At 40.5% G+C, this 121,896-nt stretch overlaps 2 protein-coding genes across 4 annotated transcripts; both read left to right on the forward strand.

Moving 5' to 3' along the window:
- The first annotated feature begins 10,428 nt into the window (after positions 1-10,428).
- On the forward strand, positions 10,429-31,705 carry API5 (apoptosis inhibitor 5). 2 transcript variants are annotated; one of them, XM_081155512.1, is made up of 14 exons: positions 10,429-10,663; positions 14,305-14,466; positions 15,512-15,605; positions 16,063-16,128; positions 16,642-16,793; positions 17,838-18,044; positions 18,960-19,064; positions 20,078-20,167; positions 21,162-21,343; positions 22,582-22,675; positions 23,450-23,506; positions 23,922-23,998; positions 24,519-24,655; positions 29,598-31,705. In XM_081155512.1, the coding sequence occupies exons 1-14, from the start codon at positions 10,595-10,597 to the stop codon at positions 29,618-29,620; spliced, it is 1,515 nt and encodes a 504-aa protein (XP_081011638.1). In that variant the 5' UTR covers positions 10,429-10,594; the 3' UTR covers positions 29,621-31,705. The 2 variants fall into 2 exon arrangements, with proteins under 2 accessions (XP_081011638.1, XP_081011637.1); XM_081155511.1 differs by having other exon boundaries at positions 10,433-10,663; positions 29,593-31,705.
- Positions 31,706-37,505: 5,800 nt separating this feature from the next.
- On the forward strand, positions 37,506-115,255 carry TTC17 (tetratricopeptide repeat domain 17). Of its 2 annotated transcripts, XM_081153213.1 has the most exons (25): positions 37,507-37,678; positions 53,589-53,678; positions 58,159-58,328; positions 58,974-59,085; positions 59,297-59,428; positions 62,187-62,296; positions 62,882-63,026; positions 63,470-63,609; positions 65,290-65,450; positions 67,103-67,215; positions 68,048-68,194; positions 69,532-69,647; positions 69,804-69,969; positions 71,145-71,222; positions 71,543-71,767; positions 77,702-77,888; positions 90,332-90,502; positions 97,860-98,119; positions 98,576-98,729; positions 103,915-104,035; positions 106,088-106,247; positions 107,117-107,200; positions 109,348-109,467; positions 111,141-111,284; positions 113,061-114,167. In XM_081153213.1, exons 1-25 carry the CDS (start codon positions 37,520-37,522, stop codon positions 113,190-113,192), a joined length of 3,597 nt encoding a protein of 1,198 aa, XP_081009339.1. In that variant the 5' UTR covers positions 37,507-37,519; the 3' UTR covers positions 113,193-114,167. The 2 variants fall into 2 exon arrangements, with proteins under 2 accessions (XP_081009338.1, XP_081009339.1); XM_081153212.1 differs by lacking the exon at positions 90,332-90,502 and having other exon boundaries at positions 37,506-37,678; positions 113,061-115,255.
- Positions 115,256-121,896: the final 6,641 nt, after the last annotated feature.

The following is a 121,896-nucleotide window of genomic DNA, read 5'->3' on the forward strand; positions in this document are numbered from 1 at the left end:
TGAGATTGAGCCAAAGTATTGCTGGAAAGGTACAGTGACCAAATAGGACTATATATAAATGTCCTTTAGGAATAGTAACACTGCAAATATGACACATGATGACAACGCCAGCTTATTACTCCTCACTGAATTATAGAGAACTATTTGGGGGCTGGCAGGAGGAATCATTTCTATCTGAGATCCTGGAGGCCAGAACTTTTCAAACTTTAATGAGTATAGGAGTCACCTGGGTTGCTTGTTAAAATGTAGATTCTGATTCCACAGGTCTGATTCCACAGCCTGCCTTGCTAAGAAGCTCCCAGGTGTGGCCCAAAACTCATTGAGATACGTCCATGCCTTGCAAAATACCATGAGATTTACCGGTGAGATGGGGTTCATCTCTTAACCATTACGACTGGGTCCCCTCTGGAATTTAGCAAAATATATATATCTTTGTTCTGGGAAAATAGAAGACCTTTTGTTACAAATATAAAATCTGTATCTGTGCTTGCTGTGTTGGGGGAAACACAGTTGAAAGAGCTCTAGAGAAGTCCCTCTGGGTGAAAATGAACACTTTTTGTGCCCTGAGGGGTGCTTAATGCCTCCCAGAGAAGTCCCCTCAGTCTGAATTGTTTCAGCCACTCCCCAAGGCCTCTTCCCACAACACAGGCTGGAGTAAAAACTGGATTACAAAAAATAATAATAAATGGAGACTTATCGCCATCTACTGGATAAAGAAAGAAAAGAAAGCGTATAGTGAAGTCCAGGGCGGGGCAAAAGTAGGTTCACAGTTGTGGGTACATGAAACATGAGTTTATTCTTGTCTTGTTATTTATAAATTTTTGTATTATTTTCCATACGAACAACTGATTCCAGCTCTTAAATCTGAAAAGGGCCAGAAAGGGGAGGTGGTGGGAGGGGTTAATTCTGGGAGTGTAAAAGACCATGGAGACTATAGGTTCAACCCTCTGATCACCAAGTTCAGCCCTGTAACAAAAACCACCAAGGCCAGAAGGGGAAGGAGACCTCAAGCAAATCCACACATAAGGGCATGAAATAATTGCTTCTTTCAGCACCTCCAGAAAGGAAGGCATCAATTTCAAGGGCCTGTGGACCCTGAGAAAGACTTTACCTTCTGAGATGGACTCCCCACGGTCAACTGAAGGTCCAAATTGTATAAATAATGAGACTCTAGAGGTCATCTGATGGTCTTCCGTGCACGGTGAAGAATCTCTGTCAGCTTCACGCACTATGCCCAGCTCCTTTACTTCAGCTGCATCAGCTCTTATAAAGGGTTCCTGGTTTGCCCTCTCAACCAATAACCTGAGACCTGCCCTGTCCAATGGACCTAATTAGTAACTTGATTAGGAATTTCTGTGGGGTTTTTTTTTTAAATAGCCTCCCCTTCATCTTGGTGGAGCACACTTTCAGGTTTTTGCTGGAGACTGCGTCTCCCAAGTTTGCAACATAAAGTCTCACTTTTTTTTACTCCAGTGTCTTTTGGAGTTAACAGGCCTCTGACCCACTTAGGAAAAGTTGTGCCCAAAACTCCTCCTGGACCTTTTTACACCTGTAGGCTCTGAGAGGGAGGGGAAGGGGACACCATTTCTTGGAAAAAGGACATCCCTTCCCTGCCTGGACTCCAGTCTCACAGCAACACTACAAGACTGGGAGTGTGATACCGCATGTTTACAACCAAGGGAGCAGAAGCTGAGAGAAGTTTAACTGGAGGCAAGTTGAGCTGAAGCCACACAGAGGAGCCAGGATTTGAACATGGTCGCGGCTCAAAGCCTAGGCTGCCTCCCGGCATGTTAAGCCCGCTAAGGAGAGTTCTCTTCCAGGAGGCAGAAGGTGCTTACAGAGACACTCTTAGAGTGTCTCCCAAATCCTAGAACCCCAATGAACTCAAGTGGGTCAATATTCTCATTTTTGTCACCTCTCAGAAGGTAAACCTTTTTGAGATTCACACCTCGGAAATCTGGATACAGCCTGGGTCCCACTAATTAGCTGGGCCTTGGCAATTAGTTAGCCTTTCTACCCCTCCATCTTCTCACTTTTAAGATGGCAGAATAGTAGTAGTTATTTCGTAAGGATCTTAGGAGGTTTTTTTAAATTTAAGTATAATGGACAAACAAAATTGTAAGATATTTAAAATGTAAAATGTGGTGATATACACATATATGTGAAAGAATTTCCCCATCAAGTTAATTAACATCTTTTTTTTTTTTTTTTTGGTGAGAACATTATGAGTTTTAAAATGAAGAAAACTACAAACTGTCACATAGTTAGCACCCAATCGTCATCATAACATAATAATTGGGGAAACAGAATGTAGAGGTCAAAGTTCTAAATCACCACCTGGTTTAAATCCTGGTTTGGCTCAGCCTGAACTAGTTTTATTACTTGGTAAATTACCCTCATTCATAAAATTCATAAATTAAGAACAGCAATACCTACCTTAAAGGGTTGCAGTAAGGATTAAATGAGATAATTTATGTAAACATAATTTATGTAAACTATGCTACAGTTACTTAGCACAGTAACTTACCAGACACTTAGTAACTTCTCAATAACTTTTAGCTGGTAATATTGCTAATTCAGGACAGAGGAAAAGAAGGGAGGGGGCAACCACACGTGGCGAGCAGGATCCTCAGGCACGGAGGGTGGGCGCCATCTACTGGCCCCAGCTGCAAGCCAAGTGCAGTAAACAGCTTGGCCAAAAGCACCAGACCTCATTTGTAACTTAATATCCCCAAAGGAAAATCTTCTGGCCTCCCTGCACCGAAATCAGAACTCAAAGTCGGGGCCAAGTTCTAAAAGCTGATATAGCAGGAGGGAGGGGGGAAGCAAATCAGAGGCGAAATTTCCTAAAGCCTTCAGGGCCAGCCCTAGTGAGATACTCAAAGCCCATAAACTGCAGCTTTCAGGAAAATCTTAAAAGCCCTTGAAGCACCAAGGATAAATTAGCAGAATCCAGGGAAGCTGAGCTGCATCATAGCTGCCCTTTTTCGCCCACTCCTTTATGGTCTTACTCCTGTTTCCCAATGCACAACTTTATCACTTATGCAAAGCAGCATGGTACCTGGGAAAGAGCATCCCACAGACCTGAGTTAAGCCCTAGCTCTGACCTGACTAGCTCTGAACTTCGGAAAAGTCATTTCATCTCACTAAACGGCGAGTTCCCGGTCTATAAAATAGATCAGTACTGCCCAGTGAGACAGAGCTGAGTTGATGTCCTGAGCACCAACTTGGCTTTTTTTTTTTTGGCTCTTTTTAAATATGTTTTTATTGATTTTTATTGATTTTAGAAAGAGGAAGGGAGAGAGAGAGAGAGAGAGAAATATCAATGATGAGAGTCATTGATCGGCTGCCTCCTGCATGCCCCCTATTGGGGCTAGGAGCCCAAAACTCAGTCGTGTGCCCTGAATGGGAATTGAACCGTGACCTCCTGGTTCATGAGTCGACATTTAACTGCTGAGCCACTTGGCTTTTCTGAACTGTCCATTTCTCTTCTACCAGGTGCAACAAGTAACTCCAACTTTGATGAGCTGTTAAGAAAATTGTACGAACTAAAATTTGTAAACCACTGGACTTATGGAAGGCACTAAAGATAACAAAGCTCTCTTTGTTAGTTATTCTGCAGGTTTGTGGTGAGGTTGAAATAAAATGATGTACATTAAAGTTCGTAACAATACCTGGCACACAGTAGAAGCTGTATGTCATGGATGCTGTGGGACCCCACCCACATCCCCCCAAAACCTTCAGTGGTGATAGCTGAGAGCACACAGCTGAGTATCCCCTCTGGGGGTTGTTCTCACTTAAAGACAGTAGCCTTGCCCAAGGTCAGATGCCTTATCGGGAGTGGCCCACATCCAATGAATGGCCAATTTGTGGATTTAAAGGCCCAGCCTGATGCCTCCTTTGGGACTACTCGGCAGGGTCCTTCCAGCTTCAGAGCTCCCCATGGAATAAGTGAGGATGAGCCACACCCCATCTTCCCCCTCTGCCCAGTCCTGCTTCCTTCACCTCCCCACAGCTGTCAGGAGCTTTTCTCAATGACCTCGCTTTACGCAAATCTTGAGTCAGCTTCCTGGGGAATTGCCCCAAACACTTAAACTTGCTGGTTCTTTCTTGCGCCCCCTCAAGTCCCTGCCTCTTTTTGGCCAACCTGTCAATTGAGGATATGGAACACGTATACTTGTTTACCAGCTTCACTGGGCAAGAATTAAGACAACTTGGACAAAAAACACACAAAAACAAAAAAGCCCTAACACCTAGACATCAGTTTCCTCCCCTTTAAATGGAGATTAATTACTCCTTTACTGCCTACTTCCAAAAATTTTTAGGCAAATCAATGAAATACAGAGGTGAGAACACTTCCGGAAATAATATAAATCTTTTATAAAAATCTCAGAAATCAGCCCTGGCCTGTGCGGCTCAGTTGGCTGGGCATCGTCCTGTGCGCCAAGAGGTTGCCAGTGCAATTCCTGGTCAAGGGCACCTGCCCAGGTTCAGGCTCGATCCCCAGTAGGGGACATGCAGGAGGCAGGCGATCTTTGTTGTGCTCTCACATTGATGTTTCTCTCTCCCTCTCCCTTCCTCTTTCTCTAAAAAAATCAATAAACTATTATTTAAAATAATAATAATAGTAATTTTTTTTTAATCTCAGAAATCAGGAAACTCTATTGAATTGACTAACAGGGAGTTAATAATTATAATGGCTAGATTTATTGAATGATTAGAATGTGATAAGGACTGTGATAAGCACTTTACATGGATGATATCATTCAATCTTCACGAAAAATTGTAAAAATAAATAGCATTATTATGACCATTTTATAACTGAGGAAACTTGAGCTTAGAGTATTATATGATTTGCCCAAGGCCATGTAGTGGTGAAGTTGATGGGAGGCAGGATTTGCTCCTGGCAGCTTGATTCCAGCCAGAATCAGCACCGTTACCCAACAGGTTGACTGCCAACTAGCGCTGAAATAACAACAGGTTGGGACTCTCTATTTCATTGATGCAATAATTCTGATTTTTGAGGGCCATTACTTAGAGTTCTAGGAATTCTAGTAGAAATTCCAGGAAATCTGAGGCTTCTGAGCAATGTGTGGATTGGTGGGTCAGAAGGCACCATTTTATGGGGACAGCTGAGTCTTTCTAATGACACAACAAGACTATCAGGCTAAAAGATTTCCATTACACTAACCTCAAGGGCCACTAGGCAGCTTGAAGTCATCCTGCTCAGACTCCGCGGAGCCTTGGGGTTCCAGGGGCAGGAGGAGAGAGACTCCCCCACTCATTTGGAACTCAGCTGCTGGCACCTTCCACTCCCTGTGAAAGGAGCACTTTCACAGCCATTTCTCTTTGGCTCTCCTAGAACCTTTCAACAGGGAAGCTAAAAACACACGCTGCTGACTTTTTCATTTTCCTCGCCCCAGGCCTGGGAAATGAGGGCATTCCACCCCCAGGGAGTCCTCAGGAAGGAAGTCATAGCCGTGGAATGCTGTCAAGAACGGGGACACCTGGACTAATGAGAAGAACGTGGCAGGTTGTCTCCGTTATTTACTGCAGCAAGACAAACTGTCCCAAAACTTAGTGGCCTGTAACAGGGCCAGTAAACTACCGTCCATGGGCCAAATTCAGCTCACCACCTGTTTTTGAAAATAAAGTTCTCTTGGAAGTCAGCCACACCTATTTGTTTCTGTGTCATCTGCGGCGGCTATCACACTATCATGGCAGAGTTGAGTCATTGTGACAGAAATTGTATGGCTCGAAAAGCCTAATATATTTGCTATCTGGCCCTTCCAGGAAAAGTTTGCAGACCGCCGGCCTACAACAGTGATTTGTTTCTACTCACAGTTCTGTGGTTTGACGCTGCTGTTCTGCTGCTGGTTTGTCCTGGGCTCACTCGGGCGGCCTCATTCAGCATAGGGTGAGCTGGGCAATGGGCTCAGTGGAGGCAGCTGGGGTAACTGAGCCTCTGTCTCTCTCTGTGGTCTTTCATGCTCAGGGAGGAAGTCATAGCCGTGGAATGTTCTCAAGAACAGGGACACCTGGACTTCTCAGCATTAGGGCAGAGAAAAAGGGAACTACTGTCCCCTTAATTTGCAGGGGAGGAGGGGAAATACCTATACAGACCATCACCTTGAGAATCTCGTACCCACTGAGTAAGCAGCACAGCCAGAACCAAGGCTGTCTGACTCCCGAGTACCTGTTCTTAGCCCCTTGTAGTGGGTTGAATGACGGTCCCCAAAATGATGTGCCCACTTTCTAATCCCCAGAACCTGTGAATGTGACCTTATTTGGAAAAAAGGGTCTTTGTAGATGTAATTAAGTTAAGGATCTTCAGATGAGATCATACTAGATTATCTGGGTGGGCCCTAAATCCCATGACTAATGTCCTTTTAAGAAGCACACAGGAGAGATTTGATAGACAACAGAAACCCATGTCTGTTGTTTTACGCCACCAAGTTTGTGGTAATTTCTTTTTTCTTTTTTTTTTAAATTCTTTTTTATTGATTTTTAGAGAGAGAGGAAGGGACAGGGAGAGAGAAACATGGATCTGCTGCCTCCTGCACACCCCCTCCTGGGGATCCAGCCAACAACCTGGACATGTGACCTGACCTGAAATCCAATGGGTGACCTCTCAGTGAGTGGAATGACGCTCAACCAATTGAGCCACACCGGCCAGGGCTGTGGTAATTTCTTATGGCTGCCACAGAAAACTAATATACCCCTATTTCCAATAGTGAGGATACATTCAGAGGGAACAAACTAACCTCCAGAGAGCAACATGTAGTGACCAAGAAACATTCATTTTTTTTAAATACATGTAATTAAGATCTTAAGATGGTACAAGGGAAGGGAGCTAACATTGACTGGGCCCTTACTATGGGCCAGGCACTGTCCTAAGCACCAACCTCTATTATTTTGTTTAATCTTCACAATTATCTTATAAAGTAGCTGCCACTAATAAGTATGTAAATCTCTTCTGGCAAGGCCTACGTAAGGTTAGGAAGTTGGATGCGCTTGAATAAAGAACAGTGAGACTCCAGACATGACTTAACACAACTAAGAAATAAACACATTGAACCAAGAGGCAGTTAAGTGTAGTAGTTAGAGGTGCAGCCATCCAAGCCAGGCCACCTGGATATGAACCACAAAACTACTCACCAGCTCTGTGGCACTGGGCAGGTTCTTAACCTTTCTGTGCCTTGGTTTTCCTATCTCTTAAATGAGGTAGTGCAGAAACCTGCCTTACATGAGGTTGCTGTGAGTTAAAGCATGTGAAGCATTTAGGACAAAGCCTGGCATATAGCAGCCACTCCACAAGGTTTAGCTATTCCTCTAACACACATGCTTTTAAGCACATAGTAAACACTCAATGGATATTTGCCACTATTATCATCATTAGTTCAATTAAGACCCAGCTAAACCTTAATCTTTCTCTGATTTTTCTTGAGAGTCATGATCTTTTTTCTGCTAGAATTAAAAAGGCTTCCTTGGAAGACAGAAATTGAATTAAAATAAAAGCTCTCAGAGTGTACTCTCAGACTGATCCAAAGTACAAGGCGTATAAAGTAATGGCAGGGGAGGGGGCGGCCCTTTAAGCCTTTCACCATATATTTAATAGAGAATTAAACCCAATTTCAAAATTGCAAAATAAATAGATTCAAAGATAGTTGCAGCACTTGAAATATCACAATTTGCTACAGCAAAAGCCACTGATTGGCCCTCGCTGGTTTGGCTCAGTGGTTAGAGTATCGGCCTGCAGACTGAAGGGTCTTGGATTCAATTCCAGCCAAGGGCATGTACTTCGGTTGCAGGCTTATTCCCCAGCCCCAGTTGGGGCTTGTGCAGGAGGCAACCAATTCATGTGTCTCTATCATATTGGTGTTTCTCTCTCTCTCTCCCTTCCACTCTCTTTGAAAAGCAATGGAAAAAAATATCCTTGGGTGAGGATTTAAAAAAAGAGAAAAAAAAACACTGATCATTAGGTAGGCAGGGAAGGAGAGGAGGCAAGGAGAAAGAGGGAGAAAATAAAGTAAAATAATAAAAATGAAACCAAAGTAAGCAACCCTACTGCCAAGAAATTGGTAGGAGTTTTTGCCCCACTCTAATAACGTCGTCAGAAAAGTTTGGGTTTGTTTATCCCTCAGTTCATGCCTTCATTTGTTTAACATTTGTGACCATAAGTAAGTGGTTCTTGATCATCAAGTTTTATGAGCTAGTGGTGGGGTACACAAACAACTGCAATACAGGCTAGAAAAAAATAGTGTCCTAAAGGACACTACAAGGGAAGTGGTGTTCACTGCAGATCTCTGGGGAAAGTGCTAAACCAGGTGACTTCCCAGATCTCCTGGAGTTCCCGTAAGGCTGATTCCAGGCCATGGCATCCGTCACACGCCATGGCGTCAGTGCATGAAACCTTTCTAGAGGCTGGTTGTACTGTCTGTTGATATTACTGTTTTACTTTTATAAACCAAATGTATTTTACTTGTGCATTTTGTTTATTGTTCCTCTCCCTCTACCAGAATGTAAGCTTCTTGCCTACCTGGCTTGGCTGCATTCTAAAACAGTGCCTGGCTCATAGGGGGTGTCTGACCAATACGTGCTGAGTGAAGAGCAAAGCCTAGCCCCCACTGAAGCATGCAGCTTGATAGAATGGAATCCAGGTGACCTTTAATATTCTCTGGGACCAGTCCGTCCTCCTTTATCTGTACACAGGACCCCAGCAGCCATGGTTGCTTTGTATGACCTTGCTTTCCTGGTCTTAACTGATTGGACCGCAGCAGACACGTGACCTAAGCTAGGCTAATCTATCATTTTCTTTTCTGGGACTTAATTTTGCCTTTGTAAGAATAAAGGGAGTTTGACAAAAAGACCTCTGGACTCATTCACAGATCCAACAGCAGAGAGGGGGAATATATATAAAATTACAAAAGTCACTGTAGAAAATCTGTACACTTCAAAAAAGCACAAAGAAGGAAATAAAATCACCCATTTATCAGAGTTCATAATAACAAAAAATAGGAAACAACCTACATATCCAAAAATAAATGGATAAATCAACTATGGTACATTGATACTAGGCAGTACTTTCATGGAAAGATCTATAAAATACATTGTTAAGTAAGGAAAGCAAAGCACACTAACCAGAAAGAATATATGCACCCCTGTGTTCATAGCAGTGTTATTTACAACAGCTAAGACCTGGAAACAGCCCAAGTGCCCATCATAAGATGAATGGATAAAAAAGCTGTGGTACATTTACACCATGGAATACTACACAGCTGTAAAAAAGAAGGAACTCTTACCTTAGTGACAGCATGGATGGAACTGGAGAGTAATATGCTAAGTGAAATAAGCCAGTCAGAGAAAGACGAACATCACATGATCTCACTGATAGGTGGAATCTAATGAACAAAATAAACTGATGAACGAGATAGACACAGAGACACAGAACCATGGAGCAGCCAGAGGAATTTCAGAGAGAAAGTGGGGTGGGGAGTGGGAGGGGGGAGAGAGTAACCAAGAACTTAGATGCACATATGCATAACCCAGGGACACCGACGATAGTGTAGCAAAGCAGGGAAGGGAGGATGCGGGAACCAGAAGCGTTGATGCATGGAACAGACTTTCAGAAGACCAAGGGGAGGAGGGTGGGGGTGATAAAGAAGTTGAAGGGATTAGCTAAAAACATATATGCATATCCCGTGGACAAGCGCAACAGTGTGGTGAAGGCCAAAAGAGGGGGAGGTGAGGGGAGGTGGGCAAAGGCAGGGGGAGGTAACATTGGAGGATCTGATTAAATAGCAATTTGCCTTCGTTGTTGTCTCCCACTATCTCTTTAAAATTTATTCAGAGAGAGGAATTTCATCCTGGCCCGAGAGAGAAATTCTGGCAGACCCATAACTTTTATGCTCACTCTTAATTAAAAGATAGCCTTCAATTTGGAAATTAAAATTTCCACTCCAACAATGTAAACCCAAACTCCAAACTTGATGTACAATCAGGAATGGTTTTAAGTGAACGAGAAAAAATAATAAATAAATAAATAAATAAATAAATAAATAAATAAATAAATAAATAATAAAATAAACTGGACCCACTACCCCCTATTGCTAGAGGCTTATGCTATCTTTCCTGCGTCAGGAGGAACTAGAGTTTATGACTTCTCATACAGCTTGCACTCCCACCCCTCATCCTATTTTTCTCCCTTTAAGATCAGTTTTCTGGCCAACGTGAGATCTTTTAAGGGCAGAAACGCAGTCCTCCTGGTCGGTTCCTCCGCTGGGAACCAGCAGCTCGGGCAAGCACCGCGCGTCCCGGCGGCAGCGCGCCCGCCGCCTTTTGCACCTCCCGGCGTTAGAGGGCAATAAAACCCCGGGCGGCGCTGCGCCTGTCGATTAAAGGCCGCTCCCGACGCGCGCGTCCCTACGTAGACGTTGGGGGCGGAGCCTCGGTGTGCGCGGTGACTGGAGGCGGTGCTGGCGGCAGCTAGGGGCTTAATAGTGCGGCTCGCGGGCTCGGGGAACTTCAGGGGCGGCGGTGGCGCCGGCGAGGACGACGACGACAGCGGGAGCGGGCCCTCGGCTTGTCGCTCACCATGCCGACCGTGGAGGAGCTTTACCGCAACTACGGCATCCTAGCCGATGCCACGGAGCAAGTGGGCCAGGTGAGTCCCCGAGCGGCCTGCAGGGCCCGGCGCTCCGCGGCCTTTCGGAAGCGCTGCCGGGGCCGGGCGGAGGCGACTGCGCTCGGCTGCCCCGCGAGCGCTCGGCCGCGCAGGCTGTTGGGTCGGGGCGGACCCCCGCCGGGGAGCCGAGACTCCGGCGTCGCCGGGGCGAGCGCGGCCGCGGCCCCGGCTCCCCCGCCGCCCTCGGCCAGCCCTCCCCTCCGCGGCGGCGCCTGACTCGGCCCCTTCAGCCCCGTTAGTTCTCCCGAGCCCGGCCCTCTGACTTTCTCCTGAGTCTTCCCCCTGCTCTCCGCCGCTCCGTCCCTCGGGAGGTTAGATTGAGCTCTCGAGAGGTCAGAAGCGTCTTTGTTGAGGTAAAAACCTGCTGTTAATTTAGGAAGAGTGCTTTAGGAGGCAGAAGTTTGCGCGGACTGGGGTGAGGGCTCGGGGTCTCGTCGGTTCAGGACGCGGGAGGCGCGCCTTCCGCGCCGCGGCCGCCGCGCCGGGCGCTCTCCAGAGTGTTCGCAGCGGGCGCGACCGGCGATCGGTGAATGGGAAGAGAGCTGCTTTTCTTTTTTCCTTAATGAAAAGTGTTGTGGAAAACTCCGCAGGGCCGTGCGGGGGGAGGGGGGAGAGGGAGAGCAGCTTTAAATAGAGCCGCCTGGCAGCGGCTTGTCTCTGCAGCGTTTGCCCCGGACGCCTCGGAGGAGCGGTGCTGCCCACACCAGCCGTCGCCTCTTCGTGCGTTTCCGAGCCCCGGAGCTCGGAGAGGCCGAGGGGCTGATAACGAACTGTGCGTGTGCGTGTTTTGTTGGGAAAAGACACCGGAATCTCCCAGAGGGTGATCCTGCCCGTTTTTGTCAGAAATCCCATGCCGTATATATTTTCATGGGATTCTTCTGCTTAGAGTAGGAAGTGGAAGAGTCTAGTAACATTAGCAAAGCTGTGGTACTGCCCCCTCCTGGTCTCTTTTCCCGACATGTGTCATTTAGGCAGAACCTTTCTGAGCCAAGGGGGGAAAATGTTGGTGTTGGAACCTTCTTTTAACTTAACCTAGAATTGTGAATATACACTTTCAGGTATCACGGCTTTCCTTCCCCGCCTACTTCCCTTTCAGTAGGGAATTTCGACATCACCGATGGGAAATACATACTGCCTGTTGTAGATGTACGCAAGGAGAAATTCCCTAGCCGTTAAGACAAGGTGGGAAAAACTGTGCTCAATCGTAATTTGACTTTGTCATTGTTCCTGGAAGGAACTAGTAGTGGAGATAGTCTCATTCATTGTGACTGAGCTGGGAAAGATAAATCGTACGTCAGCAGAGGGAATGGGTAGAAGCTGGGACGGTGGTTCTCAGACCTCTGCGTAATGAAGTGGAGTGATTTCCGCAGCCTCAGACGGTGAATTCGGAGCCACCTGAAGTTGAACGAAACCGTAATGCTTATGAATTCCTCTAAAACTACTCAGCAAGAAAGATGGTGGGCTTCAGGATACCGCTTGTGAATTTTAACTAACAAAAGCAAGAGCCAACTTAATGAAAGGGACATCATTCACTTTTTTTTTAAGGAGAGAAAAAAGTATATTCATTCTTAGTGTAGCAAAGCCTGATTTTCATGTTAACTGATGAGATATACCGTCAAGACTTACATTTCCTGGTGGGTACCTATCTGGACGTTTCTGAGACCATATTTGAATTTCTTAGTCTAGAACTTCTTTCTCATTTTTATTTTCACCCTCTGTCCAAGCCTTGAGTACCACAGTTGCGCACGTTGCTGCCCCGGAGGGGAATGCCCTTTCCTCTACTGTCAGTACTAAGCACAGGTTCTCGGGCGTTTGATCAGCTAAATTTCCTCAAGCAGATCAGATCTTTCTCTTTTTTTGAGCCTCCTTGACACTATGTATTCATTTGTAGTACTTCAGGTTTGTGTTTTATTTCATGTGAGGACTTTTCTTATTCCTTTACTAAATTATAAAAAGTCTTGGGAGTTAAGGGTTAAGTCTTCTTACAGTTGATCCTTGAACAACATGGGTTTGAACTGTGGCAGTCCACTTAGACCATGAGCATGTATTTTCTAATAAGCAAACTGCAGTTGATAAATTCTAAAGGAAGCATTATTTAATACCTCAAAACCTTCCAGTCCCTCTGTCATCTTTCCTTTTGCAGCGCCTGCATTCCATGCACTTACTCAGCCTCCCTTTCCCCCACTCTGCCTCTACCACTCCTTCAGGTCTCCTTCTCCTGCTGTGTGTCCCTTTACCACCCTAACCCCCTTTTCCACTGTGCTCTGACCAGCCATAATAGAGCTAGCTGTTTCCCACCATTATTTTAAATTGTGTTTCAGATTTTTATGAATTTACTTAATGTTAAAATGTAGGTACTTAATTTGATGTAGTCAGAAGTGTTTTTCAGTTTAAAAAAAAAAAAAAAAATACCAAACACCCGTTAAGAGACTGTGACAGTTAGGTTTGTCTAAGATTAGATCAATATAATGCCTAAACTCTCATTTCTGCTGTGTTCTCTTACACAGGAGTACACTGGCTTTTCAGGGTGGAAGAGTGTAAACTTTACGGACTTACATGTCATGAAATAGCATTCTTTTGATATCTTTTTTTTTTTTTTTAATGGAATTTATGTCGTTTAGAACTAATTTTTAGAATTTGTTTTTTATGTAGGTTGGCAATATATGACCTAACCTTTTGACATATAGAATGCTTTATTTCATTCTAGAATCCATTGGATGTTTATTAGTCATTCCCTTCTTGATGGCCTGAAGTAAGCTCACATTTCTAAAGCACTTAGCGCATTGTCTTATACAGAGTAAACACTATGCTGTGTACACATTTGATATCATTATTATAATGTTTAAGGGTTTAAGGTTTTCTAGTAATTAAAGTTTTATTCATATGCCCAAACAGTCTCCATATTTATTACTGTTGTTTGCCAGGTTGACCATTGTCATTTAATGAAAAGACTGGTTTGGAGGATGGGGAACTAGTTGACTCTTCACATGAGTGTCTGAGGAAGAGCAGTTCTGAATTTTTTTAAAAGGAAACAAATGAGCTTTGAATGTATTATTCTGATAAGTTAAATATATGACATTAAATCAGTCTTAATGCAGAATTGGCTGTCTATAAAGAATGAATTATCGTTTTCATGTTCTGAAATATGAGGCAAAGTAAAGCTTCCTAACTTTTCTGGTATTGCTTAATTTCAGGAATGTATTCTCTTCACCTGCTTTAAGGTGCTAAGTGGAAATAAATAAATATAATTAAGTAAATGTAACACAATTCTTTGAGAATTCTGCCATGTTCATTACAGTTTTTAAATCATGATAGTCATAAGGCTCTAAGGTCAGTATTCACTAGAATGAAGAACTATTGGTACATCAACAAGCTTATCTGCTTTTTCCACTTAAAATTAGAGTCAGCCTTCTCCCTTCCCCCACTCACAAATAACTCGTGGGGGGCAGGGGAGCAGATGGCAGGAAGGTAGGTGTCCAATTGAAGCAGTAACATCCAAAAATAAGCCATATTTCTTAGCTTATTTGGCCTTTGTAAAATCTTACTTATTTAGATTCAGACAGGCTTGTTTAGCTTCTCATCATTCAAAATTGTGTTTCTTTTCTGCTTTATTGTTTTAGCATAAAGATGCCTATCAAGTGATATTGGATGGTGTGAAAGGTGGTACGAAGGAAAAAAGATTAGCAGCTCAGTTTATTCCAAAATTCTTTAAGCATTTTCCAGAATTGGCTGATTCTGCTATCAATGCACAGTTAGACCTCTGCGAGGATGAAGATGTATCGGTAAGTTTATCATTGATGCTTTCCAATAAGCTTTTTTGTTGCCATTCCCAGACATTTTCTGTGTAGTTAATGTAATTGAAGTACCAGTCCTATCAGTGCCCAATAAAATACTGCAATATGGCCTGGCACAATGTCATACCAAGGCTTAATCTACATTCGAGAAAATATATTTGCTCTTTCACCACCTTTCAACTGTGAAAAATGCATAAAATTACAAAATACTTTGTTTTGCTTGTTCATAACGGGTTGTGGCTCACATCTTTTGTATAAGTTGTTATACATTGTGCATATGAAATTAAAGTAATGTTAGTTTTCAACCAATTTATGCTTGCCTTATATTTAAAATAGTATTACATCATAAAACATAGATTCAACAACCCTAAATATTTTTCATAGCAGAAAAATAATTGGTTTGTGTAATAATTGCATGTGATTACTAGAATAAGAATTAGCCTTTAGCATTTCACTGATACAGGTTCTTGAGAATTTTCAACTATTATTTCATGACTTTTCAAATGAAATTAGTGAATTACCAACATTTCATGCAGAATTTGCTAGCTGTAACTCCTATACATTTTTTATGTTAAATTAAATAAGCCAAGACCACATATTTGGAGTTAAGTACACTACTCACAAATGTGTATTAAGTAATCAATACTAAAAATTGTAAATAGTTACAAGATATGGCATTGCCACTGTAGGCTTTCTTAAGGGATACGGATTATATGCCCAAAAGTCGTAAAAACCCCACAATTGTATATAATCAGTGTACATACCATGGTTTATAATCTCAAGTCTGTCTACTCCAGTCAGATAATTATATTTACTGTCCCCTTCCTCCACATTTTATTTTATTCTGTGAAGCTTGAACGTTAAATTGAAGCAAATTATTTCTGAAACTACTAGAAATGTCATGTTTTATATTTTTGTGACTCATAAGCCCCAAATTATGGTTTTTATGTGGTTTTAGTTTTCTTTAAAGATTGAGTTTGTTGTTTTTGTTGATGATAGTATTTGGTTAAACTTTTGTTTGAAATTTTTCCAGATTCGACGGCAAGCAATTAAAGAGCTTCCTCAGTTTGCCACTGGAGAAAATCTTCCCCGAGTGGCAGATATTCTGACACAACTTTTGCAGACAGGTAAGGAATTTTAACTACCCTTTTATATAAATATAACTTTTCTCTGAAATAATGACTCTGTTTTTAGCTTTTTAAAAAAAATTAAATTCTTTTTCCTATTTAATGGTTTGAAACAATGACTTGTGATTATCTAATTCTTAGTGTTGTATTTGTTTTTAATTCTGTTTATAAAGGCAAAATTACTAGATTCTTTGGGGAATTTTGATGCATCACGATTTCCCCCCTATTTTCTATAGTTTCATAATTGGTACCATCTTAATATAAAACCTTTCCAGGTATACTACAGCAGGTTCTCTACGTTTTTACGGAAGATGTATTTTCTCAGTACTTGAGAGAAATGCTTAGTTATATGTCTCAATGTAATCTGTGAGAATCTATGTTGAATCTTAAGTTTGAAAGTGAAGCAGATGATATTTTTCATTTATTTTATGCATTGTACCACTTTTTCTCTATCTAGATGACTCCGCAGAATTTAACTTAGTGAACAATGCCCTGTTAAGTATATTTAAGATGGATGCAAAAGGTAAGGCCACTTCTTGTTCTGAGTTGTGCCTCATTTCTTAAAAAATTGGGGAGCTCATAAAGGATAAAGCCAGAGATGTATTTCATACAAATACTAAGTGTTCTTTTTAAAAAGCTGTTTAGCTCAAGAGGTTTGTGACTTGAAAACCCAGCAGAAGTAATTACAAAAACAGTTTAAACTTTTTCATTAGAAATCTGTTGGGAAAACTCCCTTTGCTCCTAATAAAGAAATTCTCCCATAATGCCTGAGTTTTATTTATTGTAGTAATATAAAAAAGGTAAGTCATGCTCAAGCTGACTCTGAATCCATGAACAAAGTTTGTGATCACTCTTACAGTTAGAGCTATAACTCCAAAACTTCAAACTAATTTAACCAGTATCAGTGATACTCAGGATATTTATTAACTCGCTTTGGAAGAAATACTGTAAACAGAATTAAATTTAATTATGATATAGAATTAAATTCATTATGATATAGAATCAACTTGCTACACACAACTGTTTTGTTTTGCAGGGACTTTAGGGGGCTTGTTCAGCCAGATCCTTCAAGGAGAAGACATTGTTAGAGAGCGAGCAATCAAATTCCTTTCTACAAAACTTAAGACTTTGCCAGAGGAAGTCTTAACAAAGGAAGTAGAGGAACTTATACTAACTGAATCCAAAAAGGTAAGCTTTAGTCATCATTTAATAGAACTTCTCTAAAGCAAAAGCACATATTTGAAATTAGCAATATTCATCAATGTGTATAAAATGACGTATCCCATTAGAACCACTGTAGAACTTGAAGTTTTTCTTATATTGTATTTTGCACTTTGGTTACTTGTATCTGGATTGTTTCAAAATAAAAATGAAATCACATGAAATAACTGTTTTTTTCATCCTACCCCGGACACTATAAGCTCTTCAGGAGTGTGGCGCCAGATCTAGCATAGTTACAGAGGCTGAGATTCTCAAGATGTGTCACAATTAACTTTCACTTACAAAGTGCCAAAGTTTGGGAATAATTTACTTTGTTATATGTTCTGAAAAATTTCAAAATTTTCCCTAATAGCACTATTCACTTGCTTACTGATAAGATTTTTTTCAATGAGAGAGAAAGGAGCAGTTGCTCAGCTGGGAATGTCAGCATATTTTACCTGTGCCCCAACTAATAATCTGGTGGAATATGTCATGATTGCTTGTCCTTTGGCCATTGAACAGAAAGGCTTAGACCCGCTGATATGGAGGACTTACAATAAGACTTGCATGGTCTCCTATTTTTTACCATATTAGTGTGAATGAGGCTGCTTTTAAATATAGAAAACTGTATCCGATTTACTACAGAATTTCTCAATCTTTGCTATCACCCCCAGAAGAGCCTTTTTAGACTTAGCCACTCTTCCATGAAATTTTAATGCCACAGATATACTGTTATATCTTTTTATGTATTTTATGTATATTTGTGCCTTATACATAAAAAATAAAAAATTAAAATTTTCCAAGAACCAAATTTTGCCCCCTTTGCGACAGTATTATGCCCCATATTGAGAGTAATGTTCTACTCCAAAGTTAAATGGACTGAAGCTAGAAGTTATACTCTCATCAGGATTTCAGAAACATTAAGAGCAAACTGACTTCAGTAACTGAAATAAATTTGTTACACTATTTTAGTGTTAATCTTTCCCATTCAAGTGATAAAGATGCTTATTTTTAATTACTCTCTTGTCCCAGGTCCTAGAAGATGTGACTGGTGAAGAATTTGTCCTATTCATGAAGATACTCTCTGGGTTGAAGAGCTTACAGACAGTTAGCGGAAGACAGCAACTTGTAGAGCTGGTGGCTGAACAAGCTGACCTGGAACAAACCTTCAACCCATCAGATCCCGACTGTGTGGACAGGCTCCTACAGTGTACTCGGCAGGCGGTACCCCTCTTCTCTGTGAGCTCTTTGTTTTACATAGCTGCTATTCATTATTCTGTTAGCTTATATTTCTATAGATACTCACTTGAGCATTCTCCTCAAACCTTTGCATAAAAGTAGTAATATAGCAGAGTCGATATTTAGTTTATAGGGGCTTGAGTGGGGTTGGTGAGAGGCCAAAGCAGTAAGACGTTCCTTCAGAGTCTTTCTAAGAGACTTTTTAAAAGTCTTGAGAATTTTGCATTATAATTTACCATTTGGCTGAATTTCTAAAATACTTGCTTTAGTAATTTAATTTTTGTTTTTCTTTAATTTTCTGATTGTTGTTCTAGGTAGATATGCTCTTTATCTCTGGCTTTGTGCTATCTCTCGCTATTAGTGATCTGAGATGTGCATACCATAATTTGGAAAAAAGTTTAAAGGATCTGTCTTTTGTGAGACATGTACAATCTGAAATTTCAACACTAAAATTTTCCCCAAAATTTGACCTGAGAATGGAATCATTGAAAGATGTATAGACGTTGCCCTGCCTGAGTGGCTCAGTTGGTTGGAGCATCATAAAGCAAAAGGTTGTGGGTTCAATTTCTCGTCAGAGCACATAGCTAGGTTGTGGGTTTGATCCCTGGTCAGGGCAGGTATGGGAGGCAACCAGTTGAAGTTTGTCTCTCACATCGATGTTTCTCTCTGCCCTGCCCCCCTTCCTCTCTCTCTAAAAACAATAAAAACATCCTTGGGGGAGGATTGGGAAAAAAAAAAAAAAAAAGATATGCAGAGATTATTTCTGGGGTGCTCCAGGGTATGCACTGTATTGTATTTGTAGCCACAGTACTTGATGCTGTGGTGCTGTTAGCATTTGTGGAATGAGATTCTATTTTATTTGAGAGAATGTGTCTCCTTTTTTCTGACAACTCAATGTCTTTTGGATTTTTACAGAAAAATGTGCATTCCACAAGGTTTGTGACTTATTTCTGTGAGCAGGTTCTCCCTAACCTCAGCTCCTTGACTACCCCAGTGGAGGGTCTTGATATACAGTTGGAGGTAAGAGAAAATTTTTGCTTTGAGTACTGAAAAGCCATTCTTATATTTTAATAAAAATGTAAACCACTAACTTAAATCTGATTTCTAAAACAGTAGAGGTCTGGTGATGACTAGCAAGTAATCTGTCCCAGGATTAATTACATAGGAATGCTTTATGGATTCAATTAAAGGTTGTTGCAATGGGAAAGCACTGCTTAAACCTTTCATTATAGTCAGTCTCTACCTTTGTAGCCTGAATACTTTTAAATAAGGTGTTTAATTCATGACAGTTCCCATCTCTATCCACAACTGATAGAGCCAGATTTAAGCCGAATTAACACAAAATATCCTTTATCCCTTCTCCTATAGAATTGACTCCTCTCCCTTTCTCTCCTTTTGTATCTCAGCTCTAATGTTTATGTACTTTTTTTTACAGTATGTGTAATACTATCTCCTCACATTTAACCAGGTTCATCTCTATATCCCCAGAATCTAGTGCAGAGCCTGATTCTGAAAGGCACTTGATGATTTTTTAATCAAACTGAAATATAGAAACGTATTTCCCTCGTAGGTCTTTGGGATAGATAAGAGTCACTGTGTGCTGACACTTAGTTTGCTTCAGATGTTCTGGGTTTGGTCTTTCCAACTGGATTGAATAGAGCAGAGACGGACCTTGAGCATAGTGGCAATTACCGGAGACTAAATTTAACTAGAACAGAAAGTATCACGTGTTTTCCTTACTGCTTCTCACAGATCTAAGTTGAAAGTCCTAAGAGCTGGGTTTTAAGGTCTTGCCCTGCAACTGACATATATTGTGACTTGACCAGTGATACAATCTCTCTGACCTTCAGTTTCCTCAACAGTAAAATACAGGGTTGCATCTCTAAATTTTTTTTTTAGTTCAAACATTCTGATTCCATTAAAGTGCAATTGAAAAATAAGCAGTCTTAAGTAATTATCTAGAATCATTCTTACTTTATAGTCTTTACTCATTCAAGAAAATAATACTAATAACAGTGAATTGTGTATTTTAGGTATTGAAACTGTTGGCGGAGATGAGTTCATTTTGTGGTGACATGGAAAAGCTAGAAACAAATTTAAGGAAGCTGTTTGATAAGTTACTGGTAAGAACCTTTTCTTTCCCTATGTAAGTGTATAACCCCAAAGTTTAATAGTGTAGTATTAATTTCTAGATTATGGAGAACCTGATTTTGAAGTTACAGTATTGGACAATAATTCTAGGAAGTGTTGTTACCTGTTCAGGCCACATGTTGTCTAATTTTTTTTTTAATCTTTTAATCTTTGTCATTCCTTCTGTTGTCGATGCTTTGCATAAAGTATAATACAGGATTTATATAGTAGGGCTTTCTGCTATTCCTTCATCAAAATGTTTTACATTAGCTGCAGTTCACCATTCAGGTTGCTGCCTGAGTAGCAAGGCCAAGTAGCTTTAGCAACTAGGAAATAAGGTCATTTAAGTCATAATTGTGGAGAAAATAGGCCATCTGATAAAATCATTATCAGAGTCACCAGGTGATTTTCTTGTTGGATGTAAGCAGTTATGACACAGTAATAAGCATTAGGCCCATAGTATGAATTAGTCACCCAGTATCTGGTGCTCTTCCAGACCTATAATATCTACTATGGTGTAACTACTGATATGGAATACCTTTGGTAGTACTTTGAATGAAAAAAAAGTCAATACTTAAAGATTATGGACTAATATTCAAAGAAGATTTGTGGAGTTAGCATAATGTACTGGGTTAAGAGCGTGGACTTTTGAAGTCAAACCTAAATCGACTATTCAGCTTACTAACCTTTTCACCATAGGAAAGATGCCTAAGCTTTCAGAATTCCATCAACATTGAGCACCTAATAAGTGTTAGCTATTTTTATTGTCATTAGTAGTAGTAGTAGCATCTACAACATAGGTTAATATGGAGAATTGATAGCCTAGATCATTGATCCAATAGGTCTAAAAGAAACATCTTACCTAAATTTCTGATCTTGGTAGTTTTTAGTGCTTCATGCCTTAAAAGCATGCCCTACAATTAATTGAGTATATGTTTATAATTATTTAGAGCAGGTTGCAAATATCTCTATATTTTCATCTCTTAGGAGTACATGCCTCTTCCTCCAGAAGAAGCAGAAAATGGGGAGAATGCTGGTAACGAAGAACCCAAGCTGCAGTTCAGTTATGTGGAATGCTTACTGTATAGCTTCCACCAGTTGGGCCGAAAACTTCCAGATTTCTTAACAGCCAAACTAAATGCAGAAAAGCTCAAAGATTTTAAAATTAGGTGATGTATGATTGAAATAGTCCAATCCTTGACAAAGATGATGGCTATTTGATGCTCCCTGAGTTTTGTTTTCATTTTCACAAGAGCTGTCTTCCCACCCTGCCTTACCCCAGTGGAACAAAACAGAAGTGCCACAAAACAGTAATATACGCAAACATATGACACCTGTGGTATAACAAATCCATAGAGGAGAATGAACTTTTTCAAAAATGGACTCTGGCTCTCCCCACTTGCTTACGATTTGGGCAGGTTCCCTAAACTCTCTAACACCCCAAATTTTCCTCAGCTGTAAAGTGATAATAGCACCCACCTCAAAGTTGTGAGAATTAAATGAGAATGAATGGGAAGCGTTGAGCACGATGCCTGGCACATAGTGGGTACTCAGTAATAATTGTTGAAACATTTGATCAGAAGCAGGTAACTTAAGAAATTACCCTAGAAGTTAGTGTGGTCTTTGTCAGCTTCCACTGTGGCGTACCATGCCAGAGCCAAAAACTGCAGAAGGGGATGGTGCAGCCTGTCAGCCTCAGCTTCAGATACTTGCAGAATAGATCTCAGATTCAGACGTGGCTTTACAAGCAAGTGAACATGCGGATAGAGGGCTGTATCATTGGTTTTGATGAGTATATGAACCTCAGATGATATAGAAGAGATTCATTTTAAAAGTCAAGAAAACAGCTGGGTCGGATCATGCTAAAAGGAGATAATATTACTCTGCTCCAAAGTGCCTCCACCTACAAATGACTGGAGAAGTGAGAAATTGTTGAGAAGGCAATACAGTTTGTGTTTTTCAGGTGTCCTTTGTTGGGAGTATAGCTCTTAAACATTTATTTGTATTGCTTTGGTTACCTTTGTGTTATTACTAGGTGACAATGCTGTGGGATTGTTTTTAGAAAAATAAATAAGCAAATTACTCTAAATAAAAAAATGGTGCCAGGTTAAGCAGAGTGCCTAGAAGTCAGCAAGATGGAGTTAATGTTACTGACTCTTTTTTCAGATATTACGTGGGAACAGACTTAAAAAAGAGATTACTCAGGACCCTTTGAGATTTATATGAGTTTATACTAAATTCTCAAATCTGCCATTTTGTTTATTTTTAACTGGACCTTGAGGTACAAACAGGTCAAACACCGTCACTCGTTAGCAGATAAACACAGAGATTGACTTGTCTAAGTTAAAGTTGAAGTAGAAAAAGTCGAATTGATGGTTTGCTAATTAACAAATTCTTCTTCTTTTAGGCTGCAGTACTTTGCACGGGGCCTGCAAGTTTATATCAGACAACTTCGCTTGGCTCTCCAGGGTAAAACAGGCGAGGCCTTAAAAACAGACGAGGTAGGAATGCTGGGTCACATCTCTCAAGGAAATTTTTATAATAGCTGCCATTTATTACAAATTCAGACTGAATTCATACATTGACATGTAAAATTCTACTTTATTTGAACTGGTGATACAAGTCTGTGCTGAGATACATGATATTAGAAGATTGTCTACATATTTAGTTATTTGCCAAGTTACATTTTTGTCATTGTTGCAATATCTGGAATGTTTCCAGTGTGAACAGTGTTTGTTACCAAACTTAGATACATACCAGCCTTTCACGAGGGTCTCATTAGCAGCATATGTTTTAATATTTGATTGATGGTTGTACTGTTTTTCATTTCACCTTTTTGAAACCCAAATATTAACTTACATTAGGGAAAAAAGATTAAATTGTCAATTCTGTACCAAACTCTATGTATGTTTGTGTTAGGATATCTGCTCCCCTGGTCTCATCTATTTTGATCACTCTTCCTAGTGAAATATTTTAAGTTTTCATCATGTCTTTCTGTAACTTAAACTGATTGTTTTAAAACAACTCCTATGTGCATATGCCCTGTCCCTTGCTCATTTTTTCAGGTAAATTGTAGGTAACACTTTAATGTTCTAATCTGTCAAGGGAGCATAAAGATTATATGCTTTATTTACCATCTCTGTACTGGTTTAGAGGAAAAAAATAGGAATAATGATTCTGAAAGAGAAGTATAATTACTCTAGTTCTCTCTGGTAGTGGAATATGCATCTTAAAAGTTATTGGCATTTTAATGTAATTTTGTTTTCCTTTTGCAGAACAAGATTAAAGTTGTTGCGTTGAAAATAACCAATAACATCAATGTTTTAATCAAGGTAGTAAGTCTTCCTTTCTTACCCAGTCTTCCTAGCTAGCTAGAAAAGTAGTGTTCTAGTTTTGAACTACTTAAAAATGTGCAAAAGAATTACTTGTTGACTTTGTTAAAGTTGATAAATACTGATATTTTATCCTGGAATTTGAAATCACATTTAGAAAAAACTTAGCTTCCATTTCTTAAGTGTTGTGCACAAAAAGGACATTAATAAGTAATAGGTGTAAGTTTTAACAAAATTGCCTTTGTTTACTTATAGTTTTTTTTAGGTTCTTAGTCATAAGCACAAGAGCAAGAAAGATAAAGCTTTCTTTCCTAAAATTAATCTTCAAGATGTCTTCCTGTTTCTTACCCTCACCAGCACTCCGCTCCCCATACCATCAAATTCATAGAAATCTTGCCTAATTTTGTCTTTTCAGGATCTCTTCCACATTCCTCCCTCTTATAAGAGCACAGTAACATTATCCTGGAAACCTGTACAGAAGGTTGAAATCGGGTAAGAAACATATATATAAAAGGGATTTAAGTGTTCTAATATTTATGATTTATAAATATGAAAATCTGAATTCAGGTGTTACATTTGCTGTACAAAATGGTTCATTATTAAGTGATTCTTAATAAGATGTTAAAATATGACTATTAGAAGCATGACTTAAAATATAGAAGTCATAAATCCAGTGCTTATAAAATAAACTGGTGGAATACAGCCTTGGATTTTCCAGCCTTGTTTATACTCCTGTGGCATAACTAGACTTTCTCAAGTTTTGCAAAATGAGTCACTTGTATATAATCTTTGAAACTACGTAGTATAGATTAGATTATTTAAAAGCCTTGTAAATGCTCTTTGACAGTGTCTGCATAACTAAGGCACAGTTAATTTGATGACATTAGAATGTTATTTCTTTTTTTCTGGTGTGACTGTCATCTTTAGAATGTTTTTCATAACTGATACGCTAAATTACACGTGTCTCTGGTTTAATAGAATTTTTTTTTTGCTGTTCTTTTTACTGTTATAGGCAAAAGAGAGCCACTGAAGATACAACTTCGGGTTCACCACCCAAGAAATCTCCAGCAGGACCAAAAAGGGATGCCAGGCAGATTTATAATCCTCCTAGTGGGAAATATAGCAGCAATTTGGGCAACTTTAATTATGGTGAGCGTTTCCGTTTGGGTACAAGCAATATGAGAGATTAGGCAGAAGTTGTGTTGTGCTTAATTTTCATAATCAACTATGTATAGTATCATAGCTCTTTCGTGCAATTTTTCTGAGTTAGCTTGGGGAACTAGAACTGTTGGGGAAACAATTGATCCCATTCCTTTGTGACCCCTGTTGTGGGCTCATTGAACTGAGCATGCAACACTAAGCACTTAAGAAAAATACGCCTCTTGTATTCAGAGGAGCCAACAAGAAAAAAAGAAAGGAGGTTGGCATGAACCATCCATGCACAGTCTTCCCTGTTCTAGCTTCAAGACAAGAAATTCTGTGCAGTCTCCTTCAGTAATAGAACTGTAGCTTCTGGCCGATGTGTTATTAATGGTCCTACCTGGACCTTGTCAGCCTACTGCTTATCTTCCCATCTTCTGTGCTGTTTCAAAAGGAGAGGTCATAGAAATGGCCCCAGATGTTAAAGCATCATCTTGCTAGGAGGATGTGACCCATTGTGGTCTCCCTACCACCCAGAGTGCATTCCTCCTGTAAACCTAGCTCTTAGTGCCAGAAGAGCTTCCCACTAATCCATTTTTTCCCAGGGCTACTGAATGAGAAGTGGCATTTGTTTCTCACTGACTTATACCCTCATAAATCCTTTCAAAGAAGAATGGACAAAAATATCACTGACTCAGCAAATCTTGTTCACAACAAAGTTTAATAATACTAGCAATCAAGCATGCTTGTGATTGACCTTGATTACCAATCAGAATTAATTCTGCACTACAGGTTTCCCCCACTACCCAAAAGTAGAGCGTTCCTGTGAAACCTTTATAAGCCAAAATGGCATGAAGTGAAGCAATTATCTTTTAATTTATATGGAACAATTTTAGAGCATTCCCAGACCCAAAAAACAACCTACCAAATGACACATAAAACACCAAATAATACAGTAAAAGCAGGAGTGATATGATATATATATACCATGCTTTGTACATTCATCAGTCCACTCAAGCAGTATATTTTCTGTTACTGGATGCCAACTAAAAGATCACTTTGATACTAGCAGAACCAATAGTGACCAGCAACTTTCAAGGTTCTCTCTGTGTGCAAGTGTAAATGGTGGACAGAGGCAGACTCAACACACATGGTGTCTTTATTTCATTCACCACGATCGAAATGCTTAATTACATCCACTTTTACACTAAGCATAACACCTTTACAAAGTCTCTTAGGCTTTTCTGATACTTGAGGACACATCTTGCTCAAGTATGCACAAAAGCAAGATAAAGCACAGGTGCTCACAGACACTGTTCAGAGCTGTGGCAGCTTGATACTGAGATGCTGAGTGAGTGTAGTTCCCAGGGAAGGAGCTTGGCGGAGCCACTCACTGTTCATTGCATGCTGCCTCTAATGGCTTGCAGCAGAACGAACGCTGAGTACTATTTTCGCTTTTTGCCCTTTTTCTTTGAGGCAACTCTAGTGTGGGAAAGATCACTGAACTCTTATGTAATAATACGAAAATGTGCATCTCAGCCTCTTTTCTTACCTGAAAACTAGGGATAACACCGAGATCTTAAAACTTCAAAGAATATTTGTGAACCATTTTGTAAATGCAAAGGAGTTTGTGTTAAGGTAATGTCTTAAAATCAACCATTCTTAAAGTCAGCTATTATCTCAGATACTACCTTCATTTGATTTAATAAAAGAACAAACTATGGCAATACATAGAGAATTGTATTACTTCACTTGAGCAAATCTGTTACTCTGAGTTTCCAAGAGGATTCTGCCCTGTGCTTGCTAGGGAGAAGCAGATAATAATCGTGAAAATTGCAAAGCCTTAGATTGTATGTGATATTTTTTAAACAATCAATGTGAAAAACATTTTTATCCAAGACAAAAATCCAGGAGTCACAACTTCAGTTCTGTAGTCATCAAAGTAATAGAAGGGCAAACAAGCATGCCTGCTAATTGTTTTTGTGTTTAGTTTTACAATACTTTAATATTTATATAGGGGTCAACTTGTAACTGGGGTGCTTGTCAAAAATTGAATTACAAAGCAAGCTCAACTCTGATTCTTCTTATTAGAAAATAGGACTAAAATTTCTTCTGGTTTTTATATTTGGGAGTTGAATGTTATCTGCTTATGTGTATTCCTACAGTACTACAGGTGAGAATTGGTGGGCTTTAATGCCTCAAAGTTTTTCTACCTTTTTTATGCCTGTGCTTAGGAAACTGATAGCATGGCAGGAAGACAGGAGAAGCATGTTGCATTTTTTTTCTGGGATGTCAATGTTGCCTCAGAATTTGGAGGGGGAAAATGTGTTCTTTTTAAGAATAGATTTTGTTGCCCACATTTGGCAAAATCATCATAAATCTACTTTTCTATGTCAGCCAAGCTCATTTTTTGTTTTTTTAAGATTTTTTTTTTTAGAGAGAAAGAGAGAAACATAGACGTGAGAGGGAAACATCGATCTGCTGCCTCCTGCACACCCCCCCACTGGGGATCAAGCCTACAACCTGGGCATGTGCCCTGACCAGGAATGGAACCAGCAACCTTTCACATGGGATGGTACCCAACCAACCGAGCCACACCGGCCAGGGCTCATGTTTTATTTTTCCAGAGAAGAATGGATTTTTTATTTTTTTTTAACTTTTTTTTTTCTTTTTTTTTAATATGTCTTTATTGATTTCAGAGAGAGGAAGGGAGAGGGAGAGAGAGAGATAGAAACATCAATGATGAGAGAGTCATTGATCTGCTGCAGCCCCAACTGGGGCATGTGCCCTGACTGGGAATGGAACCCTGATCGGCTGGATCCTAGGCCGATGCTCAACCGCTGAGCCATGCCCAGCGCGGATTTTTTTTTTTTTTTAAGTCATGTACACTGAGGGGTTGTGAAATTTATTCCTTTTGTGTTATTAGGGAACCAGGTAGTGTTACTATCACCACCCAACCTATTACAGTGAAAAGGTGTATTGTAAAGAAAATAACTTGTACCAATGTCATGGGCCTGAGCCTGTTCACCTTAAAGAAGGGGCCAGCGTCTGATTGTCCTTCGAGTCCCTGCAGGCATATTTTGGAGCTTTTCCTTATGCAAGTTTATCACTTTACTAACCCATGCCTCTTTCATTTACTTTATGAACATCATATTGGTTTCCACACTGAGTTCAGCTTCCTGGTGCATTTTCAGTCAGATCATTTACAAACACATACCCATGTTTGGTTTTCCTTCCTGTGAACAAAGTTCCCCAGTAACTCAGGAGTACTAAATATTCTATATTTTGTTACTTGTGTTCTTTACCTTTTACCTTTTTAGGATATAAAAATAAATTTTTTAACAGCATAATTTTAATTGGGAGTAGTGGTTTTTTAAGTTAGTAATATAAGCTTGAAACCACCGGAAAAAATCAGGGAAGTGCAGAACGGTCTCTCAGGATGAAGCTCTTCAAAAAGAAAATTTGGTAACTCCTTGTCTGTTAGCTCATAGCTAATAATAATGATCTATGAGGATGTTAAGTGTGTTGATAGTAAATTTACTGAGAAATTCAGGTTTTATAATGAGTATGATGGGAAAATATGTAGACATGTGCAGTAGATGAGGCCAAGTCTTAGTCAAAAGTGCAGAGTTATAGCCTACATAAAGGTCATGACACGACCTGAATGTACCCATGGTCACTGCATCTGTCACTGGGAGCCTCCTGCCCTCAGAGCATCTCTAGTATTCTGAATGTGCTCACTGGGGTAATAAACATGATGGTTTCATTTAAATGGTCTGCATACAGATCAACTTAGAAAAATGTATCATGACATGAGAGGTGACTTTGAATCAGATCCCATTCTATTTAACAGATAAATGTTGGCTAAGCTGGAGAAAGATCTAGTTAGTTTTTTAACTCAGAATTTCTGGAGGGGAAAAAATTATCAAAACATCACCCAAATAAGGTAACTATATTTCTGGCCATAATGGCAAAAAGTGGATTGCAATACTGACTGAGTAGGAATTTTTGAAGTATCCAACATTATGGATCCAAAAATGGCAACACCAGGTTCTTTTTACTGCTCCTAATAAGGTTGCTACAATGAGGAAGTTTGAAGGTTCAATGAAGAGATTTGATCTCTGGAATAAGAAGTTTGAGACTTGATTAATTTATGTATGATGAAAAATCTAGGCTTGCTGATCACTTCAGTCAGTCTTCTTTACTGGAAAGACTCCTGAGGAATATTTCTCTGGAGCTATAAAAGAGACTAACTAATGAATCAAAGACTTATTCTACCATTTGACACAGTGATGTGATTTTTCAGCAAAAGATGTGCTTAATTTACAGTCAGTAACCTAAATATTGTACGTATATACATCATCACCTTTTGGCAGCATCTCTGAGCAGCTCATGTAGCTGATAAAGCAGTGAGGAAAGCTGTCAGCATTTATATCTACGTTTTTCTGAGTGTTGGTGCTTGAAATATTATGACCAAAATAAATTGCCTATCCATTGCATTTGAAAGGAAAATTGTGTCTAGCCTGATATTTCAAAATTGATCGATAGTTTAAGATATTTTGCATTTATGTCACCAACTTTTAAAAGCCAGTGGCTTTTTTGTTAATTTCATATTAAGTATAGAAATTTTTATAGTTTCATTAATTATCTTTGGTAGTGATAGGCACTGAAATACAGAATAGTTATAACATTGTGACCTTGAAACATCTTTGTTAATGGGATACCTGTTTAATTGAGTGCCTGCTATGACTGCATTTTGCACCTTGTCATATATTCTTTGGTACATATGTTGCCCTGGTTTTGTGTACAGATTGAATTTGTGGGTGGTGTAGAAGAATATCAATGCTGCTGTTACAGCATCTACTGCTACATTGAGAGCTCTGAGCTACATGTGCTGTACCATGAAGTCCTGAGCAAGACCTAAACCCTTGTTCGCTTTTTCGTAGAGCAGAGAGGAGCCTTCAGGGGAAGTAGAGGTGGCCGAGGTTGGGGAGCACGAGGAAATCGTAGTCGGGGAAGACTCTACTGAATAAGATGTCACATTCTTCAGCATCGTCATGAGCTTAATATACTTAATTCTACTACTCATTGGATTGCCGGGGATGTCCCTTTAAAAGGACTGCTGCCTTCAGCTAAAAACTTAATGTTCTTTATACCTTTGTATGTATGATCTACTTTTGTAACAGACCATGGTTGTGTCCAAGGTAAAACCACAGCGATATTTTTGGATGCTTTGTGCACAATCTTGTTTTTGCAATATCATCATTATTCAGGCTTCATTCATATTGTGAATCTTTTACTTTTAAACATCTTAATAATTTGTTATTGAGAGCTATACAAGTCTAAAATATAATGAAATTCAGTCTGTTCTGATAACCAGTAAAGATGATCAGTTTTAAAGGGTTACTGATTCTCTTCTCCCTTTGTCCTTTCCCCCAATGTATGGAGAAGAGTAATGGTCAGTCTTAACATTTGGTTTTCATTGTTTTTTAATAAAGCTGCTAGGCAGTGGTTCAGCATTCCTACCTAGTGTCCTGAGAGCAAAATACTTACCAGCTTTCCTAAAATGTAGAAGTATTACATTTTTAGGAGAAAGTAAGCTGCTTTGCACTGCTTACTTAACTCTTCTCCATATGTTGTAATATAAACTTTTGAATATGGGATCTTACTATTTGAATGGAAATGTGTATGTATAATATACATACATACATACATACATAAGCATATATATGTGTGTGTGTGTATATATGCATGCTGTGAAACTTGACTATACAACGTAAATCATTTTTTTAAATTCCAGGAACAGGTAATCTTTGACATGATGATTACCCTTTTGAGACTGAATCCATTATTAACTTCTTATCTAGGTTTTCCTCCCAGTAGTAAGGGATTTTGAGTCAGTTGCACTTACATGATTATTGTTATTTAAAACTAAAAATAAACAAAAACTGCATTTTCAAAGATGAGTTTGGAGATCCCTTTTGGAGAAATACAGCCAAAATATTGAATCTGATGTACATATAGCTATGTTTCTACAGGATGACATAGAATAATTTAGAATTTGGGAATTTAATAACCAGGGCAGTCCAGGAAAAGTGACTTGATAACATGCTGTACCAGTAATAAGGGATGCTCTCTGTTTGCTTTTGCCACTTTGAAGATTTTAACTTCTCAGGTTATTAATCAAAATTATTGTATAAGTTAGCCAATAGAATCTTTAGGTTAAAATAACAGACGGGGGTTTGTGGAGTGTTTAATGTCATGGGCATTTTTAGTAGCATAGGCCCTTTGCTCTGCATTTGAATGTTTCAAATATTTTTGTCCTACAGTTAATCTTCCCTCCCCAAGTTTGCTATTCAAATCCAATGTCTGAATGACATTTTCTAGTAGTTGGACATATTTTTTGAGGAATAGTTAGTGATTCTAATACAGGTGTCTTCATTACTGTTAACCTTTACATTAGGGGAAAAGCAAAACCCCTTTGTTGAAATTACTGCACATGTTTATGGGGAAAATATTTTTTGAAGACTAGAATTATACAAGGGAGCAAAAGAATTAGTCAGCTTGACTATGGAGTGGTGGCAATAATCTAAACATTCCAAAAGGCAATGAGCTGAACTTAAGCTCCCTTGGAATCTGAACAGACATAGGAATATGGAATTACCATCTGAAAACTGTGACCAGAAAGCTGGACGTCAGAGGCAGTTCAGCCAGTGGCCGAAAGCCATTTCAAATATAGGAACTATAATAGGACTACAGTTATATAAATTTGAACATTAAATGTAACTTTTTCTTTTTTTAAGAATATTTGTAAATTCAAAGCTAAGCAGAATTGACTCTAAGTTTGGTATTGAGTTGACTGTTTCTTCCTTTACCATCTCATTGTTCCCCTTCCCTTTCCTAAGGCAATAATGCACAACTTAGGTTATTTTTGCTTCAAAAATTCAAATGAAAAACTTCCGTGTGATTTTTTTTTCTTTTGCAAGACACCTGTTTATCACATTGTTCAAAAGTAAATGTTTCCTTATGCTTTTGAAATAAATTTCCTTTTGTAATTTTGTTTTGTGTCTTGATGTGTTATGATTATATCTTCAGATTCTTGGATATTCATTAAACATTTATTGATTGCTCTTCATGTGCCAGGCAGTGTGTCAGACCATGAAAATACAAAGATAGACAAGCTACTGCTCTGCCTCCAAGTTCAGCTTTAAAAGTTATCTTTAATTTTCATCCTTGGATTTATTTTTAGAAGCTAATGCACTCTTCTGAAAAAAGGATTTGGTTCTAATCAAAGTAAAACATCAGATACTTGCCAAATCATGAAACATTTCCATCCTCAAGTTAATATGCAAAGCAAGCTGGAACTTCTTGACTACCAGCCTTTATGAAAAAGTCTTCCTGAAGCAGCACCAAAGGTTAGGAGTGTTCTAAAGCTAAAGTTGAAATGGATCAGAACAAGGTAAGTTCCCTTGGTGGTCACATCCTGTGGCTTTAATACCATCCATATACTGAGGACTGACAAATTTGTGTCCATTTCTTGGAGTTTCACCGTAACCTCCCAATTCTTCCTGCTATTACACTAGACTCTATAGTCTGTTGTAAATACAGCAGCAAAGAGACATCTACTCTCACTTGAAGCTTTTCAGTGGCTCCTCATTTCAGAATAAAAATCAAAAATATTGCCATTGCTTTTCATTTCTGACCTCAGCTGCTACTCTTCCCCCTCCACGCTGCTCAAGTCAGTTTGGCTTCATGCAGGCTAGGCAGGTGCACTCCTGCCTCAGAATCATGGCACTAGCCATTCCCTCTAGCCACTCTTCCTTATGTCTGCTTGCCTAACTCCATTTCCTTCATGTACCCAAAGATCTCAAGGAATCCTATTTCATATTGCAATGCCCCTTTCTATCCTGCCAAGACTCCAGATCCCACTTACCCTTTGTTCTCTGGAGCATATAATTTGCTTATATGTTGTTTATTCCCTGTCTCCCCCGGGAGAATGTAATATGGCTAAAATGCCACAAAGTAAGGATTTTTGCATGTTGCTCACTGATAACCCCAAGCATCTCAAAACAGTGTTTGGTACAAAGTAAGCTTTCAGTAAGTCAAAGGTAGTGTTTAGGCTCTGGACATACAGGGGGAACAAGTCAGGCAAACCCATGGAGTTTCCATTTTATTATGCAGAGCCTGGTAAGCTGATTTCAGAGAGTGAGTGAGTGAGTGTTACGAGGACACTGAGGCACTCGGGGTAATCTGTAAGAGAGCTAGCAGAGAATGGTTGGAAAAAGCCTCTGAGGAATTCACTGCAGCTGATACCTGGATGGTGTTTTGGACCCGGCCTAAAGATTTCAAAGAACAGCATTTGAGATCAAGGCAACAAACCTACAGAACACCTGGCTTTGAGAATGCCAGCCTGCTAGAGAAGGGGTTGTCTCAAAGCCTGTAGCTCCTCATCTTGACCCAACTCCTAAATTCCTCATCTGCTCTGTGAACTACCTTCAGTAACTCAAAGGGCACCAGGCTCTTTCAGATACTGAGGCATGTTTCCTCTGTCTGGAAAAGCACTGTTCCCTGACAATTGCCCCCTTCATCTAGCTGATTGATCCTTCAGGTTGGACTAGACTCAACCATTCACCTGTGTGCTCCTCAACTCACTATCCTTACCCTCCATTTTAGAAACTATAGGAGGAGCTCAAATCAGTTCTGGGTGGGTAGAAAACAGCAAGTGAAATGTAATTTTAGCAAGGGTAGTTGAAACAAGTCTATCAAAAAACTAAGAAACTGTAGACTTATTCCTAGAAGTTGTACACTGATTCTCTAAAACTAATGTAACCACAAATAAGAAAATCCAGTAAAATTCTGGTCATCGTAAAGAGCTGATATTAGAAATAAGATCTGAGACAAACCAGTAATTCCTTCCATTCGTGCTCGAACATGCTGCTCCACTCAAGATGGATCTGTTTGTTTCCCCTTGAATCTTTCTTTGACCAACAGAATGCGTGACACTTTGCCAGTTCTGGCGTGGCCCTCAAGGAGCCTGGCAGCTTCTACTTTCACTTTTTCAGAGCCCTGTGCCACCCTGTAAGAAGCCTCTAACTACCCTGACTGAGAGAGAGGCCCAGCCACCCTGGCCATTTCAGCCACTCCAGCTAAAGCACTAGACACATGAGAGGAGCCATTTAGAGACATTCCAGCCCCAGCCCCAGCCCCAGCTGCATCCGCCGAATGCAGCCTTATGAATGACCCTAGCCAACAGCAGGAAGAGAAGAACCACCCAGCTGAGTCCAGCCACAAACAATGAAAAATAATCATGTTTTAAAACTTAAGCCACTAAGATTTAAGTTGACTATGAAGCAAAAGATAATAAATTAACAGAATTGAAACTAATGTTAACTCTCTCCGAGATATTTATATCTTAAGTATTCTTTGCTAAGGAATAAACAGTATAGAGATTTTTTTGCAACTTTCAGATAAAATGGCCCAAGGGAGGAAATTGAAAGCCCAGAAAAATCATTTTATCATTGTCCAATTCCTAGCTTCAAAAATTCTATAATCTATAATGAGTAAATAAAAGATCTATTTGCCAAAATACTTTATGTTGAAAGACCAAATTAAATGCAGTTATGGGTTTTTCTATCATTTGTTCAACTGAGAATTAAATTACAATTTAGAGATCAAAATTTTTTCAACTACCATCTTATATTTTTTTGGTTTTATCTAAGCATCTAAAAGAGAACATATAATTAAAAAGGGAAAAGAAATGCCAAGTCTTAGAATAAAATAAGGGTAACAGGTGATCTAGATATCTGGGTGTAGAAAATAAGTAGCAATAATTCTACTCAGGTAAAGGTTTTTTATTGTTTTATTCACATAAAATGGGAAAGCTACCTTTGGTGGAGGTGCTAACAAACTAAGCAAACTAACTGCTTGTCTATGGAAGCTTTATGGGAGATAAAAACATACTTGTATACGAGGTGTTTCCTGTCCTCAAGACGCTAATAGTCTGACTAGGTGAATGAAGAATTACTCAAGAGTTTAGCTATTCAAACTGTGCAAACAATATCACAAAGTAACATGGCATTAATTGCAATATTCATGTGGCAGAAATCAGAAGAGGCAAATAGAAGCTGGCAGGCTTTTTTACAATCTGGGATTGGAGCTGCGCCTTAAATAATAGGTTTGAAAGGGAAGAACAAGGAAAGGATTTCAGGCAGGGAACAGGATGAGTGAAGTGCCTCCTAAGTGTTACCGTGTGACGCTTCAAACAGTTCAGTGAAGACTAGAGGGGCAGATTTGGCAGTCAGACCTGTGCAGGCAGAACTCTAGGATGACCCCCAACAATCCTTGCCCTCACAAGTCTTCTCCCTCGAATATAGGGAGAACATATGAATACAATTCCTGTGATTTATCACGTGATATGGCCAAAGGAATTTCTGCAGGTTTCATTAAAGTTACTAATTAGTTGATTTGGGATTAATCAAAAAAGAGATTATCCAGGTGGACCTTTTAAATCTGGGCCTAGAGATCAGAGATGGAAGGGAGTCAAGAGATTCTAGCAGTGGAGGTTTTCCTGCTTGCCTTGAAGGAACAGATGCCATATCGACAGGGCCATGTGACAAAGAATGGTGGGTGGCCTTGAAGTTTACAGTGGCCACAGTCAGCAGTCAGCAAGAAAATTGGGACCTCAGTCCTACAATGGCAAAGAACTGAATCCTGCCAAGAACTTGAGAGGGCCTGAAAGAGGCCTCCAAGCCTCAGATGAGATCGCAGCCTTGATATCAGTCATGTGAGAACCTAGCCACGCCATGCCAGAGGCCTGACCCACGGAAACTGAGTTACGTGTGTGTTAAGCTGCTGTATCTGTGGTTATTTGTTACATAATAGAAAACTAATACAGGATCCCAAAGGGCAAGGGTAATTATTTAGGGAAAATAGAGGTGGGTGGTACATTAAAGCTACAGAAGCTATGACTCTGCCCCTTTACAGGTTAACTTGTGTCAAAGAAATTGCTGATGGGTACAATATGTGATGTTGGGGCTTCTCTCAAACTCTTCACCATCCTTCATCCAGGCTCAGGTTCTAGAGTCAGGTAGATCTGATCTCAAATCTGAGTTCTGCTGCTTATGACCTGTATACAACCTTGGCCAAATTACTTAACCAGCCTATGCCTGCTAAATTAGCAAAGATTAATAGGAACTATGTCTGTACAGTGCCCAGGATACATTACCACTCAATAAATGTTAGATGATGATGATTAGCATTGCTTAGCAGCTTTATACACAGGTAAGAGGTTGACTTCTATGCCTTAAAATAAGATTCTGAGGACAAAGGGGCTTCATCACTTGCCACTCCTCTGTTTCAAAACTTTGGAACATTTCTACTACCTACATTTAAACTCCTTGGTATGACACATAAGAAACCCTTACAACCTGTCAACCAATCTCACCTTTTCACTTATTGCTTATTCTGGCTGAATCAGCACCTTTGCTCCAAGCCGTTCACCCAGTTGGTTGCTCTCTCTTCTGCACATGTGCCCGTTATCTTACGTTTCCATTGTTAACCTACTAACACCCCACTAGACTGCTCAGTGGTCATATTTCCATACCCAATGTCTAGCAGCGAGCTAGACAAAAGCAGGTAAACCATGCATTTTTAATAAAATGAATGTCCATTACTCCAGTCCTCAAGGAAAGCTGCTCTCGGGAAGCCCAAGAAACCACCGTTGTGCAGTGATTGCTTCCATAGCATGAAGTGATGTTTAAACACTTGGCAATTTTTATTTTTTTTTCCTGCAATAGGCTAGTGTAGGGAAGGGTTGGGGCAAAATTCTCACTCTCCTCGTCTCAAAGAGAAAGCCAAAAGCGTAATGAACCTAAAGACACAGTGACACACGAAGCTAGAAGGCGGCCCTGAAACCCCTAAAACGACCTTATCCAAGGCGAAGCTGGAGGCGGGGCCAGTGGCTGCTCAGACTTGCGCGCACATACCAGTCACCTGGGACTGTACTGAGGAGGCAGCGGACGCTGACAGAACGGGGAGACCGAGAATGTGCTGCTTTCCTCTCCTCTAAGCTCCCAGCGGCGCCAGGACTGCTGGTCTCCAGACCCGGGCCTCCGACCGACCGCGGCCACTAGCACAGGCGGCCATTCAGTTCGAATGCAGATGAGCTGTAAACAAAATCACACCGATTTCCAAGATTTAGTGTATATATATATATATAAATCTATTTTGTACTAACTTCATTTTGAACTTATATTTTGTACATAATGGGTTAAACAAAATGTTAGTTATTTCACTCGTTCTTTTAAACTGCACAGGGGGCTCGCAGCTCAGGCGGTATTTCTCCTGGACAGCGCCGCCCTAGACGAACCCCCCGCCAGATGCTGAAGCTTCCACTGCTGTTGAGGCTTGAAGAATAAAAGATAGTACATTTCTTCCCTTAGGGGCTTCGAAAGCATACCTTTTGTTTCTCAACTATTCTACATAACTAGAAGTAAAAATTAAATAGGAGAAAAACCAAGGTTTTATTTTAAAGTGTGTGTGTGTGTGTGTGTCCACACACTCCCGAGGCTTCTCATTCGGCGTAGAGGCTCCACCTAAAACACTACTTTCCTCTCCCTCACTTTCCTCTCCCTCTGGTTCCCACTCTCCGAGATCGGACCGGGCGCAGGAAATCAATAACAAATAAGCGGTCTTCGACCTGAAAGCAGGCGGGGCGGGCGCGCCTCCCGGGCATCCAAACCGAGCTTGACTAAGCCGGTCGTCAGCCGGCAGCGCCCCTCGGCTCCTCCTCCTCCAACGCCGACCTCCCCAAGATGGCGGGCGGCGGGGGCCCGCTTCCGCTTCCGGTGTGAGCGGCCCGGCCGGGGGGGCAAGATGGCGGCGGCAGTAGGGGTCCGCGGCCGGTGCGAGCTGCCACCGCGCTCCGGCCCAGGCTGGCTCCTCAGCCTTTCCGCCTTGCTGACTATGGCGGCTCGAGGGGCCTTCGCCACCACGCACTGGGTCGTCACGGAGGACGGGAAGATCCAGCAGCAGGTAGCGGCTGGGGCGCGCCTGTCCGCCCGCGCCGGCCCTCGCCCTGGGGGGGTTCCCCGGCCAGACCCCCGGCTAGTTGGCTCCGCGGGGCCCCGCCCCCAGCCTCCCTTCCCACGGTCCCCGCGCCCCGGCCCGGGTGACCCCGGCGCCGCCCGGTCCCCACTTGTGCCCTGGCCTTGGCCGCCTGCAAGTTCTCAGGCTTCCACCCTGGGGCGCGCGCCGCGTGGGGAGCGTCGCCCGGCCGCGGGGGTTCGGGCCCGGGGACGCTGTCTCGTGCTCGGGCTTCAGAGACCACAGCTCGGTCTGCCTGTCGCTGCCTCTGGTTCCCCTCGGGCCCACGCGTCACTGGCCCTCCTCGAGGAAGTAGAAGGCAGGTGGCAGCGCGGGGTCCCGGGTGGTGACAGCTCGGGCGCCGCCGGCGGGGTCGCTTGTTTCTGCTGCTCCCGCGCCCTCCGTCCGCCCGCGCCGGCGGCCCGGCCCGCCCGCCCGGCGGTTTCAGCCGCTCCCGTTACCCAGGTCCGCAGGGGCTCGTCGCGGACAGCCGCTCCCCCGCGAAGCGACGCTCGGGGACGCCTCGCTGGCCGCCCGCAGCTTCCCGCGGCCACCGCCGCCTGCGGCGTCCGTCCTGGCGGCGCCTCTTCAGCCGCCGCGGCCCCCGGAGGACGCGCGGCTCCCCGGGCTCCGGCGCCCGAGCGGACTCCTGCTTCCCTTACATAACTTGGTGATCGCCTGCGTTTTGCGGCTGCTGACGCCCAGAGAACACGCGTGTGTGTGTGCGCGCGCGTGTGCGTGAGTGCACACGCGTGTGTTTGTGTGAGCGTGTTTACGCGCGTGTGCCCCCGCGCGTGTGTGTGAGCGCGTGTGTGTTTGCGCGCGTGTGTGCGCGCGTGTGCGCCTGTGTCTGCTGCAGAAACTTGGGCACCGTGACGAGCTCAGCACTTGAAGCCGGTCTGAGAAGTTCGGCCGAGGATTAGAAAGTGAAGCGCATCCCCCTCGCGGCCTCGCCCGGGCGTGGGACCCACGGAGCCCGGTGCCCGGGCCTCGGGAGTTGCGCGACAGACGGTGGTAGGAACACAGTGCGGGGTTTACTTTTGTGTCGGGTGCGGTTCACATTTAGCTTAGCCGTGGGGTGCCCGTTTTATCTCAAGTGTGATGAATGAGTTCAACAAGATAGTTAAAAACCGGCGTTGGTATTGGCGAGTGGCTTTCAGCATGTCTGAGAAAAGACTGACTTCCTTTTCGGTGGCATGTTCTCTATGCGTAACTTAAATTAGAAAAAAAAAACAAAAACCCTTTTCATGGGCGTAGCAGCTGAGATTTAATAAATAGGTGCTCCGGGAACCCCAGAAGAGCCTGCGGGTTCACCTCTGAGGAAAGATGGGGAATGGTATGGGAATCCTGGCTACTTCCAGCCTGCCTTTGTTTCCTGACCATGGTTTCCCTGAGGCCCCCAAGAAGGGGGGCATGGGATTAATTCCCTCTTGCTGCAATTTGGGGATTCCTTCTGCCATTGGCTGTTCTGCAGTATTGTTTTTGGCCACAGCTATTTATACTCCATGACATTGATTTCTCCTTCCCATTTTGGTGTCCTGCCACTCAGCTGAGAAAGTAGCCCATCTGAAAAGTGAAAGCTGGTAGAAATGTATTACTTTTATGCTGAACATGGCCATGGGGAAGTAGGATCTGATTTGGTTTTTGTTTTTTTAACAAATTCCTTCGTTTTGCACATTGGATATATATGCTTTAGTGGGGAAAGGTATGGGTTGCTTCAGAAAGGGAGAGATCTAAAGAATTCTCTGCCAAGTCACCCCTGCAGTAATTCGTTAGGCTCACAGTTAGGAAAGCAAGATTTCTTTGCTATGTGCCTTTTTAAATGATCCTTTTCATTGCCTTTTCCAATATTTTGCTACACAGCATTTACTTAAGTTTGGGCAACCATAAAAACTTATACCGCCCCAGCCAGGCGTGGCTGAGCAGTTGAGTGCGACCTAGGAACCAGGAGATTGCGGTCTGGTTCCCGGTTGGGGCACATGCCCAGGTTGCGGGCTCAATCTCCCTGGTCTGGGGCGTGCTGGAGGCAGCCGATCAATGACAACTTTCTCATCATTGATGTTTCTCTCTCTCTCCCTCTCCATTCTTCTCTCTGAGATCAATAAAAAAAATTTTTTTTTTTAAATTATACCGGGAAAAAAGTTGGTGACTGTATTGTAACAATAAGAGGCTAGGGAAGGAAAGTTGGATTTAATCAGAGAAAAAAGGAGCACGTATAAATAAAGAGTTGATACCACACTCAGCTTCTGAGCTCCACTCTGATAGCTGTGTGTGCATTACCCATGTTGCCCTTCCAGCAATAATTTGAATGCAGGCAGAATCCAAACCTCAATTATAATTGTGATTAATTATCACATTTGGATATACTTATTAAAGAACTGAAAGATTCCTTTAGTATGTAGATTTGAGTATACTGCAGATCTATTCATACATTCAGAAATAAAGTTAATTAAAAGCTTAGCTTATATATGTAGTGTCCTACATGACATTCCAAATTCCTTGTTACTTGTTTTTGGTGATACTATCTGAATATGTTTTCTGTTTTAAAGTTGCCTAATATCAGGGGAAAGACCAAGGGCAAATTGAAATAACATCTTAGAAAACTAGAGTGACAAATACCTTTTGAAATTCTTCACCTGATATTTAAACCTGTTTACATGAGATATAATAGGTCATCGTTTTCATAGTGAATGTGGAGAAGTACTTATGAATTAAAACTCTGAATTGCCCAAAATACAGACTTAACTAGAGACATTTTCCATCATTATAGTTGAAGTTTAAAGTACAGTAAGTAGTCCTTCCCAGGAGAAGAGATGAACATTCATCTGGTGTTTCTATTTCTAGGCTTAGCAGATGATAAAGATAGGCCCCCACAAGTTACAGACTGCAGACTTGTGAACATGCATCTATATTGGAAGCCCTAGATCTGTAAAGGGGTTGAAATGGGGATTCAGTCAGAGCCAGGAAGCAGACATTCCTCCAGGCAGCCTCCTCACAATCAAAGCTGGAGCTGCTTCTGGCAGTAGCAGGTGTCTAGTACTTGGCATGGCAGCTCAGGAAATTGTTCTTTCCACAGTCCCTGCTCCAGCTAGGAAGCATATCATTCAGGGTTTTTAGGCTCCATGTTTACTGAGCTGCCACTGAACTCCCAGGAGCATTGTCCAGGAAATCCTGGAGCTGAGATGTGAAGAGAATGCTCTGGTCACTAAGTTCATTTCCCACTGGGTTCAGGGGATATCTAAAAAAAGGCCTCTCCTCTCCTTATCCTCTGCAGCTCTCTGTTTTTCTCCCAGCTTTGGGCTTTGGAATACTTCTGAACCATTAGTGCCCCTTACCTGAAAACTAGACCCTCTCATGTTATTTAAAGCAGAGGTCCTTTGGAGTCCATGGACTTGAGGAGTGGGCTATTATAATCTAGTCACTAGGAGGATCTATGGTGTGTGTAAGGCCAATGGATCTTTTTTTGGTTGACTTCATTGTGAAGAACGGGCTTCAAGATAAACATTTTTTGTTTCATTTTTTATGTTCTTTTTGCTTAATTACTAGTGTAGCAACCTCTATTTTCTATTTTTATCAAAAGTATATAGCAATTCAGTAGCATTGGAGGTTAAATAAACTTGTGAATTAGCCTAAGAGCCTAGCTACTATGTGTCACATCATTTCTGTGGAAAATTTTAATGTACCCTGTTCTAACAGATGGACTCTTAAAATGTTACCAGCTTGTTTCTTGCACCCTTATTGAATCAAGAGGTGTACTACTAGCTAGCACTGGACTCATTGCCTCTGGGAATTCTTTCTTCCTAAGTGCTCTGAAAATTTAAATAAATAGAGTATCATCTTTTTCAGCTCTCTTATAACATTATGACATTTATTTTCTTAGCTACTGTTTCCCTCTCCTCCAATCTTAGAATGATAGAATTTTAGATTTGAAAAAATTCTTTAAGAATATTTCGTACAACTCAGGTGAGAAAGTCATTCAGAGTCACACAGCTGATGAATGGTATTTAGTCGTAACAATCAGTAAAAATGTATTTATCTGCAGGAGCATACAAGTGAGCACTTTGCAGTCAGTAACTTTGAAGCCTCCCCACTTCTGGTAACACCTACAAATGAAGGGATAGAAATAAAAGCAAAGATGGGAAAAATGAAGGAAGTATCTTCTCTTTTCCAGTTTGCTTTACCTCTGCGGCATGTTTGTAGTGACTTCAAATTGGGGTGGGTGGTCAGAGGAGGGTCCCAAAAAGGTGTGAATTAGTTTGGGGGTTACTTAATCATTTTGCCTCCTACCAAACAGATGTCTTTGGAGTGCTGATCCTTGTAACTGCTCAAAACAAATGAGGTTTCTGACAAAATGATGTCCTGAAGCCTAGCAGCCTTGGCAAAGAACTGTTTGATAAGCAACTATTTCAGTAGCTATTACCTAAAGAAAAGCTATCACATTTAGTTAGACAGACTAAATCTTTTTTTAAAAAATATGTTTTTATTGACTTCAGAGAGAGAAGAAGGGAGAGGGAGAGAAAGAGAAAAATCAATGATGAGAGAGCCATTGATCGGCTGCCTCCTGCCTGCCCCCTCCTGGGGATTGAGTCCAAAACCCCAGCATGTGCCCTGACTGGGAATCAAACCACGATCTCCTGGATCCTAGGTAGATGCTCAACCGCTGAGCCATGCTGGCCGTGCCAGACTCAATCTTTATCTCTTGGTTTTAAGTGCTTATAAGTAAAGGAGTGGCTTAATTTTGGTCACACGTTAAGGTAATTTGGTTAATCTGGGAGAGAGCATCCATATAGTGCCATGAAGCTGACAGCTTTCTTTCAGAGCTTTTCAAAACAACCCATCTTTTTGTCATGGAGTAGTTTCCTTGTTTATACACTTCAGGGATTTACTTGGAACTGAGAGGCACAGTGGTTATTCACTAACTTGCTGGGCACCTGCTAACCCTTTGCGGTTTGTCCTAGACTTTGGCATCAAAGTGATTCTTATTCAGTCCATTATTTTTAGGTATTTCCCACTGTTATTTTTCTTCTTATAAATTACCCAGGTATTAACTTTGTTTATATTGTAGAGTACTAATAGGAACTTGGAAATATACTGAGATAAAGTGTAACTTTAAGTACTTTTCCAAATTATTTATTGAACAAGTATTTATTGACTGCTTACATTTTTGCCAGCTCTTTTCCTGTGGCCACTGTGACACAAAATTCTTTTTTTCTTTAGCAGTAAGCAAAGCACAGCTCTTTTAAAAATTATTTATTTACTTTTGGCTCTTCTTTCTCCATGTCTAGATCACTGGTTCTCAAACTTTACTTTGCAAAAAAATAATCTGGGTTCTTGCCTAAAATACAGATTCCTGGGCCACTCAGAGTGTCTAATTCAGGAGGTTGATGGTGGAGCCAAAGATTCTACATTTCTATCAAACTCCTCAGAGATTGTGATGCAGATGGGTCACAGATCATTCTGAGAAATTCAGTTTTTGACCTTGTTCTTCCCCCAGCTTCTGTTCCAGCCTCTGTTTTTTACTCTTTGTGTATACCTGGGCAATCTCATCCTTCCTGAGGACTTAAGTTACCATATATATGCTGAGAATGTCCACATTTCTGTCTATAACTCATATTTTTTCTCCAGAGTTATAGATTCAAGACCTTTATATAAACTTCTAATTCCATGTGACTGTCCTTAGGTATGTCAAGCTTCATGTGACCAAATCTCAACTTATTTTACCCCTACACCTGTGTCATGCTCTATTTTCCCAAATTTAATGAAACACCACCATTCACCATCCACACAATTGTCCATGTCAGAAATCTTGTCGTATTCTTTCACTTCTCCCTTTCCCTTACTTCTTACCAACATCCTCAGTTTTCCTTTCTAATTATGTCTTACTTCCTCCCGTAGCCACTATCATTACTGTGATTCAGTAATGAAAATTTGAATTACAAAAGTAAAGCACAGCATTGTAAAAATAAATGTCTAATATTTGGAGAGTATTTAAAGTATAAAGCGAAGTCCTTCCACCTCCGTACATTCTCATTCCCCAAGGAAAACTACCTTTAACAGTTTGGTACATATCCCAGGATATGGTCTCAATTTTTTAACATGTCTGTGACCTGACCCTCCCTGCTGTCTAGCCTTATCTCTGTTCATCCTTGAGTGCCCCACCCTCACCCCAGAATATACATGCATATACACCTGGCTATATTTAACTTTTGTCAATGTCCCCAAATATGCTCTGTTCTCACTTGCTTCTGGGCCTTTGCATATGTTCTCCCCCCAAGAGGTCCCAATCAGGCTCACTTAGACTCTTCACAGCCTCAACATCACCTTCTCAGGAAAGCTCCTGTAATGCCCAGATTTGGATAAGCTGTTCTTTCTGTGTGCTTTCAGAGCATCCTGTATTCCCTTAGGAAAGCTTTTACCATGTTTCATCTGTTTACCTGTGTAAAAGCCCTGTTAGACGACTACCTGCTCCATGAAGGGAGTGGCTGTAACCCACCATCTCTCGCTGTGCTTAATCACATATGCTACAGTAGTATCTGCTGGCTGGATGATGTAAGGAGATGAGAGAAAAGGTTCCTGCCTTTTAGGAATTTACCGTTGTCCGAACGAAGCACAGGAGTCAGCCCGTGGCCTTCAGAAAAGGTGCTGGACACAGGTGAGAAGAGCTAGGTGTCAGAGACTACTCTTGCCTATCCGCTGCGATCAGGTTGTGTGTGCAAGGGAATCATCCATCTCATCACTGATGTTATCATCCAGAAAGTCACCTTTATTGCTCAGACACCAAGAAGTATGGAGAAGCAACAGGAGACGTGAAAATAGTGACAAACAAAACAAGAAAAGCAGGAAAAAAAGAATCGGAAGGGGCAGAGGCGAGATAATGAGAAATGGCAGCTGCCCTGCTGAGGGTGAGGATCCACTGTGGGCTCAGCAGTTGCTGCAGTTTAGAAGCAGTGGTGGAGGAGGCAGGAGGCAGTCTGACGGGGAGGAAAGAGGGCTTGCCAGCCTGTCAGGTCAAAAAGTAGAACAGCTTGCCCTCCACAGTGTAGGGAGCAGGGTGTGGACAGCACCGGCACCTCAGCTGTACTCCATGGTGGCAAAAGCAAAGGGAATTCCTCAGCTGAGTGGCTCTTTTATAGCCAGACACCTCAAAGGAGTCACTGTGCACACCGACTCTTCCCTGTCTTTGCCTAGGTCTCTTTTAAACCCACTTCAATCAGACCTTCATCCACATGTTTCCTGTCAAGGTACTGGGGCGTTTCATTTTGCCAAATTCAGTGCTCAGTTCTGAGTCATCTTAACTCATCCTCTTAGCAAGCCAGCATGTGTCCTCATACCTTACTGAACTACTTCTTACATGGCTTCCAGGACCCACCCTCCGTTTTCCTTTTAAACCTTGGCCGTGACCTCTCATTCTCTCCTTTTCTTCGTGCGTCTTAAACACTGATGCCCCCCTTCCTTCCCTCTGTACATGTGCTCACCAGATGATCTTATGCAGTCTCATGGCATAAAATGCCATATATATTCTGGGGACTCCCAAATCATACCTGCAGTCTCTCCCTGAACTCCAGGCTCATATATCCAACTGCCTACTCAGCATTTCCACTTAGCTCCACTGGCACTATATATTTTTGCTTGTCTTTCTACAAGAACATAACCTAGGGCCTAAAACAGTGCCTGACATATGGTATAAACTCAGGAAATATTAAGTGAAAGGAAGAGAGAGCCTGTGCATGCCTGTGAGCAAGCAGTTACTGATACCTGTTGTATCTCTTGCATGTCATTTCAGCCGACTGAAAGCCCACCACCATCTTAGTAGTCTGGAGGAGGAAACCTGCATTTACGTTAACGGAAACAGACCAATTCCTTCATTCTCCCTGTTACGAGTAAAAGGTGTAGGCAACCTAAGACTTCTCTAAAAACGTAGTATCAGAACCAGCATTGTAAAACAGTGTCTCAGATATTCTGCTTTCCTGTGGGTATTTGGATATATTACCTCTCTAACATACCTTTTATGATATGCTCAAAGAACTCATATTTGAGGTTGTGGCATTATTAAATGAATTGCATATAAAAATTTAGATAAGTCACTTAATATTAAGAAACTTCTTTAATGTAAACATGTACAAGAGAAGGATCTATTAAAAATCCATAAGGTCGTGACAGTTTTATACAAGCCAAAGTATATATTTGCTTTCAAGACACACTACTGGGCATTCACACTGGACAGATCATATTGTGCCTCCCATATTTGTTTAGTCAGTAGTAACTACTTCATGTATCTAACTTTAGAAAAGAGCCCACTTATGCATTTTTTACTAACATCTTACTTCAGTCCTCACTTTCCTTCTGAGGTACTTAGTTATTTTTTCATTAAAACCAGGTGACTGGCAAGAGGGAGGGAACCCAACGGTCAGTCTTTTCCACCTTGAATGGGGAGTTGAGATGGGTAATTAATTTTTAGTAAACTCAAGGGAGTAGATAGAGTACCTGCCAAAAGTGGCCAAATGGAGTCAGGTCAGATTTGTGCAAGTATTTGCTGAGTGTTTTTTGTGTGCCCATTAACGCTTGGCCAGCTTAGCTCACTCATTCAATACATGTTTGAATGGCTTCTTTGTCAGATACTTGGAATACAGCAGTGAGGGAGATACTGCGCTGCCTTCATAGAGTTTACATTTTATACAAACTCTAATTTAGGATTTTAACAGAAAACTTTTACTGTAATAAAAACAACTTAATGTCTGTATTTCACTGAACACTTTACCAAGTGTTTTCATATTATCTCATTTTATTCTCATATAGACCCAGTAAAATTGTGGGTATAGATCTCTCTATTGAGTGAAGAAGTTTCTGCCAAGTGGTTAAACTCCTTGCCCAAGGCCATGCAGGTAGCCATGCGGGTAGCCATGTGGGTGAGAAGTGCAGAATGTGAGCTCAAGCCCAGCTTTGATTCTAAACTCTGTTTTCTTTCCTGCAGTGCTAAACGTTGCTACTGACAACACAATTCTGTAGTTTTATTTGCAAAACAAATACCAAAATTAAATTTTTTTTTCAATTTTATAATTGAACTTAAAATTATAAAATACATGCTCATCGTTCTAAGTTATCTTCAAGCTACTTAGTATGTTATACAATGAAAAGTGGAAGTTTTGTAACTACTCACAAACCTTTCTGGAAGCAATCACAGAATGTAGTTGTGTATTCTTCCCAAACGTTCCTACTCATTTGCAAACACATATATAGATTTAAACATGCAGCTGGAAACATTTTGTCTCACAACTATCGTTTATTCACTTAATTAGACTGAAACAACTGCCTATGTCAGAAATAAAAAGCTAACCCTTTCCACCTTAAGACTATGGTATTCAGTTGTATGGATATTCTGTGATTTACTTAACCAGTTCCCTAGTGAGGGACATTTAGATTGTTTCCAGGTTTTTACCATCATAAACAATGTTGCAGTGTTGCATGCTCATACATATATCTTTGAGTGCTTCGTGAGTATACTGAGTATATCTGTCTGTAAGATGAATTCTTTGAAATGGAATTTCCTGGTTCTGAGAATGCGTTATATTTAATTTCCTTAGGTATTGCCCACTTGTCCTCCTAAGGGACTGCATCCGGAGTGTTTGAAAATACCCAGCAGTGTTTGGAATTTGTAAAACCTTTGTTCATAATCCAATTCTAGTGAAAGACCATGTATTTCATCCATTGCCCTTCACTGAAGTACTGTAGCCATAAGTAGAAGTATGAACAAAAAGCAACCTTCAATTTGGTTTTGTTATCTCCATAGAAAAATTAAACCTTTCTCATTAATGCTTATTTCACACTTGTTGGGATTGCAGTAAAAGAAATTAGCCAAGCGCACCTCCCCCCCCAGTTGATACTACTAATGTTTTGATGAGTAATCAAGTAAAACTTGATTGTGTCTTTTATAGAGCAGCAATTTCTAGCACAAATAGCAAGAATTTCCTGGCTGTTGAGTTTGCTATCACCTGAGTAATGATAAAGTTACTAAGATTCCATTTCTGGCACTGATTTTAGTGTCCCTTTTCTGATATTTGTTTAACAAATCTGCCTCAGCTTGGGTTGCTATAACAAAATACTATCAACTGGGTGGCTTAAGCAACAGAAGTTTATTTTCTCACAGTTTTGAAGGCTGGAAGTCCAAGATCAGCATGGTCAGATTCCCGTGAAGCTCTCTTTCTGGCTTGCAGATGGCTGCATTCTTGCTGTCACAGGGCAGAGAGAAAGAGAAAGTAAGCTCAGCTCTCTGGTGTCGCCTCTTATAAGGGCACTAATCCCATCCTGAGGGGCCCAACCTCATTGACCTCATCTAAACCAAATTACTTCCCAAAGGCCCATTCTCCAGTTACCATTACTTTAGAGGTTAGGGCTTCAACATATGTATTTTAGGAAGACACAATTCAGTCTACAGCACCCATCTAACTAAGAACTTTCAAGCTGTCACCTGTCTTATTAATCACGATTATATCCAGTATTATTTCTGATACTTAGTGAGGGCTTATATTAGTTTTCTAATGTTGCTGTTAAAAATCACTGAGCGACTTAAAACAACACAAATTTATCATCTTACAACTCTGTGGGTTAGGTTAGAAGTCCAATTCATATTTCACTGAAATCAAGGGGACAGTAGAACTATGTATCTTTTTGGAGGTTCTAGGGGAGAGTTCATTTCCTTGCCTTTTCTAGATGCCACCCACATTCCTTTCCTCTTGGCTTGGCCCCTTTTTATTACATCTTCAAAGCCAGCAACATTGCATCTCTGACCATTTCTCCTTAATCACATCTCTTTCTTTGACTTCCCTATTCCACTTTTGTTGTTGTTGTTATAGAACTGACTGCTTTTATTTTTAAGTATTTTTTAATTTTTAAAATTATAATTGACATAGCTATTCTACTTTTAAGGACCCTGTGATTACATTGGGCTTACCTGGATAATCCAGGTTCTACTCTCTATCTTAATTAAGATAATCTGAATAGAAACCTTAACTCCATCAGTTACCTTAATTTCCTCTTGCCATGTGACCTAACATTCAGAGATTCTGGGGATCGGGACATGGACATATCTATTAGACCATTGTTCTGTGTTTCATAAATATTTGCTACTGGAATGAGAGTCACTTCTGAGTTACATATAAAACAACTCTGTTTAGCTGTGATGTTTCTGTATATGTTTACAAGACTTTCATAACTACTGGAATGATAAATGTCCGTAACTCTAGTGTCCTGATCCAGTGTTTCACCCTCTTTCCTTGTAAAATTATAAATCGTCTACTTTATTCATTATGACTTCGTGTAGTTCTAGGTTACATAAATCAGAAAATCTAGACTAATAGTAATTTTATTAGAAGTTGTTCATGTTGAAAATGAAAAATTAACTTGACTATCAGTCAGGAAAATGGTGATTAGTTGATATGAATATTCTCACATGATTGGCTGCAACACTGCATATCCAAATCCAGGTTATAGCTATATAATATGCTTCAAATACCTAGATGATTTTATGTGGCTTTAAGCATGTACAACTGTGTCTTCCAGGAACTATGAAAATAAAAGGTAAAATCTAATTGAGTGTAAGACTTTTAAATAAGGATATAAGGCCATAAAAATTCATGTGATGGTCAGAATGCAATATTTTTTTAAAATATATATATATCTTTATTGATTTCAGAGAGAGGAAGGGAGAGGGAGAGAGATAGAAACATCAGTGATGAGAGAGTCATTCATCGGCTGCCTCCTGCATGCCCCCACTGGGGATGGATCCCACAACCTGACCGGGAATCGAACTGCAATCTCCTGGATCCTAGGTCGATGCTCAACCACTGAGCCACGCCAGCTGGGCAGGATTCAGTATTTTTATTTAAAGTTTATTTTTAGTTTTGATAACTTAGTCTCCTACAAAATTGAGATTGGCTTTTAATTTCTCATTAAAATACTGGACAAGTACTCCAAAAGCAAAAATGTCATCTTTAACAAAAATATTTCCAAACCCGACAGTTTATAGTAATAGTGTTTTATTGATCTTATACAAGTAAATGTTTCTAGTAAAAGATCTGTTTATATTCGTATTAGCCCATGTACTTCCCTCTCAAGAGCTCAGGCTAGACTGGAATTTTGTGAACTTGCACTTCTCAAGACATGGAAGAAGGTACATGCAAAGTGGGGCAGGCTCTTCGGCCTTCCTCATCCCGACCCCCTAAAACGCATCTTCCTTGCCACTGTATTAGCCTGATGGGGTCACAAAGGTGAGGGTTCCTTGGACGATCATTTGAAAATGGCAGTGAACTAGATTTAAGATCAGGGTAAAAATCTAAGGGGAGGGAGGTAAGGAACAAGAAAATATAATAGATGTTGCCTTTTTGAGGTGTTTTGCCTGGCCCCATGTCTGTGAGAGGAACTTTTTCTCTATGAATATGTAAGGAAAAGCTACAGAATTGTTCCTCAGACCTGAACTTACACTTGTCATTACAGTTCTTTTTAAAAAAATACATGTTGCATAGTGCTCTAAAGATTCCTTTTAATAAGATGACCTGTAGGTAGCACTTTCAAAAAGAAAAAGAAATACTTTATATATTTAAGTAATATGTGTTTCCTGTAGAAAAAGTCAGAAAACACAAGAAGAGAATAATTGTTACCCTCCAGAGACCCTGTGCTGAAAGCTTCAGAATGCCAAAACTCAAAAACACTTTAAGGAGAGGTTTATTGACTAAGGCCCCAACCAAGGAGGTAGGAGTCCTAGTGGTTCCTCAAATCTGTTTTAAGAAAGTACAAGGTTTAGGCTGCTTTTATGTCAAGGGAAGGGAGCATGGGAGGGGCTGTTTTTGTAAAAAGTCAAGCCCCAAGCAGAATTCCTCTAATGATTACCGTGTCTAAAGCTGGAGTTGCAGTATCACCATGAAGGCCGTGACAGCAACACTGGCTTGAACAAGTGGAGTCAGAGACTGAGCATTTCACCTCTTCCTAACCCCGGAGAGTCCACCAGCTAGAAACCACCATTCATAAAATATGATGTATTAAATGTCAGGTGGCTTTAAAGGATATTACCATTCCTTTCACAATGTGTATAAAATAGGAGTACAAAGGTTCCAGATATTGACTCATAGAGGGCCTGGTTCAGAGTCTTAATAAACCTTTATTGGTTGAGTGAATGGTGTGGTATTTTTAATCTTCTAAGGAGGAGAGGTGTTTGAAAGGAGAGAAATTTGAGCTGATTGATATTTGCCAAGGATAATCATCATCTCTTATAATTTAAGAACTTGAAAATGCCTCAATAAAAATATATGCCAGGCTATAAATCATTTGCCGCCAACCCTTACCTGGCAAAGGTCCATGTCATTTGCTGCCATGTAAAAAGAGAAACACAGCTGTCAGCGGACTCCCTTCCTTCCTTCTGCTAATCACTTCATACCTCCTCTAGCTGCTGTATCTTTGTTGAACTAAAAGCCTCAAGGAAATGAAAAGTATTTCCTCATATTTTAATGTTGGCCAAGCCCTTGCTATTCAAATATGATAAAACCCTGGGTATCTAGTATCTTTTTAATCTAAAACTAAGAGTATACTTTAAATGTTTCTCTCATGTAAACCTTCATTTGTCTCATTCTTTCATTCCTCTTACAGTTCTCCAAATATCAGGTAATCAGACTGCTTAGGTGTTTTGGAATGGGAATGTCATGCTCCCACTTTCATTCCCCCTCCCCCAATTGTTTTCTAAAAATCCTCATTGAAAAATACTTAATATAAAATCAAGTACTAAGTAGCCACCTCTTCAGAAATATCTGCAAAGTAAGCAGACTGTCTTTGGCTTCCTTATGTATAACTCTTTTGTACTCTGGCCACTGGCTGTAGCCTTTACATTTTGTCCTGTCAAAATTTTGGTGTGCTATAGTATATCACAAGTAATATACCATGTTGTAGAAAAGATTGGTGGGCTTCAAATTTAAATTGGCCCATATTCAATTTATTATAGTAGCTTTCCCTACCCCACCCACACATGCCTGTTGGGAATATGTTTAACTGCTATTGAAAGGAGAAGCAACATTTTCCACCTCTTATTGAGATAAATCTAGCATTTTGCTTGTAGGCCTTTGTTAGGTTTGATTGTTAATAGAGATTTATAGCTTGGGTGGTCATGTATAGGCCTTGCTGTTATATTTTTAGTGCCTTTTAAATTCAGAATCCAGTTTTAATGTAAATTTTAATATAGTGGGAAGGCCAGGGAGCAGTGAAGGGATCTCACCTTAAAAGCAAGACCATGGGAGATGATAACTGTATAACTAGAGAATGATAATTATGTGATTCAGATCATTGCAATGAAAGTATGACTGGACGTTACTCAGGACTAGCATTTCTTTTTCTTATGGCATCTCTGATTCGGTAGAATAAGCAAAAGCAGGTAAGTTCTGTCTGTAGTTAGTCAACATTGTCCAGTTGTTACAGTGTATATTATTAAAGCCAACTTTACTGTATGTTGTTCTTATCCCCTCTTTTTAAAATAATTTTTTAAAAAGCCGTCATATTCACCAAGGTCTAAGAAAAGGCTGTCTTCTGCATGTAAAAAGTTTGCTTTAAAATGAATTAGTTGAGCTAATGTCAATTTCTTAGAGGTTACAAAAAGATAGTTTCTTCTCAGAGTGGAACTTCCTGAAGGGTTGGTATGTAATTTGACAATCTGACACTATGAGAGAGCAGGAACTTCATTTCATCCCTTAGGTACCAAGGGCAGTGTCTTAGATTTTTCTAAAATTCCAAAAGGTGCGTGTGTATGTGTGTGAATTGTTTTTCCTTATTATAAATGTGTTTTGTGTACATTCCAACAATTTGAAAATATATGTGTATAAAGTAAAAGCATGAATGTACTTCTCATCTCACTTTCCAAAAGACACCCCTGTTGTGCATGCACAGACATGTATACATTTATGTCTATAAAAATATACACATGTAATTTCTTTTAAAAATCATTGTTTTTTGTTAACTATACATTTTGAACATCTTTGCAGGACAGTAGACCTAGCTTTCTATATACCATTCCATTGGATAATGGATTTCCCTATTTCCTTATTGATGAACTTAGGTTGTTTCTTTTCTTTTTTTCTTTTTTTTTTTTCTTTTTTCAGCTAAAAGAGTTACAGTGAGCATCCTTGTATATATTTGCCTACTTGTTTAAGAATGGCTATAGGATAGTTTCCTAGAGTTTATATTTCCAGGTCAAAGGGTATATAACACTTATAACATTTTGATATCTGTTGTCAACCCTTCAAACGAATAAATTTATAAGCCTGCTATCAGCACATGAGAGTTCATCTTTCTACACCTTCAACAACATAGTCACTTGTTTATGATCCAGAGAACATGATTTGTAAGTAATAAATCTCCAGGTTATTTATATTATCTTTCATTTATGGCTTCTATAAATACTTTTCAAAACTTGGTCCTTTTAGTATTTTTCTTTAATTACTTCCAAATCTGTTCAGATATGGAACGTGATAAGACAAGATAGTCTCTTTTTATTATTACAGGTGTGAATTGTCTTTTAAGGAATTTATCACTCGTTGCCAAATACTTCTCATGTTGAATATTTCTCATATAACCAGTCAAGTCAGAATATTCACTTCAAGAGCTTGCTTTCAAGTTGGAGTTCAAGGACAGCTGTCAAACCTGTCATTCTCTTTGCTGAAATTTATACCTGACCACCTTTGAAATACTCCTTTAGTTTTACTGAGCACCTAACACTGATTATAATGGGGATGAAACAGTAATTTAGAGCACATTAAAGGAAACTATTAATCCAAACAAATGTTAATGAAATTTGCGCTTTATTTATTTATTGCTTGCTTGTTTGCAGGTGGATTCACCAATGAACTTGAAGCATCCCCATGACTTAGTCATATTAATGAGACAAGAAACAACAGTTAACTACCTCAAAGAATTGGAGGTAAGGCAACTGGGCATGTGATATGCAGCTGAGACGTATTGCCTTTCACAGGAGCTATTGTATTAAAAAAAAGTTAAACACATTATTGCTTAAGCCTGATTCTTTGACTTTTACAGGAATTTACTACTTTTAGATTGTTTTTAAAAATAACATCTAATTAGAGTAACTTTTGAGTAATAATAAAACAGACTACCCTACTCTGGGTTTTATGCCTGATTCTTGACTCACTATATCCTTGAACAGAGTTTCCATGTATAAGTTTTTCCATCAGGTATGAAGAGGCATAATCTCTGGGGATATTCTTGGAAGGAGAGCTTGGGTAAATATGAAAAGGAAGAATGATTTTAATGCCCTGTAAAAAATATAATTTTTGTTCACTCCCAAGTAGTAAAAACTGGGGTCTTGATATTTTATGTTCTTATGATTGAGGTGAAAAGCATTTATCACCTTTCACCTTGAAAACTTGATGAGTGCTAATAAGATCTGACCTTTTTGTTTCTGTCACTGATTTCCATAAATTTATTTTGCTTAATAGCAAACTGTTAGTTATTTGAAAAACCAGGGGGGGTTTTCGTCAGAAAATCCCTGCTTAACAGTTACAGTACAAATTGAATTCAAATTTTAAGGGAACTGTAAGTTGTAGAAAAAGTAAACCAGTTTGCAAGATGAGATTTAGAAAATTATTCAGAGTAATAAAAATCAAGTCAGAGTCTTGAGAGCTAGAAGGAATCGTGAAAATCATCCTCATTTTAGAGGGAAGGAAACAATTAGACCCAAAGACAGTGAATTGCCTGATTTCACATAGCAAGTTATGATAGAACCAGAGGCAAACACCATGTCTGTTGGCTTAAAAGCTGGAATACCTGTTAAACTGGGTAGCCATTTATTTTCTCATTATGTAAAAATCCCTAATTTCACTTATATAAATTCAAACTAGTACATCTATCAACAGAATAGTTATAATTTTACGTATTTTTAAATTTCTATGAATTAAGAAGTAGGAGCTTTCAGCACATATTAACCAGCTCTCTGTAGGTAGCAGTACTTTTAGAACAACTTATCATTTTTTAAATTGCCTTTCACCTTGTTTCTACCAGTTTTATCACTTATAAATTTGAAAGTGTTGATTTTAATGAATATTAGCAATCAAAGACAGTAGATATATTTATCAGTCTTCATGCTGAAAGCTTGATCTGTTCTTTTTTAAACACAGTGTTCAAAAGATGCAGCAGTGCAGAAAATAGTTTTTATTTTCAGATGTGTAGGGGCATTGTGTATGTTTAATGCTATCCCATTTTTTAGGGGGCAGGATGACATAATATAAAGAGAAGGAGACTTAAATTGGAGTATATACAGGGGACAAGCCATTCACCAACTCACTGAAAATACAAATGAAAAGTGTTGACTCCACTAATTTTTGGTTAAGGTAGTGCATTGAGTTTATACTTAATACACCCCTTTGCTTCATATATACAACATTGACAGATAAAATGTAAAATAGAAATCAAAATAAAATGTGTCCAGGCCTAAGAGCAACATAAACATCTCCATGGACCAGAAATGGAACAGAAACACTAAGCTGAGAAAGTGTCTGAAGCTATAAACCTGCTGGTCTCCAAGGTCAGGAGCACACTATGGTGTCTGGTGGTTCAGCGCTGAGGAGTAAAGGGGATTGGCAATTATCCATGCAAAATAAAGCAAGAGAGCCAGGCTTACTGCTGGAGGACTGGGATGGAGCCATTCTGTTCATGAAAAGAGTCTGGGGGGAAACAAAACAGGAAGACGGAACAAAATGTGGTGATCAAAAGAGGAACCATCCAATGGTTCAATAATTGCATCTTCAGTTTTCTGAAATCCATTTCAGGGCAAAATACTACTTTGAGGTAGGAACTCTAAACCAAAATTATAAGATCTGTTTCTGGACTTGGGAACTGGATAGAACCAAAACTGTTAGAGAGCAAAGATGGTCGTGGAGTGACTGGGAAGAGAGAGACAGAGATGAGGAGTGGCAAAGGATGACTCCGAGGTTATTGATCCAAGAAATTGAAAGGATGGATTGATGTTAGCTGAGATAGAGAAGACAAGGATGTGTGGGATTGGGGAGTTTGTGGAAATCGGTGATTGTTTGGCTTTGGTGTGCTAAGTCTGAGGTACCGATTAGACGTCTAAGTGGAGTCAAGTAGGAAGTTGGTTCTTCAGGTGTGGACTCAGGGGTAAAGGTCTGGTTGGAGATATAAATTTGTTAATCATTGACGTGCAGACTTAAAGCCTTGAGACTAGATAATACAGTTCATAAATAAAGTAGTGGCAACTAGATAGGCTTCTTAGATATCAGGGGAAAAAATGGAGGAATAACCTCAGTGTTAAGGGAAAATCAGTCAAACTAGAATTTTAGACTTTTTTAAACCCCATTCAAGAGTGAAGACAAAGCAAAGCTGCTTTCTGACATGCAAAGACTAAGTGTACTAACCAGACACTCAATTTTTTAAAAATTAAAGGTATACTTTTGCAAGAAGAAAAGTAAACCCAGTGAAAGCTTCATTTTAATGGTCAGTAAAAACATTGGTGAAAAAGTTGTTAAATTTATTTAAGTATTTTGTGTGTGTGTGCTTTAAGAAGTAAAACTAAATAAAGTTAACAGTATGTGGTTGGGTTGGGGTATGATCAGTGATTAGATAAAGCATGTTACACTCTTGTCATGTTCAGGAGAAGGTAAAAGAAACAATAAATTAAAATCCTATTGGAAAATTGATGGTCAGACATATTAAAAACTTAAGAACATTGCCACCTTTCAAGTAGTCTTGCCAAAAGAAGTAGGAGTCTAGTGAAACCACAATATAATTTGTTTTTCAATATAATTAGTTTCCTTTGTCAATTTACTATTTTACTTTTTGTTTTAAAAGATTATTCTGAAAAGGGGTCTGTAGACTTCATTAGACTGCCAAAGAAGTCCACAACACAAAAAAGTTGAGAATCTTTGGATTCTGCTGTCAATGTACAGGAAATACAGAGGACATGGGGACATGTTAAATGAACCTAGAACATGCAAACATGCAGTCAGCAAAATCCTGTCAAGTAGCAAACTCTACAGGACAAATGACCCAATTTCTTTAACAAATAAATTACAAGGATTTAAAAAAAAAAAAAACTAGAGAAGTAGTCAGTAGATTAAAAGAAACTTAAAGAGCCCAGCCAGGTGTGGCTCAGCGGTTGAGCATCAGCCTAGGATCCAGGAGACTGAGGTTCGATTCCCAGTCAGGGCACATGCCCAGGTTGTGGGCTCGATCCCCAGTCGGGGGCGTGTAGGAGGCAGCTGATCAATGATGACTCATTGATGTTTCTATCTCTCCCTCTCCCTTCCTCGCTCTGAAATCAACAAAGATATTTTTTTTTTTTTTAAAAAAAGAAACTTAGACAATTAATTGCAGTGTGTGTTGTCCTCATTGGATTCCATTCAAACTGTATTTTAAAAAGAAGGAAGAAATAATTGGGAATTTGAACACAAACTAGATATTTGATATTAAGGAATTATTATTTTTTATATGTGATAATGGTGGTGTGGCTTTACTTTTAAAACATACTGAAATACAGTATTTGCTGACGAAAAATTTAACCAAAAATACAGGAAGGGCAAGCACTAAAATAACAAATGCAATAGATAGTTTCCAAACCTACAAATTAAGAGGAGATACTGGAAGAGGGGAGGGAACATTGAAAGTGTGACCACACACAGCAAGCAAGAAAAGATAAAAAAGCAATAGAGAAAAAATGATAAGCAGAAAGCCCAAAATAATATGGTTGAAATAAATCCAAAAAGATCAGCAATCACAATAAGCAAATTAAAGTCACTGATTAAAACTCAGCTGATCAGATCGGATTTGTTATTTAGACCAGCTATGCAGTACATACGAGAAATATGCCTTAAGTAACACAGAAAACACAGTTAAAAAAACACTTGACCATCTTTAAATTAAAAGTTCTTCAGCAAATGACACCATGTCATTTAAATTAAAAGATAAGCTGCAAGCTGGGAGAAGGTATTTGTAGTGCTTATAAATGATAGGGAATGAGTGCACAGAACTACTCTTTCCATAAATTCCTATAAATCAATTTTTTTTTAAAAAAACTTACTGGGAGAAAATGGGCAAACTTGAACAGTCAATTTACAAAATATTTCATAAACATTGGAAATACATTTAGTCTCATTAATGATTGATTAGTTAAGATAATCTACATTTTGTTGCAGTATATTAGTCAGTTTTTGCATTGCCAGCAGACAGCCTCAGAATCTCAGTGCTGTTCTCACCTGTCTAGAGAGGCTTATTTATGTCAACTAAATTAACTGAGGGCATGTTCAGAATCCTTGACTTCCTTCGTAAAAGATTCTGGGAGTTCTTCAGCACATTAAATTCTCCTTTGTCTTACATGGTATCTAGACTGTAGTATTAGAAAATCCATTGTGTTATTTTCTTCTCAACAGAAGCAATTAGTTGCTCAAAAAATTCACATAGAAGAGAATGAGGACAGAGACACAGGACTGGAACAAAGACATAACAAAGAGGATCCCGACTGCATCAAAGCCAAGGTGCCCTTGGGGGACCTGGACCTGTATGATGGCACCTACATAACGCTGGAGAGCAAAGACATCAGGTAAGGAGCTTCTCTTCCCTTCCCCAAAATTACGTTTTCTTGAACAGACCTTTCCCACATCAATAAATTATTTCTCTAATGAGAATAAGCTTCAGTCACAGGTAAGTTAATTAAAATTTGAAAGTTCAAAGTACATACTATGTGTAGAATTCTTACAAATCAGTTAGAAACATTTAATACCACAGCAGAAAATTGAAAAATTTATAGTAAAAGAAATACAAATGGCTAATAAACATGTAGAAAACATATTTCTCAGTAATGATCAAGTGAGTGTAAATTAAAACATTTAGATAGTTTCCATCTATCAAAACTGAAAAAAATACTTAAAAATTAGTAACTAGTGAAAATATGGAGATGCTGTCAACAGAAGTGTAAATTGATTTAATATTTCTAGAAAGAATTTAGCAGTGTTATATTAGTTTTTAAAAAGTCCCTGATCTTAACATTCTGTCACCAACCTATTTTCTCTCTCTTGATTTATCTTAAGTCGAACTCCAAAAATGTTTGACTCTGACAACACTACCTGAAAAGATTATGAATGTTGACTAATACTGGTTGTGAAGTTGAGATGTTTTGAGAATATGGTTCCATTAGGGAAAAATTAGAACTTTCTTCTTATTCATTGCTTCTTGCTCTTGATTTTAGCCCTGAAGATTATATAGACACAGAATCTCCTGTCCCTCCAGACCCTGAGCAACCTGATTGCACTAAAATCCTAGATCTTCCATATAGTATACATGCTTTCCAGCACTTGCGAGTAAGTAGAGAGATGTGGGACTTCTTTTTTTTTTTTTTATACAAATTTAGTCTCTTGCTTATCAATACTCTTTTTTCTTCTCTCCTTCCAAACAGCTTTATAATTTTACAAACATCTTGTATTTCTTAAAATTCCTTCAAAATAAATGTTATGAGATACCAAACTATGGTCTTTTATAATCTTTTTTTTCTTCAATTCTTTTCTTCTTCAGGGTGTACAAGAGAGAGTTAATCTTTCTGCACCTCTACTACCTAAAGAAGATCCAGTCTTCACATATTTATCTAAACGATTAGGAAGGAACATAGATGACATAGGTCATCTCATTCATGAAGGCCTGCAGAAGGTAAGTCATCAATGACTTAAAGAGCCGGGAGACTCTGTGTGAACAGAAGATATTTTACTCTCAGGAAACTCCTGCCCAGCTTGTTTGTATCTAGACAGTGGTTTTAAATTATGGTTACATTAATAGAAACTGTATAGTTCCAAGCTAAGGAGAAACATTGGTAATCCAGCCCCCTTAACCAGGAAGGAATGCTAAAAAGATTCATTTAAACTAATTCATAAAAAAATTATATACTAATATAAGCAACAGACCTTATAGGTTTGATTATACATTTTGAGTGTCAAAGAAAATTTAACATTAGTGTCTTTGCTGTATCTGTACGCAATACACAGATTACAAGAAAAAGAATCGCCACCAACAATAAAATCTTGTCATTTTTCTTTTAAGGGAACATCTACTTTTAAAATTTATCATTCAGGATAACATGTGGGAGTTAAAAAACGGTGTTTGCTCTCCTCTGTGCCTAAAGAGTATCATTAAAATGTAGGCTAGTTCCTAAGCAGTTTCATAGTGGTATTAAGTAAAATGTATAATTTGAACATTTATATACATAGTTTATTCAAATACATTGTATACTTATATGTTTATTCAAATACATTATGTATTATATATGATTTTTTTTGTTGCTAAGTTACCATCTTCATCTCGTTTTTCTGAAGGTAATGTAAAACATTATATCCCCAGAACTTAATGGTAATAAGGGGAAACTGGCTTAGGATTTAAAATATCCTTCAGTAGTTCAAGAGAGAGATGAAGATGGTTTGGACTAGAATGGTTATTGGAAATGGAGGGACTTAAACTATTTCAGGAAATGTTTAGAAGTTTAAAAGCTGATGAATTCGATACTGGGAAGGAGGGAAAAAGAGGAATCAAGGATAATTTCTCAATTTTTGGCTTGAGGAGCTTGAAGGAGGAGCAGAGTTGGAGAGAAGATAGAGTTCTGTTTTGGCCATGTTGAATTTTAAATACCTGTATGAGTCTGGAATCTCAGAAAAGGCAGAGCTGGGTGTGTAGATAGAGAATAATTGTTAAATAGGGAGTTTTTATAGCCATGGGACTGGATAGGGCCATCTGGAGGACAGTGAAGCTTGAGAAGAGGCCACTCTTAGTCCTGAGTCCTCCCACATTTAGCTGTCAAGCAGAGGGGAAAGGCCAGCAAAAGACACCAAAAAGGGTGTCCAGAGGAATGCAGTCCTAAGAGCTAAGGGGAAAAAAAGTGTTCCAAAGAAGGACGGAGTAATTAACAGTTACATTTGGCATTTATAGACTTGGGGAGAGATTTTATGAGAAATCTTACAGAAAGATTTTTCTTTAACAATTTATTTTTCTCTTCTAATATGTGTAGAATATTCTGCTTATCCTGATGTTTTCAGTAATTCATGTAGAATTTTTAATTCATCTTTTTGCTCCAGTTTACAGTGCAAAGTCTGAAAATAAGAGATAAAAATGGAAGTATTTGTTTATCTGAAGGAAAACTTTCTCAAAAGGCTATCAAAAAGGAGACTTAGTTCCAAGTCATAGTCAGTTGTGAAAGAATAGAATAACCCTAACCAACTATACAAGTGCTCAGGTCTTTAATTGCATCAGTCAAAAATCAGATACTTTCCTTGAAGATAAAATATACAGGCCGATTAACACAGAATTACACTTAGTTTTAATCTTAAAAACTATTTTGAAAATAAAATAATTCGTCCTTGTATAAAATCAGATTATATTTAAAAATCTATAAAAGGTAAAGCAAAAATTATAATTTGAAAGTAGCAATAATTAATGTTTTACAATATATTCTTTTGGATTTTTATTTTTACACATTTCTATCATTAAAATTTAATTATCCTCCTAGGACAAATTTTTAATAGTGGAGTTGTGAGGGTCAAAGGTAATCACGTTTTTAAGGCATTTTACATACACATTGTCAAATTGTTCCCCAGAAATGCTAGACTGTAGTAATGTAACTTTTCTACAGTTAATATCTGAAATTAATATACAGTGTAACCAGTATTGGCATTTTTTTTAAATCTTTGCCAATTTGTAAAAGGAAGCTTGTATCTTTTTAATTTCTATCTTTTTGGTTAAGTTTTACATCATTTCACCTGCTAATTAGCCATTGTTTTCTATTTTTGAATAGTCTGTTTGTGGTTTTGGCCCACGGTCTCTTGTTTGTTTGTTTTTTCTGTTTAGATTTTTAATGAGCTCCTTAAAAAAAATGAACTTTTTAACTTGACTAAATAATATACTTATTATAAATGTATTATAGTGTGAGGGTTTGAATTAGATTCTGAACACACAGGAAATGACAAATATGCCTGTCATTTATTTACATATGTACCTTTACTCAGATATTAAATAAATAGGAAACTTTGAAATATGTTAATTTCAGAAATTTCATGTTAGAGCAACTGGCATCTCTAAGTAGGTTAGGCCCGAACTTCTGAAGTCCTGAAATAAGTAAGGCCCAATAAATTGTCAGCTTGGTCAGCTTTTCAGCTTTGTTTCCCCCTTGGAATGATAGCCTATAGTTGTACGGTCTCTGTGGAGATCACACCTAATGTGCTTGCACAGCTGATGACCAGGAGGCTCTTGGACAGGTGTAGCTTATTTGTGCTTTGTCTTACATTGTATCACTGCGGTAAGTCTTACTCTTCTTCATCTTAAGTTTCAGAAGAGACAGAGTAGTAAAGGTGCTCGTTTTGAACATTCTGAGTTGAAGAAACTGCCTTGGGCTGTGTGTCACTGTCGTCTCATTGGTTTGCTCTAGAATTCTTCCTCGTGGGTGCTGTATAACATGGCTTCGTTTTTCTGGAGGATAAAGAACGAGCCCTACCAGGTAGTGGAGTGTGCCATGCGAGCACTTCACTTCTCTTCCAGGTGAGCTTCCTCCCCTCCTCACCTTGTGTTTCCCACAGACTTGGGCTCTTAAAGAAGCAGTACCTGAGGAAACAGTGAGAAGCAGCATTGTGTTGTACTTACACTCGCCTTCATTCCTGTTCAGAGAAATTAGACCCATCACAAAAAATGATAGATTTCAAAGACTTCAAAGTAGTAATAGCATAATATACTTCTGATTTCCATTAGGGAAAAAAGATATAATGTAGATGCCCTCTGATTTACTTGAGCCTTGAATGCAAGAACCTTGACTAGAGAAATTATCATAAATTAAATTTTTCTCTAAGCAAATAGAAAGACTAAATACATTTTAAAATTGTAAAATGTCTTCTAGACCTTAATTTTGTGGCAGAATTTATAGCTTTCAGGTTGAGTAAGCACCATCAAGTATGTAAAAATGAAACATTATGAGTTTCATAAATTATTTTCTCCCTCTGTAAGTACACTGAAAGTTATGCCCCTAAGCTCAATAACTTCGAATGTCATTTCCCTTGTCAGGTAGCTGTACATAATGGTGGAACACATGCCTCTTTCCTAACATCTAATTACTCTCCCCTTCTCTTTTAGGCACAATAAAGACATTGCCCTGGTCAACTTGGCAAATGTTCTGCACAGAGCACACTTCTCTGCTGATGCTGCTGTTGTGGTCCACGCAGCCCTGGACGACAGCGACTTCTTCACCAGCTATTACACTTTGGGAAATATATATGCAGTAAATACAACTTTTTGTTTTCAGTTGCTCTTTTCCTTCCTTTTCTTTTTTCTTCAATAAAAAATACCCTTTCCTTTCCTCTTTTGGTCAAATGAGGGAAAGGGGATGGAAATGAATTAGAGAGGGGGAACCTCAACACAATAATATATCATAATTGTCCGAGCCTCTTGACAAAAAAGAAAAAAAATTGATAGGAATATTAAATTTCTGCAGAGTACATCTCTTAAGATAGCAATACTTCCCAATTAAGCCATGCTATAGCATGTTTTCATGTTGAGGAGATTTGGCCACTGACCAAAATAATATTCATTGTAGAGTGAGATATAGGTATGATCACATAATTTATTAGGGGATTTGGACAGTTGCAAACAGACTGTGACTAACATTTTTCCCGTGTGTGTGTGTGTGTGTGTGTGTGTGTGTGTTTGCTTTTGTCTCTTCAGATGCTTGGGGAGTATAACCACTCAGTGCTGTGTTACGACCATGCTTTGCAGGCCAAACCTGGGTTTGAGCAAGCAATAAAGAGGAAGCATGCTGTCCTGTGTCAGCAAAAGCTCGAGCAGAAATTGGAAGCTCAGCATAGGTAATTGGGAGAAAAAAATGTCCCTGAAGCACTAGCACCATAGAACCTCAAGTTAGACCTATGGATGGTGAGATCAGTGTTAATTTGTTCATAAGAATTAAGAAAAACACCTTTTCACTACTGCTAATCCTATCCCTTTTCTCCAAACCCAGGAGGTTTAGCACAATTCAGTGGTGGTATATAGAGGAATCTCTTTAAGAGCGTGGATTCTGCCTGGCCGGGCGTGGCTTAGCGGCTGAGCGTCGACCTAGGATCCAGGCAATGGGGTTTCAATTCCCAGTCAGGGCACATACCCAGGTTGCGGGCTCAATCCCCAGTCAGGGGCGAGCAGGAGGCAGCCGATCAATGACTCTGTCATCATTGATGTTTCTCTCTCTCTCTCCCTCTCCTTTCCTCTCTCTGAAATCAATAACGATATATTTAAAAAAAAAAAAAAAAGCGTGGATTCCAGGAACTAGAAAATGTTTGCAGTACATGGTGTCATTTAGAGCTTTACAATTTGATCAGTTACTTTTGTGGAGTTGGAGGTGCTGCTGGATACTCAGTAATTCTATTGATTACATTTGTGTCACCATAGAATACACCGTCAGTAAAATCACTTGCACGTGCTGTATTTGATCTTTCTCCCCTTTGACTCCTAGGATTGGTCTGTTGTTATGTTGAGTGAGGTTGAGAGACCCACATTTTAATCAGATGTGTGTAAGTTGTACAGTAAAGGAATTCTGTTGCACTTGGTCCTTATAGTATACTTAATAAAACATTTGATTTCACAGATTATAGGGCCAGTTAAGAAACTACGTAACTCAGAAGTGAACTGTTCATTGCTTATAGAATTTGCCTTAATGTGTTAAGTCTACTTTGATTATTAGAGAATTAAGTGGCGATTTGGAACTCATTAAACTTTTATACTTATTTTCCAGTCTGTTTAAAGCATATTGTAGTGAAAAGGAAGAATGACAGCTTGCTTTTTTATACCTGACTTCTATTATACCTGATTAGATCTTCCCCTGGCTGAGCTACTTCCAATATTGTGCTCTTAAGAATCAAATTGGGTCTCTCTTATACAATCTGTACAGCTCCTAAATCTCCATATGTTACAGTGTAATAGGTTATAAGATTTTTTTTTTTACTAAATATAATCAGGCAGCTGATTTGATACCAGGTGGTAGAGAATATTCCTTTCTAAAGCAAAGTTTCTGTGGTTTATCCCAAAATCTATAAACCAAGGCGCTAGAGTGGGAGAACAAGGCAGAGTGGCCCTTACACTTAACCTTGTCTTTAGGCAGAATCGAAGAGGATTCCAGAAAGGCTTTGACAGTCACTGGGACTAACACAAACTTTGTGGAGGGAAACAGAATTGTTGAATATGTAAAGGTTTATAGTATATTGCTATGCATCTTTTTGGCACCTGAAAAGTCCAGCACACCATTTATCTAACTGTCAAGGTGTTTGTGTTCTAGGGAAGAATTTTGCATCCATCTTTTTGCCCCTAAGTTTTAATAAAACAATAGCATTTATTTAGCCTCATTATTCTTGAACACTGTGGTACAGTGATTGTATGTTAAAAGGGGGAAAACCTAGCAATTATTACTGAGAACCAGAAAATTTATGCATGTAAATGGGTTTAAAATTCACAATTTTTAAGCTCTGTAACTTTTTCCTGGTGTTAAAAATGTTAAGATCCCTCCAGCGAACACTGAATGAGTTGAAAGAATATCAAAAGCAGCATGACCACTACCTGAGACAGCAGGAGATCCTGGAAAAACATAAGCTGATTCAAGAGGAGCAAATCCTAAGAAATATCATCCACGAGACACAGATGGCAAAAGAAGCACAATTAGGTAAGTACTCATTCCAAATAATTGAAGACAGGTTAGGAAATTCAGTTCTAATGTGCTTTACTTTTATAACTTTCATGCAGTCAAAAAGCAGCATAAAGTTGTGCTTCTGACTTTCTTTGATCTTAAAACCCAGCGTCATCACAGCAGGTATACCAGCAGGCCTGGGGAGCTGGTTTGGTCCCTGTACTGTTTTTTTTAAATTCACATTTTAAAGTAAAAGCCCCATCTTTTAGATCCTACTCTTAACAATGGTTGTTTGCCCTCTATGGCTTGCATTCATACTTCTCCAACTTTAATATGAGTGTCAGTCTCCTGGAGATCTTGTTAAAATGCACATTCTGATTTAGTAGGTCTGAGGAGGGGCTGAGTCTGTCTTTCTAACAAGCTCCCATTTAATGACAGTTACTGCTGGTCTGAAAACACTGCAACTTGAGCCTACACCAAGTAAAACAAGCCAGATACACCTTAGAAACTAAGCATCTACCCTCTTCAGTCAACACTGGCAACAAGGCTAAATAAACACCCTTTTTTCTTGCTCCCTTGAAAACAAACATTTCATTTTAGAAGATTTTAGATTAGAATTTGTCTCAAGCAGGAATTCTTAATCTGGGTCAATGGATTAATTTTAGGGGATTCTGAAGTCCTCAGAATTATATGTAGAATTATGTATGTGCATAATTTTTTTCTGGGAAAAGGGGCCATAGCTCTTACTAAAATCTCTTAGAGTCTGGGGTCCCACTGGTCTAAGGAAACTTGGGTTGACAGGAGATCAATGATTTGATTGTATCCAGAATGTTTCATTTTTTACTAAACCCTAAGAGAGCAGATATGACAGCTTGACACCAAAGAATAAATTAATGGAATTCCTTATATTGCACCTTTCTCCCTTAATAAATATATTGGTCTAGAAAGCCTCTTAACCTTTGAACCTTAGCTATGACCATTTACTGTTCATTTTACAATCCACCTAACAAGTTTTCTTTGCTATTTTAAGTGTAAAGGTTATGTTTAGTCCTTGGGATTCTTTACTGCTCAGTCTGTACTGAAGTGCAACCAGAGCTCTTATATATAAATTTGAAACAGGTTTATGAAATACATAAAGCAAATCATCTCCAGAGAGATGGCTGAAGTCTCTTTTTAAAAAAAAAAAAAAAAAATGTTTTTATTGATTACTGATTTTAGAGAGAGGACGGGAAAGGGAGAAAGAGAGAAACATCAATGTGAAAGAGAAAAATTGATTGGCTGCCTCCTACATGCCCCCTACTGGAGATGAAGCCGGGAACCTGGGCATGTGTCCTGACTTGGAATCCAACCAGTGACCTTTTTGGTGCATGAGAGGATGCTCAACCAATTGAGCCACACCAGCCAGGGCCCAAAGTTCTTTAAAGCAATGTAATCAATAGATTTTACAATCATAGAATGTAATTGCCAGGAGATAACCTAGTGGAGCACCTTTGTATTGTAGGTGGGAGCAAGAGATGTTTCTTTAGAATGATTTAATTCAATTAACCATTATTCCCGTGTATCAGTATCTCCTGTATAAGTCCTCTGCCAGGCTCTGAAGAATACAGAGTTGAAACTAAATGATTTAGACTAAGAAAATCATGGTGGCATTGCTGACTTTCTCATCAGTTTTAATTTTCTTATTCCAGGAAATCATCAGATATGCCGTCTGGTCAACCAGCAGCATAGTTTACATTGCCAGTGGGACCAACCTGTGCGCTACCATCGTGGAGATATCTTTGAAAATGTGGATTATGTTCAGGTCTTTTTCTTGTTCTCTTTTAGTTCTTATGAACTTTTCCTATTTAAGAGTAATGTTGCATCTCCCCCCACTCTTGATTCCTTATATATTTGATCCCTAAAATTTGTGGCTCTCATTTAAGGTTTTGAGCATGTTAGGTTTATGAAATCAGATTTTATAGAAAGTATTCAGTTCCTCCATGAATGACATTTCTGTTTTCCCAAACAATATTCATCATATTCATTCCTCTTCCCCATGTCTTTCCTGCCTTTTCCCATTCTGGTTCCATTCTCTTATCTAACAAGATTTTAGAAATACAGTCTTGTGAGAATACCAAACATCGTTTTACCTTGGTTCAGAGGAAGGCTATATATATTTGGAATTGATTGTACAATAGGCTATAATGCCTATATGATAGCTATATTAAAATCTTAGGCACCCTTCCTTAAAAAAAAATAATAACCTTTCCTTAAGCTCCCTTACTTCTACCCACAAAGCACTAATTTTGTAGAACAGTGATCATTTTAGTCTAGGAAAGGGAGTGAAATAATGAACCAAAACCTCTAAATCAGCTAATCATTAAACCTAAAAGAGACTAAATCATAGAAAGGAAGTAAAGGGACAGGAGCACAACCCAATGGCATAGTTGATTGAAAATTGCTAGCTATGCATTATCTGTGGGAGAATACTGTTGGGGGGGGCATAGTTCTGAGAATTAAAATATCTGGTTGCTTTATTACTGACCTGCTTTCTGATTTGCTAGTAATTTTGAGTGTTCACTAAATGTTTTGGATTAAATCTTAGTCACAACTCCTTTTCTGCTTCCAGTTTGATCGAACTTTTCATTTTCTAGTTTGGTGAAGATTCATCAACCTCCAGTATGATGTCTGTGAACTTTGATGTTCAGACAAATCAGAGTGACGTCAGTGATTTGGTCAAGTCTCCTCCTGTAGCCCATTCCATTCTCTGGATCTGGGGCAGGGACTCTGATGCATATAGGGTAAGTTAAGAGAGGGTGATGAAGGTGTTTTCTCAGACAGACCAGCTCTTTTAAAGCAGAGACTCTCAGCCTCACCAGACTGATATGGCCTCTGTTACAGGTTAGCTCAGCCCAGCAAACACTTACTGAACACCTGTGGAATGAAGGCATTCGGCTAGGCAATGGATAAGCAAGACACAGGGTCTGCCAGGATTTCTTCCCAATCATGGGGGCAGGTAGACTCCCTGATGTCAAGTCAGGCTGTGAACTCTGAGTACAATTTCCAACTCTCACAGATTTCTAACCCTGACCTAAATGTGCATTTGTACTTACTTTTTCACTCAGCATTCTTTTATAGAGCTCCCAATTGTGTACCAGGCGGGTACCATGAATGTGGCCCACAGATGCCTGGCTCTGCTGTAGCTAACGTTCCAGCAGAAGACACAGATGATAAACAAGTTCATGAAGATGGGTTTCCAAGCCAAGACATAATTGTATGTTAGTCAGTGGAAATAAGGGTATAAGGACAGAGACCATATATTTTTTATTCACTGTTAAATTTTCAGAATGTAATTGTTTTTATTCTAACAGAATTAATATAACCACTTAAATTTAATTATATGTAATATAAATCCCCCAAAGTTTGATAGCTTTAGGATATAAGCTTAGTAAGCCTTTATATTTAGAAAAATGAACATTTTACAAATAAAAAACAATTATTAAACTTTGGCATTGGCAAAGAAGAGGTCTTAGTTCAGGGAAAAATAGTTTTCTGTGCCAGTTTTATAAGCATATGTATGCTTTCAGGTACAAATCACAAACTTCACCTCAAATTGGCGTGAACAAAAGAAAATTTGCCTGATATTACAGGAAGTCCAGAGATAGGGCATAATTTGGGTTTCATTGATTCAGTGGCTTGGCGATGTTACCAGTGACCCTTTTCTTTTCTTAAATTTGCCATCAAAGTATTGGTTTCTTCCTAAAGCTTGTCTTCCTCATGAGGTGACAGCCAGTGGCAACTAGAGCAACAAGCCTTTTGTTCCTACATGGCATAAGAAACTAAGACTTGCTTTACTTTCCCAGAAGCCCCAAGCAAGCCTCTCCTTATGTCTCATTGGCTCAACTGACTTAGGCCTGCCCAACCCAGAACCAGTCTGTAGTAAAGCAGGTAGAATTACTGATTCAGACTAATAATCTGCAGTAGAAGATTATAGAATCAACCACAATGTCTACATATATCTTAAAATACTGAATTGTTGTTTAATTATCTAGTGTATTTATGTTCTTTTAAAAGTTCATTTAGCAAGTTGAAATATTGAATCCAAAGAAATTGATGCAAAACTTTCTTTCTGTATTAGGACAAACAGGATATTCTGTGGCCTAAAAGAGCAGATTGCGTAGAAAGCTACCCTAGAATCCCTACGGGCGGAGAATTGCCAACGTACTTTCTGCCTCCAGAAAACAAAGGACTCAGGCAAGTGCTGATGGATTTGGCAAAGCACTTGATTCTGCATGATTGTCACCAGGCAGTTCTTTGAGAGCACCAGCCTTGGACATGAAAGGTTAAGTCTTTATCTTGACATCACCCAAACTTTGAAAATATGAATCTTGTTCCTTTTTCTTGTGCCAGGATCCACGAACTCACCAGTGATGATTATTCTTCAGAAGAAGAGGCCCAAACCCCTGACTGTTCCATAACTGACTTCAGAAAAAGCCAGACTCTGTCCTACTTAGTCAAAGACTTAGAGGTCCGCATGGATCTGAAAGCCAAAATGCCAGATGACCATGCACGAAAAGTAAGGCTCACTTAGGCTGGTGTTTATTGCCGTCCATTCTGGGTGACTTCACAAGCCCCTTAGGTGGAACAAAAATTTGATAGAAGACAGTTGTTGAGCTTTAACTTTATAAAACTGAAGGATAGAGTTAAAGATTTGTTGACATCCTTAAGAAGTCAGTCATGCTATTAAAAGAGTGCCAGGGAAATGTTCCTCTGGGCTGTTTATGTAGCTGCCTAAGCACTGTTCCTCACTAAGAGGGCTGCAAAGATGAGTAACAGCACTCTCTGTTGACCCGATGGAGGCCGTTCTGACCACTTCGGTTTAGCTTTGTATCCTCCATGCCTCCAGAAGTTTGTATAAATTGAAAGCTTAAAGATTCTCTTTCCCTGGCCTTATCAACTCTGTGTTGGGCTTATATGAGGTCCTTAGGAATTTGTATGAATTTGATAACCACTTTGCACACATTTTTTAAAAAATATATAAGTTCTGTTATGTTGTTTTCTTTAATTCTCTTAGTTATGTGTAACTAGGAATGTTTTATTACTGAGTATAAATTCTGTATTACATACCATTCCATCGATACAAATGAAAAAAATAACCTTTTTACAGAGAAAACAGACTATCACAATGACCTCCTTTGTAAAATTAATTTTGAAACTCCTTATATTCAACAAACATTTACTGAGGCAAAAAAAAAAAAAAAATTAAGTGCTAAGCACTGTTTGGAGTGCTAGGTATACAAAGATAAATAGACCATGATTCCTGCCTTAGAGTTGCTCACAGTTACATAAATGCTGCAAGAACATAAAGTAGACTAATTGAGGACCTGGTGCTTTTCCAGCTAGGAAAGATAGCTGACTTTTATTGCATTGAGTATTGCATGCTGTTGTCTTCTGAACAATTTCTCATTTTGTCTGGACACTTAGATTGACTTTAATGGGGTATGAGAGATCACCTTAATAAGTATATGGGGTATATGTCTCTTAACTTTGTTTAGTTATAAAAAACTGGGACATACATGTGAGAGTAATACCTGTTGGTATGTCTATGACCTCATGTTACATGATTATAAATATCTATTCAAATTAGCTGTTCCTAAGGAGCTCAAGTAGAGACTGCTAGCTATAGAAATTCTCTTCAAACATCTTTCCTATTATTCTCAATTGAGTCAGTCTTCCTTTTGTTGTTTTCAGATTTTGCTTTCCCGTATTAATAACTATACTATACCAGAAGAAGAAATTGGGTCTTTCTTATTTCATGCTATTAATAAGGTGGGTCATCTACTTCAGACACTTGAAATTTAAGTGCTTAGTAATTGTAATTAAAAATTAAAATGCATGACTTGGGGTGATAAACACATAATACAATATACAGATGATGTATTATAGAATTGTATACCTGAAACCTGTATAATTTTATTAGCCAATGTCACCCCAGTAAATTCAATTTAAAAATAAAATTAAAAAGGTAGAAAGTGCCTTTAGCCAAGTGTTCTCTGAAAATACAAAAAGTTAAAATGGATATATTGAAAATCCTTTTTAGAACAAGTACTGTATTCTTGTACTAACTGAAGTATTTGGGGGTTTTTCAGCCAAATGCTCCTGTCTGGCTGATACTCAATGAAGCTGGACTCTACTGGAGAGCAGTAGGAAATAGCACTTTCGCTATAGCTTGTCTTCAGAGGGCTTTGAATTTGGCTCCACTTCAATACCAGGACATTCCTCTTGTGAACTTGGCCAACCTTTTGATTCACTATGGCCTTCATCTTGATGCTGCTAAGCTGCTACTTCAAGCTTTGGCCATCAATAGCTCTGAGGTGAGGTTTTATGTTCCTTTGTAGGTACACATGCTATGTGGGGGTAACTCAGGTTCAGAGAAGACTTTGCATATTTCAAGAGAGCATGGGACAGATTTTGTTTTATTTTTGATATGTTTATTCCTATATTTTAAATGAGCAAAATTTATAATTATACAGTTCATTTTTTTTTTCCAGAAAATTACACTTAAGTAAGAATGACATAGCTGCTAAAAATACACTGCCACTTTTTTATGTCAGTCTGAAACATCTGGCTTTTCTTTATCCTACTCATCACAGCATGCTGCTTAAGTTATACTGCTTTACCACTTTAATTTATAGATCTCTTTATGCCAACCAGACCACAGCACAATTTAAAGATTGTTTTGATAATAATAGAGGTGGATTGATATTCATGTCTTGAATTTACCACATGCAGTCCATGGAGTTACATCACTGCTTTGCAGTTAATTACTCTATTTCATAGTTTCTAAGAAAGCACTTCTTTTTTTTCCATATTTTAACATCTCTAAAATAAGGATATATATTACAAGCTGATGACATCTTAGGTTTAATGAAGTACAGTTGCAATAAATATACAGTTAAATTGCTTTTGTACCTAGAGTCTAAAAATTTGTAAGTATTCTCTCCAAAGAAACTTTTAGGAAAAGTGTGCATGAATGGTTTAGGTTTATTTCAGATATCCTAGAACCAATATTTTAAGTTTGAGAAGAAAATATTGCCTGTTAAGAGTGTCCTTTGAAATACACAAATTCATAGCTGGATTTTAAGCAAAAGTTTACAATTGCTACACTGTACAGCAGGTCAAGTTGCTAAAGAAGTACATCAGATATTTATTGAATGTTTACTCTGTGCCACATGCAGTGGGAACAGATGCTATATACGGGATGTGATGAAGTGGACATCCAGATGGAAGGCTCAGGACAGCCGTGTTCCCCTTGATGCTTTTCACTTACTACTGCCACCAGCCAAAGCAATCAGGCAGTATTCTTCTGAAGAGAAGAGAGCTCCTTTAGAGATTACTTGCCTTTCTACTTTTGAATATTACACTTAAATTTCAGTTGTTAAAAATTGTGTACTGAAACAAGAATAAAAATATAAATCAATGAATCAGGGTAGATACTCCCCAAATAAACCTTAATCAGTACCCCATCAGAGCTGTCAACATTTGGAAGTATTTCCTTGTTAAACTTTTCTCCTATGTAAATATTTCATAGTATTGCAACTCTACTGTACTGGTGATATTTAAAACTTATTATATAAAAATAACTTATTACTGCATAGTTTTTATAGCCATCAATGTAAATGGTTGTATGAAGTTTCGATGAATTAGTATATCACAGCTTACTGTTCTGTTGGATGTTTAGGTTACTGATAGTGCTTAACTATTGTCAGTATGATTTTCTGCATAAGGCCTCTTCTGCATTCCAGATAATTTTCGTAGTAAAAATGGCTAGCACTGGAATTACTAAGTCAAGAAGAGATTGAATATTTCAATGACTACGATACAAAATGCCAAACAATCCACCAAAAGATTTGGGCCAATATACATTGCCATAATCAAGCTCTAAAAATACTCATTTCACCTGTATCTTCACCAGAATTGAGCAGTTAAAATAACTGCTAATTTTTATTGATTGTGTACTAGAGCCAGGTACCATAGTGAGCACTTTACATGTAATAACTCATTTAATCCTCACAACAATCTTATGAAATAGGATTTACCCATTTGATAAAGAAACTCCAAGAGATTTACCAAAACTCAGAGCTCAGATTTGAACTCAGGAAGAGAGGCCACAGAGCTCACACCTTTAGTCATATCACACTGCTCTGAAGTTACATTTGTAAAACAAATTTACTTTAGAATTTTTTACTTCTCTGTTATAATATAAATTTCTTTATCCTATAATTTTTTAGGTAAAAGTTCATGTATGCATGTTGCTCATTTTGTTAGAATTTAGTTCTTTTAAATTTTATATGAACTCTTACACAATAGTCTTTAACTTTATCTGTCATGTTAAAAATATTTTCTCTCTTTGCTTTTTTGTCTTAGCTTTTTAAAATTGCCTTTAAGTTTGTCCATTTTTTCTCTTTTCATTTCTGTTGTTAGATTTAAGATGTCCTCATAGGAAGTTTGAAAAAAAATTAGTTCTGTTTGGTTTTTGTTTTCTATGACTTGTCTTTAAATAGTTAATTCTTAAGTATACAAAGATCTTTTCCTATGTTGTCTTCTAGATATTTTATAGTTTTAGGTTTTACATTTAGGTTTATGATTCATTTCAAGTTCAATTGTCTTTATGATGTGAGGTAGGGATCAAAGTTTATCCATCAAAGTTGATATCCACATAGATATCCAGTTGTTCCAGCACCATATCTTGAGAGCACTATCCTTTCCCTATTGAATCACTTATCACCTTTGCTCTGAACTCAACTCCTTTATCCAATAGCTTACTTGACATCTCTACTTCAGTGTCTAAAACACACTCAAAAACTAAAGGCCAAAACTAAACTCCTTAACTTTGTTCTTCTGTGTCTTCCCCATTTGAGGAAACAAAAAAGCCAGCAAGTAGGTCAGGACAAAAACTTGGAGCCATCCTTTATACCTTTCTCCTTCTCTCAGGGAAAATGCAGTCTATTAACTCACCTTGCTGATTCTATTTTCAAAATATATCTACAATTTCACTATTTATCATCCTCTCCACTGCTGTCTGGATTATTTCAGTAGCCTTCTCTGCTTTTGGCCTTTGTCCCCTGACAGTCTATTTACAATATAGCAACCAGTCAAATCTTTCTTAAAAAACAGATGTCATTTGTCTTTTCAGTCTCTGCAGTGGTTTTCCATGTAACTCACGGAAAAGATAAGAATTTATAATGGTGTAGAAGATCCTGTTGAATTGGCCTTGTTTCTTTTTTGACCCCACCCCCATGAGATCGGTCCTTTGCTCATCTGTTTAGCCTCACTTGCCCCTTGCATTTCCTTGCACGTGCTAGCCATGCTCCCACCTCAGGGCCTTTGCACTTTCTATTCTTCCTGCTTGGAATACTTCTGCCCCCACCAAGACTTCTTCATAGCTTGCTCCTCCATCTCCTTAAAATCTTTTACAAATACTAACTTCTCAGTGAGTCCTTCCCTTACTACTGTATTCAAAATGGCACCCCTACCCTGGCAGGTAGGTCATTTGGTTAGAGCATCATCGGGACATACCAAGGTTTAAGGTTTCATCCCCAGTCAGGGCACATACAAGAAACAACCAATGAATGTGTGGATGGGTAGAACAACGAATCAGTTGTTTCCCTCCCTCCTTCTCTCTCTCTCTCTCTCAAATCAATCATCAATCAATAAAAAGTAAAATGGCACTCCCTTCCCCACTCTAGTGTTACTAGTATTACTTACATCTCCTCACTATTTTCTCCATCACATTTTCTTCATAATTGTGTAACATTAGACTATATGATCCACAAAGGCAGGGCTTTGTCTGTCTTATTTTCTGCTGTACCCCCAGGGTCAAAAACAGCATCTGAAACATTAGTAAATATTCATTAATTATTTTCTGGATGAATTGATGAAAATCCATCTTTTTTCCCCAAAATACTTACTAGTTTATTTTAATACAAGATATTTGCACAGCCATAATTCTGGTCATAGCAATAATCACAATACTGTTTTTTTATGAAAAATATGAAGACAGTTTTGAAATCAAGGTATGGGATTTAATTTTGTATCTGAATGTGAACCACTAAATAATACTTTAAATGTAATTTGAAAACTACTTGGGTTAGGATTTTTAATATTGAATATTTTGTACACCTTGGCTTGGTTAAGTAAGACATTTCAAATGACCTAACAGCCTGAATCAAAAGCAAGTAATTGGGTAAATCATAGGTGTTGCTTTTCATAAGGGTATATTGTGTATTTGAGAATAAAACATTCTTAGATCTTTAAAAATATTTTTTTTATCATAAAATAAATGTAGAATAAATGGTTTGTACACAAGCGAATGACAAAAATACTAAGTATAGGTGTATTTCAGCCAAGATAACCTAACCTGAATACTTTGGGCTGCTTTTAAAAACTAAATCCCAACAAATAATTGGAAAATAGAATATAAAAACTATAATACCAAAAAAACCCCCTGATATCTAGAAATCAATCTAAAGGAAGAAGTACAAGATTTCTGTACTGATTACAAAACATTGATAAGAGAAAGAAGACTTAAATCGGTGGAGATATAAATCATGTTTATGGATTGGAAGATTCAATATCAAGATGTAAGCTCTCTCCAAATTGATTTATAGATTCAATTCATAGATGGTGCTCTTCTCTCAGCAATTGCATGTATATGTGTGTATAAACTGATACATTCATTCTCAAATCTGCATAGAAATGGATTTAGAATAGCCAAAAAATTCGGGGGTGAGAAGGAGAAAAAACAGTTGGAAGGCTTATATTATATTACTAGATTTCAGGACTTGGTGTAATTAAGCCAATATGATATTGGCACAGGTATGGTATACTCAAATATATCAATGGAACAACAGAGAAATTAGAAGTAGGCTTTCATGGCTATGGTCACCTTGTGTATGACAAAGGCACACTGTAGTTCAGTAGGGGGAAGGGAGGCAGAGTAACCCCTGTGGAAAAACAAACAAACCTTGACTCCTACCTCACATTGTACACAAAATTAATTAGAGGTGGATCATGTACCAAAAAGTGAAAGATAAAACAATAAAGCTTCTTGATAAAAACAAAGGAGGAAGTCTTCATGACCTTACAGTAGGCAAAGATTTCAAAAAATACTAACTATAATTAAAATATATATACACTAAACTTTGTTAAAATTAAGAATTTCTGTTTACCAAAAGATACTATTAAAAGAGTAAACAGGCAAACCACAGACTAGGAAAAGATATTTGCACTAAGTAAAACTATAGGCACTTCAGAAATGAGGATATCCAAATGGCCAATAAGCACATGAAAAAATATTCAACGTCTTTACTAATTAAGGAAATGCAAAATAAAACCACAGTGAGATGCCACTTCATCATCTCATTAAAACAGCTAAGTTAAAAAGACTGACAGTACCAAGTCAGCGAATTCTCATACTAGTTGGTAGGAGTATAAATTTGTACATCCACATTGAAAAACTATTTGGTTGTATCTCCTAAAACTAAATATATGCCTCCCCTTTAAGACCCACTGCTAAGTATATACCCAAGGAAAATGAGTACATATGCCTATCAAAAGACATTTACAAGAATATCGATAGTAGTTTTATTCATAATAGCCCCAAACTGGAGACAGTCCAGCTACCTAGCAGTAGGAGAATAGATGAACAAGCTGGAGTATACTCACATGATGGAACATTATACATCGTTTAAAAAAGAATGAACTGCTACACAAAAAAGTCCAATTTTTTGAATCTTAGTTTTTGTGTTCAGAAAAGAAGCTACAAAAGGATACATATAGTATATACACCTAAGAGAACATACTATTTGATTCCATTTATATGAAGTTTCAGAACAAGGAAAGCTAATTTATGGTGATAGAAGTCACAACATCACAACAGTGGTTACTTCTGGGATTGGGGTTGAGTTGCCCAAGGGAACCTCTTGGAGCACTAGAAACATTCTAAATGTTTTATATCTTGAAATGAGTGGTGGTTAAGGGATCTAAACATATATAAAAATTCATTGATTTATATACTTTAGACTAGTGTACATTACACTGTGTATTTTTTATTTTAGTAAAAAGGTAAAAGATAAATTTATATGTGTGTTACACAGTTTAGAATTGGCTGGTGTAAATAAAGTGGACAGTTAGCCGTTAACTTTTATGGGGTAACCTAAAAATAGGCAAAAGACCTGTAATGTAAAGGTTTTGTAATTCTCAGAAAATATTAATTCATTAACATTTTGCTGATTTTTTTTTTCCAGCCCCTGACCTTTTTGAGCCTGGGAAATGCTTACCTTGCTCTGAAGAATATCAGTGGGGCACTTGAGGCCTTTAGACAGGCTTTGAAATTAACTACCAAATGCCCAGAGTGCGAAAGCAGCCTGAAGTTGATTCGCTGTATGCAGTTTTACCCTTTTCTGTACAACATCACCTCTTCCGTTTGCAGTGGTAAGCAGCTGTTAAGTGCTGGCAAAATAATGAGTTCAACCAGAATTCCTGTTCTGATCAACAGAACACAGCAAATGATTTTCTCAACTTTTTCCCAAGGATTTTACATAACTAGTGTAATTCTAGATGCATAGGAAAGAAGTTATTTATTATTTACTATACAGCTGTCTCAGGGTGTTAGGCTTAATTCTCTCCCAGAACCCTAGTTGAGAAAGGCTGACTAAAATAAAGTATATTCAACTGGGATTGGTAGGCTGTGAGCTGTTTTTTCTTTTCCCCAAATCTCTGATTTTTATAATGACTGGTATTTATGATGAGGAGTATTTTTTCTGTCCATGAATTCTATCTGTGTAATAAGATTTGAAGCAGCTTTTCTGTCCTCTTGCCTTTCAGTGAAGCTGATCCAAACCTTTACTGCACCTTTAAAACAGTCGCCTGACATTAGTGGTATCCCTTTGCATTCTTCCACGTTCTCCTACAGCTACTTTGCATTTATACATGTGCATGTGCTTATGTGTATCCACCTGGGTCAAAATATTTCAGCTATTATCTAAACTATTGTAAATTCACCAGTTAGAACTCTCTAAGAGTTCCATAATGTTTGGTAATTTACTTGTTTAACCTTCACTACAAGAAAAAAATGTTTGACTTGAATTATGAGAGGTACAGTTTACATATGTGTGGATCCTCAGTACCTCGCCACTGTAGAGCACACAGTGGGTGCTCCATTAATATTCAAATTTTATTGAAATATTCAAGCAGGGGGCTATCTGTTCAGCTCCTTCACTTCAGATATTTTTAAAGTGACACTCACTTGGTAAGCAACTTGTCTAAAAGACAATAATTACTAGTAGAACCCTGCCGGCGTGGCTCAGCTGTTGAGCCTTGACCTAAGGAGATTGCCAGTCAAGGGGTGTGCAGAAGGCAGCCAATCAGTGACTCATCACTGATTTTTTTTTTCTCTCTCTCTCCCTCTCCCTGAAATCAATAAAGATATATTTTTTAAAATAATAATAATTACTAATAGATTTGGCGCCCAAAGTTAGTTTTCCTGATTCCCTGTACTAGACTGCCTCAGGATTTCAATGCAATGACAGGCAGTAAGAGCTCAGATTTTTAGTGAGGAAACCAAACATCTCTCAGCAACATAAATCCCTTTGCTGTGGAGCACTGTTGAGCACAGTGTAAACTAGAGTCCTTGCATGAATGCTGAAAGTCAGAGACCGTGCTTTAGCGGCACAGTGTAGTGGAGTGGCTAGTGCTGGAGTCATACATGTTTGAGCCCTCGCTCTGCCATCACTGTCTTTCAGACCCAGTAAAGTAACTTGTGTCCTCATCTATGAAATGAAAGGCAATAAAAATCTATCTTAGATAGCTGTTGGAGGATTACATGAGATTCTTATAGGTGTTGGATAAAAGTAAGTAGAAATTCATAATGTATATAAAGTATTCAGAACTTTAATAGTGCAAGGTCTGGATCTTTATCTCCTTAACACTAGAGGGTGTTTGTAGGTTCCTTAAGGACAGCCTTGTACACAGGGATTCACTTTTTCCAATGAGCTGCTTACATAGTAATAGAATCTCTGACTTTCTTTACCTACTATCATCTCCCTCCTCTCTTAATTTGTTTGTTACTGGGAAGATGGTTGGTAAGTATATAGTGACCCTTTTCTAAAAAGCCTTTTCTTTAGTGTTTTATGTGTTTTTTGCTTCGTAGTATTTCAGTTTCTTGAAATTTATTCTTAAATATATTTTTTAACTTATGGGTTTTAGAGAGGAATGGAGAAGAGAGAGAAACTTCAGTTTGATGTTCCGTTTATTCACGCATTCATTGTGCTTCTTATGTGTGCTCTGACCAGAGATCTAACCCGAAACCTTGGTGTATCGGGATGACACTCTAACCAACTGAGCTACCCGGCCAGGGAAATTTATTCTTACTTTATGTTACTTATGTCAAGAGAGAAAATTTGTCTTGAAATTTTTCCCCAGAGCTTAACTTCAGCTAGCCCAAGAAACTAATAATTTGAAACAGACCTTTCTTAAAGTAGTATCTGAGAGTCCAGATTATCCCAAGAATATTATTGGATCCAATACAAAACCATTAAAAGAAAATAATTAGGAATAAGGAATACTTTTTTAGTTCTTTTAGAAAGAACTCATTAATAAATAATTTTAAAAATGTATAGCCTTTTTTACATTGTAATTAACTAGTTTAGCAAAAAATCTAACGTGCTATTCCTTAAATAAATTCTGGTACCCCCTAATGGAAACATATGCTGTAGCATTTTCTAGGTTTAAAAACTCCTGATGGTACTGAATTAATTTCAGTATTGAATTTTTCTTTGACAGTGTTTTTTGTACTTATTTCCACAGTAATTTCTGTTCACTCACAATTGCTTTGCTGAGTTCCAGCTTTGAAAGCTGAACCTTGAAAGAAACAAGCATCTATAGAAACCATGAACTTATATTGAAAACCTAAACAGTTGCAACTGATCCAGCAATCTCAGAGCTTTACTCAGTGGTCGATTAAAAATAGACAAAACCCTCTGAATTGTGGTTAGCATTTCTCTACCTTCAGGTGATTCTGTCTGCTTTAGCTTTTTCATTTTCAAAATATTGAAATAAGCTTTATAAGTTACCTTACTTGTCTGACATATTACTGTCTGAAGTTTTTATTATGACACTACAAAGGTTTCAAGACAGGAATTCATATTGGTTTTAATTAGTCAAGAATTTAAGCTGCCTTTATCTACCCTTCTCCTAACCCAATTATCTTATGAAAGTCTATTTTTGAAAAGTGACCAATTTAAAACTTTTAGATAAGCTTTTCAAGATCAAAAAAACTTAAGTATTCTTGGAAAACCCTTTGTAAAATAATTTTTCTGACCACTGTTGTTAATCTCCCACAAATTATTTTCTTTAAAGTTTCATATTAGTAATTATTTTTACAGCAGCTATAGTATAATATAATGTTGTGGGTAGAATGAACCTAATGGTAAAATTGCAGTCGGTATGTTGACATCAGCAAGTATTTTATTGCTTTTCATATATAATCATGGAATTTTTCACACAGACTTTCAGTTTATGTTTTTTGGAATATCTGCAAAGGTAATGTATTCTGTTACCTCTGAATACTGATTCATTCTGCTTAAAAATAATCACTGTGCTCACAAAATTTTCCTACTTATAAAGACTTTATAGCTAAAAATGTGTCAATTAGTACAGAATGATTTAGCTCATAGTTGTTCCACACTTTTATTAATCTAAAAATCATTTTATTGACTGCCATTTGTTAGGTACATATGTTCTTATAGCAGTGCTTATCATCTCTCCCTTGAATGCCATTTAATAAAGCCTTCTCTTTTATAGGTAGTTTTATATTGCCACTGTCATTTCAAGGATTCTGGGAAGGAAAACTTAATAGGTTGATTTTTTTAATTGCCCACTCTCAAGTTGACTGCAAAAGAGGAGCTAGCACTTCTAGTTTTGACTAAATATTTTATTTCCACAGTTTTGGAATATATACTGTTTTTCCATATTTATTGGTTTGTTATTTTATAATTTGATTTAACCTAAGTACAACTGAATGGGTTGCTTTAACAAACTCACGTTTCAGTAACAACACATTTGGCCCTTTTTAAAGTAAAATGGAGTCTGTTAAATAAACATATATTGGTTTTACATCTAAGTAAGGTCTCTGAAATGCTCAACACTTAAAAAAGGACTTTTTAAATTAGAAAATATAAAGTCACAGAGAACGAAATTTCATGAGACAGTAATTAGGATCTTCTCTAATGACCAAATTGGAAGATAAATTGTAATAACAATATAAGCAAAATGTAGATATAGAATCTGTAATATTCACTATAGTGGATTTTCCCAAGCATTTACTATTACTCTAAAATATTTTCTAAATACTTTCATCCTTCAACTTCATTAATTTGCAAATTAAAAAGTTGTATCTCACAAAGATACTTTCAACTGCTTAACCAATCTACATTGTTCTTTTATGTCTTTGATGTATGTAATTTTACTTTAGTGTTCTTTACTCAGTATTATTTTCTCATATTAGAAAACATAAGATCAGTGGTAGATTATATTTATTAGACATTTTCATAAGTTGTTTACAGGTCTGCCACTAACAACAGTACTGATATTTATTGAATATAATTAAGCATCAAACCCAGGATTTCTGAACCCTGATCTTTTCTTAATTCACTGAGACATATGCCCACTTAAAATTTTTGGCCCAGAACTTTAGAAATTATGAGTCAGTGTTATACAGAAGTCAGACTTTATTATCTATTCATGCTTAGAATTTTATGCAGCTTTCTCTGTAATATGTATTTAAAAGCTTTCCCCACTCTAGAAAAAATGGGCGAATTTCCAAACCATGTATGTGAGCTTTAATATCTGTTCCAGTGTGCAGAAGAATTATCCTGTATTGTCTTCACAATGTTTCTATATTTATAGCATCTGTTTACCTAAATCTTATCCCCTTTTATAACTTGTTTAATCTGAGTTCTTCAACCTAAATTTCTGGAGGTTTAATAACTTGTAGCTTAAAACAATTTTCATTTTGAAGGAAAAGAAATTCTGCATTTTGCTGCCCTCCTGTGGACTATCCAGCATGTGTTACCTGCAGTTAAGGACTTTTGCTTTATCACATTCTTCATAAGAATTAGTGAAGATACCAGCTTTTAAAAAAAATAATCTTAAAGACCCAATCTTTATAGCATTTTTAATATGCTACTAGGTAGCTTACCTCCATTTATTTTTGTAAGAATTAAAACTGGTTAATTTATTACAGGTTTCAAAATCCTGAAATGCAGGCACATCCTGCAACCAAGTATTAAGAATCGAGTGAAGCTGATTCACTGCCAGAGTGTGTGGTTGACTCCAATAGATGTGGTGAATTTAAGCTCACTTACCACTTAAGAACTTTAATATCATTCTGCCTTTTGCAGTCAATGGAAATTGTACCAACCGTGATATGTGATGCTGCTGTTGTGAATAGCCTGTTTTCTTTGCCACATACATCCTGCTTTCTTGGTTCCACGTGTTTGCTCATGTTGCTTTCTGCAGCCCCTCCCCATAACTCTTCTTCCCTGCATAAAATTCCTAATCTTACCCATCCTTCGAGGCCCACCTCTGCCATATGACTTACCTGATCCCTTAATTACAAGCAATGTCTAACCAATCAGTCTATGTACTAGTGCCTCTCCTTCAGCCCACTGTGTCTTGCCATTACAAGACACAACTCTCTTATAAGACTTCTCTAGTTCATTGAGAACAGGGACCAATCCTTTTTTTCACCTTCATACCCTGGCCCCCAAAGTGTAGCACATAGAATTATATAAATAGCAGATTAGCTGATGATATTTCAAGGTTGAATACCTAATAATAACTTGTATCCACCCACTGTTTACCCAGTATGCTTTTACCGAACCACCACTCAGCATCCATATATAAATATAGATCTTCTATTAAAGTCTGTAGCTCAACACCATAGGAGGGAGAAGAGAAAAGGAATTGTGTTGTTCACTTGTCCACTTGACACTGACACATCTAATAGATAGGTTGTAACCTTCCACCTCCTGTCCACACGGTTTTGATTAACAGTTACAAACAAATGTCCTTATTGATCCTCATAAAAAATATTTATGGGTTAATCAGTGAGTCTGAGAAAACCTACTGGATTTGTTTCCCCAGCATTCTTGCCTGAAATTTCCTTAGGATGAAGTGAGCCAGAGATTTAAATTTAATAAGACTAATACCAGCTATGGCGGTTTTCTTTCTTTTTCAATATAGTTTCTGTGTGGGAACATCTTTCATAGTAAACTTCCTGCAAGTTTTTACAGTCCCCTGTTTAGAGATCTAATCTGGTCTTCCATGTTTCTAGAGGAGGTTATATCACTCCCAAGAGTTTGGTTTCCACCTGGAGTTGTTTCCCCTACAGTCTACATGTCCTGGTGCCTGCCTCTCAACTGAGCCTAACTTTGTGCCCCAGGCTTTGTCACTTATGACCACATGGCATGACAAAGAGGTCAGATTTACAACCATTTCCCCTTTTTCTCTGAAAAGAGGCAGGAAATAGAAGTCTGCAGGAACCAGTGCAGCCCTGAATTCTTAGTAGAGCAGGTTCCCCTGCCACGTGTGAACAGTGTTCCCAGGATAGATTTCAGCTCCAGGATATGCCGTAACAGAAACACACACACACTTGTATTTCAGGGCAGCACTTTTCAGTCTTAGTTTTTCTTTTTTGAACTCACTTCTGACTCATTGACCACCCTAGGAGGAAATGCCTGCATCATTCTGAGGTGGCTGATTTCAATTTTTTTTTTAATATATCTTTATTGATTTTAGAGAGAAGAAGGGGGAGGGGGAGAGAGAGACAGAAACATCAATGATGAGTCATTGATTGGCTGCCTCCTGCACTCTCCCCACTGGGGATCGAGCCCACAACCCGGGCATGTGCCCTGAGCAGGAATCAAACCGCTATCTCCTAGATCCTAGGTCGATGCTCAACCACTGAGCCATGCTGGCCAGTCCTGATTTCAGTTCTTTAATATGGTCTGTTTACTATCTGGCATTGCACTTTCAAGGTTAGTAAGTATATAACCCATCACTTTAAAACCTGCAAAGAACTTGATTCAGCAGTAATTGCTGGGTGAGAACAAGTCTAAGGAGCCATTATTTCTCTTGTCTTTCCTAACTAGAGGACAGCACAGGGCAAAGGAGGTGAGACAGCTTCACTGGTCTCAGGTGCAGTCATCGCAACCCAGGTCTTACCCAGATTCAAGGATTTCTGCATGCTTCTGTCCACAGTGGTTTCATTAATGGTTCCCAGGAATCCTCTTTAGTAGGACAGTAGTTTATCTCTACATTTCAAAATTTCAGATAAAGAATCTAGACATAGAGAAGTAAGTGGATTTGCCCAAGTTCATATGGTAAGGCTGCAGTTAAGGCAGAATTTAAATTTTTTCTGTGGAATGTCCCTCTTGGAAGGAGGTATGTAGGACTCTGTCACAACCTCTAGAGAGGGACATCAAAAAGATATCTGTTCCCAGAAAGGTTTCTTTCCTCCTGTTACTCTGGTACCAAGCCCCACATTCCACCCACAGTTAAAGTTTCCTGGTAATATTTTAAAGTAATTTTGTATAGCATTGGTGAGCAATTAAAAGATACACTTTTGATTTATTTTACTACCTTTTCTAAAAGACAAATTATCTACTAGAGAATTAAATATCATGAAATCATGAGGTAGCTAAAATTATAATAAAATAAAACATTCACAGTGTGTTTCTATGTTACCTGTTTACAAAAAATATGGTGTTATAGCTTCCGTGTCCGAGTGCAGTTGAGTAGAAAGGTAAGGAGAAAGACAGACTGTAAGAAATCACTCGTGTCTGTTAGGACGGTGTTATCTGTATTCTTCACGCAGGTGCCTTATATTTCATTGAATGTACCAGAGTGCCTCCTATACAGTAACTTTTCTTATAGGCACAAAGGAGACTCTAGAGTATAATGTATCCTATCAGAAGAGGGATAGTAGGAATACTCTTAGAATATTCCACTGTTCACAAAGGTCATTTTTTTAGTATCTGTTACTTTGCCTTCAACAACATAAACTTTTAGCTCTAGTTCCTATTACAAGTCATTTTAATTATTAGTTGTGTCTTAGAAGTTCATCATGTAATAGGAAGCACAGGGTATCACACCCATTTGTTGTATAGGGGGAAGTGTGGTAGAGGGAATAAGATTGGGGGGAGCCGGAGCAGACCGTAGAAACCCAATGGGAGTTGAGCAGCGGAGGTGAGTGTTGGTTTAACTGAGTATGGTACCTATAGTCTGTTTCTATATTGTAAGGCAGCAAATTCACACAGTGTACTAAAATGTGCTTCAAAGAGCACATAGCAGCTCTGAGGCTAACTTCTAAGTGTACTAAATAATTTAGAATTTAGATATGCTAAACAGCTTAATCTGGAATAATTGCTGTTTTCTTCTAAGAGACTTGTAGAAATGAACTCTGTATTGCCTCCAGCATCTACACACACACCACACACCACACACACACAGGAAGTTGAAATTGGGCAAATACCTTGATAACTTCTAAGAGCCAGCTGCTCATACTAGAGATTCCAAGTTGGCTATAACTAAAAGGCCTTTGTGAAAAGAGATTATATAGGGATAACTTCTCATTCCTTTGCAGCTTTTCAGGGAGACAGCAGTAATAGTAGCGGCTTGCCATGTGGCAGGCAGTGGTCTAATTTAATCTCAACAACCCAGTGAAATGGATACTATTAGTAAACGCATTTCGCAGATGAGGAAACGGATCCATAAAGAAGTTAAAAAGAATTTTCCCTGCTTTACACAGCAGGAAAATAGTAGAAACAAGATTTGAACTCACTCACTAGCCACTCCAGCCTGTTCTTTAAGCTGAAAGAACTACATGAGCCCGTCACTGGCTTTACTTGACTCGCTGTAGTTATGTGGCTCTTACAAATTTCTGATGCCTTTCAATTTATCTGTGACATTTCTTTAGTATAATTAATCATAAAGGATCCCAATAACGTACCCAACCAGGAATCTCTTACTAACTTGAGATTCAGAAGGTAAGTATGCTTTTTTAACAAGTGGTTACCCAACTCTAGTTAGAAAATAAACATTCTTTGTGGACCTTTGTAAACAGAATTAATATGAGAAAATAGGAGATTTTTTTAACCTTAGAAATGATAGGAGTTTCTGAGCACTTAGTTTAGTCTGGAAACCTGTAGCCACAGGATAAATTGTGCCTTTATCTCTTAGGAGATGTATGCTTTGACAAGTGTATTAAATATTTAGTTGTTTTCCCGAACACCCTTTTAGGATAAGTTAATGTTAATAACCCAGTTAATGCATGTGATATTCTAACCACAGAAAGGGATGTTGATATGTCTGAGATCTCAGCAGTTCCAGAATCAGAAATACCCTCCTTGGAGTTTTATGCTTAGTTGGTATTGCCTCATAGTCTCTTCTGAGATAAACCAAATTGCCAGGATTTGAATTAGATGCTAAATGCTGTGCAAGCAAGTATAGTGCATTAAGCATAGAAAAGTGTTCCCTTTTTCACTTGGGACCTTGTTATCTGAAGCATTTCATTTAAATCCTTAAAAAAAAGTGCACCTCTCAAGGTTAGTCTAAGCCATACAGTCTCCTCATTTTTGTATCAGCAGAAAATAATAGTCATGTGCATGGAAGATGACGCTACTTTATAGGTAGGTGTCTCCATTTTCCCCCCTCCAACGTTTCCTTGTGTTTCTTTAATGAAAACATCATCCCCACCTCTGCGGGAAGACAAGTGATATTTTTCCATGTAAGCAACTTTCATTGGTCCTCCCTTGAGCTGGAGGAGACCTATACTGTGGTCCAAGGAGTGGAAACTTTCGCTCTTACTGAAGTGCTTCAGTTCTTCCTCTGACAACTGGAAGGAGCAACTGAAAATTAGGCAATTTGGCTTCTATTATTAGCCAAGATAATGATGTAAATCATATCAGAATGCTGAAGTGGGCTTTTTTAACTGTCACCGTAAGGAAATCAATATTAACAGTTCTCATCTTAAAAGTACAAGCTCTTACTTGATCATTTTGATTCTGTCTACTTCCAAGAAATATCCAAACATGAACTTCGTACTCCTTTTGCTCCCCAAGTTCTCACTGGTCCCCTCCTCTGCCCTCTCAGAGGTTTTGGCCCCAGTCTCCTGAGTCGGAGGACAAGACATCCTTAAACGCACAAGGTTTGCTTCAGGAGGGTGTCTGGGTTTTGAGGTTGTGCAGGAGGATTAATTGTCATTTTGGGATCTTGAGCACATCATATCTTATAAATTGCTTATAAAGCATTTTAAAATATTGCAGACATTTAAAAAGATGAGACCAATTAAGTTCTTATGATGGGAAGAGGGCGGGAGAAAAAATAAGGCACAAAGGTTGGAGGAGGGAGTCAACTGCAGGAAACAGCTAGAATTTCACTGGGTTCCAATGTTAAAGGTTTGTCCTTTGCTTTTGTAACATTAAGTTTGACTCAACTTGTGTCAAGGTGAAAAAGCTTTAGAAGCAAATCCACCAAAGCTGAAGGCAGAGAATACTCGAAATAACATATGTTTTAAAATTATCAGCCTCATTGTCATCATTATTTTCTCTCTGCTTTTAATAGTCATGCTTATTTATATCCCAATTAAGAATTGTCTCTTATCCTAACCAGGTAACTCGGTTAGAGCATCATCCTGATATGCGGGTTTGATCCCCAGTCAGGGCACACACAAGCATCAACCAGTGAATGTGTAAATAAGTGGAACAACTATTCAGTGTTTCTCCCTTTCTCTCTCCCTTTCTCTCTCTAAAATCAATAAATAAAAATTTTTAAAATGTGCTGCTCTAGACATCCTTTAAAAAAAAAATCGTCTCTGAGAAGTATAATGTTCTGCATAGTAGTCTTTATGCAATTGGCTGTGTAGAGTCATCACTGTTTTGTTTTAATACTCATGTTTAGTTTCCCCGTGCTTACCTACCTGCACGTACTAGATGGTGCAGACAGAAGTGGAGGCAAATCAGCAACTTCCTCACAGGAGAACCTGGAGAAAGAAAGCAGCTACTATTGCTCGTGGCTTCTTTCCTATGAGCCCTCCATGGGCACACAGACATTCACCCCCCACACCCCCCATGCCTTCCCTCTCGTCCCCCAAACCCAAATGGGAATTCCTGTTCCTTCTGCGTTGCCCAGCACATCGTTGCTCCCTGCCCACAACGCCTTCTCTCCTTTCTCTGCTTCCGCAGTAGCGTTGACTCGTGGGGACCCAAGAGGCTGTGTGAGACAGAACTGATCAAATCCTAGGTCTGCCACTTATGTTCAGTTACTTAATTTCACTGAGAATCTGTTCCTCATCTGTAAAATGAAAATATTTCACAAGGTGTTTTTGAGGAGTATGTGGAAGAAAAAAAGACAACATTCAACAAATAATAGGCTTCTGTTCTTGTAGTTTCCCCTTTTTAAGTCCTACCTATTCTTCAAAATTCAAGATCTACCTTCTCAAAGCTAATCTCTGAAGGCCGTATTTAGCACAGTATGCTACCTCGATATTGTTTGCTATCTTGTATTTACTGCCCCCCCCCCAAGTTTCTTGAGTGTAAAGCTCTCTTGAAACAATGCAGTTTTGAGATAGCCTTGTTGAATGTGGCAGCCTCAGACACATGATGGGACTGACTCAAATCCCAGAACCACCACTTCCTGCGTGACAGTGTAGAGTTGGAAGGTGGAAAGTGACCCCACACGTCTAGTCCCCTTACCCTAAACTCACTGGTTGGGCAGGGTTTTGAGTCCATCGTGTGCTGGCCCAACAGGGGAAATGGTGTGAGAAGTGCTTTCCTAAATCGTGGATTCTGTAAGGGAGTCGTCAAATCCAGAAAGAGACTTGTGCTCCCGCTGCCACAGAGAGCTTGATTGGGAACAGACATCTCTTTGAGACAACATTCTCTAAAAGTAAACTTTGAGAGCATTTTTAAATGTACTGGTAAAGGAGGGAAATTACTTATTCACTGTTACTCAAAAAGTGATAGGAAAGTTGTAGGCTTCTACTGAACATGTGTCTTCAGCCAGTATATGCATGGAACCTAAGCAAGGAGGAGACCTGTTCAGCGAGCCGTCGCTGCCTCATCAGACACAGCTACCCCTACCCAGAGAATGACCATCTGGTGGGCTGGATAGTGGCTCTTTATCCACGTTAACAGGCACTCCCTAATAGAGTCCAAGCTCGTCAAATCACCGGCAACGTGCAAGAGGTCAGGCGCACTACACATACCAGAAAGTGCTATGATTACATTCAAGATCTGACATTTTATGCTTCAGTAAATCTTTATGTCCATGATCAGAGTTTGTTTCCAAAAGAAAAAGTCACCTTTGTGATGTTGAATTCTTAGACGTGGATTCCCTACTACCACCATCCCCCTTTAATTCCTTGGTTTTTTATTTATAATCCTTTGTCTTTTGATATATCTTTCATTTTAAGTTATGCAAAAAATGCTACATTTCTCTGCTATAATTCATCTACCTCCAGATTTATTTAGGCAGAAGGCAAACTTTATGATGTTTTTGACTTTCAAAGAAGTTTCACAGTCATTCATCATGAATGGAATGAGATCTTGGGACGTGATCTTTGTTGTTACAGTGTGTCTCCCGCAAATACTTGGTTCTTACAATAGCCTTGCGGATGAAACTTGAACTTCAGTGCTAAATCTTGAGTCACAGTAATGCTCTGGCTTTGGGCTCTCTAGCTCACTGATTTTGTATGTTCAGCAGCTGGAGAAAAACTGTCGCCTTTTTGCTCTTCTTGATGCTTGGGGACCTTGAGCCATGGGATTACGGAAGAGAGATGTTTCTAATGTGCTGTGTCTGTGTCTCTTGTCATTGAGGTCATTGTCATGAGAAAACCCTGGACAACAGCCATGACAATCAGAAATATTTTGACAACTCACGGACATTGGATGCTGCTGAAGAAGAGTCCTCTGAGACAGGGGCAGAGGAGAACCCTGTGCTCTCTGTTGAGAATTCAGGGAGGGACTCAGATGTCCTTAGACTTGAAAGTAAGTTGATTCAACCTGAGCTGTGCTTATGGGGTAAAGTCAACTTTCAGGCTTTACATTTAGGCTTTTCTCTACTCAAGAGGTTGTTTCCTTCTTTTAGCAGTCACTCATTTATTACATTGCAATTTCTTGACGGTGACGCTCAAATAGCTAGAAGACGAGCTGTAATGTGAAAATGCTCTTCACGCTTCTTTCTCTTTTCTCTGCCTCACTATCTTTTACTAGAACAAATTTGATTTGTTTATATACTACTATTAATGTCATTAGTCTATTGAGTAAGTCGGGGGGGCAAGATAAGTTGTATTGATGCCAACCCAATAAAATTTAAAGATTTGTAATAATGGGCCTACCTACCAGGCCCCCCTCCTAAAATCCCATTTTATAACCACATTTTGAGTCAGTTCCATAATTGCCAAAATGTATGACTTGTTTTTAATACTCATCCTACTTAACCAAAATTTACTGCATTTGGAACTATGCACTTGTTAAAATTCCCACCTTCTTCTCTTGGCTTCTGGGATATCACTTGCTCTTGGCTCTCTTCCTGTCTTCAGACATCTTTTTCAATTTCTTTCATTTCTTTACTTTGCCCCTTATTTGTTGAGTTACCCAGGATCCTAATCTTGGTCTTTTCTTATCCCTCTCCATGTTATCTCTTGGCGCTTCACATACCTTTGCATATACCAGTGACTCCATAACTGTATTTTCAGCTAAGATATTCTCTGTAACCCCAGGTCTCATTTCCCCCTCTGTAGTGCTCTCTTTATCCGCCTGTGCCACATGCACTTCAAACTTAACATAGCCAGACTTGAACTTGTCCTCATTTTCACCCTGTTTCACCCTGTTTCTAATTTCTGTATTCCTGCTTTCTGTCAGTGGCATCGCAGCTCACCCAGTCACCACTAGATCCCTCAGTTCATAAGGCTGGTTGAATCTCACCTTTATCTCTGCTGTCCCCCCTGCCTAGATTCAGGCTTTCTTCATTTCTGCTGGGCTGTTGCAGTGGCTCTTAAGTAGGTTCCCTGTTACCAAGCCTCTTACTGCCGTCTACTGTAAGGAGCAGGGGAGGGGGAGAGGGAAGGGATGAGTAAGAGAGAGAATATATGTAATGGTACAAAATTTAAAAAGCAGAAGTAACCCGTCACCAATTTCTTGTGTATCCAGAGTTGTTTCTAAAATCAGACCTGATCAGGTAAGTTACTACATTTAAATTTTTCAATAGTTCTCTATTATTGATAGGGAGAGTCCAAATGTCTTAGAGTGGGATACTTGTAGGTTTGCCCCTCGATTTCATCTTTAACTGAACTACCTACTAGTACTGTGCATGGCAGAAAGCGCAAACCTTTCACAATTCCCCACGTGCACTGCTGTTTTGAGCCTCCATGTCTTTGCACAGCCTGGGAATGGCCCCTGTGTACTCTTTACTTTATGTGGACATCTCCTGTGCAGCTCCAAGATCCAGCTCAAATGTCACTTCCTCTGTGAAGCTTTCACAAAGGGCTCCAAGCATTTAGTTGTTCCATCTGCAGTGTTCCACTTTCTGTCAAGGCACATGTCATACAATATTAGTCGCTTGTATGTCTTGTCTCCCATCGGACTCTGAGCTTATATACCATGTCTTATATAATTTATATTCCTGTGTACAGCAAATATTATTAAAGTAATAAAACCTGGCATTATAACCTGGTGCTTAAGTTCTTTAGTTCCACCCCTCTCCTGAGGATACAGTACATTTGCCCTGAGACTAGATGTTTTCCTGGTCCCTTCAGCATCATACAGACTTTCTCTCAAGGTGGGTTCCTTTCCAGACAGCTAATTTAGTCTATAGTATGATGATCACTTTTGCTAGTTTTACTAGTAGGACTTTTTAAAATTTCCTCCAAAAATATAATACAAAAGTTCTTTAATGTCTGTGCTTGGCTTTTGTGTTTAAAAATGGAGTTTTTCTGTCTCTGATAACTGCATCTTAGGAAGCCCACTGGTATGAACATACTAACTGGTACAACTGCAGTCCCCATGGACATCTCAGTAGCTAGGGCCATTTCAGAGAAAGTTACTCCCAGAATTTAGACATATGGGGGAGAAAAGTTAGTATCCTCTCTAGTAACCATAAACTATTATGATAATCACTACCTTTTTTTGGTACTTATAATTTACAAAGTATTAAGAATTATGTATTAACTTTGTGTATTTTATTACTACGCTCATCTGATAGGTGAGAAAATTGAGACCCTGTGATCTTAGGCACCTTGCCTAAGATATTCAGTAGGTGGCATAATTAAAATTATTCTCAGGCCTTCAATTCCTTTTGCTTGCAGTTCTCAGAAGTGGGAGTTTGATGGATTAGAACTTTATTTTTTAATTGGTAAGGTCATTTTTAAAGAAAAGTAGAATCTGTCATTACCATTATATAAATAATAACATTTTAATGGAAAAAAAGTACAAAGACAATCTCAGAATAAAGGTGAGTCTTTTTCAGAAATGGACTGTTGGGCAACCTTACGGCAACAGAAGTGTATCTGGATATGTGTGTGTGTGTGCGTGTGCGTTATAACTTTATATGTGTGTCTTTGTTTTGAGTACTTTCGCCAAGTCACTTTTCTGTGAATGTCCTCTGCTTTGAAAAGCTCTTACACTGAGGTTCCCAGGCTGAGCCACGACTACAGGTGTGCCTCACACACGGCAAGGTAGTACTGGACTCCTTTTCCCTCCCTTCTTCTTTCTGTTTTCTTTATTTCCCCAGGTTTTCATTTTCTTTTTGAATCAGGACAACACACACTTCTCTCCTTCTCTCTGCACTTCCCCTAGTTGGTGTGATTCTTGACAGGTTACCTACCATGGCTTTCCCAGCACCCTGAGAGAGGATTCATCCAAGTGAAAAACTAAACTCTCAGAAGCCTCTCTGCAGGCGCTCATAGTCTCTTCATGTCACAGTTTTTACCCTCCCTTCTCCAGTGTAAGAACGGTCCGTGTTAATGAAGGTAAAACAGCAGAGCTATGGGTCTCGGCCTTTTTTCTGTTTATGTCATACCATCTGTCCCGCAGGCAGCAAGCCTAATACTTATTCTTCTTGCTTCAGGCACAGTTTAAAACCTTCTGCAATTCTTCTACAATCCAGACCCCTCACCAAACCTGAATTCCGTATTCCCAGCTGCTATTGAACCATGTCCGGAGAAACATTCCTCCATCCATTCTAGCCTAGACTCTAAGCTCTATGGGTTGTTATATTCCAAGCCTTCATTCAGCACATGGTTAGACACAGCAACAAATGTTTAAGTGAATTCATGCATAAGCATCTAAGATCTGTCAACTGGTGGTCATTGGCGCTGATTCAACACCAACAGGAATCCCCAATTTGGGGTGCAATGAAGAAGGAAACTTCAGTGCGAAGAGCTCAGTGGTGATACTGCACAGCTGTGAAAACAGCACAGCTGTGAGGCGGCCCTGGGTCCAGGCCCCCCGTCAGCCAGGCACTTGTCTGCAGTGAGACATCTCAGTGTTTCAGCTCTAGGCAGGGAAACACAATCTTAAGTCTTGGTGGGAAGGGAAAGTGAGCTCTTGGAGCCAGAGGGTAGCTGGCTTATATGGACAGAAGTCCCCGCCCCTGGTCTCTGATTGGTCTATCCTGATGCAAAGGATTTGAGGACTCCTAATCCTTGCAATTTGGTTGGTCCAAGAGGCAGTGTCCTGACTGGTCGCAATAGAGCTGCTCTGAGTAGTCAGCTGCGCAGCTCCAATTGGATGGAAAGCCGGAGTCCTGTTGGTTGAACCTGGATTCCGGGAGCTCCTTTATAAGGGCTGCTCCAGGCCAGAGACAGTGCAGGCAGGCAGGCAGCGCAGGGTTCTCCCTGAAGCGCACTTTGCACGGGAAGCCCATGTGTAGGAATGGCTGCTAGGCTCTGTTATAAAATTGGAGCCCAGTTAGCTACCAGGAGCCCTTCTTAGGTCTTCTGCGGGGCTCACAAATCTCAGTGCTCTATCCCATTGCCTTTCCTAGTTCCAGTGTCTTTGTAAACAGCCTTCTGTTGTCATACTCAGATTCCCAAACTGCATTCACCTAGTAAAAGCCCACTGTTTCACATTAGGCTTTAAAATCTTAAAATCATCTTTGAATTTACCCTGTTATTTGCCCTTAAATCCATTTAAGTACCAAGTTCTATTAATTTTTCTCCATTGAAATTTCGTTACATACTTCTTCCCCTCCCTTTTTAAAAAGTCCCTTTGCCCTCACCCTAAGTCAGCCTCCCTTCATATAACTCTTCTATAGGTTATTGAAATAACCTTTCTAATTGGCCTCTATCCTCTGTCCTGCTCCCCTTACCCCCTCCCCACTCCCAAATACACCTACTGATTTACTCCTCTAACCTTCATAAATACTGTGGCTCTCATCTCGTTCTGCTGAGCCAACAAGAGGCTCCCTTCCCAGTGAGCCTTCTTCCTGACTCCCAGATATTCTCAGTGTCTCCCACCTTCCTAAGCCTCTTATTTGCTGATAACACCTGCATACGTTTTTTGTCCCAGTTAATTGGAAGTTAGTAGTGCCTTCGCATATACCTTCCTTGTGCCTGTGTGTGTGGGTAATGCGAGTATCTGTGTGCATGCTTCATTAGTGCCGTCACTCTGGGGAGTGCCTTCCCCGGCCCTCTGTTCTGTCTAAATCCTGCCTCACAACGTCTGCCTTCCTCTAGGAAGCACTTTGTGACTACCGTCGTACTTTTTCCCTTGCAAAAAATATTTAAATGTGCACATTTTCTTGTTTAATGTGTACAGTTTTGTGTCTTCAACTTGATTATTAATTCATTTAATTCCTCAGGGTCAGATCCCTCAGGTTCCTATCCCTTTTGTTCCCGTTTACATAGCTTATACGTGTAGATGGGCACAGAGTAAGCTTTAAATAAATGAACTCTGGTTTATCTTTCTTCTAACTCTGCACATGTATTGTCTTCCTCTTCCTCTCCTTTCTGTAGTGTTGTTCTCTAGGAATTGCTATCACCCACCCCAGCAGCCTTTGAAAAGACCTACTGGCTGCCAGCAGCAGAAGCCATAGTCTCGCTTTAGTTGAGTATTGATTTTCATCAATGAAAGCCCCTTTCTCTAAGAACTTTTAAATGATATATATTACCTCATGGCATGGGCACAAGGAGGCATTAACCTTTGGGGACTCTGCAAGTAAACAACAGAAATGCTTTCTAAATTCTCCAAACATAGCATCCATAGGAAGCTCTAACTATACACTGGAGAATTAGTTACCTGCAGGCTCCTTTTGGCCAAAAGCCACATTTCTTTAAACCCATGTTCTTGGCTATGGCCAAATTGGTTGAAAAATCCTTTTCTGTCTCAGGACCAGGTGCAAGCAGCCCCGTAGTATCCATAGGAGAAGGAAGGAGAAGAAGCTAAAATAGCATGAGGAATACTTAGAGTCAACAAGACGAAGTTCTCCAAGTTGCTGTTTGGGATCCCTGTAGCAACCCTGTCCAGCTGCTTTCCTGGGTTCCCGCGGAGAACTTTGTAAATGACATAGTGTGCTGCTCATTATGCTGAAGTCATGCCCGCCTTCCTGTTGCTTACCACTCAGCTGGGTTGGCCGTGCTTCACCACATGGGAAGGTAAACCTTAGAGTTTAAAAAGTCAGCAGGACAGAGAAAAGGCAGGAGCAGCAGAGTCCCGAGAACCTCACAAACCAAACTATTTCTGAGTTCCCGTTCATTCATTCTGTGCTTGGACATTCCGGACACAGTAACAAACAAGATAGACTCTGAAAATTAAAACTCTTTGTCAACTCTACCTTTATACTACTGGCCACAAACTTAGGCAAGTAACCAACCATTTTTATTTGAATATTCTATTTTGCAAACCCCTATTTTACTTTACGCTTGTTTCAGAACTCCATTCTTCTTCTTCATCATCATCATTATCTATAGAAACCAGCAGATTGGTTCAGAAAAACCTAAAAGAAACTTCCTTGCAAGGACAGTAGTACATTTTGTAGTCACTTGTTACAACTAGAAGAGCCCTGTAGCTTTTTCAAGAAAGAATGACAGAGATTTCTGGTGGCACTGACAACAGACTTTCCCGTTCTCTGGAGTAGAATGGGGAATGGGAGACAGACATGCCACCAGAGGTGAGGGTGACACTGCATCTTCTGTGAGTAGGGCTCAAAGCTTTAAGTGAGTTTTAGCAATGGTAGTCAGCCATCTCTCTCACCCAAGCCTCCTCAGAGAAGAATATTATGCATTTCTAACGTGGGTTACTCACAGTGGCTACATAGGTCTGCGTGGATATGAGATTCCTGACCCTGGCTTTTTTAATACCATGTTCTAAATCACCGAACAAGCTGGAATTACCAATTGAAGATCACTGGGGTAATGTAGACTAGCATTTTGTGAGCAATCAGCTCCAAGCTCTCAGGTTGTGCAGTGGGTACATATTACGAAAGCAGGCATTTCACTTTGTTATCTGTTTTTATGCCCTCCCTACTTCCAAAAAGGATTGGAGATAACTTTAATAGAACACACAATATCAGATTCAGCCATTAATTCAAAATAATGTAAGTAGTAAAGAATTTTTTTTAAAGGAAGGCATTCTATTAAGAGACTCAGAGTAATTTTTCCCTGAGCTTCCTAGTTCTCTGAGCATAGAGGGGAATTCATAGGGTGTGTCGCCTTCAATGTGTAATAATGGAAATGTGTCAACTTCTCAGGAGAAAGAATCTTTACTAGGCCATTGTGATGAGAAACATCCATGGGAATCTTTACATAAGAAACCTGAGAAACATAACAAATAATACCTTGATAACCATTTTAGGAAAAATTTGCTATTTTATTACTAGCATATTGCTATTTCTTATATCAGCCATTAGTGAAAATAGGAGTCTTCGTGTGGAATTAGATAATTTCCTATTAAACAAACCATTGTTCACTTAAGGCAATTAGACTGAGTGGTCTAGACATGCAGCTATGGCCTTTCCTATGCTATTGAATAAAACCTGGAGAAGCCTATATTAAATAACATAACAAACTTGATCTTTGCCATGTGTGTCTTATATCTAGAGCGAGTTGGTCTTTTTTGCACAAAATCCATACATAAAACAGCCATCCTCAGGCTCGTGGGGAACGTGGGCTGCGCCTGCCACCCAGCCGCTGCCGTTGGTCTCCACTGGCTCTTGACAAAGCTCCATGACAAAGATGATATTTTATTAGGAATTTTGAGGATGCCAAATAGTATTGTTATGAAAGCAGGGTAGAGAAGTGCCTCTAACCAGAGCCAAAACTTTTCTCAGAAAGCAAGGTTGGCGTCACTCAGACACTTGAACGAATACTGTGTAATTTTTAATAACAGGCTGGCTCTTGAATTTCAGGTACAGTGGCTGAAGAAAGCAATGGTTCTGATGAGATAGAGAATTCAGACGAAACCAAAATGTCAGAAGAGATCTTGGCTTTGGTGGATGAATTTCAACAGGCGTGGCCTCTGGACGGCTTTGGGGGAGCCCTGGAGATGAAAGGGCGGCGTCTGGACTTGCAGGGGATACGGGTGCTGAAGAAAGGTCCCCAGGACGGAATGGCCAAAAGCTCTTGCTACGGAGACTGCAGAAGTGAAGACGACGAAGCGACGGAATGGGTGAGCGCTGCCAACCTGGTTCTTACCAAACTAGCCCGGTCTTTGGGGGAGGGGTTCCTTGTTTCCACGTGTGATGTTTCCGTTGGGGGTGTAGCACTACTTTACCCCAGGCTCCAGCCAGCCTTCACGTTGGAAATGTACTGCAGGAAGCATTTCATGCTACTTATGTATTGCTAGCCCTTCCAGGAGGCAGAGGAAGTGGGGTGGGTGCGAGGCCACGCTCGAAGCCTGTAGATTGGGGACGACCCAGTTCAGACATCTTAATTTTCAGTTTCCTTCAAGGCTAGGTTACTATTTTTATTTCACTAAACATTCTTTATTTAGACCTTTAAGAATTAAACAGCAAGAAAACAACCTCAGCACAGGACTGGTTTTTCTTAAAGCCACCAATACCCACAGCCATTGACAGATTTGATCACTAGTCTCACTTGTCCCTAACATGTTTCTATTTCTCAGATCACATTCCAGGTCAAACGTGTAAAGAAACCCAAAGGAGATCATAAAAAAGCTCCTGGGAAAAAGATAGAATCCAATCAAGCAGAAAATGTACAGCGCTCCCAAGCAAACCTGGAGATCACTGGCCCAAAGGTGGCATCACCTGGACCACAAGGTACATTTGAATGTTTAATATGCCAGTTTCTTCTTTCAGATTTCACTGTTTCAGCTCTCACAAAGGATATGTTTGTGACTTAAGTAGATGAGAAGGTAACTGGGCTAAGTGAGCAAGAAGCCAATCATTGATATAAAAAGTTTGTTTTGACAGTTACTTCACGTTTTTACCATTGGCTATTTGGCCTATATTCTTTTTATCTTGAGCTTAAATGTCCTATTGATTCTTAACTTAAAAGTCTAGGTTAATATATAAAAATGTGGGTTTGAGACTGATTCCGTGGGCTCAAATACCAATTCTGCCATTCAGTTCCCTATGCCTCGTTTTCTTTACCTATAAAAGGGGAATAATAACTGTGTCTATCTTATAGGGTGGTTGTGAGGATTATATTGAGTTCATACATGTAAAGTGCTTTAAATGAACTGGGCACATAGGGCTCAATACATATTAACTAGTAACATTTTTGTGTGTCAGATATCTCTTTAAGTACTGGATAAATGCTTTAACACTACTCACCAGGAAAAATGCAAATACATCAAAATCTGACATGTACATAGTTGCTCCAAAATCCATCTCTGGACTCCAGGCTCACAGCTATCCCGTAAGTCCAGTTGACTTTCTTTTCCAGCAGTGAAGTGCTGATAAAATTTCTTTATAAAAAATATCTTTTTTAAAGGATGTTTTGTCCTGGCCAGGCCCAGTTAGTTGGAGCATCATCCCATGCACCAAAAAGGTTTCAGGTTCAATTCTGGGGGTCAGGGCACATACCTAGATTGCAGATTCAGTCCCTGGTCAGGGCATGTATGGGAGGCAACTGATCGATGTTTCTCTTTCACATCAGTGTCTCTCTCTCTCTCTCTCTCTCTCTCTCTCTCTCTCCCCCTCTCCCTCCCTCTCTCCCTCTCTTTCTAAAAAAAATCAATAAAGACATATCCTCAGGTGAGGATTTAAAAAAAAAAAAAGGGTGTGGGGCTATTTTCACTGTCTTGGACTTTGAAAATTCAAGGTAACTTTCTAAAAATGTCTTATTTAATTTGGTGCAAGCACTTACCAAAGCTCAAAGCAGAGGGCACACAGTAAAATGGCTAACTCCCAGAATGAACTGTGACTTGTGAAAAATAGTAAGGACACCAAAAAGGACATTTTTGTCATGACTGGAGTTAAAAGCATGAAGTAGCATTACTGTTTAAGGAACATAGCATGTGTTAGCAGGTTACAAAAGAAAGGAACACTTCCTTTGTCAGGTCTGTCTTCTGGAGCAAAGACAAATCGTTCAAACTGTGAAATGTTGTTATGGAAGCGAACACTGCAATGGGTTAAACAGTCAATGTAATAAAATCATGAAGAAAATTTAGATGGTTATTTATATACATTTAAGGTGAAAAGGAACTTTTTCTAAAGCCGAAAGAAAGAAAAAAATAATTCTAGCACCAGAAAACAACATAAAATAGAAAGACAAAGGACTGAAACAAAGTATTTTTTGCAAAATATTTGTATAATACTTCCGCAGAATATTTACAGAATATATGATAAGCAAAGGATATCAATATCATTTAAAGAGCACCTACAAACCAATAAGAGAAAGGCAGCATTTCAATAAAATACATGCAAGGACATAGGCAGTTCACCAAATACACACACACACACACACACACACAGTGGCCACTAAACATGTGAGAAATGCTCAGCCTCACAAGTAGTCAAAAATGTGCAAACATAAATAGTGCCGTACCATTTTTGCTTATCAAATTGTCTTTAAATGTGTAACAAACAATGAGAATCAGTAAAAATGAATTATGAGTTCTGGTATAGTTTGACTAGATGTTCAGAAAATTTAAAAATATACCAACAATTCTACTTCCAATAATTTACCCCAAGTTAATCATTTTCCAAGTGCCCAAGACAGGAGTATTAAAGTTATTGCTCACAGGGTTGCCTGTAATAAAAATGTGGAAACAACCTAAAGGTTGGTAATTGCCTAAATAAATTATAGCATGCGTACTGTGCAGGCACGGTGTATGTAATTTAGTAAGTGAACAAAAGCAGTTTATTATAAACGACATAGAGGCGTACCTCCTTTTATTGTGCGTCACTTTATTGCGCTTTGCAGTAAAGCCACCCCTATAACAAAAGTGCAAGGCGAAGTAGCGAGTGATAGTGGAGAAGCTACAGCAAGTTATCCAGCAGATCTAGGTAAAATAGTTAATGAAGGTGGCTACACTAAACAACAGATTTTCTTACATTGGAAGAAGTTGCCACATAGGATTTTTATAGGTAAAAAGGAAAAATCAATGCCTGGCTTCAGAGCTTCAAAAGACAGGCTGACTCACTTGTGAGGGGCTAATGTAGCTGGTGATGTTAAGTTGGAGCCAATGCCCATTTACCATCTGAAAATCCTAGCACCCTTAAGAATCATGCTCAGTCTACTCTGCCTGCACTCTGTAATTGGAACAACAAAGCCTGGGTGACAGCACATCTGTTTACAACGTGGTTTATTGAATATTTTAAGCCCACTAGTGAGACCTACTGCTTAGAAAAAAAGATTTCTTTCAAAATAGCACCGCTCATTAACAGAGCACCTGGTCACCCAAGAGCTCTGTTGGAGATGGACAACCAGGTTTCATTGGAGATACACAACAGCATTTCCATGCCTGTTAAGACAACATCTATTCTACAGTCCATGGATCAAGAAGTAATTTTGACTTTTGAGGTTTATTATTTAAGAAACACATTCCATAAGGCTGTAGCTGTCATAGACAGTGGTTCCTCTGATGGATCTGCTCAGAGTAAATTGAAAACCTTCTGCAAAGTTCATCATTCTAGACGCCACTGAGAACATTCGAGAGTCACAGGAAGAGGTCACAATAGCAACACTGACAGGTCAGGAAGAAACCGATTCCATCCCTCATGATGACTTTGAGGGCTCAAGACCTAAGTGGAGGAAGTAACTGCAGATGTGGTGGAAACAGCAAAAGAACTAGAAAGAGAAGTAAATCCTGAAGATGGGGCTGAGTTGCTGCAATCTAATGATAAAGCTTGAACGGGTGAGGAGTTGCTTCTTATGGATAAGAAAGCAAGTGGTTTCTTGAGATGAAATCTACCCTGCTGAAGATGCTGTGGAGATTGTTGAAATGACAACAAAGGATTTAGAATATTACATAAACCTAGTTGATAAAGCAGCATCAGAGGCTGAGAGGATTGACTCCAATTTTGAAAGAAGTTCTACTGTGGTTAAAATGCAGTTAAACAGCATCATATGCTACAGAGAAATCTTTTGTAAAAGGAAGAAGCAGTCGATGTGGCAAAACTTCATTATTCTTACTTTTAAAATTTGCCACGCCATCCCAACCTTTAGCACCTGATCAGTCAGCAGCCATCAACATCAAGGCAAGACCTTCCACCAGCAAAAAGATTATTACTTGCTGAAGGCTGAGGTGAGGTTAGCATTTTTTAGCAATAGTGCATTCTTAATTAAAGTATGTACATTTTTTTAGATAATGCCATTGCACCCTTAACAGACTACAGTATAGTGTAAACAACTTTTATATACATTGGGAAACCAAAAACATTGTGTGACTCACTCTGTTGCAATATTTTCATTATTGTGGTGGTCTGGAACCAAGCCTGCAGTATCTCTGAAGTATACCTGTATAGAGAGAATACTTCAATTTTTGTAAAATAGGAAGCATCCTGTATTTTGACTATACTCTTTTACATTTCAATATTTCTGCAGTTGAGATATATCTTACAATTGATGGTGTCTTAAATAATTGGCAGTGTTTTTCTTTCTTAAATCATGTAAAATAATGTGCACCTTAAAGTCTGTGACACCTTAAATTTGATGAAATATGCTAAAGTGAACAAGTACATAGAAACAAACGTAGAAGAGAATACACCACAGTGTTGGAAGTGATCATCTCTGGGTGCCTATAGGGCTAGAGGTGATTTTGTATTTTCTCCTAATGCATTTCTGTTTTGTAAATACTTTATAATAAGCCTATATTACTTTTACAAACAAAAAACTAAAAATTTCTTGTAAAAGTGAAAATTAAAGCTCAGTATGGTTGAGATGATAGGAGAGCACTTAAGCAGTTTCAATTGGATTCAAGTATGTAGGCCCAGGTTGCACATTGAATATACTGACAAGTGAAATCATGGAACTACTTACTGTCACCAAAGTGAAATGTTCTAAAGCATGGAAAAGATGAGAGAAGACTGGAGAGGTTCAGTATCCCAGTTTTCAAGTAAATATGGATTCTGTCCACTCCAAGTGATAAGCTTCGTGATGAATCCTGACCAAGTTCTAAGCAAATTATTAAACAGGTAGTTTGTGAGCCCATGGGGGGTGACGAGTAGAAATCATAAACGATCATTGTAGATTTTCTAAGAACTAATAATGCATAACTAATGTCATTCTTTTTCTGGTGAGGGCTCCTAGACTGGAAGACCAGGTAAGTGCCATAGACAGAGTGGAACTAGATTTCAGCAAAGCATTTAACAGAACCTCTTATAGTATTCTGTGAACAAGATGGAGAGATGTGGGCCCAAAGCCTCCACATTGCCTGTTGGATGAAGTCCAAACTTCTAGTGTGCTGTACAGGACCCTTTATAACCCAGCCTCTCTCTACCCTTCAGCACCATTCTTTGAATCAGCCATGCTCTTATTTTACCTCCTTGGCTTGCACACGCTGTTCCCTCTGCCACCTCAGAGGTGCTAAAATATCACTCATTCTTAACCTTCAAACTCAAATGCCATCTCTTCCTTGGGACCTTCAGGCAGAATTAGGACCAAGTTGAGAAATCTGCTTCAAAGACGTGTTTCTCCTGACAGAGTTCGAGTTGTCTTTAAAACCAAAATGCAGAGGGTTGAAAGTTAAGTTTGGTAAGAATGTTAACACTGAGGAATATCTTAACCCCTGTCTCATGTTGATTGGTCTTGAATCCAGTGGAGGACTCATGTATTTGTACTTCATTCTCTGTCTTGCAGAACAAGGCTTTGCTTAGAGCTTTATTCCCATGCCTGTGAATGACAAGATTTTAGTTCTCTATAGAGTAGAAATTCTAAAGACTAAAAGAATGATTAGCACCTTTAGATCCACCAGTTTGGGTGAAGTAATCACCAGGGCATAATACACTGGATTGTGTTCCTTTGCAATTGTGTCATTGATTACATGCTTTTTTCCAGGAAAAAAGCGTGACTACCAGAGTCTGGGATGGCCTAGCCCAGACGAGTGTGTCAAGCTCCGCTGGGTAGAGCTGACTGCCATCGTGAGTACCTGGCTTGCAGTTTCTTCAAAAAACATCGAGTGAGTATCTTAAACCTCTCCCTCCTCCGTGGCATTCGTGTGCCAGTGACCGCACTGGGCCTCTGTCCCTTTTAGAGTTGGTGGTTCAGAGGATGACCATTGCTGACCACAGCCCACAGATGGGAGTGGCCATTTGCACTGAACAGTGAATGTGCCCCATTCCCAGTGCCTTTGCCCACACTTATGTAACTTACCCAGATTTACTTCGTTTGAATTGAAGACTGGATCCCTGTTTTAGAAGCATAAAACCTATGGTCTCTCAATGACATCACGCACTTGAAAAGGGAGTCAGGGCAAATCAGGATTTACAGACTCCTTCCAAAACCCATGGTTACTGCTCTGAGAACTGCTTTTCCTCCTCAGACACTTATTCTCTTTTGCTGGCCCCTATTCTACCCTTTGAGTGTTGGAGTCCCCAAGATTTACCACCAAGCCTTTATAATCACCCTAGTCAGACTAACCTACTCCCAGAACTTCCAGCACCACCAGTATATTGATGATTCCCAAATTCGACTCTCCAAACCAGAGCTTTCTTCAAGTCCCTCAACCCCTCCATCCAATTATCTGCCTGCCTCTTTGCCTAGATAGCTCTCAGATGCCCCAGGTTCAGGAAGACTAAACTCATAATGTTCTAGACTACGTATCTTCCAAAAAAATCATTGTTGTATTTTCTAATTTTTATTCCTAGTAAAGCTCCAGCAGTGCTTAAACCAGAAATTGGGGAGCCATCCTTAACAACCCTCTCCTTTACCCCTCAAATCCAGTCTGCTACCACTTCTTGTCATTTTCACCCTCTGAGTATTTTTCAAAAACCATCTGCTTTTCTCCATCTCCATTGCCACCTCCTTCAGTCAGATCACCATCATCTCTGCTTACATTCATTCAGTAGCCTCCTAGCGGGTCCTCTTGCTTTATTGACTCTTGGCTCCATTCAGTCCATTCTCCCCCTAGTGCTCAGAATTCTTCCTCAGTTATAAGTCAAATGATTTTTTAAATGCTCTACTTCTCACTGCTATTTACAGTGGCCCGCACTGTACACCTGCTCCTGCGTGTCTTTCCATCTCCAACTCTGTCCTACCTCCCGTCAGGGCCCTCACACGTGGTGTCCCCTTCGCCTGTGTTCTCCCCACCTCCTTCCTACCTGGTAATGCATACTCATCCTCTGGTCTCACTTAAATCTTCCTTCCTCAGGTAATTCTTCCCTAGCCCTCTCCCTCCTCCATCAGCACAGAGGAAATAGATACCCTCCTGCAGTGTAGCACTGACATTGTACCATGTTTTTATCTTTTATAATTCATCACACTTGTCATAGTTAAGTCACTCACAAAACTGTGAGCACCATAACAGCAGGGACTAGGTGTGTTTTGTTCATTATGATAGCCCTGGTACTAAATAACTAGAGATAGAGCTTGGCAGTGCCAGTTTGCCATATTAGTATATGTGACAGTAAATAACAGTTAGCCTATATATCGCAGGAAAATTACCACTTTTGGCCCATGAAGGGAAGTACTTACATTTATATGTAGATACCATGGACAGCTGTTTTTGTATAAAATATACTATCTAAACTTCTGTGGGGGGCATGTGTGTTTCTATGCATAAAGGGAAAATAAAATAGGAACAACTCATGGGTATCGATCACTAATCTATACCCTGGAAAAAGCAATCCAAACCCACCTGGTTTAAAACCTCCCCATGAGAAAAAGGGAGCAGCAGGAGGGAGCAAATCAGACCACATGGAGCACAGAAAGGAGGCCACTTAGGTGGTAGGGAAAATCTCTTGGTGGCAGGACTCAGATCCCAACACTGCTCCTTTGATCTGGGTTATGATCTTGATTCACACATTCAACGGAAAGTTATCGCCAGGCACTGGAGTCCTTGCACCTGTGTAATGAGAGATCAGACTGAATAATTTCTGAGGTGTCCTCCAGCCTGAGATTCTGTGGTTCCAGACAATCCTAATGACATAATGAAGTTATGATCAGCTGATTATTAACACTTTCTCCCACCACTCAAGTTTTCCATGGCTAATGTGGTCATCTCCATTTTCAGCATCACAGAACACATAGACTTTGCCACTCCAATCCAGCAGCCAGCAATGGAGCCTCTTTGCAATGGCAATCTTCCCACCAGCATGCACACCCTGGACCACTTGCATGGGGTTTCCAACCGAGCCAGCCTGCACTACACAGGCGAGAGCCAGCTAACAGAGGTGAGTGCTCAGTTTTACTCAGCTTGTCTGTAGTTTTTAGTCCCCCAGTTTTGGTGTAACTGAGAGGGGAAAACACAGTTGCCAGGCCAGGTTTTTTTGCCTTTTTTCAGTTGGCTGTCATTTCAGTGGCTTTAGGCTAAGCCTGATTTCTTTCAGGCCCTGGGACTGAGCTTGTGCTTTCTTTTTATGCCCAGGCAATTTTAATTCTGATTCACTCCTCAAGGTGGGTAGCATTCTTCTTGCTCTCAGACAGAGGCTCTTACAAGAAATATTTGCGACAGTTAATTCTCCTGGTGGCATTCTAAAACAGGAAAGAATGGAGGGCAGACCCACAGTATACCAAGAAGAATCGGGAAAATATGGCACAATATCCAACAATTGAGGATTTGTGACATAAATGTTGGTATAGATGTAAGATAGTAGACAGTGGAGTCGTAAGAAAGATGTATAGGAATCCATTTAGTGGCACGAAGAAATTTATTATGTGAAAATGGTGACGGTGTGCACTGTGAGCCCAGATCCTGTGAGAGGAATAATGTATGTATACGTAGAAAAATCCGAAAGGTAGATGGAAAGATACTAACAGTGGTTGTGTCTGGGTGACAGGATTACAGACAGTGTCTCTTTTCTTTATTTTCTGACATTGTTATAATGACTGCATTTTCTACATGTCTATAATTTTTGTTAACTAGGGGAGACTGAGGGATGATATAATGGCCTTACCTGGGTCTTCCATAAAATGCCTCACCACAGGACTGCAGATTGTGCCCTGGAGAAAGGAGAAAGAACTTGTGCGGGTCAGCCTCAGCAGAGTTGTCTAGGCCCTGCCTCACTTTCACTCCTCTAACCCCCACCTTCCTCCTGTGCAGGTGTTACAGAATCTCGGCAAAGACCAGTACCCGCAACAGTCCCTTGAACAAATCGGTACCCGAATTGCCAAAGTGTTGGAAAAGGTAAGTCACCCAGCAGGAGAGCTGGGAATATTGCCCACCTTCTAACTTTTGCAGATTATTTTCCAGACTCTTAGTTACTTAGCACTTGGTCACTAAAAGGGTAATGTAATATCTCCACCCAGTGTTTCAGTCACTTTTCCATTACTTTTCTCATCACTTGGTCAGCACCTTTTGCTACTTTGCTTGCCTTCTGTGATGAAACTCCCTAATCCGTCATCTTTACTCCAGCATGGGTGTGTAGGGGTGGCGGTCCTGGGAACCATGGTGTCTCGGTACATGAAATAAGCCAGGGTTCTAGTAGAGGGGAATACTTGGTATTTCAGATTGTGGATGGTAGGAAATACAGCTTTAAATATCTTTTTCTCTTGAAATTGTGAAACAGAATATTTGCAAAACTGCATTTTCGTACAGCCTACAGAAAATAGAACTCATCTGCCGCCTCTGTGTCATATTTATGTAGAGCAGCGATTTTCAACCGCTGTGCTGCGAGAATTTTTAAAACATGCAACAGCTGACTATTTCCCTTAGATTGTCAAAAAAAAAAAAAAAATGACAACAGTCAACACAACAATAGCCATCCTATGTAAATGAATCAAAATTATACCTATTTTTTGTCAGATCAGCAAAAACTATAATATATATTTTGGTGTGCCCCAGAATTTCAGTAATTAGTTTATGTGTACCATGAGATGAAAAAGTTTGAAAAATGCTAATGTAGAGAGGAGGATTTTTTACATTAAAATTAATTACTTTAGGCTTCCATCTCTCTCCATTTTATCACTATATAACATTGAAGAATATAGTGATTAAGAGAATGAACTCAACTTGCAGTCTGACGAGCCAGTGTGGTAGGGATAGGACAGTCGCATTAGTTTAAGAAAGGAAGCGGAAAGCACATGACAGTCACTGTTGCATATTAGTCTGAAATCCATCTGGACATATGTTACCATCTCCTGCACTTCCAGAGTAGGGACTATTCCTGGCCATTGATAAAGTTTCATTTTCTAACCCTGCAAATGACACCTCGAAAGCATTTTCTCTAAATTCTGCTTGAAAACCACACAGTTCCTCATTTAGCTCTTCTCTCTACTACCATATTATACATGAGTTTTAAAAATCCATTTGTCACTTCCAGCACTCTTCCTGGAAGTCCTCACTAGGCCCACAACTGTGTTAGGACAGGGTATAACATTTTCTTTATTGAAAGATGCAGCCTCACTGTGTTTCGCCAATAGACAGCAGTGCCTCTTTCCAGCCTCCAGCAGCAAGCTCCTCGGTGCTCGCCAGCCTGCTGGAATAGTCTCACAGCTGCTCTTCCAGCAAATGTCTCCAACCCGTTCCCAAAGCTGATGCCACATGTTTTAACTTTGTTATGGCAACACTCCATTTTTGATACCAAATACTATTTCAGTTATCTGTTTCTGCCTAAAAAACCACCCCAAAATGTACTGGCTTAAAACAGAACTATTATCGGCTCCAGATTCTGCAGTCTGAGTTGAGCTCAGCTGGGCATTTCTTCTGGTCTCACTTGGCGTCATTCGTGCACCTGCAGACATGTGGAGACTCCTCTGGGCTGGCCACCAAAGCAGGCTGTACGCACATGTCTGGGACCTCAGCCAGAGGGGCTGGCATAGCTGGGGCACAGTTGGGAATGTTCTCCCTCATGGGGTCTCTCCAGCCACATAGCCACACCTGTTTATACAGTGGCTTGGGGCTCTGGGAGGGTGAAAGCAGAAGCACCCAGGCCTCCCAGAGCCTGTGCAGGGACTGGAGCAGCACCACTCTCTATCACTTTGTATAATTCCCAGGTTTTGAAATGTGAAAGAGTTACCTGTTCAAAAAGTTAAATGAAAAAGAGCATGGACATGAAATGCAATTCTGCTGTTTAGTGGTTGAGTATATTTGGGAAGGATGCTCAACCTCTCTGAATCATAACCTTCTCATCTACAAAAAGGCTGAAACAGTAGAATCAGCTCATAAGATTGTTACTGGGGTTAACGAGAGGGTGGACATGAGGTACACAGCAGGGTGCCAGCACCTGGTAGATACTCAGTGAAATGCTTGCTAACTCGTGTCCCTGTTCTTAATCTTGGTAGTAAATTGTACGTTATTTAAGAGACATCAGCTTTAGTTACGTTCCTCCGTAGAACCAGACGTCCTGGGTCCTTTCCAGCATGGCGGCCCTCTACTGGAGAGTGCGAGGCCAAGGGAAGAAGGCGATCGACTGCCTCCGCCAGGCCCTGCACTATGCTCCCCACCAAATGAAGGTGCGTGGGACTCACACGTGTGAGCTTCTGTCCCTGGGTCCTTCCCATTGCCAGTGGTTTGTTCTGAGGTGTCAACTTGCTCAGCCAGTAAAATGGCAGAAGGTTGGGGTAGGGCAGAGCCTGTGGCTGCCGGTACACCACTGCGGCACACCTGTGGTGATGCCCACTGTGATACCGGCTCCATCTCAGCAAGTGGGATTGGGGGATTTAGCTCACCCCCTGCGCCCGGGGCCTGCTGTGCTTGTTTTGCTTACACTCCTGATGTAAGCTTCTTCCAGACACAGAGACAGAAGCAAATCGCCACTTCTTCATATCCATCAGCCAGTTCCTGTTCTTTGTCCGACCTCACCTTTTACACACACACACCCCAGCTAACCCTGTGTAACATCAGTCTTTTCAAAAAGGCCTATTACTGTTATGATGACTGAGAATGTACTTTTTAACAGCACATTTGTACCCACTCATGGTGAGGTCTGCATTTATCTCCAGATCTCCTACTTACTAAAGACAGGGCTGGTGCGTCTGTCCACGGGGCAGTACAGGGGAAGCGGAGGGCACGGCTCTCCCCCGGGCATGCTGAGTTCTAAATGTAGCCCTGCCTCTTACTAGCTCTGTGACCTGGGAACGTGATTAAACCTGTGCCCTCATGGACTGTTATGCACTCTGGGTGTCCAGTTAGGGTAAAGATGGCTCTTTTTTCTCCCCATTTCTTGTGTGTCTCCTATAGAACCCAGCACAATGTGATATATAGTTGCTCAGGTAACACATTTAAAGGGAATAAATATTTGGGATAATAATGCTGCTACTTCTTCAACCCAGCATTCTGTGCCCTTTACTGCCAGGCGATAGGGAAGGGCCTGGACTCTAGATCCTCTAGTTCGGGGGTCAGAGAACTTTTTCTGCAAAGGGCCAGATAGTAAGAAATGTAGGCGTGGCAGGCCAAACAGCCTCTGTTGCAACTAGTCAGTTCTGCCACAGTAAATAAAACAGCCACAGAAATACATAAAGGAATGTGGGTGGTTGTGTTCCAGGCTGGATATGGCCTGTGGGCCAAAGGTTGCCAGCCCCTGCTTTACGTGGCTCGGTGGTCTTTGCAGAAAATACTTTTGCTCCACGACAGCATGATTCAAGGTGTGGTCTGTGGGCAGGTGTCCGTCCATTAACTAATTATTACCGATCTGAAATGAGGCAAGGAGCTTGCACCAGAATGTAAACCAACTCCACTCAGCGGGGTCACTTCCTCAGCTAACATTATCATTTTGCTTGGGTTTTGTTTCTTTGTTGTTGTTTTTTAACATTTTTTTATTGATTGATTTTAGGGAGAGAGAGAAATATCAATTTGTTGTTCCACCCTTTTATGCATTCATTGGTTGCATCTTGTATGTGCCCTGACCTGGCTCAAACCCGGAAACCTTGGCGTATCAGGACAACGCTCTAACCAACCTGTTTTTTGAGACAAGACTTTCTCAGTGAGAGAAGGAATGCATTGGTTTATATTGTGGTGCAAGCTCCTTACCTGTCACAGACCAGTAGCAAACAGCAGAGTAGCACATCAAGTTACCCTATGTCATTTACCAGGAAAGCCAACTGCATTATTTATGATCACAAAAACCAAGAACAGAAGCTCAAACACCAATATTCTTCCCTTCTCGCCATCCTCCTTCCCCCACCAGGACGTACCCCTGATTAGCCTGGCCAACATCTTGCACAACGCCAAGCTCTGGAACGACGCCGTCATAGTGGCCACCATGGCGGTAGAGATTGCGCCACACTTTGCTGTGAACCACTTCACCCTGGGCAACGTCTACGTGGCAATGGTGAGGCTGGCACAAGGGCAGAGCACACCAGCTCTGCCACTGCCTCTCAGTGGCTCAGCTTTGATTTCAAATGTATTTGACTATGTCAGTGTCCCCCAGTTTCCCATAAGTTTTGTGTCTAAAATTGCTAGCTCCACCAAAGGTTTATTTTATTTTATTTTATTTAATATATCTTTATTGATTTCAGAGAGAGGAAGGGAGAGGGAGATACAGAGATAGAAACATCAATGCTGAGAGAGTCATTGATCGAGCCCACAACCCAGGCATGTGCCCTGACCAGGAATCAAACCCCAATCGCCTGGATCCTAGGTTGACGCTCAACCGCTGAGCCACGCCCGGCCGGGCGGTATATTTTATTGATAAGGGGTTGTGAGTTTTTAAAAACTGTAAATGATATTCATCTAAATATTCTCAGCTAACACTAACAGCAGAGTCAGATTTACCTACCGTCTTCTGGAGACACCACCTTTTCCAGAAAAGCTCACCTAACACTCCACGTGGACGTGTACACACTCACGTTCCCTTCCAGGTGGGCCAGGTATCTACCCTCATGGTGCCCTGTGCATATTTCTCTGCTGTATTTTCACCATGTTTTATAATTTTTGTTTGAGTATTTGCCTCCCCTCAGACTAGGAGGTCCTTAGGGAAAACATTGCTCTTCATCTCCCTATTCCTAGGACTTCACAGTGTTTGGCACATAGTAGGTGCTCACCAGATGTTCAGTGAATAATGAAATGCCATCAGTTTCATGGGACACCTTTGACAGAGAAAATGGCAAACCCGCCATCCAGAACCCTCTTTCTGGTCAGAAACAAGGACTGATTTTAGAACTTAAAATTCTGGGGATTCCCCAGCTGTCCTAGCCGAATTTAACATGAGAATTGTGTCACCCACTTCCATGTAACACTTGGTGTCCCAACATGGGGCTGTCCCCAGGGTGCGCCCAATGAAGGTTCGCAGGGTGAGCAGCTTTAGGCTGTTTCATGGGTCATCCTTGACTTCAGAGGCAGAAGTGTAACTGGGCTGGGTAGATATTGCTCATGTGCTAGTTTCCCTCTGCTTCTTAAAACTGAAGAATCTGTTTGCATGCCCAGCAAGTGTGGAATGTTCTACCCTGAGTGAGGAATTCTCTCTCCCATTGGGCTAGAAGGAGTCTTTAACCAGTTAGCCGGACTCCTCTGTGAGAGTATTAGTCTAGCAAAGATAAACGCCCTCAGTGTGGCAGTGATCGTTTCCAGACCGTGTCCGTAGTAAATGGTAGGCAGAGTAAGAAACTGTTTCACGATTTACACGTCTAATTGAGGTACCTGACTTTACTTCCATCTCTCCAGCTGCAGTAGAATATCCAGGCAGATGTGTAATGAGCATTGGTCAGGCATGGTTCTGGAGGTTTCCGTGGGGATTGAGTGGAAGAACTTCATAAAGCACCCAGCATGGTGCCGGGCACACGGGTGCTCAGTGATGCTAGTTCTTACTGTCGCTACCACGGTTCCTCCTGCTGCTGGGTCAGACCTTTGAAGAGTGATCCCCCTTTCCCTCGGTTCCTGGCTCCACTGTGGTTTTCTCTGTGCCCTTGCAGTTGGGGGTGGAGGGAGCTGTTTCCTCCCAGACCTCAGAGTTTTTCTCAGCAGTTTAGATCCATTGAGAAAATACTGCAGACTGTCACTAGCACAGAGGTGCTTTCTTCTTGGGCAGCAGTGGGGGGGGGGGGGGCGCGGCAATGTATATTAGGTCTGGTGGCAACACCCTTCACATCTGTCCCTTTGTCCCTCGCAGGAAGAGTTTGAAAAGGCGCTGGTGTGGTACGAATCGACTCTGAAGCTGCAGCCCGAGTTTGTCCCAGCCAAGAACCGAATCCAGACCATCCAGTGTCACCTAATGCTGAAGAAGGGACGCCGGTCTCCTTAGCGCACCCCTCCTTTCCCTCTCTCCCCTCATGCTCCTGAGAAAAGAAGAAACCAATCATTGTCTGTCTGCTTTTAATGACGTGTGAAAGTAACTGAATAAGACTTATAATAGGACTTCTACGTACTGGGAATCCGTTTGTTTGTCTTTAAGCTCCCCCTGCTCCCAGCCAGCCTCAGAAACACAGATTTCTTAAAGGGAAATGCAGCTTAAAGAAGGTGTGTAAATACTGAGCAAGACATTTCTGGAGCTGTGCTCTGTCTCCAAAGCCTCGAGGCCCTCGGGGCCTGTCTCAGTGGTCCAGCCAGCCGCCTCCTCTGGGGAGGACACCGCGCATCCCCTGCTTCCTGCGTGGCCCCTGGTGTGGTGGAAATGCAGGCTCCCGCCTGTGCTGCTTGGCGGGGAGCAGCGCCCCTCGCTCTCTGCACTAGGTCTCCGTGCTGCCCAGTCTTGTCCGTTCGTGCTGCTATGTCACAGACTCTCAGAGGTAGTTTGCAGGGGAAGAAGGGGGAAATGATTTTTAAAACAAAATATTTACAACAGCGGAAACCCTTAGGATCACCTGACCATTGTCATGTTATTTATGTTGGGGAGGGAGGGGGGCTGAGAAGGGGAAATCAGCGGTGTACAACATCTATATCATTTGTACTTTAATTACAAATCACAAGGAAACCAATAATTTGAAATCCTATATAACAGGTTTATATATAGAATATGTATATTTGAAGCCCTCTACAGACTGAGTCTATGTTTTACTAATTCTTTGTTCACTGTGTTACCCATCTTGGAATAAGGTGTGAGTGGCAGCTCCCTCCCTGAGGCCTTCAAACTGAGCTCCTCAGGAGGGAGCGATGAGCCAGGGTCGAGTGTTTCCGTACAATGCTGTTACCTCTGGTCCCAGGAGAATCAGAAACTCCAGACATTTTGGAATCTTCAAGGGCACATACCGAGAACAAAAATAAAAGCTGTCTATGATCAAAATAGGTCTGTAGCGTGGTTTTTCTTTAGAGCCAGGCTAACTTGGACAGCCGTGAATCAGCCTACCTATGACTGCATCCCATCGTCTTCCCACAGCAGCAAGGGAAGGGGAGACAGTCCATCACTAGGCTCTATAGCGGATGAGCTTGTTAGCGTGATCCCTTTGACCAGCAAAGATGCACGAGCAGCCGGTGGTCAGAGCTGGGTGTATAATTGACCTTCCCAGAGGAGGGGGAATGTAAGCCCCACAGTCGGGTCCCCTCGGTGAGCGCTGATTCTAAAGGTCATCAAGTCAGCCGGTGGAGACCCTTGGTGAGGGTTACACAGAATAAAATTGAGCATTCCCTTTGGGACAGGACTGCACCGAGGCAGGATTCTGTAGACTTCCCACGATCATCAGGTACCATCTCAAATACCGGGTCACTGATCTTGGAGCACAGACTACATGAGGACCTGGAGCAGGAGCAGTCAGGCATGCCTGCGCACTCTGACCTCGTACAGCTAGAGTCCAACACCTCCAAACAGCTTCAGCAGATGTGTTTCGGGAACAAGCTCATTTGTTGCTGAATAAAGTGAGCCTCTAATCACGGGCAGGATATTTATAGGTTAACGTGTATACCTTGCTTCCCCACTCCTTTACAACTTGATGTTTAGTTTCCTGAAACACTCAACAGTTGTTTTTTGTTTTGTTTTCATTTCTGTACAATGAAATTCACTCTTTGGTGTAGAGTTCTGTGAATTTTGACAAATGAAGAGAGTCGCACAGCCACTACAACAAGCTATGTAACTTCCATCATCCCGAAAAGACTCCCTCATGCTGCCCTTTGTGGTCAAACGCACCTTAACCTCTGCCACTGTGGACCTGTCCTCCCTGGCTCTTTGGCTACGGTGACAGAATGCGCGGCCTGGGGAGTCCACTTCCTCCGCTTGGCGCGGGGCACTTGAGATCCGGCCGTGTTGCATGAATCAGCTCCTCGCTCTGCCGCTGGGTAGCCTTCCATCATTTATTCACCTGCTGGAGGACAGTGGGGTGTTTTCAGCTTCGGGAGGTTATGAACAAAGCTGCAATAAACATACCCATACAGCTTTTTGTGTGCACGGAGGTTTTCATTTCTCTTGTGCAAACAATTCGGCGCTTGTTTTCCTGCTGTAGACGTACTGAGTTCCTGCTGTGTTCCAAGAGCATTCTAAAAGTTCTCGTGGGATAAAACTCAAGTAAACCTCGCACCAACCCAAAAGTGTCGTTATCTGTTGTTATTCCGATGTTAAGAATGGGAAAACTGAGAGAGATTACGTAATTTACCCAAGGCCACAGCTGGGAAGCGAGGAGCCAGACTGGAGCGAGCTCGCCCGCACACCATGCCCTCCACGCCCATTCTCGCTTCACCCTCGCAACTACCAGGTGAGGCAGACGGTACTGCCCCGATTCTGTAGGTGAGAGGACCAAGCTCGGGGGTGAAGTAACTGGTTCATAATTACACGGTATGTGCTGGAGCTCAGGTTCACCCCACGCTCAGATTTGCCTCAATTAGTATCAAATTAGTTCCCTTCCACGCGTAACTTCTCTCTAATGACTACTTCATTCTTAACTGTTCCTTATCTGCCTTCAGGTGTGTTGACCTTGTCTCTCTCATATGTGTTCCTATGTCATATGCCTGTGTCTCCTAGCACTAACTGCACTATATTATATAGTAAATACTTAATAAATGCTGAATGATTGACGAACAATGCAATTAATATGTTCCTCTCCTTCCTGCTGTTTGAGTTCTGAGGGCTTTCCACCCACATCTTACAATTTTTTAAAAAACCAATCTCAGGGAAATGAAATATCTTGCTTCTCTACAGTGGAACTTGCAAAACCACACACACACACACACACACTTCTGTCTCAGGCTCCTCTCAATCTGGCTAAGAGAGGAAACATAGTCTACCCCTCACTGCCCGAGGGCCTTGCATCACTGGTTAAGGGGAAGGTGGGGGGCCAGATAATTCCCCTTCCTGGGCCTTCAGCAACTCCATATGACATCTATATCTGCTGTCGTCTCCCAGCCAGTGGTTGAGCAAGCAGCTGGGAAGACTGGCTTCTAGCTTCAGCTTTATGTGGTTATTCTAACGGTCAGACTTCCAATGGTCAGATGTGCCTTCCCTAGATCTAACCCCATGTTTTCCCTTTCTGTGGAGATGCAACCAGGCAAGTCCAGCTCTGCCTACAAACATTCAGTTCAGCACCTATTGACGTCCAACACTGAATGAGACATTAAACGTGGTTTCTGCCCTCAGAGAGTCACATCTAGCTGAAGAGATAAGACTGGGAAAATTAAAGGACACAGTCCACTCCAGCAGAAGACTGAATGTTGAAGACTGAGAAATGGAGTTCTCTGGCAGATCTACTATGAGTCCCCTGGGATGGTGTAGACTTTTCTAGGTGCACATGATTTGATTTGGACACTCCAAGCAGAGCCCTCCATGGCTCAGCCCTGTCTGCCTTTCCATGCTTTGCTTTTGCCACTCACTTTTCATTCAGCAAACATAGATTGAACAAAACACGAATTTGAAAAGATATATGCACCCTTACGTTCACTGCAGCATTATTAACAATAACCAACATTTGGAAGCAACCTAAATGGCCATCAATAGATGACTGGACATAGAAGATGTGGTACAGCTATACAATGGACTATGAGTTGGCCATAAAAAAGAATGAAATCTTATAATTTGCGACAGCATGAATGGACCTAGAGGATATTATGCTAAGTGAAATAAGTCAGACAGAGTAAAACAAATACCATACAATTTCACTTATTTGTGACATCTAAAAAAATAAATGAACAAACAAAACAAACAGATTAATAGAAACAGAGAGCAACTGACGGTTGGGGGCTGGGTGAAAAAGGTGAAGGGATTAAGAATCACGAATTGGGCAGTTAAAAATAGTCATGGGGATGTAAAGTACAGCATAGGGAATAGAGTCAATAATACTGTAATAACCATGTATGGACGGTGCCAGGTGGGTACTAGATTTATCAGGGGATCACTTCATAAGTTATATAAATGTCTAACCACTGTACTGTACACCTGAAACTAATATAATATTGAGTGTCAACTGTAAGTGAAAATAAAAATTTTAAAAACACACAGATCGAATACTTCCTCTGTGCCAGGCACTGTGCTGCCGTTGCAGGTAACTTTGTGCGTGGGAGAGCAAAGGGGAGGAGGGGAGATGAGCCTGGGGCCAGATCATGAGCAACGTCATAATATCATAAGCAGAGCTAAGCAGCTTGGGCTTCGTCCTGAGGGAGAGGGAGAGAAAGCCACTCCCCAGCTTGCACTTTAAGCTACAATTTAGTGTTCCCCACACACATCAAACTTCCCCACTTCCATGCCTGGGATCATGCTGTTCCCACTACCTGAATGCCAATTCCTCCCACTCTTCCTCTTTCCTCCACTTATTTAATTCCACTGGTTTTGTGAGGCATTGTCCACGCGTCATAGGACGCCACGCTCCAGCAGCGCCTGTGCTGACCCCTTTCACGACACTCCTCACACTGTATGGAAATGGGCTATATATCTTGTCTTCCATCAGATGCTTAGCTCCATGCCTAATTGATGTCCATATCCCCTGCTCTAACAACATATGGGCCTGGAGCAAACAGTTGCTTGGTTTAAAAAAAAGTTACTGAACTATTGAAGTAATTAATGATGAACAGTAATACCAGGGAGAAGAGACTGGAAATAGGTAGCTATTGAAAGAGAGGAGGGAGATCTGATCAGGGAAAACTCCAGAGGACACGTGGGGAAGCTGTTCTCTCTTCACCTGAGCCCCGCCTCTGAGCCACCCATGGCTCCTGATCCCTTAAAGCACTTTGACCAGGGACAGGCTCACTCTGCACAACCAAGAAAGGCTAGCTCTTCTTATCAGCAGAGGTCTGCAAACCTGCCACAAAATCTTCTCCTAATTCTAGAAATGTTACCTCTTCCTTTCGGTTAAGAGTTTGGTTCCATTTCTGGACCCTGATTTAAAAGATGGACTGTTTGGGACAGTGGCTCCCAGCCTGGAAGGTAAGGAACTTGCCCATAAGAGCATTTAATAGAAATACCCGCAGACAGAAGCCTGGGCTTCTTCACTGAGCCTCTCCAACAGTCTGAGGATGTGTTCAGAGCCTTTCTCACCATTCTCTCTATAGCCGGGTGCCTTGAGTGAGGCTCTTGAGGATCAGGGAGCCTGGGGATAGGGAATCAGCCACTTCTGCCCGTTGCTCTCCAAATCCTGCAGGTGGCAGCTGGACACAAGGCTGAACATCTGAGGACCAAACTCAGCAACTAAGGGGCGGACCCCTGGCATGCCCAGCTTAGGAGCTCCCAGTGGCTGCCTGCAGAGGACCGAGAGGCCAAAGGGAGGTGAATGGAGCCCCCAGACCCCAGCTGTCCAGTACAGTAGCCACTAGCAGTCTGCCTGTTGACATTTCCATTTGAATTCATTAAAATAGAATACAATGAAAAATTCATCTCTTTGATTGAAGTAGCCACATTTCAAGTGCTCAGCAGCCAAGTGGGGCTACTGTAGGACAGGTATGAAACATTTAATCATCAGAGCGGTCCGCGGAGGGCGCTGCCTGAGACAATGAGCTCCATCCGCAGCCCCAAGTGCACCACCACCCGGACCCCAGACGGAACTCACCCCTAGAGAACGCCCATTCAGAAGGCCCCAAAGCACGGTCTCTCGAAGCAGACCTCTCCTCTCCTTCTTGGGAAATAATTATATCTCCTCCACGCTTGATGAGACTTGGGGCTTAGGGCTCCAGATGAAACTGGGTGTGAAATGGGGCAACACCTCGTCCTCTGGCTAAAAGAGCACTTGGAGGTGTTTTGAGGGCCAGCGGCAGGTGCCGCCTCGCCCTGCTCCTTCGGGCCTCAGTGCCTTGGCATCGGCCCTCACCTCTGACCCGCTGCTCCTGCCTTCACCTCTACTCATCAAACAGCGGCCCGGTGCCAGAGCTGGGGGCCCTTCCCCTCAGCACCCACTTCTGCGGCTGCCCTTGCCGCTGGGACTCTGCCGGGGAGTTGTGGTGGGTGTGGGAGCACATTTGGCCCTTGCTGGACTGCCTGGGTGGATACACACCCCCTAGAGTAAGATCACTCTGAGGCCTCTTCTAGACTGTCTCCCAGAGTCCCCCAGGGGATTGAGTTTTGGTGACTGCCCCCCAGGGGCAACTGGACTGGTAGGACACCCTTCACTGGCTTCCTCCGTGCCCCTGTCATTCTCCCGCCACCCCACCCGCAGCCCCCTGCTTCCCTCGGTGACACCATTTCCCACATGGTTCTACAGCTGGTGCGAGTGCGTCTCTCGGTGACTCTGGGAGCTCACGTCTTCTTCATCTGGGGCCCAGAGTGGGCGTCGGTCAGGCTCCTGAACGCTGTGTGGATGCTGGCACATTCCTGGCCACCACGTCTCTGTTCTATGGCTTCCCGCACACACTCCTTTGACCCTTTATCTCATCTGGGTATTTTTAGTTCATCTGTTAGACTTGTAAGTCGTTACGCAATCACATGGCTGACTTTTTACTGCTCTATCAGAGCCTTTAAAGCAGTCACCTCCAAAACTTTATCTACTCTTGTCCCACTCTGAATTCTGAAGGAAGCTTCAGGTTATCCTACAGTGACGCTGTCCTGTTCCCTTGAATACTCCTGAGGGTGACAAATCTTTGCCTTGTTAGGCTGGGTGGAATTTTTGGAAACTGCTAACAGTCAACAGCTTTGGATTCAAAGCTGGTGACTAAAGTGGGTGATGAAGCTGGGTCATTCTGGGGACAAAAGCGAGGATGTGTTCGAGAACCAGCGAGCCTGAGATTCTTCCATAGTCTGAAGTTATCCCTGGGGACAGGTCAAAGGAGCCCCGATGGAAGCAGACAGCACCATCTGAACACGGCTCTCCCCCCACGTGGCTGTCGTTAAAGGGCCCGTACAGCACTGGATGAGCAAGTTCTGCTCGTTCGTTTCTGCGGTGGTTCTCATTCTTTAAAATCCCTTGAGAATCCGATGAACGCTCTGGAAAACTGCTCATGAGGTCATATTCTGCATATAGTTTCAGGGGGTCGGTGGGCCAATCCAAGGACCCCAGGTAAGAACTTCTGTCTGGAACGAACACACTAACTGGGCTGAAGGCACTGGAGAGCCACAGGACAGCTTTCTTGGTTTCTCAGTTTCTGCTGTGCACCCCACAATGAGTCCAGCCGGAGCTAGGATGCAACAGAATCTCCAGAAATAGTACGTGAAGGACTCTACCTTCCTCTCCACTCTGAGGTTCCCTTTGGGGGAGCGATTCCTGCCGCAGGCTTGTCCCCGCAGCGCCCCACCTCAGCTGGGCAGCGCAGCCTGAGAGCGGTGAGGGTCCCAGAATGGCTGTTTCAACCTCCACGAGGTTCTTGCTTGGGAAGGCGGGAAAGAGCCATGCTGCTTCCATTAGATGGGGGGTGGGGGACACACGACCATGACGACCACCACCGGACACAGGAATGACTTAATTTCGGGTGCGCCAGGGCCTGGCCAGACCAGGTTCCCTGGTTCCTGCACCCTCTCCCCTCGGTGCGCCCCCTTCCCATACTTGTGGGAGTGCTCTGAGCAGCCCCCAAGGGCACAGGGGTGGGAGCAACGGCTTTGAGGCCTCGCGGCCACAAGAGGGACCCATTTGTTCTGAAAGGACAAGGCGTCTGGCTGGAATCGTGACTCCCGCCTTCATCCAACACCCACGCAGGCTCCCAGTCCTGTCGGGTGCTGACTGCGGAGTGGGGACGGAGCATGGGGTGCAGGGCCGGGCCCACAGGGCCGCCGCCGAGGCAGGCTCTCCCCAGCACCTGCTTCTCCCCAGGCAGGTGCAACGGGCCCAGGGCCCAGGACCTCATCCTCTGGGCCCGCATGGCCGCTCCAAGGCCTCTGAGCTCTCTGGCCTGTGTAAGGTGTGCTCCATCCCCTCTTCTTTTCTTTAAAGCAGAAGCAGCCCCAGTTGAAAGGGGAACATGAGAAAATCCAGACAGGCAAAGGACACCTGAAACCAGGCCATCTCAAAGACATAGGGGTCCGTCCTGCCCTGCACCCTCACAGACTAAGCTCCTCAGGCCTTTAGGCAGAACGGGGTGCCCTGGTGTTTGTGGGGCGTCGCAGCAGTTTGTGTGGAGCTGGGAGACGCCTCCAGGGCGCTGGGTCACAGGCGCAGGAAGGAGAAGCGAAGGGCGGGAGGGAAGGGGGCCCTCTGCGCAGCAGGTGCTCGCGGGCCCTCCGCACATGCTAAGGGGGGTCACTCCCGCTTTAAGGCTGGAGAAGCTGGGCCACAGAGAGAGCGAGTCACTCCCCCCGGGTTCAGGGGCCCGGACGGGAAGCCAGGACGGTCCTGCTCCAGAAGCCGACGCGGTCCCCACCCCAGGCCCCCAGGGGTCTGCGCTCGGGCTCGGAGAACGCGCCCCCCCGACGGCCCGGCCCCTGCGCCCCCCCCCCGCTGCGGCCCCCGCTGCGCGCAGCCCCGGCTCGGCCACGGCCCCGCCCTGAGCAGCCCCGGGGGCCCGCGAGCGGACGGTGCGGGGCAGGGACGGGCGCGCGGGGAGGCTGCGGCGAGGCCTCGCTCTGGGGGGGACGCTGCCTTCGCGGGGCCCCGGCGGCTCTGGAGGGTGGGCCCACGGAGGCCCCGGCCCCTTCTCTGGGGCGCCCCCTGCCGCCCTTCCTCTGGGGCAGGCAGCTG

Source organism: Miniopterus schreibersii, assembly GCF_964146895.1.
Source record: "Miniopterus schreibersii genome assembly, chromosome: 12".
Classification (NCBI taxonomy): Eukaryota; Metazoa; Chordata; class Mammalia; order Chiroptera; family Miniopteridae; genus Miniopterus; species Miniopterus schreibersii.

Bases quoted from the DNA above. Each gene is read 5' to 3' on its own strand.
- TTC17 (XM_081153213.1), top strand. From the start codon at position 37,520: ATGGCGGCGGCAGTAGGGGTCCGCGGCCGGTGCGAGCTGCCACCGCGC. The intron at 62,297-62,881 runs GTGAGCTTCCTC...CTTCTCTTTTAG, and splicing joins GCACTTCACTTCTCTTCCAG to GCACAATAAAGACATTGCCC. The intron at 63,027-63,469 runs GTAAATACAACT...TTGTCTCTTCAG, and splicing joins CTTTGGGAAATATATATGCA to ATGCTTGGGGAGTATAACCA.
- API5 (XM_081155511.1), top strand. From the start codon at position 10,595: ATGCCGACCGTGGAGGAGCTTTACCGCAACTACGGCATCCTAGCCGAT. The intron at 15,606-16,062 runs GTAAGGAATTTT...TTCTCTATCTAG, and splicing joins GACACAACTTTTGCAGACAG to ATGACTCCGCAGAATTTAAC. The intron at 16,794-17,837 runs GTAAGCTTTAGT...CTCTTGTCCCAG, and splicing joins TACTAACTGAATCCAAAAAG to GTCCTAGAAGATGTGACTGG.